The 144,179-nt window shown below is 41.9% G+C and overlaps 1 protein-coding gene across 2 annotated transcripts; it reads left to right on the plus strand.

The window, feature by feature from the left end:
• Nucleotides 1-9,596: 9,596 nt before the first annotated feature.
• On the plus strand, nt 9,597-101,497 carry LOC143982696 (potassium voltage-gated channel subfamily A member 10-like). Of its 2 annotated transcripts, XM_077481627.1 has the most exons (6): nt 9,597-9,924; nt 34,282-34,455; nt 80,419-80,477; nt 84,127-84,175; nt 89,670-89,741; nt 96,828-101,497. In XM_077481627.1, the coding sequence occupies exon 6, from the start codon at nt 96,894-96,896 to the stop codon at nt 98,400-98,402; it is 1,509 nt and encodes a 502-aa protein (XP_077337753.1). In that variant the 5' UTR covers nt 9,597-9,924; nt 34,282-34,455; nt 80,419-80,477; nt 84,127-84,175; nt 89,670-89,741; nt 96,828-96,893; the 3' UTR covers nt 98,403-101,497. The 2 variants fall into 2 exon arrangements, with proteins under 2 accessions (XP_077337753.1, XP_077337754.1); XM_077481628.1 differs by lacking the exon at nt 34,282-34,455.
• The last annotated feature ends 42,682 nt before the right edge of the window (nt 101,498-144,179 follow it).

A 144,179-nucleotide genomic window follows, 5' to 3' on the forward strand; every position in this document is an offset into this window, starting at 1 on the left:
GTGCTTGCGACGCCCTTACTTAGGTGTCACACGAGGTCTCTATGTCCCCCAATGGGGATATAACTCTGGTTCAGTTATTCCTATTTTACATAGGTATACTGCTATATACTCCATTGACTTCATCTGTATGCATACCATTTCCACGAATATTTTTTTTTGTGCTTTTTTTTTTCTCTCTCCTGTTTTTATTTATGTTTGTTTCTTTTTTGGTTGGTCTGCTGTGGGAGGCGGGGGGGGGGGGGGCTGGGCGGGAGTTGGGGATATGACTTGCTCGTCTCCCCTCCTCTCGTCCCGGCGCCCTGCCCCTCCCTTTTTCATTTGATGTCTCCTTTCGCACCTCCTCCAGCACTTCACTTAATCAAGAGTGATGTATGTTTTTCAGCCTGCTTCCATTTATGCTACTCGTGGGCTGGCTATTTCTTTCCCTTATTCCCCCTCCTTTTACCCTCCCCTGCTTCCCTTTTTTTTTTCCTCTCCTCCTATTTCCCTCATCCCCCCCCCTCCCTTTCTCCTCCTCCCCTCACCCTTCCCTTGCTTTCCCCACACCCGCCCATTCCCCTTGCCTCCCTTCCCTCTGATCCTTTCTTTATCCCCCCCTCCGACCTGCGATAGCTGCAAACCCCTTATATTTAGAAGGCTATGGTTACTGCCGTTTATCACCTGTTTAGTTTATGTTACTTTTGCTCAAGATGTTGTCCTAACTTTAATTAGATGGTTTTCACTGTTAGATCCGCTTGCAGTGGGGAGTTGTCACTGCTCCCCCACCTCCAGTGCTCTCCCTCTTCGGTCGGTCTTCTCTGGCTGAAGAGCTAGCGCACTATTTGGTTGGGCACTACAGATACTTTGTTCAGTTTTTTTTTAATTCATTGTGATGCCCTACGTTTTGTACACTACTTCCCCTCTTTTCTTCTCCCCCTGCTGTCCTTTTTCTCCTTTGTGCTTCCTTCTTGCTTCTTTCCTTCCTTTTTCTCACGCTTTCTGGCCAGGTGGCTCACCCTCCTCTTTTCACCCACATTTTTTATATATATTTACCCTTCCCCGCTCGCATAGATGGCCCCTTTAAATATAATTTCCCTTAATGTTAAGGGACTTAACTCCCCTCAAAAGAGAACAAAGGCCTTCCGCACCTTTGTTTCCTTGGGGGCCGACATTGTTGCCCTCCAGGAAACTCACTTCACTGTCCGCAACACCCCCAAATATTTTAGCTCCCGTTATCCGTTAGTGTATACCGCCTCTGCAGATACTAAACACAGAGGTGTTTTACTTGCTTTCCGCCACTCCCTGCCCTTCACATTACAAACGGAGATCAAGGACCCCTCAGGCCGCTATATTACATTGGTGGGCCTTTTACAGGAAGTGGAAACTACGTTTGTCTCCTATTATGCCCCAAACGTCAACCCGATCCCCTTTTTCACCCACCTCTTGCGGGTAGTTAAGACACACACCAAAGGCACATTATTTATGTGCGGCGATTCAAACTTGGTACTTCATCCACATCTGGATAAGTCTCCCTACTCCCCAGATCATTATTCCCCTGCCTCACAACTTCGCAGATTGTTGCAACAACACTCCCTTTTAGATTCCTGGAGAGAGTGTAACCCATTGAAGAAAAATTATACTTACTATTCCCCCCCGCACAATTCGTTTTCTAGAATAGACCATATCCTTGTACCAATCGCATCCTCCCCAATTTTGCTGAAATCCTCCATACAACCCATCTCGTGGTCAGATCACTGCGCTGTTGTAACTACGATCTCGTCATTAATACCCCGCCCTGACAACAAATCCTGGTGTATGAATGAGGCCCTCCTAACTAACCAGTCTTATTGTCTCGATATTCAAACTGCCCTTAATGACTATCTTCAATTTAATGCTAGTCCAGACATTTCGCCGACCCTCCTCTGGGAAGCGCACAAACCGGTGATCAGAGGTACTTGTATCTCAGTTGCCACTCATCTGAAGGGTGACAAAAGACTCAAATTACAACGGTTGGAGGCTGACTTCCAACGCCAGTTTCTACAATTTCAAGCGACCCCTTCTAATGATAATAAGAAACAGCTTGAGGTAACCAGGTTGGAACTGGATCTGCTCTTGGCTGAATCTGCGGAGAAAGCTCTCCGCCGGTCCGGCCACAAGATCTACACGAAGGCCAACAAGCCGGACACCTTACTAGCGCTGAGTCTTCGGCGACCAGACCGTATACATAAACCTATTAGACTCCGGCTGGCTAATGGCACTCATACTAGCAACCCTGTTAAGGTACTCTCTGAATTCCGTAAGCGTCTTGCTAATCTATATGAATCGAGGGGGTCTCTTCCCTCTTCTGAGGCGGAGATGCTCTTCCAAGATTTACCTATACCTTCGTTGCCTGTTGCTAGCCGGGAGTCTATAGATAAACCTATATCGGTTGAGGAGGTCCTTGGCGCCATTAAATCACTTAAACCCCATAAACGCCCTGGCCCGGATGGTCTTCCTGCTGTATATTACAAGAAATTCGCACCCACTCTTGCCCCACTTCTTTCTAAATCCTTCAACGCCCTGCTACAGCAACAATCCCTTGGCCGAGACTCGCTGACTGCCATTATTGCCATGATCCCTAAGCCCAATACTGACCACACCCTCTGGTCCAACTATAGGCCCATATCCCTTTTAAACGTAGATGTGAAACTACTAGCCAAAATCCTTGCCCTAAGACTCAACCCGATCATTGGAGGCCTGATACATAAGGATCAAGTAGGATTCATTCCTCGCCGCCAGGCTGCCGACAACATCCGTCGGGTGATCCTTCTACAACACATAGCTATGTCTCGCAAGATTCCCATGCATCTTTTATCCCTTGATATTAGGAAAGCTTTTGATACGGTCTCATGGCCCTATCTTCACTACATTTTGGGACGTTGGGGTTTTGGCCCCAACTTCTTGCAATGGGTAAGTGCTCTCTATACTCATCCACAGGCATATGTTAAGTACTCGGGCTTCAGTTCAGAGTGTTTCCCAATTAGTAGAGGGACAAGGCAGGGTTGTCCCTTATCCCCGTTAATATTTGCCTTAGTAATTGAACCCCTTGCTGCCTTGATTAGATCTGATCCCAATATTCATGGTGTAGAGGTCGCTTCTACATCTCACAAAATATGCCTTTTCGCAGATGACGCCCTGTTATTTGTTACATCTCCGCATGTCTCCCTGCCCAACCTTCTACAACTCCTGTCTAAATTTGCAAGAATATCTGGATTAGAGGTAAATCAAGAGAAATCCAAAGCCCTCAACGTGACGCTCCCTCCAGAGGTCCTTGACCTTATAAAAAGTAATTTCCCCTTTCAATGGTCCTCCTCCTCCATTTCTTACTTGGGTATCAAACTAACTAGTGACCCCGCCCATTTATTTCGTTCCAATTATCTCCCAATGTTTAAACACTTGTCCTCCATGCTTGACACGTGGCTACCCTTACACGTTTCATGGCTGGGGCGGATCGCGGCTGTAAAGATGTCATTGTTGCCGAAGTTGTTGTACCTGTATAGAGTCCTCCCGGTCGCGATTCCACCATATTTCCACAGGGCTATCCAGAGTCGGGTATACAAATATATTTGGGGCACCCGGACTCCCCGAGTCTCACGTTCAACCTTGCTCCGCAGTAAGCTCAACGGGGGTCTTGGTGTTCCCAATTTTCTCCGTTACTTTCATGCAGCTCAACTTGCTCAGTTGACCCTTTACCACGCAAAAACGGAGATCCCTCTCTGGGTAGCTTTGGAGGCAATAGATCTACATCCCATACATATCACTAATCTTTTATGGCTCCCCCCCGCTGCCCGGGGTCCTATTCATAATCCTATAACCCTACATTCTATGAAAATCTGGGACAAATTACGTAGACCTTTTAAATTGATTTCCCCGCACCTACCCCTACTATCTCTTCTTGGCCACCCACTATTCCCTCCCGCATTCTCTCAGCCCGCCTCTTTCCTGGCCTGGTCTCGTGCCGGACTGGAACGCGTGAGGGACTTCATCTCGAATGGTGTCCTGAAACCCTTTCCATATATACAAGCCCATTCACATCTCCCCTCCCGGGAGTGCTTTAGGTACCTCCAAATTTCCCATTTTATCCAAACCCTCTTGGGCTCCCAAAGGGTGCTGAACAAATTGTCTCTCTTTGAGAATATATGTGACTCAGACCCCCATGCCCTGGGCATAATCTCCAGCCTCTACGCATATCTCACGTCCCCCTCACCCCTGCCTCCCTCGTATGTTTCTGCTTGGTCCAAGGACCTATCCTTGGACCTGGATGATAGCGATTGGTCAATGATATGGGCAACTACTAAGCTTTCCTCACAGAATGTTGTTGCGCTAGAGGCCAGTTATAAAGTCCTCATGAGACGGTACCTGGTTCCTACCAGGATAGCTAGATATCTACCATCATACTCCCCCAATTGCTTTCGTGGTTGCGACACTGGTGGCACCCACTTGCATATTTGGTGGACATGTCCTGTGGTGCAACGCTTCTGGGCGGCAATATTTCACATGGTTTCAACTCTATTTGATGTGACCCTCCCTCCCGACCCATCTTTGGCCCTACTTAATCTTCCACCGCGAGACTTTACTAAATCACAACTGCGTCTCTTTTTGCAACTCACTACAGCTGGCAAGCAGACAATTGCGAAGGCATGGAAGTCCCCATTTCTGCATATTGCGGAAGTTAGGAATAGGGTCACCCAGGCTATGATACACAGCAAAATAGAGGCCACAATAGTGGACAGGATCCCACAACATCTTAGGGTCTGGCGCCCTTGGCTAGACCACTTTCTTCCCCCTGGATTTGATAGTCAACTTTTGAAACCCTAAGCTTGGCTCATAAGGAGCCGGGGAGGCTCTCACCCCTTTGTGACATCCTTGAGCCACCTGGTCAGTGCCACCTTCCCTCTCAACCCCCCTCTTTCCTTAGTTCCTTTTCTTCTTCTGTGTTGTATCCCTAGTTCTGGTTCTTCCTCTTCTTTTCTCCCTTATCTCTTGCTCTGTCTTACCTTTCTCCATTTCCCGATATCCTCTTTTGATAATGATGCTCAACCTACACAATATGTGTATGCTCACTGTTGTCACAGTAATCTGGGCAGAGCTCCGCCCTCCTACTTTTTCTAGTGTTAACTGGACTCTGTCCTTGTGATACTATTGGTAATGTGTGTTATAGGCCCAAGTTCTAATCCACGCTTGAGGGTTCTCAAGAAGGTTGAAAAAGACCTTGTAATAGTGAGCCGTGAACCCATCCGGGCCAGGGCTTTTGCCCGCCTTAAGGCCCTTAACCACTGTCGAAAGCTCCTCGGACGAGATGGGGAGTTCCAACGATTCAGCAGCTTCTGGGGAAAGAGTCGGCATACCGCTCTGAACCAGATAGTCTTTTATAATATGGTTCCTATCTCCTAGCTGTCCCCCCGGAGTATGCCGGGGAGGAACACTATAGAGACGGGAGTAAAACTTATGAAAGCTCTCCGCAATTTTGTCGGTCCTGTTTGTCAGAGTGCCGTCGGTTGTTCTAATAGCTAGGATATTATTGGCTAGGGAAGCGTCCTTCAATGCCCTGGCTAGCATCTTCCCCCCCTTGTCCCCCTTCTCATAGTAGATTCTTTTTTTTAAGAAGAGGGTGCGTTTGCTCTTTGTCTCTAACAGATCCCTAAGTTCCTGACGGGTTTGTAACAGCTCCTGGGCCTGTAGGGAATCTAAGGTTGCCTTATGGCGAAGTTCCAAAAGTGCTATTTTATCAGTTAGCGTGCGAAGCTGTTGGGCGGCTACCCGTTTACGAGACGCCCCTGCTCGGATGAGCTCCCCCCGCATGACGCACTTGTGGGCCTCCCAAATAGTCAAGGGGGAGAGCTCTTCGGAAGCGTTATCAAGGAAGTAATGTCTTAGAGCGTCAGTCAGTTTGGGGAGTAATTCTGGATCCGTGAGCAAGGCCGAATTCAACCTCCACATACACGTCTTAGGCCTGTCTCCAAGGTGGTCAAGGGAAAGGGAAATGGGGGCATGGTCTGAGAGGGACTGTATGCCTATCCGGGCATCCCTCAAGTTCTGTAGGTCTCTTTGAGTCACAAAAACATAATCAATACGTGAGTATTTATCATGGGGCGTTGAATAACAGGTGAAGTCTCTGCCACTGGGATTCAACGTGCGCCATGCATCAATTAAGGTTAAAGAATGTAAAAGGTTTTTAATGTACTTCAGAGTGCAATAAGGAATGCTTGATCTGCCAGAGGAAGTATCCTGGGACGGGTCGAGGGGGAGATTGAAATCACCTCCCAAGAGGATACAGCCCGTGGCAAAACCCTTCAGTTCCTCTATCAGATGTCTGCAAAAGGATTTGTGTGCACTATTGGGGAAATACACATTGGCCAAAGTCAGCGGAACGTTGCCCCATGTCCCCTTAACAAATATGTACCTGCCGTCAGGGTCAGCTAACAGTTGTGTAACCGCGAACCCCGCTGCTCTATGGATTAAAATGGCAACTCCTTTAGTCTTAACTTGAGAATTCGAAGCATAGAATGCCTGAGGGTATTTCTTGTGCCAAAGTTTAGGGTGCGAGTGACGAACAAAATGTGTCTCCTGCAAATAGACAAATAGGGGGCCAACCTTGCCTAGCTCCCTGAGGACTGAGGTGCGCTTCTCCGGGATGTTAAGGCCGCGGACGTTGTGGGAGACCAATGTCGGTCTGGTTCCCAACTCCGCGTAGGCCATGAGTTCTCGTGCGTTTGCTCCCCGGAACCACCCGGCCCGCGGAAAGGGAAGAGAAATAGAGGTGAGAGGAGGACAGAACCTAAAGGAAAAGATAGAGAAAGGAAAGTCAGAGACAGGAAAGAGGAGGAAACAGGTAGCCCCCCGAAGGGGAAATATCACAAAAAGGCAAGATACGGCCTGCACTCACTGCGGCTACAGGCAAAAACAATGTGCGGGCAAACCGCAAGGCAACACCAAAGTGCCCTGCGGGCCGCTTGTGGGGTACGTGGGAGGAACTCCACACAAGGAATGTAAACTACAGCTTAAACAGAGCAAAAAGATCACTGATGTGAACCAAAATTTAAAGTACTAAAATAACAGGTGAATAAGCAACCAATACGGAGACCCAGCGCCCTAAGTAGCGTCAGCCAAACGTGCGAAATAACCTTCGGTAAAAAAAAAGAAAAAAAGGGGGGGGGGGAGACACATATGTGCCCACCAGGAGGGGGAGGGGTGTGCAAGAGAGAGGAGCTGTTAGGATCAGTGTCTGCAAGTCAATTGCAAAAGTAACAAGGGAACAGCAAATATTTACCCCTCAGGGCAAAGAACCCGCTTCAATCTGTGAGGGAGGTGCCGTCTGAGGGAGAGGGGGAGGGGTATAGGCAAAAAGCAACCCTCGTCCAGATGGGCATCCCCTTAACCTTACAACAAAGTGCAAATGGTCAAAAACAAAAAGAAATGAAGAGGGGAAAAGAGGTAAAAATCTTCCACTGTCCAGTCAGCATCTCTTCAGGTGCGATCACGATTCCTGGACTGCCTGGAGGGTTGGGGTGCGCGGGATCCCTCCCTGGAGGAACGCTGCCTGACTTTGCTCCTCTTCTGCGGAGGTTTAGCCGGTGAGGACAAAGGGGTGCCAGGAGGACTGAGCTCGGGTTGGGGGAGTTTAAAATCAACATACCATTCCGGTAAGTCAACACAAGGGATATGTAGGCCAGCACAAAAACCCGGAAGATCTTCTGGCATCCGAAGCAGAAACTGCCTCCCCTCCAATGTAGCTTGCAAGGCGAAGGGAAAGCGCCATTTATAAACGATGCCTCTCTCACGAAGGGCTTCTAGTAACGGTCGTAACGCCCGTCTGTTTTGCAGGGTTATAGGCGACAAGTCTTGAAACAACGAAATCTCCGCTTCATTGAATACAATCCGGTCGTTTTTTCTGGCTTGACTTAGAATTTCCTCCTTCAGCTGAAAGCTCTGGAGGCAGCAGATAACATCTCGGGGAGGGGCTGAATCCAGGGGCCTAGCTCTCAAGGCCCTATGCGCTCGTACAAAGTCAATGGGGGAATCAATAGGGTTTTCCAGCAGGTTATTAAACACTGACCTCAGAGCCGAAATAATCTGATCAGGACCTACAGTTTCCGGGATCCCCCTCACCCGAATATTACACCTCCTCCCCCTATTATCAAGGTCCTCCAGGTGTCTATTAATGTTAATTAAGTGGACCGCATGTGAGGCTGCCGTAGCCTCCAGTCTGCGTACAGTCCTGTCCCTCTTGCTCTCAGCTTTCTCCAGGGTAGACATCTTCTCTGTGAGAGATAGCAAGTCAGCCTTAAGATCAGTAATTGCGGAGAAAAGCGTATTCTTGATATCAGACGCAATTGATGTCATGTCTCCCAGCGTGAGTGGGTGATTGGGGTTCCCCAGCCCGCTTACCGGGTCTTCGGCTGTAGACAGGGAGCCATCACTGAGGTCATCCTCCTCGCCTCGTGGCAGCGCCATCTTAGAAGGGGTGCTGCCGCCTGCTCGGGCCTGTGAGGAGAAAATATCCTGGATACTACGAGTGTGGGGGGGTCCCGGATTGACGGCGAGCTCCCGTTCCCGTCCCGGTGTGGTGGCGAGCTGATTTCAGCATGATGCGGCTTGAAATAGACCGAAGGGAGAGCTTTCGGGCTGTGGGTCTCCTGGAGCTCTTGTCTCAAGCGGCCATTCCCGATGCGCGTCAAGCCACGCCCCCTACAAGAAACATCTTACCGCTGTGCTTACCAACAAGGGTTTCTCCACCAAGTACTAAGTCATGTTTTGCCTGGGGATCAAATACTTATTTTACTCACTGAACTGCAACTCAATTTATAACATTTGTATCATATGTTTTTTTCTGGATTTTTGGTTGACATTCTGTCTCTATCAGTTAAAGTACACCTATGATATAAAGTATAGCCCCTTAATTTCTTTGTAGGTGGGCAATCTTACAACATTTGCAGGGGATCAAATAATTAATTTTCCCCACTGTACAGATTAGCGCTGCAGCATTGGCTGTAAGCACAGATAGAATGATGGTTTTCCAGAAGGACTGTTCAACAGAAGCCAGTCTAACTTTAATGGTTTAATGGTATCTGACAGCTGCCCTGCCAGACACAGTGATCAAGAACCAATCATCAGGGTTCCCAATCATCTGTTCACTATGATAGCCAATGACTGTGATTACATGGCTTTGTTAACAAACCAATCAGCACCAGCTGTCTGATCTCTGATCGTGAACTACACAGAATGAGGCACTTTTGCATGTTGTTGCATGTTTTTGTAAAATTTTCAGCTTATAATAAAAATCTTATGTTATTTATTACAGCTTAAAAACTGTGTACAACACAATATAGGTCTGCTAATTAGTCATAGGGTTATAGTCAAGTTATCTGACATATACTAATGCTTCTAAATTTGGTCTAAGCATCCAGCTATCATTGACTTCTGGTTGCAAAAGGGTTTCAAAAGTTCAGTTTCCAGTACCCACTACCCAGCAGGCAGCAGTATAGGGGTTATGTTTTTCACTGGCAGATTATGATACGTACCCTTTTTGAACTCTGACATTAAGTAGAGTCTCAGTATACACCCTTTGTGTACCAGTAAGCAGTTGGAAAACGACTGAGGTTCATTCTGTCCAAGCACCTTTATGGATTTTTAGCTTAGGAGCTAGCAATTTCAACCTTGTATACCCCTTTAAAACAGATCGAAGACTTTTACCTGACTGTGTGCAGGCACTCGGAGAACAGATACAACAAAGCAAGATAGAATTTCATTCAAGGGTAGGATTTCTGAATCTGAGTCTTCCTGGAGTCAAACACATTTTGTTTTTCAGTCTACTACTTAACTAGATTCATGTCAGTGCATTGAAAAACCTTAACCTGAATATTTCTTGGGTCTGATTTCTGGAGAACTAAAGAAAGAAACACTTAGGTAAGTGGTAAAAATGTATAATCACAGTTTTGATAAGGATGTGTACATGCCTAAAAAGAAAGCTGAAGTGCTAAACTTCCTTTGTGGAATATATTTGCATGCGAAAATAACATGTGACTGCCCAAACACACTAATAACTTTAGAACGTATAGAAAGCAGATATATTACATCAGAATGTATCAAACTAAGATCAGAAAAGCAGTATTATTATATGCCAATAGTTTCCAAATATTCTTGTATAATTTATAGCAAGACCGTATTAAATAAGTAATAATGAGGGCTTTCAGACAGCAATTTTTAGGGCAGCCCTGTTTACCTAAATCTTCCAGCAAGCTGGGGATTTTTAGCAGAACATAATATAGAAATGTATTTTTTGCAAAAAGAAAAAAAATTCTGTTGCACAAACATTTTACCGTACTATTGTTTGTGATTAAAGTGCAAGATCATGCCCATTAACAGGTCTTTATCGAAATGGTAATTATTTGGTAAAAAAATAAAATACATTTTTGCTCATGTATTATTAGTTTATGTGTAATGTAGTAGCAGAATCGAAATCAAAATATTATGTTCGGTTCTTTTTTGTGTTGTACAGTAAGTCAGACAATAGGATTGCAAGAACATAGCTTAAAACGTTTCCTGAAAATGTACATGTTTTAAATACATTTTTTAATTAACAAAATACAGTTATGAATATATTTAATTATATTTTTATGATTTTATTTTTAAAAAGATACATTTTTTAGATGAGGTTTTTTTGAAGTTTTTTTTACATAAAAAACATAAAAGGCTACACAAAGAGAGATGAACATTACACATTGGTCTTGGCCCATAGAAGTCATATGATAAAAATTGCTGCCATCAGCAAATCATGTCTGTGCTTAGTGTAAAGCTGGTCACACAAGGAGGTATGCAATTGTGATTCACAAGTAATTGTGAAGTGGTATTTTAGTGTAAAATTTTCAGTAGTACTAAAGCTGGACTATCTGGATTATCCGTTATTAATAATAAGCGGGATAATCTCATTATTCAGAAACAAGTTAAAAAAACAGATACTTTAAGCCCTTTTTGTCCTAGATCTTGTCAGCTACTAGTATAATTATTAAAACTAAACACAATCCATGACAAAAGCAGTTTTTCTATATTGTGAAAGCACCATGGTATACCTGAATGTGAATACTTTCTTGCCAATCTCAAAACTGGTGAAAAGGAGAAGCCACCAATTGTCACAATTTGCTGGCTAGCCACGGTTTAATTTTTTATATTTATATTCCATTTTGTTGTATTCTCACTTTGTATTGATGTACAGATTCCATATATAAAGCTTGGGAAATGCCTGTAAACCTAAACAGAGCCTGTTTTTTTGAAGAAGAAAAAAATTAATGTGATTTTAAAGTGTCATTGATGGTGTTGTTATAGATGTTCAAACCGATTTGCACAGGTAGAGCACTCAGCTAGATTAGGGACTAAGGATTGTATACTGTATGCCTTCCACCATGGAAAGAAATACAAATAATAATGCTGTGCAAAGAGACATTTGAAGAAATTATTATAGCATTTTTGTGTCAGAGTCAGCAATATGTCAATTATGCATTTAAATTGATAAGGTGGATTCTATAAGTCATCATTTCACTTTCCATTGATGATAGTAAAGATGGTGGTAGTGATGATGATAAGGACAGTGATGATGATGGTGGGGAAAATAATGCTAATGGTGATGCTGATAATGATAGTAGGTATGATAATAGTGATAATGATGATCCTGGAGTTGTAAACCATAACAAAGAGGAAGACAAAAAGGATTTTCTGATTCTTAGATTTATCTTTTTTATTTATTTTTGTTTACAAAATGTATTTTTTTTAATAATTTCTTGAAAGTGCTCTTCCTGTGCCAAGCACGTCTGTTTCTTCAGCCACATATCAGTATATAACTACAGTGTGATATCATCAAAGGTAGTGTGGCTCTCACTGCTTCTCTTCCATGATTTAGAGTGAGGTTTGGTATCCAGTGATAATTTGAGTGTCAGGGGTTCAGATTTAGGGTGATTTACTGAAAGTTTGGTTGCCGAACCCAGACACCATGTCAATGAGAGCTGAATGAGAATGAGCATGGCATGGGGGGCTGGGCATTGACCTAGCTAATATATACAAATGCAAAATCAAATTCTTAAAAAATCCATTTGCTATGGAGCAGTGATTTTAATATTGCCTAAATAGTAACATTAAAAATACAAAATGTTTTAAAATAACATACATGGAGATGCCTTTAACCCTCATGTGAACTGGCACATCTGTACGATGCACAGAACCTACTGAAACTTACTACTGACCTACTAACTGCTAAAATCAATGGCCACTACTCCATATTCTCCCTACTCGACCTCTCTGCAACCTTTGATACTGTTGACCATCCCCTCCTCCTCAAAGAACTCCACTTCCTTGGCCTTTCAAGACTCTGTTCTCTCCTGGTTCTCTTCCTACCTATCACAGTGCTCCTTCAGTGTGACCTATAACTCTATTTCCTTCTCCTCACTTCCTCTTTCCGTAGGGGTAACGCAAGGCCCCTTCTCGTCTCCATTTACTACTCCTCTCTTGGTCTGTTAATAAACTCCCTTGGCTTCCAGTACCACCTCTATGCTGACGACACACAAATCTATCTCTCTACTCCTCACCTCACTCCTTCAGTCTCTTCTTACATTACTAACTTACTAACTGAGATATGCCTCATGCTCTGAGGAAGCTTGGTTACAAGCAAAACGTGTAAGCAAATACGTTATCACGTTTTCCGTGGTGGGGACACGGACTGTTTTCAACCACACAGCAGACTACCTCCTTCTACCCTGAGTCTCTGTAAGTGCATACCCCGAGCATCTGTGGGGAAACTGGAGCGGATACCACTGTATAGTCTGTATGATCTGTAGATGCTTTTGAAACATTTCCACAAAGCTTTTTGAACTTTATGAATATACTGTATGCTTGGCGAAGCAAGGATCATATTGAGCCTGCATCAAGGTCCTGTGTTTATGCCTCTCCATTGAGACAAATGGGTGATATTAATATGGACTTGAAATAAAAGGAAAAACGTCAAGAAACAAGACATCACACGGTGAGCTGTATCTGCCCCTATATAAATGAAGGGGATGTTTATTCAGTTTTAAAAACCATTTGTTTCCTTGAAATATTGTCATTTTTACATCTATTTGTCCAGTATTTCTGATCCTCCTTCATATTTATTATTCAAAAGCACCAATACAGATCTGATAAGCAATTAACTTTTTCAGCGTGGAAAACTGACAACAAAATCAAATAACACTACAAAATGCATATGCACTTTATTTAAACGGAGCAATGAAATGAATGTTTAACCCAGTCAATCATGTATCTTTTAACTTATACTAACCCTTTCCTTTTTGGAATTAGAAATTTTCTGATAATTTTCTATGAATAGATTTGATTGTGTGTGGGGTGGATGAGATCTGTGTATGTTCGGTTGTGGTGGCCACCTGTGTCCCATTAAGGCATCTGCCTTAATTTTATTAAGTGTGTTGGAGGTGGGTGCATATAATAATGCTTTTCTAAATATTTGATTAAGCTATCTGTGGATATTCAATAAAGAAATTTAGTTTCATCCGGTTCATCCCCTTTGAAGAATATTCTTTGGGTTCTTCCCGGTTTTTGTCTTAAAGTGGATGTAAACCAAATTAAAAAAAAAAAATAATTGATCTCATAATGTAGAGTATAAGATTTCCTATCATTTGAGCCAAGTCTTGCCACAAACAGTTAATCCAGCTCTGAGCAATCCTCTTTTATTGTTCAGTGAGATAAATCTTGACAAACAGAGAAAAACTTTGTCAAATCCACCCCAATGCTGTGCGTGACAGGTGATTTACATATCTTGTGCACTAGCCTAAGACATGCATTATTTTTTAATTCCCACCCCCACTCCTTTCTTCACCAGCTCTGCAAGGATTGGCTGTTCCACACCTCAGCATGATTTGGCATGCTGAAGTCATGTGGGAAATTTTCTGGGTTTTTACTGGGTGTTAGTGATTATAGCAGAAGTTCAGTGTAAGAAATACACAGGAGAAAATGCATGTTGATAAGGGGAGTGTAGAGGTGGGCGGGGAGTCTACTGACATCACGACTCCACCCATTGAGCCCTGGAAAACAGACTCACCCACAAAATCTGAAGTTTTTCGGGTTTCATAGCAGACAGAGGAAAGACATTTGATAGATAAGTATACATGCATGAGGCATGTATATCCTTCTAGATAACCAATATTGCAGTAGATTAGAAAGGATTAGAGTGGGTTTACATCCACTTTAACTGAGATATCAGCATGGATGTTACACCACTTCCTCAAACTCAATCTTTCTAAAACTGAGATCTTAACTTTTCCTCCAGCCGTGCCCGACCCCCCCCCCCCCCCCCCGACATTTAAATCAAGATCAATAATACAACCATCAGTTCTTCCCCTCATCCAGGGTACTAGGTGTAATCCTAGACGCTGATCTATCCTTTCAGCCCCAAATGAAATCACTGTCAAAATCGTGCAGACTTCACCTCCGAAACATCTCTAAAATACGCCTCTTTCTAACCAATGACACCAGTAAGCAACTTATTTTTTCAGCTTGACTATTGTAACTCCCTCCTCATTGGCCTACCTCTCCGCAAGCTATCCCCTCTTCATTGTATCATGAATGCCGCTGCCAGACTCATCCACCTTTGCAACCGTTCAATGTCCACCACTCCTAGCTGCCAATCCCTCCACTGTCTTCCCATTGCCCAACTAATAAAATTAAAAAAACTAACAATAACATACAAAAAGCCATTCACAATTCTGCCCTGAGTTACATCACTAATACATCACTACAGCACCAATATTATCTGCAAATATCACCCAAACCGCCCTTTCTCCGCTCTAGCTCCCTTGTTTCCTCCCATGCTCATCTTCTCCAGAGCATCTCTCATTCTTTGGAACTCACTACCCCAATCTGTTCGGTTATCTCCTCCTCTGTCCACTTTTAGGTGGTCCCTGAAAACTCATCTCTTTAGGGAGGCCGATCCTGCCTCCAGCTAACAACCAAATCTTCTACTTCCCTCATCAGTTTATCCCTCACAGCCACTACCTTTTGTTTCACCAGCCCCTCCCTCTTATATTGTAAGCTGCAGGAGCAGGGCCCCTCAAACTCTCTTTTGAATTGTACTTTTGTGTATTGTCTCCCTTTATATTGTAAAGCGCCAGCGCAAACTGTTGGCGCTATATAAATCCTGTATAATAATAGTAATAAAAATACTACAGCAAAACTGATATTTACGAAGGAGCATTACTGTTCAAATTACTGCTAAATGACAGCTCCAGTTGCTTTGTTCTGTTTGAAAACAAATGGCCAGGGATTCCCTCAATTTATATCAGACCCTTATCCTAGATCATCCACAAAAAGAACAAAAATAGGCATTATCCCAGAATTCAGACTCATATGCAGCCTTGCTGGCCAGGAAAGGTAAAGATGAGTGTGCGGTCCCCTCTCTTGAACCATACCAGGCCATATTTCCTAACATGGGAAGGGCACCCATGTTGATGAAGACAAGAGTCTCTTCCCAACAACCTGGCTCAGTGGTTGTGGGGGGGGGGGGGATCTGTGGGTGATAATCTTTTCATTATCTGTAAACTACCTTTAAAAATCCAGCCTCCTACTGCCTACTTCCATGTGAAAGAGTAAAAGGTAAGTAGTACCCCTTCTCATTCACAGAAAAGCGCAAAGTGTAAATAGTGACACACATTTTTTAATAACTCCTTTTTTATAAAATAGCCCCCCAAAAAAACACATAATACAAGTCGCATGTCAGCCACGTCAACCAGTGATGCACAGCCACATCAATCACATTGAACGATGTCCACTGACTCTCTGAAAGAAAACACCCACCCACCGACAAAATCTACTCTGTAAACTATAGTGCGATGTCACCAAAGCGACATCATTGACCAAATAAGTACATGACCATATACAGTGCCTTTAAAAAAGTATTCACACCCCTTGAAATGTTCCATATTTTGTCATGTTACCAAAAACGTAAATACATTTTATTGGGATTTTACGTGATAGACCAACACAAAGTGGCACATAATTGTGAAGTGGAAGGAAAATTATAAATGGTTTTCACGTTTTTTTACAAATAAATATCTGAAAAGTTTTACATGCATTTGTATTCAGCCCCCTAACTAAAATCTAGTGGAACCAATTGCCTTCAGAAGTCACCTAATTAGTAAATAGAGCCTGCCGGTGTGTAATTTAATCTCAGTATAAATACAGCTGTTCTGTGAACCCCTCAGAGGTTTGCTAGAAAACCTTAGTGAACCAACAGCATCATGAAGGCCAAGGAACACACCAGACACATCAGGGATAAGGTCGTGGAGACGTTTAAAGCAGGGTTAGGTTATAAAAAAATCTCCCAAGCTTTTAATATCTCACAGAGCACTGTTCAATCCGTCTTCTGAAAATAGAAAGAGTATGGCCTAACTGCAAACCTACAAAGACATGGCCCTCCACCTAAGCTGACAGGCCAGGCAAGAAGAGCATTAATAAGAGAAGCAGCCAAGAGGCCCATGGTAACTCTGGAGGAGCTGCAGAGATCCATAGTTTATAAGGGAGAATCTGTCCACAGGACAACTATTAGTCATGCACTCCACAAATCTGGCCTTTATGAAAGAGTGTCAAGAAGAAAGTCATATAGGAAAGCCATATAGGAAAAGCCATATATGAAAAGCCATAACAAACATGTGGAATAAGGTGCTCTGATCAGATGAGGCCAACATTGAACTTTTTGGTCTAAATGCAAAATGCTTATCTGTGGTGGAAAACTAACACTGCACATCACCCTGAACACACCACCCCCACTGTAAAACATGGTGGTGATAGTATCATGTTGTGGGGATGATTTTCTTCAGCAGGGACAGCAAAACTGGTCAGGGTTGATGAAAAGATGGATGGAGCCAAATACAGGACAATCTTACAAGAAAACCTGTTAGAGTCTGCAAAAGACAGAAAGAAAGAAAGGGACAGATGCTCACCTTCTAGCGGGACAACAACCCTAAACATACAGCCAGAGCTACAATGGAATGGTTTAGATCAAAACATATTCATGTGTTAGAATGGCCCAGTCAAAGTCCAGACATAAATCCAATTGAGAATATGTGGCAAGACTTAAAAATTGCTGTTCAGAAGCTCTCCATCCAATCTGACAGAGCTTGAGCTATTTTGCATAGAAGAATGGGCAAAAATTTCACACTCTAGATGGGCAAAGCTGGTGGAGACATACCAAAAAAATACTGACAGCTGTAATTGCAGCGAAAGGTGGTTCTACAAAGTATTAACTCGGGGAGCAGAAAACAAATGCACGCCACACTTTTCACATATTTATTGTGGTTCAAAGGGTACAATTTTCTTTGCTAGAAAATTTCTTTGTTCCCTAGTAGGAGCAACAATTTTCTTTGCTCCCTAGTAGGATACCCTCCCATTTTGAGGGCATGCGGCCTGGTACAGTTCATGAGAGGGGATTCAAGCTCATTCCTCTTCTTTCTTGGCTTGCCAGGCTGCATGATTGGATAAGAGCCTGGTATGGATGTTAGGGAGACTTCGTGTTTTTTTCTTATTTTTTTGCAGGCAATTTCTCTTAAAAGCCATACTTCAGACCTGGCATAGATTTAAAGGGTTGTAAACTGGTTGTTAGGTTGCAAACGGAGGTTGTACCTATTCTGTTTGACAATTCGCCAAACCTTGTAACAGCTGAAATTCTAGTTAATCAGCAGCTCATCATTGATAATATCACAATGGTGCTGCTCACTGTTTTCCTTGTTGGAGCAAAAGATGTACAGTGCCTTGCGAAAGTATTCGGCCCCCTTGAACTTTTCAACCTTTTGCCACATTTCAGGATTCAAACATAAAGATATAAAATTTAAATTTTTTGTGAAGAATCACCAACAAGTGGGACACAATTGTGAAGTGGAACGAAATCTATTGGATAATTTAAACTTTTTTAGCAAATAAAAAACTGAAAAGTGGTGCGTGCAAAATTATTCGGCCCCTTTACTTTCAGTGCAGCAAACTCACTCCAGAAGTTCAGCGAGGATCTCTGAATGATCCAATGTTGTCCTGAATGACTGATGGTGATAATTAGAATCCACCTGTGTGTAATCAAGTCTCTGTATAAATGCACCTGCTCTGTGATAGTCTCAGGGTTCTGTTGAAAGCGCAGAGAGGATCATGAAGACCAAGGAACACACCAGGCAGGTCCGTAATATTGTTGTGGAGAAGGTTAAAGCTGGATTTGGATACAAAAAGATTTCCCAAGCTTTAAACATCCCAAGGAGCACTGTGTAAGCGATCATTTTGAAATGGAAGGAGTATCAGACCACTGCAAATCTACCAAGACCTGGCCATCCCTCTAAACTTTCAGCTCAGACAAGGAGAAGACTGATCAGAGATGCAGCCAAGAGGCCCATGATCGCTCTGGATGAACTGCAGAGAACTACAACTGAGGTGGGAGAGTCTGTCCATAGGAGAACAATCAGTCGTACACTGCACAAATCTGGCCTTTATGGAAGAGTGGCAAGAAGAAAGCCATTTCTCAAAGATATCCATAAAAAGTCTTGTCTAAAGTTTGCCACGAGCCACCTGGGAGACACACCAAACATGTGGAAGAAGGTGCTCTGGTCAGATGAAACCAAAATCAAACTTTTTGCCCACAATGCAAAATGATATGTTTGGCGTAAAAGCAACACAGCTCATCACCCTCAACACACCATCCCCACTGTCAAACATGGTGGTGGCAGCATCATGGTTTGGGCCTGCTTTTTTTCAGCAGGGACAGGGAAGATGGTTAAAATTGAGGGGAAGATGGATGCAGCCAAATACAGGACCATTCTGGATGAAAACCTGTTGGAGTCTGCCAAAGACCTGAAACTGGGACGGAGATTTATCTTCCAACAAGACAATGATCCCAAACATACAGCAAAATCTACAAAGGAATGGTTCACAAATAAACGTATCCAGGTGTTAGAATAGCCAAGTCAAAGTCCAGACCTGAATCCAATCGAGAATCTGTGGAAAGAGCTGAAAACTGCTGTTCACAAACATTCTCCATCCAACCTCACTGAGCTCGAGCTGTTTTGCAAGGAAGAATGGGCAAGAATTTCAGTCTCTCGATGTGCAAAACTGATAGAGACATACCCCAAGCGACTTGCAGCTGTAATCGCAGCAAAAGATGGCTCTACAAAGTATTAACGCAAGGGGGCCGAATAATTTTGCACGCCCCACTTTTCATTTTTTTATTAGTTAAAAAAGTTTCAAAAATCCAATAGATTTCGTTCCACTTCACAATTGTGTCCCACTTGTTGGTGATTCTTCACAAAAAATAAAAATTTTATATCTTTATGTTTGAAGCCTGAAAATGTGGCAAAAGGTTGAAAAGTTTAAGGGGGGCGAATACTTTCGCAAGGCACTGTACCTAAGCATGGGCGTCCGCAGATAGGGGAAAGGGGGGTCAACTGCCCCCCCCCCCCCGGCATTGTTGCCAACCATCCGTGTTTTTACAGGCAATACAAAATCTGACAGTCCCGGCTCGGAACTGCACATGTGCAGTTCCGAAGCATGCCGAGAGTCTCCGATGCATTCCAATGATCTTTCTGACACTGCTGCGCCTGGTACTAGTCTTGTTCCCCCCCACCCCTTCCACAGCGCGCCTTATTCGATTTCTGTACAGGAGATGCTGGAAGAGTGAGGGGAGGAGTCAGCCTGCAGTGGAGCCGGACGGACTGTATTCAGCCTAGCAGAGGAGGGTAAGCAATGATTAGTTAAATGTCTCTCATTGCCTTGTCTTAGTGGGCAGGAGGAGGGGGGCAGAGAATGGGCTGTGTAGCAGGCTTGTTGTGCATTGCTATTTGCTTCTAAACTGAATAGGGAGGACGTTTTCTGAGATCTCCCACAATCTCTAACTATTGCCTGCAGTGCTCACCAGTCCAGGCACAGCCTCCTGAGTCCTCTCCAGAGTTACCACCTCATGTGTCTGGGGCACTACAAATCCCAGCATGCCAGGAGAGGGGAGGCAGCAGCAATATGATTTGGCTGATTTTCTGATGAAAAGTGCTGCTGTATATTGTGTCCTTATAGTTTGTGTGAACTGTTTGCTCATAATATAATTGATCATGTGTTGTGCTTGATGGTCTTGAGGTGTTTATTCATATATTTTTATCTGAATAAGTAGTAGTGAGCACTTGGTCTCCTGTATCATGTTTGCACTCTCCTACCGTCTCCTGTAGCACATCCACAACCTCTGACCGTCTCCTGTAGCACATCTGCAGCCTCTGACCGTCTCCTGTAGCACATCCGCAGCCTCTGACCGTCTCCTGTAGCATATCCACAGCCACTGACCGTCTCCTCTAGCATATCCACAGTCTCTGACCGTCTCCTCTAGCATATCCACAGTCTCTGACCGTCTCCTCTAGCATATCTGCAGCCTCTGACCATCTCCTCTAGCATATCTGCAGCCTCTGACCGTCTCCTCTAGCATATCCGCGGTCTCTGACCGTCTCCTGTAGCATATCTGCAGTCTATGACCGTCTCCTGTAGCATATCTGCGGTCTCTGACCGTCTCCTGTAGCATATCTGCAGTCTCTGGCCGTCTTCTGTAGCATATCCGCAGTCTCTGACCGTCTCCTGTAGCATATCCGCAATCTCTGACCGTCTCCTGTAGCATATCCGCAGCCTCTGACCGTCTCCTGTAGCATATCCGCAGCCTCTGATCATCTCCTGTAGCATATCCGCAGTGTCTGACCGTCTCCTGTATCATATATTCACAGCCTCTGACTGTCTCCTGTAGCATATCCGCAGCCTCTGACCGTCTCCTGTATAGGGATGAGCCGAACACCCCCCCCGGTTCGGTTCGCACCAGAACTTTCGAACGGACCCCAAATTCGTACGAACGTTAGAACCCCATTGAAGTCTATGGGACTGGAACGTTAGAAATTAAAAGTGCTAATTTTAACGGCTAATATGCAAGATACTGTCCTAAAAAGGGTTTGGGGACCTGGCTCCTGCCCCAGGGGACATGGGTCAATGCAAAAAAAAGTTTTAAAAACGGCCGTTTTGGCGGGAGCACTGATTTTAATGACGATTAAAGTGGAAAAAAATGTGAAATATTCCTTTACATATGGTGCCTGGGGGGTGTCTGTAGTATGCCTGTGAAGTGCCACGTGTTTCCCGAGTTTAGAACAGTCCCTGCACAAAATGACATTTAACGGAAATAACGTCATTTAAAGCTGCTTGCGGTTTTAATGTTATATCTGGTTCCTGCAATATGGTTGAAAATCATTGAGAAAAATGGCATGGGTAGCCCTCCCTGCCCATTACCAGCCCCTTTGGGTCTTGTATGCATATTAAGGGGAACCCCGTACCCATATTAAAAAAAGGAAATGCGTGTGGCCCCCAGGCCCTATATACTCAGAACAGCAGTATACAGGCGGTGCAAACAAGACAGGGGCTGTGTAGGTTTTTTGTGTTAAGTTGAATCTGTTTGTAATTTTCAACTGGTACATTTTTAAAGTGTAGCTGCAGTCAAAAAAACTATTTTTAAGCTTTTTGGAAAACATAGGGAAGGGTTATCACCCCTGTATAATTTGTTTTGTCGTCCATCTTTTTTCATCTTACTTGCTGTTGTTTCCTTCCGTTTGCAAGTAGGAGATGTTTGTAAGTTGGATGTTTGAAAGTAGGGGCCTGCCCTATATGCTCTGCAGAAATGGCGGAACAAGGTGTTGGTTTTGCCACAACATTGTAAGCCCTCAAAGTGACTCTTGCTGGGCTCCAGAGCGCTCTGCTGTGAACGATTATATCAAGAATTGTAATTACATGCCATTGTTGAACAGTGGTAGAAAAATTGACCTTTGGTGGTTGTGGCGCTGGTGCCACAACACTATAAGTCCTCACAGTTACTCTGGGTGGGCACAGGAATGGGCCCTCCTGTGAAATATTATATCAAGAATTGTAATTACATGTCCCTGTTAAACAGGGGCAGAAAAATTGGGCCTTTGGTGCTGGTGCCATGACACTGCAACCTCTCCCATATACTCTAGTTTTATTGCAGGAATTAGCCCTGCTGCAAAGCATTGCATCAAAAATTGTACTTAAACGCCCCTGTTAAACAGGGGCAGAAAAATTGGGCCTTAGGCACTGGTGCTGTTGCCACGACACTGCAACCTCTCCCATATACTCTTGTTTTATTGCAGGAATTAGCCCTGCTGCAAAGCATTGCATCAAAAATTGTAATTAAACTCCCCTGTTAAACAGGGGCAGAAAAATTGGGCCTTAGGCACTGGTGCTGGTGCCACGACACTGCAACCTCTCCCATATACTCTTGTTTTATTGCAGGAATTAGCCCTGCTGCAAAGCATTGCATCAAAAATTGTAATTAAACGCCCCTGTTAAACAGGGGCAGAAAAATTGGGCTGATGGCATCACCCAGAAACAGAAATGTTCTTCCAACATATCATCGGAGGAGGAAGAGGATAGACAATTAACATAACAGGACAGTCACTCAGCATCAGCATAGGCAGTCTTGAAGGGATGTGATATTTCAATTTTTTTTTTTCGATTACATCAGCTTCAGGTGCTTGGTAGCTGTGGGTGATCCAAGACTGATTCATCTTGATGAAGGTCAGTCGATCAACTGATTCGGTAGACAGCCGCACCCTGTAATCGGTAACAAAGCCACCAGCAGCACTGAAGGTGCGTTCCGAAAGAACGCTGGATGCAGGACAGGCCAGTAGCTCAATTGCATACTGTGCAAGCTCTGGCCAGTGATCCATCCTCAAGACCCAGTAAGCCAGAGGATTTTCGGTCTGAAAGGTGTCCAAGTCTGACCTTGCCCCTAGGTATTCCTGCACCATGTAAATCAGACACTGGCGATGGTTGCTGGAACCGATCATACCTTGGGGCTGCGGACTAAAATATTGTCTGAAAGCATTAGTCAGACGGCCACCTTCTCCACCGCTCCTTCTGACTGATGCCTCAGCAACACGTTGTCCAGGACCAGGAGTTTGTAACCTCCCAGTCTCTGGGAACGCGTCGCACAGACCTTTCTGCAAGGCCTCCCGGAGATGTCTCATCCTCTGCTCCCTCTGCGATGGCAAGATAAGGTCGGCAACCTTACCCTTGTACCGTGGATCAAGGAGAGTGGCCAGCCAGTAATGGTCCCTCTCCTTGATCCGAAGAATACGAGGATCCTTCCGCAGGCTTTGCAGGATCAGGGAGGCCATGCAGCGTAGGTTAGCTGAGGCATTCGGTCCGGAGTCCTTTGGGTCACTAAGGACAACATGATCTGCAGCTACCTCCTCCCAGCCACGTACAAGTCCACGTGTTTCTTGGGACTGTAAATCATCCCTACAAGACTGCTGCTGCTGATGCTGAGTGCCAGCCTCCACCTCCATGCTGACACAATCATCCTCCTCCTCCTCATCCTCTTCCTGTGTGATGGGTGGCACAGCAGGAACACTGTCTGAATAAAGGGGGCCTTGAGAGGCAAGGAAGTCCTCCTCTTCCTGCCTCTGTTCTGCCTCAAGTGCCCTATCCATTATTCCATGCAGTGTATGCTCCAAGAGGTGGACAAGAGGTACAGTGTCACTGATGCATGCACTGTCACTGCTCACCATCCTTGTGGCCTTCTCAAACGGTGACAGGACAGTGCATGCATCCCTGATCATGCCCCACTGGCGTGGTGAGAAAAATCCGAGCTCCCCTGACCCTGTCCTGGTGCCGTAGTCGCACAGGTACTCATTGATGGCCCTCTGCTGCGTGTGCAGCCGCTGCAGCATGGCCAACGTTGAGTTCCACCTGGTGGGCATGTCACATATAAGGCGGTTCTTGGGCAGGTTCAACTCCTTTTGGAGCTCAGCCAGCCGAGCACAGGCATTAAATGATCGGCGGAAATGCACACAGACTTTCCTGGCCTGCTTCAGGACATCCTGTAAGCCAGGGGGAACTGCCCAAGAACCGCTGCACCACCAGGTTAAGGACGTGAGCTACACAGGGCACATGGGTCAGTTGTCCCTGTTGGAGGGCGGAGAGGAGGTTGGTGCCATTGTCGCAAACCACCATTCCTGGCTTAAGCTGGCATGGTGTCAACCACCTCTCGGCCTGCCCCTGCAGAGCTGACAAAACATCCGCCCCAGTGTGGCTCCTGTCCCCCAAACAAACCAGCGCAAGCACGGCATGGCATCGTTTTGCCTGCGTACTTGCGTAGCCCCTGGAACGCCTACGGAGCACCGCTGGTTCTGAGGACAGAGCACTGGAAGAGGCCATGGAGGAAGAAGAAGAGGAGGGGGTGGAGGAGAGAGGTGTGTCACAACCAATAGTAGCATTTTGGAGGCGTGGTGGCGGAACAACCTCCAACACTACTGCACCTTGTCCTGCATCCTTCCCAGCTGCCAGAAGAGTGACCCAATGGGCCGTGAAAGACAGGTAACGTCCCTGTCCATGCCTGCTGGACCATGAGTCAGCGGTAATATGCACCTTACCGCTGACCGCCCTGTCCAGCGAGGCAAGGACATTGCCTTCCACATGCCGGTAGAGAGCCGGAATCGCCTTCCGTGAGAAAAAGTGGCGTTTGGGGACCTGCCACTGAGGAACCGCACATTATACAAACTCACGGAAGGGGGCCGAGTCTACCAACTGAAAAGGCAGCAGTTGAAGTGCTAGCAATTTAGCCAAGCTAGCATTCAACCGCTGGGCATGTGGATGGCTGGGAGTGAACTTCTTTCGCCGGTCCAGCAGCTGGGGCAGGGACATTTGCCTGCTATAATCGGACGTGGGTGTACTGCTAGCAGAGTGCTCGGAAGCACTTGGCTGTGACACACCTAATTCTACACCTTCATTCCTCTCAGAGCAGGTTTCAGAGAGGACTGAAGGTCTAGTGGGGTTGGAGATGCCAGCTGATGAGGAGCAAGGAGAGGGCCGCTTTGTTCTTTGGTGTGGGTCTTTGAGGTACGCTTGCCAACGAGCTGCATGGCAGGTCAACATATGTCTGGTCAAGCATGTGGTGCCCAAGCGGCTGATGTTTTGGCCACGCGAGATACGCTTGAGACATATGTTGCAAATAGCAGCGGTGCGATCTGATGCACTCGTCTCAAAAAAGGCCCACACCAAAGAACTTTTAGCATAACATGCAGAGGCAGCGCCCTGCACAGGCAGAGCTCTGCGGTGTGATTCAGTCAGCGTGCTGCCCCTAAGCTGGCCCCCGGAGGGCATCCTGCCTCGTTGGACATGTGCCTCCTCCTCCTCCTCTCTCCTACCAGGCACCCACATGGAGTCAGTGCCCTCATCATCCTCTCCCTCTTCATCGCTGTAGCAAACCTGGCAGTATGCTGCAGCTTGTGGAACATGACTGCCAGATTGCTGTCCTTCTTGAGCATCCCCTCTCTCTGCATTCATGCTACTGCCTTCCTCTAGCTGAGTGTCATCATCAGAGGCTACAAAACACTGGGCATCCTCCTGGAGCATGTACCCAACACTGTGCTCAAAGAGTTCAGGAGACTCCTCAGGAGGACGTGGTGGGTCTAGGGAAGGAGTCACTGATGATGACATTGAGAGGAGGGAAGACGATGCGTTGGCAGCTGCTTTGCTAGTACCCTGAGACTGGGTGAGAGAGGATGAGGAGGATGAAGAGGGCTTGGTCATCCACTCTACAAAGTCGTTGGCATGTTGCGGCTCAACATGTCCAGCTGCCGAAAAGAAGGACAAGCGTGTCCCATGGCCACGTGCTGATGACAATGCACCGCGTCCACGACCAGCACTGTTGTCTCTAGACACAGAGCCTGCTTGCCCTCTTTTATCGGCTCGCGCCTGTCTGCCTCTCCTTGCTGGCCTTCCAGACATGGTAATGACCTGAAGGGAGTTGGGTAAAAAAGCAGTTGGGTAGTGTATATTGTGCTAGAGGCACACAACACCCACTAACTCCTGCAGATGCCTTTATTATAGAACACCAGAGATAAAGGGGTATATACAGATGTATACTGTGCTGTGCTGGAGGCACACACAACTTCCAATAACTCCTGCAGATGGCAAGTGGGCTCAAATAGAGAAGAGCTATGTAGGTGGATATAGCGGTATGTACTGGGTACAGAGCACGCAGACAGCACACACTAGCTCCTAACACTACTGACTGCAAGCTCTATTATAAAAGATAGATCACTAGCTATATAGGTGAGGTGAATATAGCGGTGTATACTGCGGTCAGGGCACGCAGACAACAACCACTACATAACAGCAAGATCGAAAATCGGCCGAAAACGATCGGTGTGTACTGTGTTGAAGGTATACAGAACACCCACTGCTTCAGACGCCAACACACTACACAAGGCCGCTGCGCTGGCGGCCTTATATAGTGTGGGGCGTGCACTACACAGCCTGATCTATGATTGGCCACAGGCATCCTGCCTGTGGCCAATCATGGCTCTCCTCGCTGCTGGCGCTGCGATTGGCCAAGCATGCGGGGTCACAGTGCATGCTTGGCCAATCATGAGCCAGCAATGCACTGCGCCTTCGCAGTGCATTGTGGGCCGTGAGTGGCACACGAATTTGGCACGAACGGACCAAAATGTTTGGACTTCGCCGAACGGAAGAACAGCCGATGTTCGAGTCGAACGTATGTTCGACTCGAACACGAAGCTCCTCCCTACTCCTGTAGCATATCCGCAGCATCTGACCATCTCCTGTATCATATATTCGCAGCCTCTGACCGTCTCCTGTAGCAAATCTGCAGCCTCTGACTGTCTCCTGTCTCCTGTAGGATAAAACCCAGATCCACCAAGCTGGAGCCATTTGACTGAGCCATGCACGGTGCACCTGAGAGGAGTTCAGTGACAGTGCCGCCAGGCCAATCTGAGGGGGAGTCACTGATGTAAGGGGGCACTGATATAAAGGTTTCCCCCCTATATTAGTAACCCCCTTACTTGGTAATTCACTGTATGGAAGGTGGTCTCTAGTCACCAGAGTGCCCCCCACATCAGAGTTCCTGGTGTTCCCCTTTACATCAGAGTCTGCAGGATTCCCCCTTACAGTGCAAGGGGGAACTCAATCTGCATACCCTGATGCAGTTGGGATCTCTGATGTAAAGGGAACACAGTGGACTTTGATATAAGTTGGTCTCTGGTCACCAGAGCCCCCCTCTACATCAGAGTCCCCCCTTAGATCATGATTTGCAGCGTTCCCGTTTACATAAGTTTCGTGCAGACTCTGATATAAGGGGGAACTCTGTGCTAGCTGGGTTATAGTAACCTGACCTTCATGTCAATGCAGAAATATATGTTTTTTTACTTTTGTTAAACTTAAACACATTGCTAATAGAACTAGATATATGTTTATAGTTTAAATATTGATATTTGCACTGTTTAGCATGACAACTGTAATTTTAGGTACTTTTTTGCAGTGCCAGTAAAAAAATGGTGCCGTTTGTAAATTTTTGGCATCCTGCCAGTAAATTTCGCCTCGGAGGGTTGGCAACTCTGCCCTCTGGAATCAGGGAGCGGATCAGCACTGTTAAATTCAGCACAGTGGCGTCGCTATATAGGTCTGGGCAGCCCGCACCCGGGTGCCACCTGCCAGTCAGGTGACACCATCAAGGTGCTGTCAAGCCCCCGATCAGTGTAATGTGACTGCAGGCTCTTTTCCCTGCTCAGTCCAGCAGAGAACTCAGCGGTGCTGTGACAGGAGAAAGGTGAGCTGCAGGCTATCAGAGGTTTCCCCTGGTCACCCCCCTTTCTCCAGTGAAGGAGAAGAGACAGTGGCTCTCACTAGGTTCCCCGCCCAGCTTCCTGCCCCCTCCGTTCCTTCCCCATTGGCCATAACTGAGGGCCAATCAAAGGAGACAAGGAGAGGATAGCATCATGGGACATGTAATCCCAAAGATTTGTGGCCCCATTTTCCACAAGGAGGAGGCTACCGCTTGATCAAGAGAGCGACTGAGAGATTAGATGGGGAGTACTATGAATAGATCTGGCGCTATACCTATATATGAAAATATATGTTGCCAAAAACTTAATAGTGTACTAAATTAAAAGTGTTATATCAAACTGGTGTGTAAGTGCCAATGTGCAATAAATAATTCTAGTATTGAAATAAAAATATAAATATATGAACTATAAACGAAAAAGTATGTGTATAGAATATTTGTCGCGTTGGTAAGTATTTGCCAGCGTGCTGGCTATAAAATGTAAGATTAGCTTGGGTGCAATGGAAAACCTGAAATAGTGATCACTTCTTAAACTCTAGAACATGTAAATACCTTAAACTTGTGAACTGCTTAATATATTAGTGATCAATTGGATAAGAATTATACAAATAAAATATGAACCGCAAAAAAATATAACCCAGTAATTGGATTTAGAGTGCACAGATGTGACAATAAGGTCTATGCATGCAGTAATAAAATGTACAAAAAATATATGATAAATATCAGTACATCAAGTGAAACATGCCAAATATTGGGACTGAAAAAATAAAAATAAAAATTGTTTTTCAAAAATAAAAATGAAAATAAAAAAAAATATAAATAAAAAAAAAAATAAAAAAATAAATAAAAATAAAATTAAAATAAAAATAAAAAATAAAAATAAATATAAAAAAAAAAAAAAATAAATAAAAAAAAAAAAATAAAAAATAAAAAATAAAAAATAAATAAAAATAAAAATAAAAATTAAATATTTGTCCCGGAAAAAGTCTAAAAATATAAAAGATAAAAAGTAGACAAGCAAGAAGTCTCTAGTGCAGTGCAATTAGTGGGGGATTTCCCGTGGGTGAAGGAAGGGATGTGATGGATCCAAACTATTCTTCATGCATTGTGGACACTTCTAGGTTGTACTCTCACCAGAAAAATAACCCCGTCCGGGGTGGATCAGCCTCCACAGTATGAGCTACTGTGTCGCTCTCTGGCTTGCTTCAAAATGGGCTGCTGAGGATCCCTCGTTATTTCCAGGTGGAGTGTGCCACAGTATATATATATTAAAAGAGAGGACCATCCATAGTGTGATACCGTATAAATCAATTTATTTAAGAAGATACTTAAAACTACTCACACTTTTGGTAGGAGTAATAGCATGAATGGATACAGTATAAAGGATGCAATGTGAAAGGTATGGAAGCTGCTGGGAGCGTTCCGTTCGGCTTCCCCGCCGTCTGTAATGGAGCTGGGAGCGTTCCGTTCGGCTTCCCCGCCGTCTGTAATGGAAGTGTGTATTCGATAGGCCACGCCCTACGCGTTTCGTCACTGGGACGTCATCCGGAGCGGCCATCTTTACACACCTCACGCTTTATATAGGACACAATGCACCTATCGCGCATGCGCGGACAACCGCCGCCATTTTAACTGTGGGAATGCCCTTATGTCTAATAAAGCGCGGTGGTGATTGTGTTCCTATTACCATCCTATGCAGTGTTCTGCCGTTTGACCCACCGAAGGTTTTTCATGCAGAGCTATATATGTCTGCTAGTTTACTAGTATGTGATTATGCTGCTTACTAAAACCAAATTTAAATTACGCATGAATATAATACATATGAAGTTACAAATAGAAATTACTGAAAAAAACATAAAAATATAAAAATAAGTGACATTAACAATAGACAAACCGTGTTATAAAAGAATTACTAACCGATCATAAAACGATAGAGGCTTTGGGCGGATAAAATTTGGGCGGATAAAATTTGGATTTAATTGTGTAATACGGAGGGAAAGAGAAAGTATAATAAAAACATGTGTGTGTAATGAATAAAATAGCTGAAAAAATGGGGTGGAAGATAAGAATAAAATATACAATATAAAAATTAAAAAGTTAAAATTGTGGGATTGGATTAAGATGAAATAAATAATTTTTAATAAATTTAACTTAATGTAGGATATTTTGGTTTCCTGGCTACGTGAGTGTATGTGTACAGAAGAGAGGAATATTTCAAGGCTAAATGTGCCCTTCCTTGATTACTATTTTTCTTTTTGGAGTAATGGGTTGGGGTGTTCATTAGTTGAATAGGTAACATTCGACCCTCAGTGCTGTAGTTTGCATTCAACCAGAAATTCAACCTACAAACATCTATACTTATTTCTTCAACGGTAATACAAATGAAATTGTATTCGTGCGATATTAACATTATTAGTTGATAGGCAGCATTCGACCCCAGATGCTATAAACTATATTCGATCAGGAATTCGGCACTGAATAATATATTATCTTTGGTAATCGTGTAAATAGGATTGCGTTCCTTCTAGATAAATTGTTGAAAAATTAAAAATTAGAAATTAAGAATTGAAGTGTGGGAAGAATTATATTTTTTATATAAAACTATTATATTAAAATAAAAATTAAAATTAAAAATTGGTTATAAAACAGTTCAAATCCAGGTCTATATTCATTCCTGCTGGATGTAAACTTTCTAAATTAAAAATCCACTTTGTTTCATTCTGTGAAATCTTCTTAGTCATGTCTTCACCTCTCCAGTGTCCCTTCACTTTGTCAATGGCATAAAAAATCATTTGGTTGGGATCTTGGTTGTGAAAATCCCTAAAATGCCGCGAGACACTGTGTTTGTCATATCCCTTCCTAATGTTTTTAATGTGTTCACCAATTCTTATATGTAGTTCTCGTGTTGTTCTTCCTACATATTGTTTGCGGCACGGACATTCTATGACGTATGTCACATGCGTGCTTTTACAGGAGATCAATTCTTTTATGGGGAATGTCCTTCCATTGGTAACTGACATGAATTTAGTGGTTTTCCTTTGGGTTTTTTTGCTTTTGCGACATGGACGACTGAGAGATTGTCTGGAAAAAGCTGAGGGAGAGAGTGCTACAGGACAAAGAACAAGGAGTGTGCTTGGCGGAAGCCAGAGAGAGAGAGTCACGCTGCCCAGCACCACCAGAGAAACACACTGTTCAGTGCCATCAGAGAGTGAGCCACGCTGCCCAGCTCCACCAGAGAGTGAGCCACGTTGCCCAGCTCCACCAGTGAGTGAGCCACGCTGCCCAGCTCCACCAGAGAGTGAGCCACGCTGCCCAGCACCACCAGAGACTGGGCCTTTTTTCATGGAGCCACATATATTCATATTTGCCTTTGTGCTGGGATTGCACTGCACAGCATGTTCCCAGCGCAGAAACCGGGGTCTCACCGCGAGTCCCGGGTCCCGTGCTAATGATTCTGGGTCACCTGATCGATGTGATAGTCTCTGATTGGCTATCACAGTGACCAGTCACTGTGAAGCCCACACCCGTGTTTTCTTCTTTCTCTGTGAATGGAGGAGAGAGATACATCATCAAACGCAAACTCGCTTTACATAGGATTACCACAATATCAACTTGCGCGATTACAATTGATCCAAAACACGGCGGCAAGGCTGATAACAGGAAAAAAACCCTGGGAATCCATTTCTCCTTCACTGAGGAGCTTACATTGGCTAACCGTAAAAAATCGGATCACGTTTAAGACCCTTTGCCTCACCCACAAATGCGTGCATAGAGAAGCTCCGCAATACCTAATGGAGAAAATAAATCATTACACACCAAACCGCAGTCTTCGATCAGCCAACAAAAACCTCCTCCTCATGCCCAAAGCCCGGTATAAATCCAAGGGTGATCGGAGATTCGCTGTCCAAGGGCCTCGGCTATGGAATGCTCTACCAATCAACATCCGCCTGGAAGAAAATCACCTGGCTTTTAGGAAAAAACTCAAGACCTTCCTCTTTTAGCAGATGATCAAAGCTCGCCACAGCGCCTAGAGGCAATTCAGTTCGCATTGTGCGCTATACAAGTATTTCATTCATTCATTCATTCATCATCTCTCTCATTCTCTCTCTCTCTCTCTCTCTCTCTCTCCTTGCAAAGAAAAAAAAATAATAAAATAAAAAAATACTCAGATCAAGGTTTGATCTAGGTCAGTGCCAGGATTATTGTTTAGCTAAATGTCAGGGTCGGTGTTTTTTTGGACAGATTTTTTTTTTAAATTAGTATCAGTGTGTTTTAGTGTTTAGAAAAAAACAAAATGGGAACTATTGTTTTTGGCTTGTACTATGAGTATATGCAACAACTAACATACACACACAGTATGTGGTGTCGCTGCAATCGTCAGGTGTATTATAAAGCATTTCTAAGGTTTATGCACGTGTCTATTAGATTGTACACTCTTGAACTCCATTGTTAGATTCCAATACAGTTCAAAGTCAACTGAGTAAATACAGCTTGAAACAATAATACCTACCCTTTATATACTTATTATAGAAAGTAAGTAGATATGAATAATATTTGTAAATTTCTTGACCGCCAAATTCAGACCAGTTTTGTTGTTCTGTATACATCCATGGCAGTCCTTTGGCAAGTAGCTCTTGGTAAATATTTTAAATTTGAAGCAGCAGGCATTGCATTGCTTAGGCATTGCTGATGTTTTTCATGGATTATATCAGATTCCACCTAGCTGGTTCAAGATTTACTATTAAAGTTTTCAGACCTCACATTGGACAAAGTATGGTCTTAGTAAATTATGTTGGAGTAAGTGATTGAAAGGGTAAACACAGGTAAATGCCTTTATCCTTCATTGCAAGGGAAAGTATTTTTTTTTTAACAAAGGACTGATATTTTATTGCATTTTGTTTTATTTAGTGATGAGGCATTATTGTTGGTGCCCATGTCTTGAGCACCTAAAACCGTTTTAAACCACCATTGGTCAGAACTGGGTCTAATCCATTTAGTGATATACATTATGTGATATTTAAAAAAAAAAACTTAATTGATAATGTTGAATTAACTTGATAAGCCAATGGCTCTCAGAGGCCCAACCACCTGAACTGATGTTTCTTATTACCTTTCTAATGTTTTGTCCCTAGCATTGCCTTCAATTAACTAAGCCAAAATTAATATAATGGGTCCTGATTACCTAGGTCCACTTGATGTTCTTTTCTAGGGAAGATCAGTACAGTACCTTGGGAGAAAAATACATGGGGTAACATGTCTCCCAATAAATAACCTTACTCTGTACTAATTCAGAGCCATGTGATTAAAATGGTATAGGAAGCACCTGTGCTTTTAAACATATGAAGCTGTCTAAACAATTTAAATTCCATACAGAGCATCAATCAAAGGAAATTTAGTGACCTTCATGTGTACAGTAGGGATTAAGACATAAAGGCACAGCTCTGACATGCTGATATGGCACATTGGCTTACAGCCATTATTTAATCACTCCTGCTATACATGTCTATTGACTATATCAACTGTAGTGCACTGGTTGTGTTAATATATTGACAATCTTTTTCTAATACATCATTTTTAGATTTAATGGACAGGCTAGTTTATAGCAATAATATAAATTGTGAAAAAAACAATCAGTGCCAAAATAAAATTACTACCTCCTATAACAGGGTAAATGTGTGAAATCACCAATATACAGTATGTGACTGCACAGCTGCTGAACACTTACAGTGATACACCACACCAAATTCAATATTGTTTTCTAAATAGTGCAGTGCTGCGTCTCATTAAATAATGTGCGTACAAAATTTATATTAAACATTTCATGATCAAATAATATTTTAAATTAAAAATTGAAAATTCCAAAAACTTAAAAAAAAACAGGTCATCTGTGTCAATGCTTCAAAAACAATCACCACGGTGTGTGTTCATCCTCAAAAGGACCAATATCCAGTGCACACCTCTACCTGCTAAAGTGCCTGCTCACCTCAAAGATGAATGTAAAAGCATAGACAAATCACTCCTTGTGTCCACCACAATGGATCAACTTTCACTCTGCAATGTGTCGCATTCTCATTGGCCTTCATCAGTTCTGATCATGGAATGTTTAATATAAATTTTGTACACACATTATTTAATGAGACACAGCGCTGTGTATATGTTGCCTAGTTATCTTTAGCATGTCAGTTAAAATAAACCATCCAGAATTTCACTTTGCATACTGCCTCTATGGCAGCTTTCAGGACCCACACTCAGCACATGTTGTGGCACACAGGTATTTTATTGTTGGGTGGTTATTCATACATATTCACTCATACATTTCCCATGCACTTTTGCTTTTTGGTTTTGTTTTTTCTTTTTTTTCTCATCAGTATTAATTTTTGTTTTATCTTTCATTATTCATTATTCTTTCATTATTCATCTTTTATACATTGGTCATATTTATGTCCATTTCACATGATCCCCTCACTTTATTAATTTGATGTCTCTTTTGGACCTATTAAACACATTATTTGAGAACCACATAAACATTTGTTATGCTATATATTTGAACACATTTTTACAATTATATACATTTATTTCAGAATTGTTTGGTCCACATGTGTCTACACACTCCACGTATCACACTTGAAGTCTTGGCTGTTTCCCCTCGGCTTGTTTTTGAGGCGGTTCTTTCCCGCCTCAACCCCGGAATAGGCGTCTGTCTCGGCGCCTCCATTTCTCCTCCCAGATGCTGAGCCCTTTCTTTGAGGTGGCATGTGAGTAGTAGAACTATCCATCATTGATATTCTCCCATTTATTTGTGGAGAACTATTCATGAAATGTTTTCTTTTTTTCATACAGACTTATTTGAATTTACTATTCCCATTTATGCACAGATATTTTACCGCAGCATACTCCTGATGAGTGGACATTAATACAATTTACGAAACGCGTTGAGTTTCATAGATGCTACATAATCTGTTCCATTATATATTATCATGTACCTTATTATGACATTTCACGAATATTACTATGTATGTTGTATGATATATGGACTCTTTTATTGCAGATGGCTATATGATTAGTGTGTGTGTATTATATATATATATATATATATATATATATATATATATATATATATATATTGTGAGGGGTTAACTCGGCAGCGGGTGTGTGTGACCCCCTGGATGGGTTCACAACACAAAATCAGGCACAGCAGACAGCGTTGTAGGTGCAAAAAAACAAAAGAAGTGGTTTATTTATGCTACATGCAGTGATACATATAAAAGCCAAACAAAAATAAAACATGAAAATAAATCCTGGTCAGCTCGACCTCTAACTACACACTTAGATTCCCTGTCTAACAACTGAGTGCAGCCTTGTGCTGCACCAGTCCCTGTCCCTGTTGTAGAGGTTTGCCACACAGGCGTTAACTCACCGCACAGAACAGGTGTCACACTCCCCAGTCTATATAACACCAAACTGGTTCCAGGATGGAGCATCTCCCTAAGCATGCTGGGGTTTTTTGTAGAGGTCTTAATGAGCCTATTTACTTCAGCTGGGCTCATTAACTCTTCCCCTCTAGTTGTACAAGTCTGCATAAAGCCTGAATCTAGGGCACACATATTTCCCATCCTGGATACAACCAGGTGACTTTACCTGCCTGCTGCCACATACCCCCCCCTCTTGTTTCAACCTTGGGGTTGTAACACAAGCAGTCAGACATGCATGTATCCGAGACAAAGCATCCACATTCCCCATTTTAACACCAGGGCGATGCTTAACTGTAAAGTTAAATTCCTGTAGGGCCAGGAACCACCTATTTACCCTTCTATTGGTCTCCTTGTTTTGAGCCATCCACTTTAAAGGAGCGTGATCAGTCACCAGGTCAAAGTGCCTACCTAGTAGATAGTACCGAAGGGAATCTAGAGCCCACTTCACTGCTAAACATTCCTTCTCAATCGTGGAGTAATTTACCTCATGGGACTTCAACTTCCTGCTGAGGTAAATGACTGGGTGCTCTTCCCCGTTCCAGACCTGGGTTAACACTGCTCCTAACCCAACGTCTGATGCATCAGTTTGTACCACGAAGTCCTTAGAGAAGTCTGGTGAGTACAACACTGGCTGGCTACATAAGGCTGTTTTTAAGGACTGAAATGCTTCTTCAGCCTCTGGGGACCATTTAACCATGACCGACTCTTTCCCTTTTGTCAGGTTGGTGAGGGGCACAGCCTGAGAAGCAAAATGGGGAATGAATCGTCGATAATAGCCAGCGATTCCCAGAAAGGCTCGTACCTGTTTCTTGCTGTTGGGACGTGGCCAACTCTGTATGGCCTCGACTTTATTGACTTGGGGTTTTATCACCCCCCTCCCAATAGTGTACCCAAGATATTTGGCCTCCTCCTGTCCAATGGTACACTTCTTTGGATTGGCCGTAAACCCAGCTTCCCGGATAGAGTCTAGGACTGCTTGTACTTTTGGCAAATGTGAGACCCAGTCTGTGCTATGGATAATCACATCATCCAGGTAAGCTGCAGCATATTTCTGATGGGGCCTCAGAATCTTATCCATTTTCCGCTGGAATGTTGCCGGTGCATTCTGTAACCCAAACGGCATTCTCTTATATTGGAATGCCCCATCTGGGGTTACAAACGCAGTTTTCTCCTTGGCCGACTCGGCCAGGGGAATTTGCCAATACCCTTTGGTGAGATCAAGAGTTGTCATATATCGGGCTGTTCCCAACCGGTCAATCAACTCATCTATACGCGGCATGGGGTAGGTGTCAAATTTTGTAACTTTATTCAATTGTCGAAAATCGTTACAAAACCGCCAGCTCCCATCAGGTTTGGGCACTAGTACGATAGGACTGGACCAGTCACTCTGGGACTCCTCTATCACACCCAATTCCAGCATCATTTGAACCTCCCCACGTATTGCCTCTGGTATTCTATAAGGTTTTAGTTTTACCCTTTCTCCTGGCGGGGTGATAATGTCATGCTCTACGCCAGATGTTTGTCCCGGCAGCTCAGAGAAAATCTCTTTGTTGTGAAGTACAAACTCTTTAACCTCCTGTTGTTGGGCTTTCGATAAGGTGTCTGCTATTCCAACCTCAGGAACTAAGCAATCAGGCTGTGCTTGTGACAAAGTCTCTGCGACTAAGGATTCTCTATCCCTCCAGGCTTTCAGCAGATTGACGTGATAGATCTGCTCCGGCTTTCGCCTTCCTGGCTGTCTAATCCTGTAGTTCACCTCACAAATTTTTTCAATTACTTCGTATGGACCTTGCCATTTGGCCAGAAATTTGCTTTCAACCGTAGGGACTAGCACCAAGACCCTATCCCCCAGGGAAAAAGTACAGGTCTTGGCCCCACGGTTGTACACTCTCTGCTGTGCTAACTGCGCTTGGGTCAAATGTTCCTTTACGATTGGCATTACCTGTGCAATTCTATCTTGCATCAGGGCGTCATGCTCAATCACGCTTCTGTGAGGAGACCTCTAATTTTCCCAAGTTTCCTTGGCGATATCCAGCAGCCCTCTTGGGTGTCTCCCATAGAGCAACTCGAAGGGTGAGAAACCCGTAGAGGATTGGGGTACCTCCCTAATGGCAAACATCAGATAGGGTATTAGACAGTCCCAATTCTTTCCATCTCTATCCACCACCTTCTTTAACATTTGTTTTAGGGTTTTGTTGAATCTTTCAACCAACCCATCTGTTTGGGGGTGATACACAGATGTACGCAATTGTGTCACTTTGTACAACTTGCATAGTTCTTTCATAACCCTGGACATAAAGGGTGTACCTTGGTCCGTAAGCAGTTCCTTACAAATACCCACGTGGCTAAAAACAAGAGATAGCTCTTTGGCTATAGTTTTGGCCGAGGTATTTCGAAGAGGAATTGCTTCCGGATAACGGGTGGCATAGTCCAATATAACCAAAATGTACTGATGCCCCCTAGCAGACTTCATTATCGGACCTACCAAATCCATTGCGATCCTCTCAAAGGGGACCTCAATGATAGGAAGAGGTACCAGTGGGTTACGGAAATGTGGCATAGGTGCCGACTTCTGACACACAGGGCAGGAGGAACAATAATTTTCTGTTTCCTTCATGACCCCAGGCCAATAGAATCTCTGCAGTACCCTCTCTCTGGTTTTCTCGGCCCCCAGATGACCTCCCAGAATGTGCCCATGGGCCAATTCTAACACCAACTTCCTGTAAGGTTTGGGCACTACAAGTTGCTCAATGGTTTCTTCTGCCCTTTGAGCCACTCGATACAGCAGGTCCCTTTCAAATGTGGTCAAAAACACCTCCGGATCATCCTCTCCAGTCATTTTTGTCAGTAAACGGCTCACACCAAAGGATGTGGTATTATTGTAACCACTTGCTTCATTGGTCTGCGGACGTTGCTGTATCAATGTCTCTATTTGCTGTTGAAAACTCTGCTCCTGCTTCTGCAACAGGTCTATGAAGCGGGCTTCAGATTGCTGCTGGGCTTGTTGCTGAGCTTCCAGACTCTGCTGCAAAGTTGCATTTGTCTGCTGCTGGGCTTGTTGCTGAGCTTCCAAACTCTGCAGGTGAGCTTTCTGCTGAGCTTCCAGACTCTGCTGGTGAGCCTTCTGCTGAGCTTCCAGACTCTGCTGCAAAGTTGCATTTGTCTGCTGCTGGGCTGCAAGGCTCTGTTGTTGAGCTGCAAGGCTCCTTTGTGAACCCGCATTTGTTTGCTGCTGATTTGCATTTGCTAGAGCCAGCTGTCTCAGTATCTCCTCCATGCTGGCCTTAAAAAAAAAAAACTGCCAAAATTCTCCACCAACTGTGAGGGGTTAGATCGGCAGCGGGTGTGTGTGACCCCCTGGATGGGTTCACAACACAAAATCAGGCACAGCAGACAGCGTTGTAGGTGCAAAAACACAAAAGAAGCGGTTTATTTATGCTACATGCAGTGATACATATAACAGCCAAACAAAAATAAAACATGAAAATAAATCCTGGTCAGCTCGACCTCTAACTACACACTTAGATTCCCTATCTAACAACTGAGTGCAGCCTTGTGCTGCACCAGTCCCTGTCCCTGTTGTAGAGGTTTGCCACACAGGCATTAACTCACCGCACAGAACAGGTGTCACACTCCTCAGTCTATACAACACAAAACTGGTTCCAGGATGGAGCATCTCCCTAAGCATGCTGGGGTTTTTTGTAGAGGTCTTAATGAGCCTATTTACTTCAGCTGGGCTCATTAACTCTTCCCCTCTAGTTGTACAAGTCTGCATAAAGCCTGAATCTAGGGCACACATATTTCCCATCCTGGATACAACCAGGTGACTTTACCTGCCTGCTGCCACAATATATATATATATATATATATATATATATATATATATATATATATATATTTTTTTTTTTTTTTTGGTAATGTATTTTTACATTTTTGGTAACCACAAAAAATAGTTTACCTTACCTTGTGACCCACCTCATTTAAAATCCCATGACCATTTTCTTGTTCCCCTATGTCTATATTTAGGGATGGGGATGGAGGTGGGTCACGGTCTATGCCACAGATCATAAATTTTTTCTTGCTGTAATATTTAATGTTGCATTAAAACTCATGCTATATAAATAGCACAGAGCAAGTAAACAAATATAATCAGGAACTGAAAATGCTAGTAAAAATGGGGATATACTGAAGAAATCACCTTCTTTATATAACAATTTACTTTAACTGCAGAGAATGACAATACAAACAGACTGCAAGATGCGGGGAAAAAAAATCTTTCATTAAACATTTAAATAGTGAAAGAGTAGAAGTGAGGAATCATTAAGAGAATCATTAGACTTGATCTGTGCCAACATCTTTTTCATATACCCTTTTGTTCATTGCACCTGTCTGATCTCCCTAGAAAGTTGATGATGTCTACCAGATGGTGTCTATTCTATATTTGTCAGTGCTACTGTAACAGTTAGACAAGGCATTTAGGATCCAAATCTGATTTTCCATAAAACAAATTAGTGATACTTTTTTGCAACAGTATGTTAAGAAATGAGAGCAAATTTTCAATGTGTAGATAATTTAGGCGTCGGCATTTCCAAACAAAGTTGAACGAACTAGTAACTGTCACTTCTATCCCTTGTGGTCATGAACTATTGTTCATAAACTTTTCACACTTTATGTGGAGGAAATGTATTCTGCACCAAAGAAGACACAGTAGGGAAAAAGTAGGCAGAACTTAGCAAGCAAAAATGGGTTTTATGTCAGTTGGATTTCAAAACCATTTTTTCCATTTCGCTTAGGAATGTAGCCCAGGACTTCCACTGAAATGTTGCACAATGGTGCTGAAAAAAATCAAGTGTCCTGGAATACTAAATGCATGCATACAGAACATGTCTTTGCAAACTTCTCACAATTAAGTTTGGAGAGCAAGGCTGACTAGATATGGGCTCAACACCCCCCCCCACGGTTCGGTTTGCAGCAGAACTCCTAAACAGGAGAAAAGTTCTAACCTGAACGGCGAACCCCATTGAAGTGTATGGGAGCCAAACAGACAAAATCAAAAGTGATCCATCAGAGTTAATGTTTTGGGGGATAGAAAGATACAAGAAAGCATGGAGGGGGATCATAAAGTGAGAACAATTAGCCAAAAAGAATCCCTGTGGATATATAAAATGAAAACATTGGCACCTCAAGGGTTAAATATTGATTTTTTATTGAAATTGTTTTATTAGTGATTTTTAAATATTTATGTAAACTTCCTACTTTATTTACGGTAAGCGCTATTTATCCACTTTAGATTTTTTGTATCAATATATTTTTATGCCATGATATTCTATACCCTAAAATCGATGTTTATTGACAACGGTGCAATATATATAGATTTTTTATATATAGATTTTCATATACACATATTTTTAATATATTTTAAATTTTTTTTATTTTTTCTATATATTTTTTCAATGTGACGATTTAAATTGATGTAGAAGTTAGATGCAGCACCCTTATTTCACCACACGATGTTGATGATCAGCCTTTATGCGATTCCAACTTTCGCATATGGGCTTGAAAGTTGGAATCGCATAAAGGCTGATTTAAAGGCACAGTACCCCTGTAGGGGTGTATCTTTCTGGTGAGTGGGGAACCTTGTGGGGGAGCACACAAGTCACCTGAAGAATATATTCCAAGCACTAAAGTCACCTTATGAATATACCTTTTTCTGCTGGATTTGCACAACTGAGGATTTTTTTCATTTTTTTCATTTGTGGGCAGTAAAGACTTCTTGCTCTTTCTTCTTTATTTTGCTTTATTTTCGTTTTTTTATTTTATTTTTTATTATTTTTTATTTTATGCACATAAGTTTTGATATATTTCTTTGTTTATGATATATAGAAATGTTTGATATATATCCCACGTACATAGATCCATATGGGATGCTCTCTTTTTTCACTTTGTGATTTTGCACTATTATATACATGAGGTTTGGAGTATATGGTTATAGATTTTATAGCCTATATACTGTATTTTTTCGCATTCGTTTCCCTTAACCTGTATTGCTAGATTGACCTACAATCACGGACGTGGGGATAAGATTTCTATAAGAGCGCTTTTTACAAGCCCCTGAGGTAAGGGCACTGAGAGCACTTTCTAGGATTCACAAAGCACTTTAATCACAGGAATTGGGAGTGAATGGACACAGCTCTTTGGACTTTGGACATTTTGTTGCACTTTATTTGTATTTTGCACAGCTGGTAGCACTTTATTATTTCCACAGTGAGTGCACTTTATGCACTTTAAGAAAACTCTATATCACTGGACTATGTTGAATGCATATTGAATGCATCACAGTGTCATCACTAGGAGTGCACTTTATACAAACAGATATTGTATTTGATTATTATATGCACTGTTATTAGTGCACTTTATTGTTCTAGCACTTTATTAGCCTATATTATTATTATTTTCAGTAATTTATTTAATTAATTTGGTGGTCATTGGACCATGCAGGTTATGCACTAAGTCATATACATTTGGATGTATTCAGCTTTTTTAGTTTCATGTGTGGTGATCACTTTAGATTTGGCAGCATTTCCATACATTTTGTTTGGTTGTATAGTGGCGCAGAAGTCCCCTTTTATATTAACTTATAGCACATTCCATGATTGGCAATTTGGCACATATTCCATGATTGAAACAAATACATAGAATCAATATCCAATTATAATACAGATCTGTATTAGGAGAGCTGACATGAAAAAATACATATAGTAATGGAATTCATATTGTAGTAGTATTTTGTAAACAAATAAATGATCAATCTCTAAATAACATATCTTGGCATCTATGGGGCTCTATACATTTCGTGGATCCCTGTCCACTCATCAGGAGCTTGATGCTAAGTAATATCTGAAAATGTAGGTTTATGTTAGAATGAAGGAACCTCACACATGTGTTTAAGAGGGTATAATAATAATTTACTCCCCACAAAAAAAGGAGAGGAAAAAAAAACAGCCAAAGGGAAAACCAGGACATCATTTGCAGTTCTGTAGGGTGTAAAAAAAAAAAAAACAACAACACACATATAGACCAGGCTGATCTAGGGAAAATATTATATATATTAGGGTGTAATACGTGTATATGTTATTGAATGAAAGTAATTCGTTTGCGTCAGGTGATGTGTTCCATGTGATTTGTGTCAGGTGATATGTAAGTAAGTAACAAGGCCATCTTTTTGGTACTTTTTCCTTCTCCTTTCCCCTCTTTTTTTTGTGGGGAGTAAATTATTATTATACCCTCCTCAACACATATATGAGGTTCCTGCATTATAACATAAACCTATATTTTCAAAAATTTCTTTGCATCAAGCTCCTGATGAGTGGACAGGGATCCACAAAACACATAGAGCCCCACTGATTCCAAGATATGTTATTTAGAGATCGATCATGTACTTGTTTGTGTACTACTATAATATGAATTGCATTACTATATGTATTTTTTCATGTCAGCTCTCTTTATATATGTCTGGATACTGATTCTATGTATTTGTGTCAATCATGGAATGTGTGCCAATCATGGAATGTGCAATAAATTACTATTTTTGATTTTATCCAATTCCTGTAAGTAAATAAATCTTAAATCTTGTGAAAAATTATAAATAACAATACATAAAAATATACATAATAAGTGAATATCCTAAAAAAATAATTTACGTGAATAATCGTGAACTTCATATAGATATGTTCATAAATATCTGTGATGCCTTTCCTCACAGATTTGACGTCGTCATGGGGCACGTCGTCACAACGTCAAATCTGTGACGAAACGCACCGGGAGGGAGCGAAGTTCTGACGTCACCGTGCGCTACGTCTGTTCGTATCTAAGCACGAGCATGTGTTCTGTAGCCAGCCGGCCACAATTCTATGCAAGTTTTACTGTTCTTATTATATTTATACGATCGTTATTTTGTTGATACCTTTTTTTAATAAAAGTGCCCTTTGGGTTTTACCTATGTTTGCTCCACTTTTCTTTTGAGCAAACAATGATTTACCCCTCGCCATACCACATGGTATCAGTTGAGAGCTGATTAAGCGGAGCCGGGTGACCTTGTCAGAGGATCTCACCGATTGGATTGTTCAGACGATCGAACTGTGTGTGGAGACTAAGTGAAGTCGGGTGACCTTGCCAGAGGATTTCACCGATCGGATCATCCAGACGATTGGACTGTGTGTGGAGACCCCCTTCAAGGAGAAAGGCCCCGGCCGGGTTATGGCCACATGCACTCGAATTCTCACAGCTGGTAAGCATGCATTGCATCTGGTGAATTGCATCTGGTGGTGGGATTGTTTCAACGTAAATCACCTTATGGTAAAAATTTCTTCAGCACAAGTCACTTTATTGAGGAAAATATCCCAGTTGTCATTCAAAACTTTTTATGGACTGTGGACCGATTTCCATATAGGTTTTTTTTTCGTATCTGGATGTGTGCTTTTTCTAAGAATTTTACGATTATTCACATTAATAATTTTTTTTAAGATATTCACTTATTATCTATATTTTTATGTATTGTTATTTATAATTTTTTCACATGATTTAAGATTTATTTATTTAGGTTAATTTGAATTATTTTTATAATTTTTTATAAGCGCAACCTTTTTGGATTGTTATGGTTAATGGTGTATATCTCACGTGGTGTTGCTGCTATATAGTAGGTGAATTCTTAGTCCAGCGCAGAATTTTTTCCATTACAATTCCTGTAAGTAACCTGCCTCATCTAACCACTTCAATACAGGGCACTTAAACCCCCGTCCTGCCCAGACCAATTTTCAGCTTTCGGTGCTCTCACAATTTGAATGACAGTGCAACACTGTATCCAAATGAAATTTGTGTCCTTTTTCACACATATAGAGATTTCTTTTGGTGGTGTTTTTTTTATTTTTTGTGCTATAAATAAAAAAAGACCATACAGTTTATGAAAATTTGCCTTTTTTCTTTGTTTCTGTCATAAAATTTAGCAAATTAGTAATTTTTCTTCATACATTTTGGCCAGAATTTATACTGCTACCTATCTTGGTCCCCCAATGCCTGGTCAGCTCACAGTAATGCAGTATAAAAAGAATACTTTACAAGAAAAAGCCAGCAGCTCAGACATGTGCCTCACAGGGGTAATGGCAACAAGAAATGCAACCTTATGTGTTGCGGAAAGAGGAATATCCCTGATAATGTCAGAATTCTGAAGCATGGGGCCATGGGGGAGTGTGCAGAGAATGAGTGGGAAGCTAGTGGCCACTAAAATAAGATCACAAAAGGTGTGCCTTGATGGTACTCTGCACCAAATACTGATCCAGGCCCAGTGGCAGGAAGCCCAAGAAGAATTTAATGGGATAAAAGTTTTTGCCTTGCACCAACCACATTATACCAAATGGGATGATAGATGTCTCCAATTTACAAGCCGACCTCAATGCTCTGTCTAATCGGGCGACCTTGTGGCAGATGAGGTTTAATGTTGAGAAATGTAAAGTTATGCACTTGGGGGCTAAGAATATGCATGCATCATACATGCTAGGGGGAGTACAACTGGGGGAATCCATAGTGGAAAGGATCTGGGGGTTTTGGTAGATCATAAGCACAATAATAGCATGCAATGCCAAGCTGCGGTTTCCAAAGCGAGCAAAGTCCTTTCCTGTATTAAGAGAGGTATGGAGAGAGATATCATTTTGCCCCTGTTCAAATCATTAGTAAGACCTCATCTGGAATATGCAGTTCAGTTTTGGGCATCAGTTCTCAAAAAGGATATCGGGGAACTGGAGAAAGTGCAGAGAAGGGCAACCAAACTGATAAGAGGCATGAAGGAACTCAGCTATGAGGAAAGATTAGAGGAACTGAATTTATTCACTCTTGATAAGAAGAGATTAAGGGGGGATATGATCAACATGTACAAATATATAAGGGGTCCATATAGTGAACTTGACCATCTATTGGTAAAATAAACCCAAATTAGTGTATATTATTTGGTCTTTGTGAAAGTTATAGAGTCTACAAACTATGGTGCCAATCCCTGAAAATTGATCAGTCTGATCACACCTGAAGTATTGATGGCCTATGTCATTTCTTGAGATACTAACAAGTCAAAAAAGTACAAATACCCCCCAAATGACCCCTTTTTAGAAAGTAGAGATTCCAAGGTATTAAGTAGCATGGTGAGCTTTATTAAGTTGTAATTTTTTCCCCATAATTCTTAGCAAAATTAAGATTTTTTTTTTTTACAAAATTGTCATATTAACTGGTTATTTCTCTTGCAGAGCATATGCAACAAATTGCACCCCAAAATAATTATTTTGTAAAAATGTATAAGATATTTACAACATTTCCTCCTGAGTATGGCGATACCACATGTGTGGGACTTTTACGCAGCCTGGCCACATACAAAGGCCCAACATTGAAGTAGCACCATCAGGCAATCTACGAGCATAAATTGCACATCTCATTTCTCAACCACCTATTACATTTTTGAAGGCCCTGGAGCACCAGGACAATGGAATTGCCCACAAAATGACTCCATTTTGGAAAGAAAACACCACAACATATAATCTATGAGGCATAATTAGTCTTTTGAACGGTTATTTTTTTTCTAGAAGTTTTTGGAAAATGTGGGAAAAAAACGAAAATCGAATTTTTTTTACTCAAAGTTGTCAATTTATAAGATATTTCCAATACATAGCAAATACATAGCAAAAATGACACCCAAAATACATTCTGCTACTCCTCCTGAGTATGGCGATACCACATGTGTGAGACTTTTATACAGCTTGGCCACACACAGAGGCCCAACATCCAAGTAGCACCATCAAGCATTCTAGGAGCATACATTACATATATAATTTCCTGACAACCTATCATTTTTGAAGGCCCTTCATATTTCTAACACATAGCATGTACATACCAAGAATTACAATCCAAAATAAATTCTATTGCGAAAAGGGTGAAAAAAAAAGTATTACCTGTGCTTTTAGTAGTGTCCACAGAAGAGAGCACTGGTCCAGGCAGCAGTCAGGGATGTGCTTAGCGACAGCAATAGTAATTATTCAGGCAGCAGTCAGGAATATTGTCTATGGTCAGCACGATATATTGTCAGCACAGCCAAAGCATTTGTCCATAGAAATTGTCCAGGCAGAGAAAGCCAGCACAGCCATAATATTGGTCCTGGTACACTGCTACCTGCAGACACTCATTATTGTGCCACTCTCCAGTCCTTCATAAACATACTGCCTCTTGCTACAGCTAATTATTTGCATAGTCCAGGTAGCAGGCAGAGGTGTGGTCCATTCATGCGGCAGGCAAAGGCGTGATAGCAATAAGTCAGCAGCAGGCTGAGGGCTGCAATCGGGTAAGACCTGTGCACAGGGACACAGGGGTAGAGGCTTCGACCCACCCAAATCTCTATGAAGCCTCCAGACTCCAGACCATAGTCCGGAAATTACGAAACAACAAAAAAATTGTTTTCTCCATCCGGAAAAACTATTCTGGAGCCCCTCACATATGTGGGACCCCTGTGTTCTACAGTAGCAAGGCAACAGATCAGTTCAAGCGTTAGGCAAAAGCATAACCCATAAAACACTAGGCCAGGGTCAGTTCACATGCAAGCAGTCCAAGCGGTAGGCAGAAGCATAGTCACAAAATAGGACAGGGTCAGTTCACGTGGAAGCAGCCCAAACGGTAGGCAGAGGCATAGTCACAAAATAGGCCAGGGTCAGTTCATGTGGAAGCAGCCCAAACGGTAGGCAGAGGCATAGTCGAAAAGCAGGCCAGGGTCAGTTTACATGGAAGCAGCCCAAACGGTAGGCAGAGGCATAGTCGAAAAGCAGGCCAGGGTTAGTTCACGTGGAAGCAGCCCAAACGGTAGGCAGAGGCATAGTCGAAAAGCAGGCCAGGGTCAGTTCACGTGGAAGGCAGTGCCATGGTTATTTGGGGAAGCATGAAAAATGGTCAGCACATATGATGAAAATGGGGAAATGGTTAAAAATATGGGCTAATATTTTAGGGATGTATGATAAAGTTGGAAGCATTCACCAATGCAAAGGGCAGGTTGGGAGGGACACTGGGGACAATGATAGCTGGTATCTTTACATTATATTATAAATACATTTTTTTTTTACTTTTTGCTATAATACATATTTATATATTTTTTTACTAGTAATGGTGGCAACCTGTGATTTTTAATGGTACTGCGACATTGCGGCGGACAGAATCATACACTTTTGCCACTTTTTTGGGACCATTGACATTTATACAGTGATCAGTGCTATAAATAGCCACTGAATACTGTGTAAATGGCACTCACAGGAAAGGGGTTAACACTAGGGGATGATGAAAGGGTTAAATGTGTTCCCTAGGTGTGTTCTAGCTGTAGGGGGATGGGCTTACTGGAACATGACAGAGATCAATGTTCCCAATCACTGGGAACAGTAAATCCCTGTCATGTCACCTGTCAGAATGGGGAATCGCCTTGTTTACAAAGGCAGTTCCCCATTCTGCCTCTGTAATAGGTGATCCTGGGTCATCGGCAGTCAGAGATTCCACCCAACCCACAGGCACGTTCCTGTAGCATGCACGAGTGGCACCCACTATTGTGCCTGGGCGAGCCACCTTACAGCTATGGCGATTTGAGCAGGAGAACCGACCTACCGCCGTATAATGATGGCAGCTGGTTGGCAAGCAGTTAAAGTCCCATGATCCCTGTCCTATGTTTATTTTGAAAGCTTATATGCAAGTAATTGACCATAAAAGAGGTATGGGGGTCCGGGAACTGCCCTGGAGAAAAGTATCAATGCAAGGCTTTTTTTTAAAACGATATTTTTTTCAGGAGCATTGGTTTTAATGATCTTTAAAGTGCAACAATAAAAATGAAAAATTCCTTCAAATATAGTGCCTGGGGATCCCCTTACTATGCCTATAATTTGGCTCATCTGTAGCACATATTAATTACACAGGTTCTGTGGCTGATTAAGGTGGTAATTGAACTCACTTGGTGCCTTGTCTGCATTTAATTAGCCTCAGAACCTGTGTAATTCATATGTATTTGGGTTTAAAGGGACAAGGTGTCAACTCTATATCAGCCTTAAACATTAGCAATGCTGCAGACACCAGCCACAACTGTGTGTGGCACTAATGTGTGGCATTAATAAGACAAACTGAAGTTATGGACAATGCAGCAAGTTTCACATGTGTGATAGCTGCTCATGGTGGTACAAGTTAATAGCCTATACCTGCATAGAATTTTAAAACCCATTTAACTGAACACTAATAGACTTGTGCACCAGGTGGTGCCTTACCACCAGCATTCTTCATGGCCAACAGTAAGTTCAATGAATGTTCATCCATGGAGTCATGGTGAAGGACCAATCCCTATGAGACCAGTCACCTGCAACCCCAATATCTGGAATATGGGGGGAGGCTTCCCCCATATAGGAGTTTTACAGCCTGTACAGCTGAGACCTTTGACACAGGTGAGGCTTGAACCTGTGCGGCTTGGCCAGATTCATCTGGCAAGGTGAGGGGGAGAAAAAAAAATTGATATTAGTAGTAGAGTAACCAGCTGAGCAGTGAGAAAAAAGATAATGCAGCCTAGTGGGAGGTGACTGATTTATATAGTGTAACTGGTCCTGGAATTGGGCAGGATGGCCCACACATATATGCTGTCATGCTTGTGTCAGGAAACATTTTTTGTAATGTCTCAATTAAAAAAAAGTGTCAAAAATTGCTTAAAAAAACTCACCATGCTTACCAAATACCTTGTTTAACCGATCCCTGGCCATCCGCAGCAGTTATACTGTGGCAGAATGGCTCTCCTGCGCGAGCTGTCAGAGCTGCCCAGGGGCTCTTTAAGAGGCTGTAGGAGGCGTGCGATGACCGCCAGGCACCCATGATCACTGTGTGTGAAAACACAATTCCCGGTTCTGTCAGGGGAGAGGAGATAGATTGTGTGTTCCTACGAAGTAAGAATACCAATCGGTATCCTCCACTAGACAGTCCCATCCCCCCACACAACTAGGGAATACAGTTACCCCTTGATCGCTCACTAGTGTTAACCTCTTATCTGCCAGTGACATTTATACAGTAATCAGTGCATTTTTATAGCACTGATCACTGTATAAATTTCACCATCCCAAAAATATGTCAAAAGTGTCCACAATATCTCAGCCCTGATAAAAATCACTGATTGCCGCCATTACTAGTAAAAAAATTAAAATAATAAAAATGCCATAAATCTATTCCCTATTTTGGAGACACTATAACTTTTGTGCAAATAAATCAATATACTTTTATTGTGATTCCATGCCTTACGGGCTTTCCTTGGATCACCATCCACACTTCCTTTCTAGAAATTCACTGCAGCACATTTGTTCCCTGGATTAGTCATCTCCAGCCACAGTTTGTCTCCAATTCCACCATGTGAGTGCTATTGGTGTTTATAATATTTTATCTTTTAATAAACCGTGTCACATTATGCATGCCTGGCACTTCTCTGTTCTTCCCTTTTTCTCTTACTAAATACCTTGGACTGTCTACTGTCCAAAAAGGGGTAATTTTGGGTATATATGTAATTTCCTGGCATTTTTGGGACTCAAGAAATGAGACCGTCATGATTGATACATTTTCAGGTACTGTATATACTGTATACCATAGCTTGTGGGCTCTATAACTTTCCTACAGACTAAATAATAAATATGTATGGGCGAACAGTTCTGCCCAAGCATAAGTTCGGGCCAAACTTTTGCTGTTCAGACGTTTGACGAACAGCCAAACAAATGGGTCATTCAACTGTTTGTTCGGCCCCTGAACCAACCACAATGCATTGCGGAGCTGAACAGAGCATTGCAAGCCCTGATTGGCTGAAGCAGTGAAAGCTTCAGCCAATCAGGGCACAGAGCACTGTCAGAGTCATGATTGGACACTGTCATCATGACTTTATCCAATAATGACTCATTCCTGCCCCACAGTATAAAAGTATTCTTTCAATGGTAGGCATTTTCAGTGTGATTTCGGTGTGGAGAGAGATATAACAGGGCTTTGTTCAGTGCTATTAGTTAGTTAGTGTGCTATACTGTGCTATTTTGCTTCAATTGTCAGTGGAGAATATTTGTTTATTGTCAGTCTAGGGATAGTGTGAGTGTAGTGAGGAGGACCATCATTCAGCTTTGCACACTGTGCAGCTAGAGTAGGGACAGCTCAGATAGTTTCACTGTAGTGTAGTGAGACTGTGTCATTTATACATACATTAGTGTAGAGTAGGGACAGCTCATATAGTTTCAGTGTAGTGTAGTGCAGTGCCATTAATCTTTACATTAGTGTATAGCTAGAGTAGGGACAGTTCAGATAGCGTCAGTGTAGTGACAGTTGAGTAAGGATGAGCCGAACACCCCCCTGTTCGGTTCGCACCAGAACCTGCGAACAGACCTAAACTTCATGTGAACTTTAGAACCCTATTAAAGTCTATGGGACTTGAACGTTCACAATCTAAAGTGCTAATTTTAAAGGCTAATATGCAAGTTACTGTCCTAAAAGTGTTTGGGGACCTGGGTCCTGCCCCAGGGGACATGGATCAAAGCAAAAAAAAAGTTTAAAAACTGCAGTTTTTTCAGGAGCAGTGATTTTAATAATGATTAAAGTGTAACAATAAAAGTGTAATATTCCTTTAAATTTCGTACCTGGGGGTGTCTATAGTATGCCTGTGAAGGGGTGCATGTTTCCCGTGCTTAGAACTGTCCCTGCACAAAGTGTCATTTCGCAAGGAACAAAAGTCTTTTAAAATCACTTTCAATTGTCGGCTCCCGTAATACAGAGAACACTCAATGAGTGTTCTCTGTATTACGGAGCGGACAATTCATTCATTGATAAAAAAATGTAAAAAATGTAAAAAAAAGTGTGGGGTTCCCCTAAATTCAATTACCAGGCCCTTAGGGTCTGGTATGGATATTAAGGGGAACCCTGCGTCAAATAAATAAAAATTGACATGGGGTCCCCCTAAAAATCCATACCAGACCCTTTATCTGAGCACGCGACCTGGCAGGCCACAGGAAAAGAGGGGGGACAAGAGAGCGCCCCCCCTCCTAACCCGTACCAGGCCACATGCCCTCAACATTGGGAGGATGCTTTGGGGGTCTGTGACCCCTCAAAGCACCATGTCTCCATGTTGATGGGGACAAGGGCCTCATCCCCACAACCCTGGCCAGTGGTTGTGGGGGTCTGCGGGCGGGGGGCTTATCAGAATCTGGAAGCCCCCTTTAACAAGGGGACCCCCAGATCCTGCCCCCCCCTGTTTGAAATGGTAAGGGAGTACCCCTACCATTTCACAAAGAAAGTGTAAAAAATTGTTAAATAAGACAAACACACTTTTGAAAAATTCCTTTATTAAAAATAAAAAAAAGATTCCAGCGGTGGTAATCCACTCTTGCTATCCAGCGATCGATGATCATCCGGGGTTCAGCGATGGCTGATCTGATCCAGCGACGGGTGATTTTCAGTCCAGCGCTGTCCATGTATGCATCCGTCTTCTGTCTCCACTGCGGAGACACTGCAGGGATCCCAGCGCTGACGTTTCTTATATTAGGAGGGCGGGGCCACCCGTCACCTGACCCTGCCCCCTCTGACGCTGGTGAGGGAAGCCAAGGGTTCCCCAGTGACATATGGGTGACCCCGCCCCCCTCTGATGTAACGGAAACCTGCGCTACATCAGAGGGGTGCGGGGTCACCCATACGTCACTGGGGAACCCCATGGCTGATGAAGTCCCGTTTAGGTTGATACGTGTGCGGGAGGACCCTGGAATGTCACTGCAACCACCTTACTGCATTGTTTAAGTGAACTTCGTTCAGCCATGCTTATAATCCAGCACTAGTTGTAGTGCTCTGTATGTGAGTACCTGTCTTTTGGCAATAAAATTCGTTTTTTTATCTATACGGTCTGCACTATATATATTTTTCTATTTTATAATGTCCATGTGGGGAGTTTGAGCCATCATTGATGACAACGCTGTGATATCCAAGGAGCTGAGTTACACCTTTTTGATCCACCTGAATCCTGGGATATGACCACTGGCAGTGGTGAATGCTATTTGACCTATCTGTTCAGTCAGGGGTCAATTCTTTAAGGTGAGCGGTTTGGCTGTCTGGTGGTGGGAGCACCTGTTTTCTGGTGATTAAGGATATCAGTATGCATTCTATCCACTGAGAAGAATGAAGGATTGTCGATCAATACCATCATAGACTGTTCATTCACTTTGTATCATTTTCCTTTTTATGTTGTTGTTTATCTTGAGAGACTTTATATAGTACTAATAGGGGGGTTTGTTTCAGCGCTGCACTGCTCTGTTTATGATGTTTCTTTGAGGTTTTTGTTATATTTACCTTAAGGCTGGGTTCACACTGCTGCGGGGGGAGATCCGGATGTGATTCGCACAGCAAATCACATCCGATCTCCGTAGCACTGCGAGTTCAGCCATACAGATAGTATGGCTGAACTCGCAGCTGTCCCGCAGCAAACTCGCACAGGACCCTTTTTTGGGTCCGCAACGGAATCGGATCGCATGGGGGTTCACACCATGCGATCCGATTCCTGTGCGAGTCGGCAGATCGCACTGCGATATGCCGACGGATCTGGGGGTGTCATTAACATAACATTGACACCCCCAGCCGTCCGCATAGGGCAGTGTGAACTGCCGGCAGGAGGTATGCGATGCGGGAAAACGCCGCGGATTCGCGGCGTTCCCGCATCGCAATAGTGTGAACCTAGCCTTAGTGTTCAGCTGCTCCGTTACTTACGGTTTTGCATTTAATACTATAGACACCCCCCAGGTACGAAATTTAAAGGAATATTACACTTTTATTGTTTCACTTTAATCATTATTAACCGGTTCCCGACCAGCGCACGCCAATGTACGTCGGGAGAATGGCAGGCATATTGGCGTACAGGTATTTCAAATCTTCAATGCCGCCCTGTGTGCCGGTCGGGACCCCCGTGAGTCCGGTTGCGGGTCCCGCGTACTCAATCGCCGCGGGCATACCCGCGATCATCTAACGGGACGGCTGAATGGAGAAATGCCGTTGTAAACAGCATTTCTCCATTCTGCCTAGCAACTAGTGACACTGATCTCTGCTCCATGTGATTGGAGCAGAGATCAGTGTTCACTAAATGAAAGCCCAGCCCCCAACAGTTAGTAGCACACCCCTAGGAACACTTAACCCCTACACTGCCACCCACTGGTTAACCCCTTCACTGCCAGTGTCATTTACACAGGAATCACTGTATTTATATAGAAGTGATTGCCGTATAACTGACAATGGTCCCAAAAATGTGTCAAAAATGTCCAATGTGTCCGCCATAATGTTGCAGTCACAATAAAAAACGCTGATCGCCACCTTTACTAATAAAAAAATAAATAATAAAAAATTATTAATAAAAATGCCATAAAACTATCCCTATTTTGTAAACGCTATAACTTTTGCGCAAACCAATCAATAATCGCTTATTGTGATTTTTTTTACCAAAAATATGTAGAAGAATATGTATCGGTCTAAACTGAGGGAAAAAAAATGTTTTTTTTATATATTTTTGGGGGATATTTATTATAACAAAAAGTAAAAAATAATGTGTTTTTTTCAAAATTGTCGCTCTATTTTTGTTTATAGCGCAAAAAATAAAAACCGCAGAGGTGATCAAATACCACCAAAAGAAAGCTCTATTTGTGGGAAAAAAAGGACATCAATTTTGTTTGGGAGCCACGTCGCATGACCACGCAATTGTCAGTTAAAGTGACGCAGTGCCGAATTGCAAAAAGTGGTCTGGTCTTTGACCAGCAAAATGGTCCGGTCTGTAAGTGGTTAAAATCACCGCTCCTGAAAAAACGGCCATTTTTAAAACTTTTTTTTGCATTGATCCACGTTCCCTGGGGCAGGACCCAGGTCCCCAAACACTTTTTAGGACAGTAACTTGCATATTAGCCTTTAAAATTAGCACTTTAGATTCCTCCCATAGACTTGTACAGGGTGTTCCAGCTTTTAGAATTTGCCGCGAACAGCCCAAATTGTTCACTGTTCGCTGAACAGGCAAACAGGCAATGTTCAAGTCGAACATGAGTTCGACTTGAACTCGAAGCTCATCCATACAGTTGAGTCTATTTGATTGTGTTACTGCCAGTTAAACGCCATATACTTCTGTGTGCCTTACTGCCAGTTTAACGCAATATAGTTTTGTGTACGTTACTGCCAGTTTAACTCCATATATTTCTGTGTGCGTTACTGCCAGTTTAACTCCATATAGTTGTGTGTGCGTTATTGCCAGTTTAATGCCATATAGTTCTGTGTGCGTTACTGCCAGTTTAACACCATCGAGTTTTGTGCGTTACTGACAGTTTAACGTCATATAGTTTTGTGTGCGTTCCTGCCAGTTTAACGCCATTTACTTTTGTGTACGTTACTGTCAGCTTAACGCCATATAGTTCTGTGCATCACTGTACTTTTGGTGCACTATATTGCAGTATGCAGTGTCAGCCACTTGCTCCTTGATTAATAAATTACTGTCAGTTTAACGCCATATAGTTCTGTGCATCACTGTACGTTTGGTGCACTATATTGCAGTATATTATAGTGTATCCGTCAAGTGTGTCTATGTAGTGTAAGTACTCAAATTAAAGTGCACCAAACCCCTCTTTACAGTGATTAAAATGCATATATGAGCAGATTTCAACTTCTTCTTTATATTTGCTTATAAGCACCGCCCCCTCCATCCCAATAATGTCTGGGAGGACAATAAGGACAGGCAGACGTTCCATTGGCACTGTAAGGGGGCCAGCAACAAATGTGTCCACAGGCAAAGGTGGACGTGGTGGTCAGTCCTCAGGCAGGGCATTATTTCCTCTGTTTAGTGAGTTTGCCCGTGCTATCCAGCCTCATCCTCTGTCACGCAAGCAGAGACAAGAGTGCAATCCCCTGCAGTTGCCAGAGTTGATATAACTGCCTCCTTGTCCACATCTATTCCTGCCATAGCCCCAACATCAGCCATTGAGGAGTCAGATGAGTTATTTGACCACAGCATCAGCCACTTGTTCCTTGATGAATCCATTACTGGATTCAGATGTTTGTTCTGAGGTTGAGGATGACAGGAACATGAGCCTAGAGAGAGGGAGGAACACTGGTAGACAAATTGGCATTCATGTTCCCCAAGCTGCAGCGTATTGCCAAGTTGTCTCCAGCGGTAATGATGAAGATGGAGGAGATGGAGATGATGATGTCACTGATGCGACCGGGGTGCCAGATAGAGCAGAGGAGGAAACTGAAGGTGAAGTGGCACAACCCTAAGGAGGCTCACATCAAGAAAGAGTAGAAAGGAGCCACCCTATTCTATCACATTCTGCAGCTGTTATCTCCCGGCCCACTCCCCAAAGCTCAGCTGTCTGTGCATTTTTGAGCACTTCTGCAGCAGATCGCACTGTTGCTATCTGAAAATTGTCTCAAGCACATCAAACGTGGCAAAAACACCAACCATATGCATATCATTGCAATTTTTTTTGCCTTCATCAAGTGCGCTTCTATGGGGTTACAGTGGGATGGTGCCCCCAACACCCAAGGAGTTTTTCTGCACCTGTTTGACAGGTGCATATCATTGCAATTCTTTACAGCAAGGCCAATTCTTGCTTTCATCAAGAGTACCTCTATAGGGTTACGGTGGGAAGGCGCCACGAAACGCAAAGACCCGTTACTTCTATACAAAGTCAAAGTGACACCAGAATGTATCCAAAAAAATCTCTAATCTTGTTCCCAGTGCACTACCTTGTGGCCTTATCATTCACACTGGCTCATCAGCAGTTGCTGAGCAAAATAAAGGCAGCTTGCAGGGGAAATGTCATTTTTTTGGCTTTATAAATGCAATTATTGCTGCAGCAGATTCTAGGCATGGTACAGATCTGCCACTTTACAGGTAGACTAAAGGGACCCCCCAGGCACTATATTGGAAGGATTTTTTAATTTTTAGGCTTTCACTTTAAAAATCAAAAAAATCACTGCTCATTTAAAAATTATGTTTTTCACAAACTTTTTTTTTATTGATACATGTCCCACAGGGCAGGACCCGGACCCCTATAACCATTGTATGCCCAATTACTTGCATATAAGCCTTCAAAATGGGCACTTTTGATTTTTGACATTCGGGTCCCATTGACTTTAATGGGGCTCGTTATTCGGGTCTGAAATTTCATGGTGTTCGGAAGTTCTGGTGCAAACTGAACAGGGATCCGTTTGGCCCTTACCTAATAATAAAACACTGATTTGGGTTATTTTCACCAAAGAAATGTAGCAGAATACAGTTTTGCCTAAATTTATGAAGATTGGCTCCTGCTGCTGTATTTGAGCCAAGGAGGAGCGAGAGGGCCAAGAGAGCCTTGGCTCTTGTGCACATCAGTGGATCAAGATCAGGCTCAGAATACAGTAAGGTATAAAATCCTCCGTCTTTATAACCATTTTAATGTGAATATTAGATAAAGCTTGTAAGGGCTGGTTAGGTGTATTTGGTGAAATAGTGGAAGGTGGAATTGCATCACATTTTAAGCTGTTTTTTAAGTCATTGTGAATGTTTAAATTATGTTTATTAACTTTTTGGGACTTAATTGTTTATTTTACACTTGTTTTTATGCATGTTTTTATGTTGTCTTTATGTGCGTAAGGAATTGTTTTCATGTGAGTATGTGAGAGTGGAATTAAATTTACAATTTTATAATGACAATAAAGGCATCTATTTTACTAGCACCTGGCTTTAATATAAAAGTGAGGGGAGGTGTATGATCACTTTTATAGTTCACCCCCAACTCCATGATTCTCCCGCTCTTCCCAGGACCATGCTAAATGCCATCAGGATGGTGAGCGAGTGAGATAAGATAAGGGAAGATAAGATAAGGGAACAGTTATTTAAGCATGATCTGTGCTTAGTTGCAGTGGAGGGCAGGGGATACATGGGGGGTCTAATAGACCCCTGATGTCTACAAAAAGAGAACCTGTCACCTGCCCTATGTTATCACACAGAGACCTTGTTAAATGTTAGAAAAATAAAAAAAAGTAAAAAAAATGTAAGTGATTGAAACAAATATAAAGTAAAATATATCTGTGTAATAGTTGGAGTGGAAGCAGTAATTTTAGCTTGCAGTTAACGCACAACTGATGGGCTATAAAAGTATTTATACCAATGTACCACAGGTTGATCATTTTGAACTGTACATTTTCACCTTTTTGTGGACGCATGCAGTTTTGAGGTTTGACATATTTGCTATCTATTTACTGGACACTACCTCATCTTTTATTTTGTACAGAATAATGGGGAATAAATAGTGCTTGTGTGTAATAAAATTTATTTTAGTGGGGATTTTTTCACCTGAAAATATAGGTTTGATAAACAGCAAACATTGTGCAACATTAAAAAATATAGCTACCATCTATTTATTCTATAGGTTCTCAGCATTCATAACATGTATAATGCTATAGGGCTTTTAAGTATTTTATAGCCAAAACTGTATATTTTAAGATGCCTGCAAAAAAGTTCCTTTGGGATTTATTGTTGCTGCTGGGGATCTATTGATGCTGTTGGGTGATTTATTTATGCTGCTGGGGCATTTATTGTTGCTGCTGTTTTTTTAATTCCTGCTGGGGGTTTATTATTGCTGGGTGGGGAATTTTTGCTGCTAGATTCTTTAATATGGGGTAATTCTGGGAGGTACGTAGGAGTTAAGAAAAAAGGGATACGCTGGCAGATGGGTAGAGGGTAGACACAAGTGTAAACCAGGAGTGGGAGAAAATTTGGGGGGGGGACTGGAGGTCACAAACCTCGGGACTTTTTTGGTGTTTATTGTTTTTTCACACATTATAGAGACAATTACCATAGTTTATGGTTAAAAAATTACATATACAAATTTTTATTACAAAATTCATTAAAAACAACATTACAAGAAACAATTTGAAATTTGCATAATCAAATGTTGCACTTCAAAGCTTTACTCATAGACCAATAATACCACTCTTTTCTCAACATGTTTCGCTCCACGGAGCTTCCTCAGGAGATATTGCGTAATGGCTATAAAACTATAAGCAACAAGAGATATTGTAAATATTCATGCATAATTTAATAATTTTTACATGTATATATTATATAACCAAAAAGGAAGAAAAATATCTACAATTTTTTTGAAAACATTAATCATATTTAGCCACTTAAGGACCACCGCATGGCAATGTAGGTCGGCACAATGGCACCGACAGGCACAAGCACGTACATGTACGTGCTTGCCTTCCAGCGGGTGGGGGGTCCGATTGGACCCCCTCCCACTGGCTGCGGCGGTCCGTTTCACTTCAGGAGTGATCCGAGATGAGGGGATGGCCGTTGGTTTCTGGCCATCCCCTCTCGATTGCTCCTGGCGAATAAGAAGCTTCCTCCGCCTGTGTAGTGTAAACACAGGCAGGGAGGAAGTGATGTCATTCTCCTCGGGCGGTCTTTTTGACCGAACTGCGAGGAGAACACAATAGTAAGTGTACCAAACACTACACTGACATGTAGGTACACATAGGCACACAAATCACCCCCCGATCACCCCCCTGATCGCCCCCCCTCCCAGTCACAGTGTCACTGATTGCAGTGATCATTTATTTACTGATCACTGCATTTAGTGTCAGTTGTGACAGTAAAAAGTGTCAGGGCAGTTAGTGTTAGGTCCAGGGTAGCCCCCTACCCCCCATATAAAGGTTTAAGCCCCTGATTGCCCCTAGAGTTAACCCTTTCACCCCCTTTTGCCAGTGTCACTAAGCAATCGTTTTTCTGATCGCTGCATTAGTGTCACTGGTGCCTCTAGGTAGCTAGTTATTTTTATAGGTTCACCGCCAGGTTTTTATAGCGCTAGGTACCCCCATATACTACCCAATAAAGGTTTTAACCCCCTGATTGCCCCTAGAGTTAACCCTTTCACCAGCGATCACCGTATAAGTGTCACTGGTGACGCTGGATAGCCAGTTAGTTGTTTAGTTATTTAGGTTCCCCGTCAGGTTTTTATATAGCGTCCAGGACCCCCATATACTACCTAATAAAGGTTTTAACCCCCTGATTGCCCCTAGTTAACCCTTTCACCCCCTTTTGCCAGTGTCACTAAGCGATCGTTTTTCTGATCGCTGCATTCGTGTCACTGGTGCCACTAGGTAGCTAGTTATTTTTTATGTTCACCGCCAGGTTTATATAGCATTAGGTACCCCCATATACTACCCAATAAAGGTTTTAACCCCCTGATTGCCCCTAGAGTTAACCCTTTCACCAGCGATCACCGTATAAGTGTCACTAGTGACGCTGGTTAGCCAGTTAGTTATTTAGGTTCCCCGTCAGGTTTTTATATAGCGTCAGGGACCCCCATATACTACCTAATAAAGATTTTAACCCCTTGATTACCCCCAGGTAACCCTTTCACCTCCTTTTGCCAGTGTCACTAAGCGTTAATTTTTCTGATTGCTGCATTCATGTCACTGGTGCTGCTAGGTAGCTAGTTATTTTCTATGTTCACCGCCAGGTTTTTATAGCGTTAGGTACCCCCATTTACTACCTAATAAAGATTTTAACCCCCTGATTGCCCCTAGAGTTAAATCTTTCGCCAGCGATCACCATATAAGTGTCACTAGTGACGCTGGTTAGCCAGTTAGTTATTTAGGTTCCCCGTCAGGTTTTTATATAGCGTCAGGGACCCCCATATACTACCTAATAAAGATTTTAACCCCCTGATTGCCCCTAGTAAACCCTTTCACCAGTAATCACCGTATAAGTGTTACGGGTGACTCTGGTTAGTTAGTTTGCTTTTTATAGCATCAGGGCACCCACCATTTATTACCCAATAAAGGCTTAACCCCCTGATTACCCAGCGGGTGATATCAATTAGGTTTTAGGGTCAGGGTCTGCATTGCCTCAGGCAGCGCTAGGTTAGTGCCAGTACCGCTAACACCCACGTGCAAAGCATACACCTCCCATAGTGGTATAGTATCTGAACAGATCAATATCTGATCTGATCAGATCTATACTAGCATCCTCAGCAGTTTAGGGTTTAAAAAAAAACGCATTGTTAGCGGGATCAGCCCAGATACCTGCTAGCACCTGCGTTTTGCCCCTCTGCCCAGCCCACCCAAGTGCAGTATCGATCGATCACTGTCACTTACAAAACACTTTTTTTGGTAGCGTTTTATATTTAAATCCTGAAGGCAGTGCTTGGTTTTCGGGGTCCTGTACGTGGCTAGGCTCCCAAAAAGTCCCCCACATGTGGTATCCCCGTACTCGGGAGAAGCAGCAGAATTTATTTTGGGGTGTAATTTCACTTATGCCCATAGCATGTGTGAACAATATATTGTTTAGTGACAACTTTGTGCAAAAAAAAATGTAATATTCCTGCAACTTGTGGCAAAATATAAAATATTTCATGGACTCAACATGCCTCTCAGTAAATAGCTTGGGGTGTCTACTTTCCAAAATGGGGTAATTTTGGGGGGTTTTGTGCTATTTTGGCATTTTATGGCCTTCGAAACTCATCCATGCCACATTCATGCCACATCAGTGCTCATCCATGCCATATCCACGCCACATCAGTTCTCATCCGTGCCACATCCACATCTATCTATTCCTTTTTTTTAAAAACAGTCACTGGTGAAGAAATAGATGCTTACTGCAATTGTTTAGCAAAAGATTCCGGCCGGGAAGAGAAAACCCCCCTCTGGTTTTTTTTTTTTTACAAATCCTGGTCAGATTATGGCGGAGAATACTTCCACTTTATAGCCCCATCTGGTGCGGCGTCTGACGTCATCGCCGCACCCTGGACGTTCTAGAAGGAGCCCCTAGTGCACATGCATGGCTGTTTATACGGCAAACAACAGGAGGGATGACGCAGCCCCAAACAAACCTCCGGCGGCCATATTTTCTGAGGGATGCCCTGTTCTTACTCTGTGACGGATGGCCAGCCTGGATGACGCAACCAGCACCAATCACAGATGACCATCTTGAATGTTTCTTTGCCCTAAATGTTAGTGGAGGGCAGGTGGTTAAGAGGTTTGTTTAATTTTTACACCAAACCCCATTAACTAATAGACTAGAAAAAGGAAAATTTAAACAACCTTTCACCTGCAGGTACAATCCAGGGATTCCGTCAATAAGGGCAACAGAAGGGAACGAGACATTGATTAAATCCTGGACCTTATGTGCCCTTTGTGGGCACATAAGGTTGAAAAAGGGGAAGAAAAATATGTATTATAGAACATCCTACTAGGAAAACCATCATTATAGGTGTGTACTCTGTTAGAAATATATACATTATAACAAACATATTACTTGAATTGTATCAAAAAATTAATGCGTTCAAGTGTTAAATAAAATCTGTATATTAATTCTCAAAAATAAAATGTTTCAATTAAATCAAATTTTGTTCTGTGGCAGCTCTAGATCGTGCATATTCAAGATTCAGTACATCAATACCTTTTATAATTACTCTGGTGCGTATTATGTATTTCACAAACAAAGAAGAGAAAAAAAAACACATTTTATATTTATTTCACAGAAAGGGCTTAAAACTTAAAGTGTCATTTAGGCCTGGAGGTTTTAAAGCATTTTGATCTGAGATCCATTTTGCTTCACATTGTAAAAGGACTTTGTCATAGTCCCCTCCTCTTTCATTGGGGGGGACATGCTCAAGAGCAAAGAAATGCATCATCGTGTCATCAAAAGCATGGCATAAAACCATGTGACGACTAATTGGCGTCTCCATTTTTTTCTTCCGCACCAGGGATACATGATCCCTGATGCGGTGAAAAAATTGACGTTTTTTCTTTACTATATAGAAAGCATTACATCCACACGTCATCAAGTGCACCACCCCAACGGCCTGACATGTTGCCAAAAATTTTGGGGCATACAGTCATTCGTTAGGGAGGATCACCTCTCTGGAAGCATGGAGGTATCTACAGATTCCACACTTATGACATGGTCTGGTTCCCTTTGTATTGGCCACTTTATTTGAGGAAGCAGTATAGTGACTGTGTACAATTTTGTCTTTTATAGATCTTGATCTTCTAAATGTAATTTCTGGATAGTTCTTTAAGTGTTTGGAGACACAAGGGTCTCCCATCAGTAGGTACCAATGCTTTTGTATTATATCTCGCATTTGTTTGTGTTGTCCAGAGAACTTTGTAATGACCCTCAGGCTGGTGCTAGGCTCTCTAACCTTTTTTCCATGGATTTAAGAGATTCTATCCTGTCTTTTCGCTCTCATATATTCCTTTTTTAGACATTTGTTGCTATAGCCCTTTAATCGCAGACGATTATGTAGGGCTTTAGCTTCTTTCTCAAAATGGGCATTTTCACTGCAATTTCTTCACAATCTGAGATATTGTCCATACGGAATATTGGTTATGAGGGGAAAAGGATGAGAGCTAGTTGCGTGTAACACAGAGTTACCTGCAGATGGTTTGAGGAATAAAGTATATTCCGACTAGACCATCTTGATCTACAAAAATTTGATTATCTAAAAAAGCCAAACTGTGTTGATTTGCTTCCATTCTAAATTAAAGATTGTACTGATTGGGTATTAATTTATTAAAGAAAAATGTTAGATCCTCTCTACTACCAGTCCAAATAAAAAAAACATCATCGCCGTATCTTCTCCAAAGTGGTATATGGTCAAGAAAAATTTGTAAATCCTCCCTTGCAAACAAACCACGCTCCCACCCCCCCAGATACAGATTGGCATACATGGGGGCACACTTGGTCTCCATGGCTACCGCCTGCATCTGGAGGTAGTGGGAGCGATTGAACAGAAAGATATTGTTCGTTAAAATGAAATACAAAAGGTTCAAGATGAATTTGTTATAAGGCCTTGGCGCCCTATCATTTTCCATCTTTGGGTGAATGCTAAATTCCACTATAACTACAAATATGCGTCAAACAAAACATGAAATACATAACCAAAATACATATATACAGTATATATATATATATATATATATATATATATATATATATATATATATATATATATATATATATATATATATATATATATATATATACTCCCTTATAATCAATACAATGATTAACACTATTAGAATACAACCAATGTGTGCCAAAACCAGATGAAACAGAATCAGAAATAATATTAAAAATTGTTGAATACTCAATTTGAACAGTCTTAAATATTGATGAAATTAAATAGATGAAATATTGATGAAATGAAAAGTAAAATTACTATATCTATCAAATTGTACCAAAACAATATAGAGGAAATTAGATAAACAATGAATCGAATACCAAAGATAAAAAAAAAAATCATCATTCATAACAATACATCAGATCCCATTTAAAGCTCATCCCTTTGGGTATACAAGCATTTAACCACTTGCCCACTGGATACCTAAACCCCCTTCCTAACCAGACCAATTTTTAGCATTCAGTGCACTCACATTTTGAAAGACAATTACTCAGTCATGCAACACTGTACCCATACACATTTCTTGTCTTTTTTTTCACACAAATAGAGCTTTCTTTTGGTGGTATTCCCTTCCACAGGAGGTAACTATTAGATAAGCACCTGAATGACCACAACATACAGGAATATACAATGTAATACTGACATATAATATAAATATGCCATGTATTTAATCACACTGAGTTTTTTTATGTTTTGCGCTATAAATGAAAAAGACAGAAAATTATGTGAAAAAAAATGCATTTTTCTTCGTTTCTGTTATAAAACTTTGCAAATTAGCAATTTTTCTTCATAAATTGTGGCCGAAATTTATACTGCTACATATCTTTGGTAAAAATAGCCCAAATAAGTGTATATTATTTGGTCTTTGTGAAAGTTATAGCGTCTACAAGTTATGGTGCCAATCACTGAAAATCAATCACACCTGATGTACTGATGGCCTATCTAATTTTTTGAGGCCCTGAAATGTCAGGAAAGTTTAAATACACCCCAAATTACCCCTTTTGGAAAGTAGACATTCCAAGGTATTTAGTAAGAGGCATGGTAAGTTTTTGAAGTTTTAATTTTTCCCCACAATTCTTTGCAAAATTAAGATTTTTTTTCTTTTTTTCCCTCACAAAATTGTCATAACAACAAGTTATGTCTCACACACAGCATATGCATACCAGAAATTACACCGCAAAACACATTCTACTACTCCTCCAGAGTATGGCAATAACACATGTGTCAGACTTTTACACAGCCTGGCCACATACAGAGGCCCAACATGCAGGGAGCACGGTCAGGTGTTCTAGGGACATACATTTCAAATCTAATTTGACTACATATTACACTTTTGTGAGGCACTGTAGTGGCGTGGATGTGACGCGGATGAGCACTTATGTGGCATGGAGGTGACACAGATGAGCACTGATGTGGCATGGATATGGCATGGATGAGCACTGATGTGACATGAATGTGGCATAGATGAGAACAGATGTGGCATGGATGAGAACTGATGTGGCATGGATGTGGCACGTATGAGCACTGATGTGGCACGGATGAGCACTGATGTGGCACGGCTGGGCAGGGATGAGCATGAATGAGGCATGGCTGGGCATGGATGAGGCATAGCTGGACATGGATGAGCATGGCTGGGCATGGATGAGCATGGATGAGCATGAATGAGCATGGCTGGGCATAGATGAGCATGGATGAGCATGACTGGGCATGGCTGAGCATGGCTGGGCATGGATGAGCATGGCTGGGCATGGATGAGCAGGGATGAGCACGGATGAGTACGGATGAGCAGGGCTGGGCACGGATGAGCAGGGATGAGCACGGATGAGTACGGATGAGCAGGGCTGGGCACGGATGAGCAGGGCTGGGCATAGATGAGCACAGCTGGGCATGGCTGAGCATGGCTGAGCATGGATGGAAGACCCGACAGCCACGAACATTCCCAGTTGCGTGTAATTCTGGGAGAATGTCATATGATGGCCTCCCAGAGTTATCCGACCGCGCTGGCCCGGTCGGCAACTGGTTAACTTAAAGAACCAAAACCATAAATTGAGATAAAAAAAATCTGTTATTCATATAAATGCATCGGTCCCATTCATATTTCAACCCTTTAGATATGCAAGTGTGAAGCTTAAAATAACAATATGGGAAATATAAAAATAAACTATTATACTCACCTAGGTGGATGCAGCATTGGTCAAATGCAGCATCTGTCCCTTACTGCCTCTAAGATTGAGAACTGAATCGAAGACCACTGTTTAAAATGTAAAAAAAAATCATCATTCATAGCAATACATCAGATCCCATTAAATTCTTGTATACCCAAAAGGATGAGCTTTAAACTTAAAGAACCAATAGCATAAATCAAGATAAAAGAAAAAATCTATTATTCATATAAATGCATTGGGTTCCATTCAAATTTCATCCCTTTAGATATGCAATTGTGAAGCTTAAAAGAAAATTATGGGAAGTAAAAAAATTAATTATTATACTCACCTAGGTGGATGCATCTGTCCCCTGCTGACTCTAAGACCGAGAACTAAATCAAAGACCGCTGATTGCTCAGTTCTCTTTGCGCACTCTCTGGGGAGCTGGCTCAGGCACTTAGAGGCTCAGTGGGTGACTGAGCCAGCTGCTGGTCCAGGCATCTGGGTGGGTTCTGACAAGTAATGTCAGCTGAAAGTGGATTTTAGCCTGCTGTCGGCTGAATACGGCTCACAGATGTGGAGAATGAAGAGCTTTCACCCTACTTCTCCTTTAACCACTTAAGCCCCAGACCATTTTGCTGACCAAAGACCAGACAACTTTTTGCGATTCGGCACTGCGTCGCTTTAACTGACAATTGCACGGTCGTGCGCCATGGCTCCAAAACAAAATTGACATCCTTTTTTCCCCACAAATAGAGCTTTCTTTTGGTGGTATTTGATAACCCCTGCGTTTTTTATTTTTTGCGCTTTATTCAACACATTTTTAGTTAAGTGTGTCCAGGGGAGTGTTTCTAACTGTGTGTGGGGGGGGGGGTGGCCGTGTGTGACACATCACTGATCTCTGCTCCCGATGACAGGGAGAAGAGATCCGTGACACTTTCACTAGGCAGAACGGGGAGATGCTTGTTTACATTAGCATCTCCCCGTGAGATGATTATGGGTATCCCCGCGGTGATCAAGTCTGCGGGACCCATGATCCGACTCACGGAAATCCTGGCCGGTGCGTGCGCTGCCGGCGGTGCGCACGCGATGGCACAGCGACAAATTTAAAGGGACGTACAGGTACACCCATTTGCCTGTCCATGCCATTCTACCAATCTACATCGGAGGGCACCGGTCAGCAAGTGGTTAAAGATCAAATGCACTTCTCTTTTGTTTAACAGGGAAATATTAACACATTTGGGCTGTTTGCGGCAAATTCTAAAGCCATGGAACACTCATTAAGAGTCTATGGAAGAAATCAAAAGTGCTAATTTTAAAGGTTAATATGCAAGTTATTGTCATAAAAAGTGTTTGGGGACCTAGGTCCTGCCACAGCGGACATGTATATATGCAAAAAAAAGTTTTAAAAATGGCTGTTTTTTCGGGAGCAGTGATTTTAATAATGCATAAAGTGAAACCATAAAAGTGTAATATTCCTTTAAATTTTGTACCTGGGGAGTGTCTATAGTATGCCTGTAAAGTGGCGCATGTTTCCCGTGTTTAGAACAGTCTGAGAGCAAAATGATATTTCTAAAGGGAAAAGTAATTTAAAAGTAGTAGCGCTAGTGCCGGCTATAATGAATTGTCGGGTCTCTGCAATACACATAAAAGTCACTGAAAAAAACGGCCTGGGGGTGACCCAAAGTGCATTACCAGGCCCTTTGGGTCTGGTATGAATATTAAGGGGAACCCCAAACCAAAATAAAAAAAAAATACGTGGGGTCCCCCTAAATTCCATACCAGGCCCTTCAGGTCTGGTATAGATATTAAGGGGAACCCCGTGCCAAATAAAAAAAAAATTTGGGGCCACCCGGTTGCATAATCTGGAAGACTATCAATGGGATATAACGGAGACTCAGATAATAGGAAGAAGGCTTTTGGTAATTAAGAACCTTAAACAGGGGTCTGCTCCTGGCCCAGATTGCTTCTCCATGGCTTATTACAAAACCTTTGCACAGAGCTTAGCTCCACACCTGGCACACTTCTTTAACACCAAAACAAAAGAGAAATCTTAGAGAGATAACTTAATTCGGCATTCTTCTCGGTAATACCTAAACCAAACAAAGACCAGGGTGAGGTAGGTAATTATAGACCAATATCTCTGACCAATAATAACATAAAGATCCTGACCAAGATCCTAGAGAACCACATGGCGTCTTTTATTAGTCGGTATATCCATAAGGATCAGGTAGGGTTTATTCTGGGCAAACAGGGCCCGCACCAAATCAGGAGAGCAATCAACATCATCTCTCTTCTACAGATGGGATAGGACAAAGGGAGGTATCAGAAAGGCCTGCTCTTTTCTATCTATCTCCAGAAAGCTTTTGATTCGGTATCCTGGCCCTATATGTTTAATATCATGAATAGATGGGATTTTGGACAGAGGTTCATGGATCTGCTGACAGCACTCTATTCCTTTCTATCACTTGTGCCTGCAAGGTTATTACTCTGAACCATTTAAAATAGCCAGAGGGACCAGACAGGGATGCCCCTTGTCCCCTTTAATATTTGAAATAACAATAGAAACCCTGGCGATAGCCATACGTAACCACCGAGACATTCAAGGGGTTAACTGTGGTCCACACACACATAAGTGTGCCCTATTTGTGGATGACCTACTGTTATTCGTTACTTCACTGATGACCTCTCTCCTAAACATCTGCAACCTCCCCAAATCCCAAATTTTAAATGTGTAAATTCCACACACATTGGCTAAGAATCTTAAGCGCTCCTTTCAATTTGAGTGGAGTGAATGTACCATCAGATACCCGGGAATTCATCTTTCTTCAAAGGTTGAACACCTGTATAGGGTCAACTTTCCCCCTCTCTGTAAAAAACTTGAAATGGACCTCGATGGGCACTCCATGAAATATCCTGGATAGGAAGAATGAACATGGTTAAGATGACAATGCTTACCAAACTACTTTACTTTTTTTGTGCCCTCCCGATTTCCATTAAAAGAGACCATGTACGGATTTTCCAAAAATAATTTATAAAATTCATTTGGAGTTATTCCAGTCACCACCTCTCAAAGCAAGCTTTATATAGACCTAGGACACAAGGAGGGCTGTGGGTACCCAGCATATTGTGGTACTATCAAGCGGCACGCTTGGCACAATTGTCGATCATTTATTTTGCGTATGGAAAAACCTGGTTGGGTGCATATAGAACAACAAGCAGTCCCCGCACACACATTGGACTTCCTACTCTGGTGCCCTCCTAAAGATCACCCTCCTATGTTGTCTCCAAATTTATCTCGTTCTATTGCACTTTGGGAAGCCTGAAAGGCCTTCCCACCTTAACTTCAGACATGCAACCTTTAGCACATATTTATCATATATCATATTTAAGTGGTGGCTAGACAAGGCTTTATACCACATTGGACACTACCTTACCCCCTTGGGCACACTCTCGCTCAACTACTGTAAAAGCAAATTGGAGATGCCAGAATCAGAGAGATTAAGATTCTTGCAAATATCCCACTTCTTAAACTCTCAATAGAAGAACAAACCAGAACTCCCGAGGTTAATGGCTTATGAGCATTGGTTTGGCCAAGCCACAGAGCAGAGGGGGGGGGGACATTTCCACAATATACCTGTCATTGGCCTTAGACAGCTCTAAATTATCTTACAGGTTGGCTTGGGAGGATGAGTGGCAAGATAGCTGGGATGTGGAGATTTGGAATAGAAACTTCTTTCGATCCTACAGAGTTATACACAACACTGCCCTGATGGAAGCCAATCTAAAAGTGTTAACCAGGTGATACCTGGTTCCATACAGGTTAGCTAAAATGTACACATCAGCCTCTTCCCAATGCTTCAGAATCTGTTCGCCTTTAGGATCCATGATACATGTACAGTATGCTGGGATTTCCCAAGAATCAGAGGATTCTGGAACAGAATATATCAAATGATCTGTAAGGTTATGGGATGCCAGGTTCCCAAAGACCCCTCAATAGCATTACTTAATGCTCTGATACGTAAAACCAACAAAGCTACCCAAAATCAAATTTTCTTTATTTTATTTGGAGCTAAACTAACCATAGCACGAGCCTGGGAACAACCAAACGTCTCCACTGAAGTTTTGCAGACAGACAAAAAATTTCCTGGATGATGATACAATAGAAAATGGTTAGCTGCCTGATGAACTCAGCTGCTCAGGCAACATGAGATCCTTGAGCATCCTATTTAGGCATTTCTTGTTAACATTGCAATTTATGATGGAGATGGGGAGGGGATCACGTGGTGCTGGCTACTGCCTATACTTTCTTTCTTCTCTGACTCCCTTCAAAATCACAACTCCGCACTACTTCTTAGTGCACTTCGTTATCTACTTTTCACATTGTAGTCAAGGATTGATTACCCAAAGACCTAGGTTACATGGTACACTTGGCTACCAAGGTCTTAAGCACAGCTACTTTCCTAATGGATTTTGCAATATTTTATAACAAACTAAGAAAACATGTTTTTTTTTCAAAATTTTCAGTCTTTTTTAATTGATTTAGCAAGAAAAAAAAAACAATGGTGATTAAATACCACCAAAAGAATGCTCCATTTGTGTGACATGGGTACATTGTTGTGCATGATCACGCAATTGTCATGCAAAGTATGACAGCGCTGAAAGTTATAAATTGGCCTGGGCAGGAAAAGGGTTTAAGTGCCCTGTACTGAAGTGGTCACACTTGATGTTCGCATACCTAAATGGATGAATTTTAAATGGGACCTAATGTATTATTATAAATTTTGGATTTTTCTATCTTGATTTATCGTACCGGATCTTTAAGACTGATGCTTAGGTACCCAAAGGGATGAACTTTGAATAGAATCTCATGTATTGTTATGAATGATGTTTTTTTTTTTAGGTTAATGTATGATATTCTATTCATAGTTCATATAATTTCTTCTCTATATAGTGTTAGTCATTTCATCAAGACTGTTCATATTCAGTGTAGCACTTTTCAATATTAATTTTGATTCTGTTGTATCTGGTTTTAGCATACATAGATTTTTTATTTTTTTTTGCATTAATACATATACAAGATGATGTCCTTTTTGGGATTGTGTTAGACATAAATTGGTAAAGTATTTCGTGTTTTTTTTTTCATGTTTGATGAGTACGTGTGTATGCTTTGTATTGATATTATGACATGAAATGTAAATTAACTTTAGTGACTTGTATACACTACAAGTTGCTGGGGTTTCCCAGTGCTTAAACACAGGTGTGCTGCTATAGTAAAATTTAACAATCATCCAAAGATTTAATATATATAATGATAGAGTGAGAATGCATTATTGGTGGCAGTATTTTTGAGCCCAGGGTGGATGAATGGTTGTGGGCGTATCACTTTGCATCTATCTGAGGATTTTGAAAGTGTTCCCCATCAGGAATTTACTTGGTCTTTTAGAAGCATCCTGATTATGTTAGTGCTTATGTTATACTGGCTGCTTTTGGAGGTGTGAAAGAGTGGTTTTCATAGCCTTGTGAACTGCTAAGAATATGGAAGCAAGCAGCACACCTGTGATAAGAGCTTGGACGCTTCGGACATTTTAATTAAGGAGCATATAAATTCCTCCTCTTACTTGGCCACCCATATCCTTCTGATCAAGCCAATCATGGTGAAATGCATTAAGGAGGGAAGGGGACATCATGGAAGCAGCTGTACTATTAATAGTTGAATTATATTATGGGAGCCGACAATTCATTATAGCCACGACTGATTTTAAATGACTTTTTTTCCTGCAGAAATGACACTTTGTGCAGGGACAGTTCTAAGCATGGGAAACAAGCACCCCTTTACAGGCATACTATAGACACCCCCCAGGTATGAAATTTAAAGGAATATTACACTTTTATTGTTTCACTTTAAGCATTATTAAGCATTATTAAAATCACTGTTCCCGAAAAAACTTTAGTTTTTAAAACTTTTTTTGCATTGATACATGTCCCCTGGGGCAGGACCCAGGTCCCAAAAAACTTTTTAGAACAATAACTTGCATATTAGCCTTTAAAATTAGCACTTTAAATTTTGAACGTTCGAGTCCCATAGACTTTAATAGGGTTCTAAAGTTCACACAAAGTTTAGGTCTGTTCGCAGGTTCTGGTGCGAACCGAACCGGGGGGTTGTTCGGCTCATCCTTAGCAATAATATACTAGTGTGAGTTCTTCTTCTGGAGCTCCTGAAGTGAAACGCATTGGGCTAGAATTCCGGTGATGTAAATTCCAACCCATGGAATGCATGCTGCAGCCCACATTTCTGTGTCCACAAGCAGTTCTTTACAATTTTACATGTGAGATTTATGACATTATATGTGTTTTAAATAAAGTGATATTACACTACCCGGATTCCCACTCTTTTCCTCATACTTTACATTTGAGAGATTCAAGTTCCCAAGGAAGATCATAAATGCTTCTGTGAAAAGAAGGAGAGACTGATCACTACTTCCATTACCATGAGGGTGAAATCCACAAGTGCATCCTGACTAGCAATCTCAATAGCTGGTAATCAAAGGGCAGTGTCACCAGATGTGTAACATAGTACCAACTTCACCTTTACATCTCCAGCAAAGATTACTAGTATTTGACTAACAACTATGTAATCTGTCAGGGGTGGCATACCAGTGCGTGAGTAATCTATAGGAAGTTTCTTGCAAGAAAGTTACATAATTGCAGGTATGTCCAATGGGGGAGTATCTGGCTGTTACAGACTGTTTTCAGTTCTTCTCTGAATTTAATCAATCCTGATTGTAAAGCGTGAGATGCTAAATAATTCCAGACAAGTTATGTAATATCTAATACATTTTTTAATATAGGTATAAACAAATAGTATATTGTATAACTTTTATTAAAATATAATAAAGACATGTTATAATCTCACTTTACCAAATACAGCCTAGTCACTATGGCTCAGGCTGAATTATATTGAAATATTCTAAATAACAAAAATTAATTCACCCCATACAGGAAAAAAGTGGAACCACATAAAAAGCCGTGACAAGGGATTGGGGGTGGTGAGCTGTATTCTTCAGTTCTTCTTTCCAACTGTCAAACGCCCGTTATAAACGGCTTTATTAATAGGGGTACCTTTGTTTTTAAAAGATCATTTATTGGTGGATAATCTTAATACGAAAGGACCAATCTTACTCTAGTCTAATCTTATTTTTTATGTAATTGGCCAGTTTATATTGACCAATCAAAATCAAATAATTTAAAACTGTTAATCTAATAAATGATTACCGCCTCAGATCCCATGAAGAAAGGCTCTTTCCCCCCTCTTTCCACATGGGATAGAAGGCAGCACGCAATATACATTTTTTTTAATAAATTAAATTCCAGACAAGTTATGTAATTTTTAATAACATTTTTAATGGATAATATAGGCTGCTGCTGTTTTATTGGTATAAACAAATAGTATATTGTATAACTTTTATTAAAATATAATAAAAACATCTTATATTCTCACCTTACCAAATACAGCCTAGTCACTACGGCTCAGACTGAATGATATTGAAATATTCTAAATAACAAAAATTAATTCACCCCAAATGACAGGAAGTATGCAAAGCATACATACTGACACCTAACCCCAGCCCGCGGCTTCTTCAATGCAAGCCTGGAAGTCATTGTTCAAAATGTCAAGCCCAATATCCAACAAATGAATGCCTTCAGCACGGTAAAGCCCATGCAATCCACCCTTCAAATCTAAATGACGAAATGAAAAACCATAAGACTGCTCTAAAAATGTATGAATATTTCTATTTATACGCTTTTCGAATTTTCATGAAAGGGCGCAAAAAGAAAGATTCCAGCCATCCAAGTCTCAGAATTATTTCTGAAAAAATAATAACTAAATTAAGAAAGGACAATTTCAGAAATGTAATGGTGCGTTGAATGTCAAAAATCAAATCTAAAGTCCTAACTTGAATATCGTTGCCACCTAAATGGATAATGAGAATATCAGGCTGTGGCCAATAGGTACTGTAAGTAATCTAAAAAAATCTAAATTCAAGTCGTCCCACCTCATTCCTCTCCAGCCACTCCAATAAACATTAAAAGAAGAACCCAGGTTCAGGTTTGAAGTATAAGTATGGGCTGATGCCCTCTTCTGAGCCCAATATACTAATGAGTGGCCGAGAATCCAAACAATAGAAGGACGATCTAAAATAAAATGAAACAAACCAGTTAGGACATATATACAATTTTTAAGAATCAGACCGCCATCTACCCAATTTCTTAATAAAGTCAGCATGAAAAACAATTTTAGCAGCAGCAGTGGCAGCACCGATTCTAAAGGAATGCAAAGTAAATGGCACATGACCTAAATTTAAAAAATCCAAACATTTATGAAAAACACAGTTAAATTGATATTTCGTCAATGGAGAACCATCATTGTGAACAAAGAAAATATCATTAAGTTGAGGGCAAACCAATAAATAGTTAGTCAATAGCCAAATTGGACAAACAACTCGCAAAGGACATTGATTCAAATAAAAACAAAGACCTTTGCCATATATGTCTGTTTTACTGCAAGGAAGAAAAATCTGTAAACGCCCATCCTCAATAATGACATTTTGAATTTGCAAGGGCGAGGGTGTATGCTTTGCAGGGGAGACAAGTTCAGAAATACGAAAAGCTCCAAAGAAAAGCAAAGAAAAAACAGATTAAAAAAGAATATCTTCATAAGCAGAAAAATAAACCTTTGATGAAATAGAACACAATTTCTGCAATAAATCCATAGTTATAGGAAGGCATTTGTCCTTACAAAACAAAGATTTTTTAAAACATTTCAGCGTTTGCCGCACTGAAAAGAAACTAAAACAATGAGGTAATAAACTCAACTTTAGAAAAAACGAAACCCCAGACAACGTCTTATTAACATGAGACCAAGAATAATTTTGAGACATCAAGTGTGAAAGAAACAGTAAAACAACACCTTCAAGAGAAGAAGTGCTCAAATTATTAGCAGTCAAAAAAAATCCACAACTTCCACAATGAAATATAATTCAACCATGTAGAAGTGGCCAGCGAATGTTGAATATGCCCAAAAAATTATATCAGATCCCATAAATCTGGGGGGCAAGGAAGTCCATGCAGATACGCTGCTGGCATCAGATGATAAAAACGATCCATCTGGAACTGAGAAAGGGAATCTGCCAAATAATTTTCATTACCAGGAATAAACTTAGCTTTAATCCACATATTGAAATTAAGACATTTAAAAACGAAATATTGTAAAAGTCTATTGGCCGGAAGAGACTTGGAGGAAAGACAATTAATCGCATAAACAACACCTTTATTGTCAGTATGGACAAGCAAACAGGCAAGCAAATGTCTATTCTGAAAAAAACTGTCCCCATAATTCCAAAGCAACAATGATAGGAAACAACTCCAACAATACTACATTATTACAAAAACCCTGAATAATCCATCTAGCAGGCCAACGGGAAGCACACCAGTGTGTCCGCCAAATAGAAGAAAAACCGATGCAGCATCAGAAAAGAGGGCAAAATCATCACAGGAAATAAATTAAAATTGCCAAATCGATTTACCATTACAATTCTTTAAAAACTGTGACCAAACAAGCATATCCGACTTAATATCGCTGGTCAATCTAACATGAGGGGAAGGATTCTTCAAACCAGAAATAATAGAATAAAACCGTCTAGAAAAAATTCGACCAATAGGAAGAACCCTGGTAGCAAAAGCCAACATCCCAAGTAAAGATTGCATTTCTTTCCAGGTAACTTTTTTATGCCTGACAGACTAAAGCAATAAATCAGAAATCTTCGAAATCTTATCTAAAGGAAGACAAAATTCCATATTTACAGAATCAATAGTGACACCTAAGAAATCTAAACACGAAACTGGACCCACCGTTATCTCAACAGCCAATGGTATATTAAAACAACGACAAACATCAAAGAATGAGGTCAATAAATATTTACAATCATCCGTATCCTTACTACCCATAAACAAAAGGTCCTCCAAATAATGCAAAATAAAATCAGAACCAGTCACTTGCTTAACAACCCATTCTAAAAAAGGAGAGAATGCCTAAAAATAAAAACAAGCTAGAGAGCAATCCATGGGAAAACACTTATCAATATAATAATGTCCCTGAAAATAAATTCCCAAAGAACAAAAACAATCAGGATGGATAGGAAGCAGACGAAACGCAGACTTAATGTCTGCCTTTGCTAACAAAGATCCTACACCTAAAGAGCAAAGCCCATCAATTGCAATCTCAAAAGACACATAAGAAACTGAAGACAATGACTGGTCAATTTGATAATTCAAAGAACAACCATAAGGGTAAGAGAAATGATGGATCAATTGATAAGGTTGATCCATAATTGAGGTTCTTTTTTCGAGACAATACCTAGCGGGGAAATGCGCAAATCATCAAAAGGAGGCTCATCAAAAGAACCAGCCATCCTACCCGTCGACACTTCCTTAAGCAACTTACTAGCACCAATAAAGGAATTTTGTACCACAGAAAGCAAATTGTCTACCAATTGACAACCAACACCTGTAAACTTTGGAAGCCGAAAACCATGCAAAAAACTGTAAATCAAAAGAACTGCCTTCTGTCGATCTGGAAAAATTGTTAGCCAAGGTAACATGTTTTCCATGTTCACTGTTGAGTTGGCTTTTACTCGTAGACTCTCTAGATTGTTGATGGGTAGAGGACGATAGTTTATGAAAACATTTTACAACTGGATGTGCACCAGAGCAGAATGCACATTCATGTTTGTACCTGCAAGATTGCAACCATTTACACTAGTTGTCATTATATGCAAAGCAAACACCTTTCTTATAAGGCAGGTTAGTGGTGGGAGAAAAAGAACTAATAGATGGACGAGCTGAAAAGGATCTAGGAGGCATGAATAAGTTTAACCACAAATCCACATCTTTTACACCCCATTGCAAAGTGGGATGAACACTCAATTTATGTTGGAAAGCCTCATCATAAGCAAACCAAGAATAACCACCAAAATTACGATAAGCTTCTAAAATGATGACCATATGTTGGAAAAGTCCAGAACTTTTCTCTGGGTACTTTTCACAAGGAACACTAGAAAATATGAAAAATGCTTGAAGCCAATTGAATATAGATTTGGAAATATTTTTCTTTTTATCATCATCACATTTATCATCACTTTTAACATCTTTATATGAAAAATCCTTATGCCCTGTACACACGGTCGGACTTTCAGATGGAAAAGGTCCGATCGGATTATGTTGTCGGAAAATCCGATTGTGTGTGTGCTCTATTGGACTTTTTTTCCGTTGGAAATCCCTACGGAAAAAGTTTGAGAGCTGGATCTAAAATTTTCCGACAATAAAATCCGATCAGACTTTTTCCGATTGTTTGTAGAGAATTTTGATGGACAAATTGCCATGCATGCTCAGATTAAATTACGAGACCAAAGCTATTGACTACTAGCTTCAACGTAGCCACGTCGTACGCAACGAACATCACCTCATTCCAAATGATTGGATTTTGTCCGACCATATGTACAGGGCATTCGAACAAGGCAATAACGTTAACAAATCAATGTATTCACCTTTCCATATCTTCTGTTTAACACTCAAACACAAGAAAATAAAAACACAAGGCATTGCTCCCCTACCATACAGTTGCGATACACTTGTAGCAGCAATGTTAGTCAGGGCAGGAGAATGCGTGGTATTGCCAATATCAACAGCAGTATTAAAATTCTCAACATCATTACATAAAGGCACTGGAGAATGTTAATCCTGCACAGCAGACCATACAGAAGCAGCGGGATTAGGAATACCGTACTAACCGTAGACGAACGTCCCGGAACGGCCATACCTGCAATAATATTACTAAGAGAAGATGAAAGCTCAGTCAGTAATTGAACAGTAGTAGACTCACCACACAAAGCAGCTGCAGGAACATCAGTAGGCACAGACTGCTGATGTTACACTATGACTGGTATAGGGTGGGATGATGTACCTGGTTGAGAAAGAGCAGGAATAGTGTTGCCAGGAGGAATGGAGGGAGCAGAATTTGCAACAAAGTCTCTCCTTGAAATCCTAGAAGAGGAATCATGAAGTGCGTCATACCTGCTCCAATGAGGAAGAGTAGAGCGACCACCAGACACTACCGTTGTCCTGTGTTTTATTTCTTTTCGCGGAGGATGGTACCGCCGCGTGCTGTGATGCATCTTTTTGTGGAGGAGTTAGGGCTATAGCTCTGATGCTGAACGCGTTTTCGCTTACCGAGGCCCGCCTACTCGGTCAGCCACATCTCGCAATGACGGTAACAGGTCAGGACAATGCTGCAGATACAACCGGAATCAGAACATCATCTGGACAACGAAGCATGAAATCTTCCATAGAAACAGTGGCATGTGATGAACCGGAATCGCCAGCCATTCGGTCAACCGAACCGGAACGCAGAGAAAGGTTAGCTTTTAACCACGCCATATCTTCCATACCGGCCTTATCCATTAAAGAGGAAGTAAACTCTCCCACTCTGATGCTTCTTTTCATTTAGTCCATTATAATAAGTAATTATCAGACTATAGCCACTGTAATCCAGCCCAAATCGCATATTACTTACCATTTAAAGAAACTTTTAAAAACTTGTTTCCAGGGGTTAGGCAGCACCATCTTAAGTATTGTTTTCTGAGTCCACATTGGAGTGTATTTCTGTACATTGAGCACTTCCTGTACTGTTAACCAAGCCTCCTTCTCAATCCAACGTTTCTATGGCAACCCTGCTTCCCTGTTCATAGCTGTTTGCGTTTGTCAGACTTATCAACTTCAGCTGATAAGACTGCAGTAATGGCCAAGTTTAGACTGTATGTGAGGTCACATGGTGTGTAGGAGGAAGCTCTGAGTGATTAGCAGAGTTCCGTGGTGTGCCGTAGGAAGTCCTGATAACAGATAGATAAGCACATAGAGAGTGTGCCATAAATCAGGGGAGATGTGGGCATGCTCAGTGACTTCATTCTACAGAACAACAAGTATTACAGCAATACTAAGCAAGTAAGGAGATATCTACTAGCAGTGTTCATTTGGGTTTTTTATGCTGATTTACATGGGAAAAAGTTGTGGGGGCGGGTTTACAACCACTTTAATTGTTGCATAAGGGATCATACGGGGAAAGAAGAAGTGTCAGATGCCATAGTAGGAAGAAGTATAGCTGGAGCTGCAGAGCTGTATTCTTCAGTTCTTCTTTCCATCTGTCAAAGGCACATTATAAACGGCTTTATTTATAGGGGTACCTTTGTTTTTAAAAAGGCTCTTTCCCCCCTTTTTCCACATTCTTTGGTTTGGTTCAGATTCATTTGCAAACCTGGGGTAAACTCCAGGTTATTTGCTATGGGGGTAAGGGGATCAGGGGTGGAGACCAACTTGTAGTTGAGTGTGACTTTGTGGAATATTTGTAAGGTGGCTCCAATAAAAGGGTATGACACTAGACTAGGTGGAGTCTAGTTTTCTGTATCCATGGTAAAAATTTCAGAGGGAGCAGGGATGAAGTATTTTCAATAGTGTTCCAGTCTTTGTTCTTATGATGGCAATGCCAATCAATGACTCTTTTAAGGTATAATAGCATAATAATAATGCTTACAATCCGGGAGACCCATTCCACCAGCATCCTTTGAATGGGAAATCATGTTAAAGTTTATCCAAGTCTTTTCGTTGGCCCAGACAAATTGTTGTATATGTTGTAAAGGTCTAAAGAATACAGGTGGAATTTTGATAGGGAGGGTGTACATGCAATAATATAATATATAATAGTCTAGGGAGAATAACCATTTTGACTATGGCAGCACATCCAAACCAGGAGAACTTCCCTAATTGGCACCTCTTGAGATCTGCTGTGATGGATTTTAGTATGGGAGAAAAATTTTGGCCAGAAAATGTTAACTTATTGATTATACTGTATAACTTATTGATGTTACTGAGCTTTTGTTATATTTCAGTTTGTTAATAAAAAATCTTCTCCTTCATAGTTATGTTATCTTCTGTCTAGTCAGAGGGTAAAGCTCTAGGTTGCTTTTTATAAATTATACCATTTATTGTAACCACTGTGCTATTTTTTTGTAATATTGTAAAAATCTCGTCTGAGTAAAGAAGTCTACATTTATCAGATGGCGTAGTTTGGCAGACAGATAACTTAAGCTGGAAACACACTGTACAACTTTTGTTGTTCTATTTCCTTTAGATTTACCTTAAACCATGTAGTGCAAGTGCTGCCTGATTGCATACAAAGTGATTAGGTGTGACCTCATATTATATGGTTTTGGTAAATCTAAAGGAAAAAATCTAAAGAAAATTGTATAGTGTGTATCCCACTTTAGTCTGACAAACAGAACCTGCCAAAAAGGAAATTCTGCAGATCTATTGCTAGACAGCTGCTTTAGTTAATTCATACTGCTCTGAGAATCCTTGAAATTGCATCACATTAAAGTTGTTGTAAACCCTGTTGCACCACTTGTACCTACAGGTAAGTCTATAATAAGGCTTACCTGTAGTTACTGTAAATACCTCCTAAACCTGCACCATTTAGGAGATATTTGCTATATACCCTTGTACCGACGTCATCGGCACAATTGATCACTGGTGCCGTTTCTTTAGATGCATACCTTGGAAAAACCTCAAATAACTCTGGGAGACATGTCGCCAGTCACAGCGCTGACTGGGAAGTGGTGTCGGTGCTTCGTTCTAAGATAAGTATTTCATAATGAGCTAGTATGTGATGCAAACTAACTCATTATGCCTTTGTCTTACAGGGTTTGTTTGTTTGTTTTTCTTATTTTTTTATTTTATTAGGTTTACAACCACTTTAAAGAATGCACAGTGCATATATATATATATATATATATATATATATATATATATATATATATATATATATATATATATATATATATATATATATATATATATATATATATATAAGCTTTTAATTTCAGTGAAATTGCTTTATAAGTGATATTTTGACAGTTTAAACAACTGTGTATATTTTTTCTTTGTCTTGCTACTGTCCCTTTTCTTGCTTTTAGACAATGAAGAATATGGCACCATAGAACAATTGCTAAGGTTTCAAAACAGGAAACATGAGGTATAGTATACAGTGGAATAATAATGAAAAGTGAATGTGATTAATATATGTTGGTTGCTCTATAATTTAACCCACTACAGTTTCTAACAACGCTTATTAATGACATTTACAAAAGAAAGCTATTGTAGTGCAATTCTTATAGCAGATGTTAGATTCATAGAACACAAGTTCAGTTAATTTCTTTAGTAATCACTTTTTTTCTTGCTGGCAAAATCTATAAGAAAAAAGGCCAATTTTCAGCTTTCAGCCCTGTCACACTTTGAATGACAATTGTGCAGTCATGCAACGCTATATCCAAATTACATTTTTATCATTATTTTGAGACAGATAGAGCTTTCTTTTGATGGTATTTAATTACCACTGAGTTTTTTATTTTTGGGTTAAAAAAAACAAAAAAGGACAGATTATTTAACCACTTGCTGTCTGGGCACTTAAACCCCCCTCCTGCCCAGACCAATTTTCAGCTTTCAGCGCTGATGCCCTTTGAATGACAATTGCGCGGTCATACAACACTGTACCCAAATGAAATTTTTATAATTTTTTTCCCACAAATAGAGCTTTCTTTTGGTGGTATTTAATTACAGCTGGGAGTTTTATTTTTTGCTAAACAAACAAAAAAAAGATGCAAAAAAAAAAAAATCATGTTTCATAGTTTGTTATAAAATTTTGCAAACAGGTAATTTTTCTCCTTCATTGAAATGCGCTGATGAGGCGGCACTGGTGGGCACTGATAGGCTGCACTGGTGGGTACTGATAGGCACGGTTAAGGTGGCACCGATAGGCACAGATAAGGCGGTACTGATAGGCACAGATAAGGCAGCACCGATGGGCACAGATAAGGCGGCACTGATGGGCAAAGATGGGCACAGATAAGATGGCACGGATGGGTGGCACGGATGGGCACGGATGGGCACGGCTAGGTGCCACTGATATATGGGACTGATGGGCACTGATAGATGGCACTGATAGGTGGCTCTGATAGGTGGCACTGCTGGGCACTGATGGGCACTGGTAGATGACACTGATGGGAATGGATATGTGGCATATGAGTTGCAGCACTGTTGTTGAGGCAGATTGTGGGCACTGATAGGTGGCACTGTGGGCACTGATGGGTGGCACTATGGGCACTGATGGGTGGCACTATGGGCACTAATGGGTGGCACTATGGGCACTAAGGGGTGGTACTGATGGGTGGCACATTTACTATATATATGTTGCACTGGCAGGGGGCAGGTGGGCACGGATGGCTTGGCCGTGATCGCACTGACAGGAAAATAGCCGATTACCGGCTCTGTTGTGATCACATGATCAGCTGTCATTGGCTGACAGCTGATCACATGGTAAGGGGTCGGGATCGACCCCTTGCTTCAATCCGTGATCAGGCGAGTCTCATAGACTCGTTGATCACAGAGCACGCCGCGTGCGCCCCTCCGGGGCGCGCAGGCCGTTCGTGCACGGGACGACGTCAATAGACGTCATTCCGGCAAAGGAGGTCCACGCTGTAGCCATCATTCGGCTATAGCGTGGATCCCTAGTGGTTAAAAAAAAAAAAAAAAAAAATTTTGTAAATAAGTAATTTTTCTCCTTCACTCATATGTGCTGATGAGTGATTATATGCGGCACTGTTGGACACTGATAGGCAACACGGATAGGTGGCACTGATTGATGGCACTGATGAGAAGGCACTGATGTCCACTGAAAGGCAGCACTGACTGGCATTAATGGTGGGCACTGATTGGCACCACTGCAGAGCACTGACTGGCATCACTGATGGGCACTGGCTGGCATCACTGCTGGACACTGTAGGGGCTGTATTGATAATAAGGGCCACTGATCAACTCTTCCCTCTTTACACACTGTGTGGAGAGGAAAGTCGATAACTGGAATTTACTTGTTTGCAAGTAATCAGCTGTGATTGGACATAGCTAATCATATGGGTAAAGAGCCACATCATCATTACCAAGATTGGGAATGCGCTGTGTCCTAGAGACACAGCGTGCCACCCGTCGCCACTCTGCGTGCCCCCACAGGCTCTCAAGCACGGAGAGTGTGAGACAACGTCATTTGACATCCTCTGAGAACAAGTGAACCACCCAGCCACTGCCACAGTAAAAATTAGTAAAAGAAAAAACATCACTATGAAACTACCTCCTTTGATCTTGGACCTGTCCTCTAGATTACACTACCAGCTAGACTGTGCTCCCAATCCACCACCAGCTTCCAGACTGTGGTGCAGACACTCTACCACAGTTAACACCCTCCTCGCTTGACCAGCCTAGATTACAGGTACTTTCTCCTTTCTTTCACCTTCTCTCAGTCTTGGTGCCAATTGGCAAAGAATCGTAGAATTGTGGTGATATTTTTATTTTTGCTAAACAACCCAAAAAATAAATTTTTGAAAAAAAGAAAAAAAAGTTTTTCATATTTTGTTAGGTAAATTTTCTCATTCACTGATGGGCACTGATGAGGTGGCACTGATAGGCTGCACTGATGGGCACTAATAGGCAGAACTGGGCACTGATAGGTGGCACTGGTGGGCACTGATCAAGAGGCACTGATGAGGCTGCACTGATAGGAACTGATAGGTGGCACTGATGGGCACTGGTGGGCACTGATCAGGAGGCACCGATGAGGCTGCACTGATAGGCATTGATAGATGGGAACTGATAGGTGGCACTGATGAGCACTGGTAGGTCCTGGTGGACAGTGACCAGGAGGCATGGATAATAAGGCACTGATGAGCATTGATTGTCAGCACTGATAGGCACTGATAGGTGACACTGGTGGGCACATATTTGCAGCACTGGAGGGCACTGATTAGTAGCATTGGTTGGCACTTAGGGGACCAATGCCCCTCTAACAGAAGTCGGTAACCGGCTTCTGTTTACTTCCGTGATCAGCTATCATTGGCTGACAGCTGATTACGTGGTAAACGCCCCTTTGTGATTGGCCCTTTACCCTTCTCTGTGATCGGCTGAACAATTGGGTGATCACAGAGTAAGCCATGCCTGTGCTCCCTGCGTGAGAATGAGAGGACGTACATGGCTGCCCTCCCGGCATTCGAGGTCAGCTCTGTAGCCATCTTTCGGCTATAGCGTGGACTTCAAGTGGTTAAAATAAAATAAAATAAAAAAAAAGATGTTTTACTTACCTGCTCTGTGCAAAGATGTTACACATAGCAGTCCCCACTGCTCTTTTCTTCCTACAAGTGCCTTCTTAGGAAGCTGCTGGCTATAGAGGCCCTCATTTGTGCGCACTCCTGATCTGGACAGTGTGTGTTTATAGACACACTTTGCTCACTTTGCTCCCGGCCCCTCTAATACTTACCTGAGCTCCATCTCAATCCAGCGATGTGCACGTGAGGCAGCAGCAGGCATTGGTGGGGGACCCAAGAAGAGGAGGATTGAGGCTGATCTGTGAAAAACCACTGCACAGAGCAGGTGAGTATGACATGTTCATTATTTATTTAAAAAAAACAAGCCTTGCAAGTAGTGTGCCAGTTTTTGCGCTATATACATGCCATTTGAGGAAGGCAAGCCAATCAATACATTGCAAGCCTAAATGTCTTGTAAAGTTTTATAGTTATATAGTTTTAAAGAAATACATGTTGCATCTCCAGGCATATTTAATATTATTTATTTATCTGCAGGAAGTATACCTCCATTTTAGAAGAGTCTTATGTGACATAATACAATAAGGTATGGTATAAATTGACAATACCATATTGAGTGTCATCTTGTCTTTACGCAAAGTTTATCTAGATTTTATAGATGTTATTTCACTTCACTTACCACTGTTATTATAAGGATGTCCCAAAAGTGTTGTTGGTTTTTCTTTTCTTTTTTCTACATTATGAGGAATTCATCAGGAGTAGAAACATCTCTCCACTGGGACATGAGTCTGGTGACAGACAAGGCCTCAAAAAGATAAAGTAATTTAGGTAGAATAGACATTTATCCTTCCCAATATAGAGATGGGGTATGCATCCTGACATAGCATATCTTGATTTCAGCAAGGCATTCAGCATTTGAGCAAGGAATTTGGTACAGTTCAACAAGATCTAATAAAACGTTGTACAAGTTGGATTTAACCCTTGGTGGTTCATTGGATATGCTGTAGGCTAAAGGATAAAAACCAGTGTGTGTGGTTGTAAATGGGGTTCATTCAGAGCAGAGACCAGTCACTAGTGATGTACCACAAGGATCTGGACTAAGTCCTGTTCTATTTCATCTATATGTAAGTGATATACCTAAAGGGTTGATAGGTAAGGTACTGTATGATTTTTTGTTGATGAAGCAAAGGTGGGCATTAAGCCGCGTACACACGGGCGGACTGTATGGCCAACTTAGTCCGTCAGACAATCCGACGGACAGTCCGTCCTACTTTCGAATGAACGGACTTGACCACACACGGATGCACAAACAGTCAGTCGAAAGTTTGCACGATGACGTGTACAGCACGTACGACGGGACTAGAAATAGGAAGTCCAATACACAGCAATGCAACCTTTCGCCGTGTAAATCCTTTCTGAGCATGCGCCATACTTAGTCCGTCGAACTAGCCTACTCACGAGCGGATTGTCCGCTGAAACCAAAGTACGACGGACAATATTACGGAAATTCCGAAATACTTAGTCCGCCAGACTGCACGCTGAAAAAGTCAGCTGAAGCCCACACACGAGCGTACTGTCCGCTGAAATGTGTTTCGACGGACTAAGTTGGCCAGACAGTCCGCCCGTGTGTACGCGGCTTTAGGGTTAATATCCCTGGAGGTGTCTTTAACACACAACATAATTTGACGTTGCTGAAAGATTGGTCAAAGCAGTGGAAACTGCAGTTTAATGTTTCTAAATGTAAAAAAATGCACCTAGGGAAAAAGAATCCATTGACAGAGTACAAAAGTAGGGGTACAGCATTGGCCAGCACTACAGAGGAAAATTAGTACTGATTTTAGATTGCAAAATGAGCATACAGTGTGGCCATGCAGTGGGAAAAGTGAATGGAATTCTATTATGCCTTAGTATCATCCTGGTTCCCCTATAATCTGCAGTCAGGGCTGGTGCAAGGATTTTTGTCTACTTAGGCAAAGGTGTATTTTGGTGCCCCCCCCCCCTTCCCACCGTCCTCCCAAAACCCCAAACCCCCCTTCACAATGCAACCCCCCACCCCCATATGGCATACACTTTATTTGCAGAATCTCTTCTTACATCAGAGTCTCCCTTACATCTAAGTCCCCACCATTACTCTATGCATCAGGGTGCCCAGAGCCTCTAGTTTTCCCCCTTTACATCAGAGCCTCCCTTTCACATCAGAGTTCAGAGTCCCTCCAAAATTGTAGTCCCCAGTATTCCCTCTGTACATTAGTGTTCCCCCTTACAACAGAGTTCCCCTTTACTTCAGAGTGCACAGATTTTTCCCCAAATCAAAGTCTCCAGAAGTCCCTCCTTACAAAAGAGTTCCCCTGCATTCTTTCCTGACAATCAAGGTTCCCAGAGCCTTCCTTACATCCGAGTTCCCCTTTGCATCAAAATCCCCAACATTCCGGCCTTACAATCAAGGTTCCCAGAGTTCCTTTACATCAGAGTCCACAGCGCTCCCCCTTACATCAGAGTCTGCAGAGTTACATCTATGCATTAGAGTCTGCAGAATTCCCCCTTACATTAGAGTCCCTGGAGTTCCCCCTTAGGGCTCATTCAGATCAGTCCTCCATACTGAGCTGCTATCTTCTGTATATACAGTTATGCTCATATGTTTACATACCCTGGCAGAATTTATAATTTCTTGGCCATTTTTCAGAGAATATGAATGATAACACAACAACTTTTCTTTCACTCATGTTAGTGTTTGGCTGAAGCCATTTATTATCAATCAACTGTGTTTATGCTTTTTAAATCAAAATCACAACAGAAACTAGCCAAATAAACTTGATCAAAAGTTTACATACCTAAGTTCTTAATACAGTGTATTGCCCCTTTTAACACCAATGACAGCTTGAAGTCTTTTGTGGTATTTGTGGATGAGGATCTTTATCTTTTTAGATGGTACAGCTGCCCATTCTTCTTGGCAAAAAAGCCTCCAGTTCCTGTAAACTCCTGGGCTGTCTTGCATGAGCCCTAAAGTGGCTCAATGATATATCAGGAACAGGAGACTGAGACGGCCACTCCAGAACCTTCACTTTTTTTCTGTTTAGCCGATGACAGGTCGACTTACCCTTGTATTTTGGATCATTGTCATGTTGGGATGTCCAAGTACGTCCCATTCGCAGCTTCATGGCTGATGAATGCAAATTTTCCTCCAGTATTTTTGGATAACATACTGCATTCATCTTGCCATCAATTTTGACCAAATTTCATGTGCCTTTGTAGCTCACATATCCCCAAAAAATCAGCGATCCACCTCCCTGTTTCACAGTAGGAATGGTATACCTTTCATCATAGGCCTTGTTGACTCCTCTCCAAATGTAGTGTTTATGGTTGTGACCAAAAATATTGGTCTCATCACTACAAATTACTTTGTGCCAGAAGGTTTGAGGCTTGTCTCTGTGCTGTTTGGTATATTGTAAGCGGCATTTGCATAGTAATGGCTTTCTTCTGGCGACTAGACCATGCAGCCCATCTTTCTTCAAGTGCCTCTTTATTGTGCATCTTGAAATAGCCACACCACATGTTTTCAGAGAGTCCTGTATTTCACCTGAAGTTATTTGTGGGTTTTTCTTTAAATCCCGAACAATTTTCCTGGCAGTTGTGGCTGAAATTTTAGTTGGTCTACCTGACCGTGGTTTGGTTTCAACAGAACCCTAATTTTCCACTTCTTGATTGGAGTTTGAACACTGCTGATTGGGATTCTCAATTCCTTCGATATCTTTTTATATCCCTTTCCACTTTTATACAGTTCAACTACCTTTTCCCACAGATCCTTTGACCATTCTTTTGCTTTCCCCATGACTCAGAATCCAGAAACGCCAGTGCAGCACTGGATGAAAGATGCAAGAGTCTGTCAGGAGTCCAGAAACTCTCTGACCTTTTATACACACACATACTACCTTTAATAGCCATTCAAACCCCTTTGTGTAAACTTGTGTGCATGTTTTCAGGCACTTAACTGAGGATCTGTGTCATTCCTTTTACTGTGCCTGCAGGCTTCTCCACTCCCCCTCTCACTCACCTTCAGTTCAGCAAGGAATGTGCTGGACTGAAGGCAGTTCTGCTACTGCCCACATGGGAGGAGATTCTCTAGGAGAGAAGCAGCAAGGGACCGATGTGCAGAAATGAAAGTCTGCCTTTCATTAGGGAGTTGATGCTTGGAATAGACAAATGGGTCAGTCGACAGTAAGTGGATTCATACATGCTTGGAACAAACATAGATCTATACTAGACTATGCTAGACAAAATAGTGCGACAACTTGAGGAATGTTTAACTCAGACGCAGCGCTTCCCAGTGAGTTCAGTTCAAGTTTGTTTCTGCCCAAAGAAAGAAAGAAAGTTTATAGCAGTCAGTATCCCGTCTGCGGGATTTTTTTTTATTTTTTTACCATCAACACAAAATGCACAACATTTATCCTCCTGGCCCTCTTGGGTGCTTAGGATTTGTGACTTGGTCCTCCTGACCATCTAACACAACACCCAGTGCTTGTTCACAAACACTGCTCTTCTGTCAGCTCTTTGTCACTTTCCCGCAGCTCTCAGCTGCTTCATCTCTCAAGCTCAAGCCTGTTTAGCCTGTCCCAAACAAGAGTGTGCACATATGTGCACATCTTTGGTTGGCTTGTAACCACACATAGAGTCTTTGCAAGAGTAGAGGCCAAAACCCTAGTTCTGATTACTCTAAGGCTGGCTGTACATTATACAATTTTCTTCTACAACTTTCCTTTAGATTTACCAAAACCTTAAACTATGAGGTCACACATAAACACTTTCAATTGTATATGCAATCAGGCAGGCCCTTGTACTACATAGTTGAAATTAAATCTAAAGGAAATTGAACAAGACAATTGTATAATATATGGCCAGCTTAAGAACCCAGCACGTTCTAATATTTCTTGTTGTTACTGCTTCGGAAAGATACTGTCCACTTCGACTGTCGTTTAATTGTTTAAATTTATCTTTTTGCTCAATAAAAATATATTTAAAAAAAAAAAAAGAACCCAGCACACACCTGCACCATCAGTGTACAGTTGTCTACAAAAACTTGGCCAAGACTGACTTTTTACACCTGGCACAATACGCACTGGCACAATATCTAACAGAAAAAAATACAAAAAACATGTAAAAAAAAAATTAAAAGTAAGGCAGACTTGGTGGACCACTTTTTTCTGTTGTCACTTTGCTATGTTTCTATGTAAACCAGACTCAGTGCTGAATAAATCTAAGGTCTTAAATTAACAAGTAAACTGACTATAAAGGGCGAACACTAAAATGGTGTCTGTCCAAGATGTTAAAGCGGAGGTCTGCCCACCACTGCAAAAATTAAAGCCTTTTAATAATTGGACACTTACCTGTCCTGGAGTTCAGCAAGGTCGGCACCACAGCTGATGTTTCCAAGAGTGCTGCTGCCTCCATTGCGAGTAAGAGAAAAGGGCAGTGTAGCCTTACGGCTTCATGCTGGGAACCCTTCTGCGCATGCATGAGGTGCCGCTCCTCTCTCCTACTGGCCCGGTGGATGGGAAAGGAGAAGGGAAGAGGTGTGAGCCTCGCAGTGACGTCAATACCCCCGAATGAGGATCCCGGAAGTGGGGACAGCATACAAATATGGCACCAGAGGGGGGAAGGAGCACAATGAGTGGAAGTTTCACTTTTGGGTGAAACTCCACTTTAAGTACACAAAGGGCTTCTCCAAAGCACCTACCGAGGCACCACCATTTAATAGGTATATATATATATATATATATATATATATATATATATATATATATATATATATATTTTTTTTTTTTTTTATGAAGGTGTTTCTAGCAATCCTAGTATCATAACATACTACTTGAGGACATGTGTGTATGAGATTCTCCACTTATTCAAACACAAATGCACTAACATTTGTGTAAACACAGATGTGCAAGCAGGAGATTCTGATTTTGTTGTTAAGTATAATATTAGCCTAATTTTCTTGCAAGCAATGTGAAAAAGTCTAAATCCCGTCATATAGGTTTTTTTTTATTTATATGCTGTAATTTTCTTTTCTTTTTTTGTTTTTCCAGAATGGATGATGATGATAAAGATGGAGTATTTTTTTCTGTTCTTCAGAAATCTCCAAGCTGACATGCAAATAGGTAATTACGATTACAATGTTAGAACAACCCATTTGTAAGATCAGCTCATTTCTTAGGTCTTCATCCAAATATAGAGTACTGATATACAGTATATATAAGTTAGCAGTAGACACTTTAATATCTATTATGAGACTTATGCTGGCCATACACTATATGAAAAATCTGCCGAAATTTGGTCATTTGGCCAGTTTGTTAACTTTTCGGCCAGTTAAAGGGCACAAAATCAAAAATCTTTGGGATGTGTTTGAGGCGAAAAAACAAAGGACAAGTTTGAAAATTTTCCGAATGAATGATAAATTGAAAGGTTAATGCACTTCCCGTCCAAACTGTTTGCACTGGGTATATGTTAAAAAAAAAAAAAAAAAAAAAGTATTCATTTATGTTCACTGAACGATTTATCAGCCATTACATGATATTGTTTGTTTTCACGGCCAAATGTAAATTTTTCGAAAATGGGTCCAGCCGATTTTACGTATAGTGTATGGCCACCATTAGTCCCCATTCACACAGGTGAGACTTTGAAATCGCGCTACTTCAGCACGATTTCAAAGCCACACATCAGTGCAATTTGCACTGGCAATTTAATTGTGGTTTGCAAAACTTATTTTAACAGAAGTCTATGGAAGTGTAGCGGATGACATTTGGGATCAAATGTCACACGCATTGTAAATTTAGTTTTTGACCTCAGGACAATAAAAGTTTCGAGGGTTATTATTATAGTAATTATTATAGGTAGGCCTAACACCAGTCTGGCCAGGCTGTGTTTAGAAGTTCTGCCTGATCATGTGAGCGGTGAGGTGCACATGACAGGCTAGAACTAAGTCTGGTTGGATGTTTTGGTATCGGCCCTCTCGGAGCCAATAAGCGGGAGTGCCGGGGCCCGCTGAGGAGTCTGGGAGGGGGTACTTAAGCAGGTGTGGGTCATGTGTTCGGGGCTCCGGAGTTGTTTGTGAGACCCGTGTGGTCTGTTCTGGTTCCAGGACCGGGGTAGCCCCGTAAGGGGTCCCGGTCATGGGGTGTTCAACATCCCGCAACATGTTCCTGTCAGTGACCCCTGATAGACCCATCTGGTCTGGAGTAGGGATCTGTCCATTCCCGAGTCTCGAAACTGACTGGTCCAAGGCTCTGTAACTGACGGAGGATTCAAAGTGTACGGGTGTGCTCTCGGCTTGGAGGGACACTGCAGCTCGTGGAAGTGACCGGGGAGGACTCTTCGGAGGAGGGTCGGCTAGTGGCATCCTGAGAAGTGCCTGGTTACTGAGTTGGAAAGGACATTGACGAGTTCACACTTTTCCAGTACCACAAAGGAAGTGGGAAACGTTCCAGGTACGGTTGGAAAAAGGTTCCTGTATACTTTCAGTTGATTGTTCAAGTTTTGAGTCAACATGCTGACTGCCATGATCTCTGGCTAGAGATCTGTTCAGCCTTGAAGTGCCCAGCTGCGAGTGGCTACTCTCTGGGTGGAAATAGAGACTGTGTTAAACCTGCAGTTCAGGGTGCCTGAGTTCTTCACCCGTGCCCTCAGTTCCCTAAAGAGACTGTGTTTGTGAAAGTTCTATTGCAAAATAAACCTTTTAAAAAGGAATTCATCTGTGTCAGTGTACAAGTCGTTGGGTATCAACCCTGGGAACCCCTAGACACGGAGGAGCAGGCCAGGAGAAGGTAATCAGTAAGCCCATTCAGTCAAGGCCACCCTGCAATGGGTTATGACTGCTACAGAAGTCACAATGAAATAAGTAAAAAATCGTTCGGGATCCATTTTCATAACGACATGAGTCAGGGCGATATGAACGGTTCCAATTCTGGCAATGCGGTGCAACTTGTCATGCAATTTGGAACTGTCAAATTGCATGACAAGTCGTGCCGGTTAAGGACTTAAAACTCTTAGGGGGCACTTTATTATATACAAAATATTTATTTGTTTATTTATGTATTCCCCATTGGTTAACTGGATCCGTCACTGTGCTGGTACAAATGAATTACAAAATATGAAATGTTTTCTTGTTTTCTAACTGTAATCAGTGGTAAAATATGTATCCCTTTCTTGCTTTATCAGTCCAAAATACAGAAAAAAGGAGGGGTGTGATAAACAAAACAGTAATATTAATAACATTATATTAAATACACCCTTGTGACTGACTTAGACCTGTGTAAAAAAAATCACCAGAGCCAGATAGCTTACACCCCGGAGACCTTAAATAACTTAGTCATGTCATAGCCAGATTCCTAATTTTTAAGGATAGCTTACTGACTTGATTGGTACCAGCTGATTGACGAAAAGCAAACATGATACCAATATTTAGAAAAGGGCTGAAATATATGCCTGGTAACTACAGACCAGACTGCCTAACACCAATAGTATGTAAACTATTTTTAGGAATGATAAAAGACCGTATCCAAACATGTACTGATGAAAAAAGTATCAATAGTAGTAAACAACATAGGTTTATGAAGAAATGTTCTTGCTTTTTAACCACTTGCCAACCCGTCACAGTACATATACTGCGGCATGGTAGAAAGTGCAGGCAGAATGTACGTGTAAGTCATATGTCTGCTCTGGGTTTAGGGTCACAATATCAACAAAGATTTTATGAATTAATTTATTAATAAACAGCTGTGTTTCCTATGCTGTGAATGGCCCCCAGCTATCACTTGGTACCTGGGCCAAACACAGCACCTTGTACCATGTGATTAGTTGTAACCAAACACAGATCACTAGTGATCACAGCTGTCATGATTAGTTAACCCATTTTTGGCAGTTGAAAACTTTACTGTTACAATGATCTTCATTGTACCAGCAAATAAAGTGTAAAAAAAAAAAAAACGATTCAGATGAAAGTAGGTAAAACAAAATAGTAAAAAATGAGAAAAAAAATGTTTAAAAAATTGGAATAAAAAATATTATTATTTTTTAAAAATTTTGTCACCAGTCAGTGTCCCTGATCACTGCCACATAATTCATATAATAATGCTGCACTGCAATGGTAATAGTATGTAAAAAGAAAAAAAAAGAAAAAAAGAAATGTTATTTTATTACTTTAATTAAAAAAACATTGTGACAAAAAAAATACAACTTCAAAAAACTCACCATTCCTCTTACTAAATGCCTCAGACTGTCTAATTTGCAAAAAGGGGTAATTTTGGGGATATGTGTACTGTCCTAGCATTTTAGGGCCTCAAGAATGGAGATAGGCCATCAGTACATCAGAATTGATCAGTTTTCAAATATCTATATACGGGTAAAATCTTCAGGAGCTCAAGTGGTTAACATTTTCTGAGGAGATGAGCTGTAATTTGAATAGAGAAAGGTTTGTTGATGTAGTGTATCTGGATTTAGCTAGGACACTTGATATAGTACCCCACACACGATAAATTTACAAATGAAGGTCTTTGATGACATGGTATGTACCTGGATAGAAAACTGGTTACAGGAATGGGTCCAGATGATGTGATTAATGGCATATTTTTGGAATGGTCTAGAGTTGTGAGCGGTATGCTCCAGGACTCTGTCCTGGGGCCGATTGTGTTTAGATGACAGATTCAGGAATAGAATGCAATGCCACATTGCAGCAAGCAAAGTAAGCAGACTATTAGCGTGCATTAAAAGGTGTATTTACTCAAGAGATACAACTATAATTATACCACTTTACAAAACTCTGGTTCAGCTGAATCTTGGGTATGCTATCCAGTTCTGGTCACCAATCCTTAAAAAGTGTGTGCTTGAACTATAGAGAGCTCACAGAAGGGCATCAAAGCTAATAGGGGGCTGGAGGACCTCAGTTATGAGGAACAACTACAAACATTAAACTTATTCTCTCCAGAGAAGAGACACTTAAGAGGGGATATGATGACTTTATACAAATCTTTGAATAGTGACTCTAGTATTGTGAAAAAAGTTTTTAATCTTAAGCCTCTAAAAATATACTCACAGCCACACAATGAAGTTAAACTGATTAAGGGAATCTTTAATGTTAGGGCTGTAAGGATGGTTTTGCACACATCAGCCCTCATCCTCTTCTTCTGGGGTCCCCTGCTGGTGCTCCAGGCCCCTCCTCTTCATTGGGTGCCTCCAGGAAAAGCTGCTTTCCCTGGAGCACCCATGCATGCATGCTCCCGTGTCCCACTGATGCTTTCATTGCCAGTGCATAGTGTCACTATCCTGTAATACCATGTGTCACCAGATTTGATTATCAGCAGCAGGAATCAATCACCCCCCTGCTTTCAATCTGTCCAGTGAGGAGAGACACAGTGACAGGAGCCGCTGTGCTCGTGCACATGGCTGGATTGCATGGGTTTAGGTAAGGAAAATGGGGGGTCTGGGGGCAGCTGCAGCCCAGAAGGTTTTTTACCCTAATGTATAAAATGCATTAAGGTGTAAAACCTTAAGGCTTTAGAACCACTATAAAGAGATGTTAGACATAATAAAATACACCAAAAAGAGAAACAAGCAGTAAATAAGACACATTACCCAAAATACACCCCAGAGATCCATCAGTGTACAAGTAGCTAGAAGGTTTGGGGAACAATAACCACTATTTATGCATACATTTGGGGTCTTTAATGCAAAGGCCCATACAAATGTGCACCTATTTTTGTTTATTAGCTTTAGTAAACTGGTTTTAGTGGGGTTTAGGCTCTCCTGCTGGTTGTGGAAAATGTTTGTAAAGATTATGTGCATGTATATGGCACCTAAATGTGTTTTGTAAAATTATTTATGTTTGTATTTCCCTGTGGAGTAATGCTACTTAACCACTTAAGGACTTGAAGGGTTTACCCCCTTAATGACCAGGCCATTTTCTGCGATTCGGCACTGCGTTACTTTAACTGACAATTGCGCAGTTGTGCGACCCTGTACCCAAACAAAATTGATGTCCTTTTTTCCCCACAAATAGAGCTTTATTTTGGTGTTATTTGATCACCTCTGTGGTTTTTATAAACAAAAAAAGCTGCCAATTTTGAAAAAAATATATTTTTTTTACTTTTTGCTATAATAAATATCCTCCAAATTTTTTTTTTTTTTTAATTTCTTTCATCAGTTTAGGCCGATATGTATTCTTCTACATACTTTTGCTTAAAAAAAAAACACACAATACGTGTATATTGATTGGTTTGCGCAAAAGTTATAGCATCTACAAAATAGGGGAGAGATTTATTTTTATTATACATTTATTTTTAATCGTAATGGCTGTGATCAGCGATTTTTAGCAGGACTGCGACATTGCGGCGGAAAGATCGGACACTTTTGACACTTTTTTGGGCCCAGTGACATTTATACAGTGATCAGTGCTATACAAATGCACTGATTAATGTATAAATGACACTGGCAGGGAAGGAGTTAACACAAGGGGTGCTCAAGGGGTTAAACGTGTTCCCTAGGAGGTGTTTCTAACTGTGGGAGGAGGGGACTGACTGGTAGTACACAGAGATCGCTGTTCCTAACAGGGGATCACTCTGTAATTCCCTGTCAGAACAGGGATCTGTTTGTTTACATTGACAGATCCCTTTTCTGGCTCTCTGTGGATCGATCATGGGTGGTTGGCGGACATCACGGCTGCCAGCCACGCACATCAGCTCCCCTGCTGTGCAGTGGGTGCAAACGTGCCTGATATAGCTGTTAAAGGGACTGACGTACAGCTATGGTAATTTGCGGGAATGAGCTGATCTGCCGCAGTATAATGATGGCGGCTGGTCAGCAAGTTGTTAAAGTATATGTGAGCCTTTACTTTCTAAAACCACCTATTCAATTTCAAATAGAGATGAAAGGCAAAACATTTGTGTATACAGTATACAGTATAATACATTTTAACACTTTTTACTGTTTTATAATCTATGTCCTGCATTCTCAGCTGCATAAGAGGCTTTGAAAGGTGGGGGGTGGAAAAACAGCATTACACTGATCTTCTCAATGGCAGCGCAGAAGGGTGTATCAGCACAAGTTTTAGCCATTGAAAGACAAGCAGGCTGTGATTTCAAGTACAGCCAGAAAACTGACCACGGTAGGAAGGATGTGATTCTATGCATAGCGTGATCAGTTTGAAATAAAAAAGCAGGGGGGCTAGTAGGATCACCAGGCATTTCAAAAGTAAAGAGAACAGGATACTTATTAACATGGTACAACAAACACATATTAACCACTTTCCTACTGGGCATTTTCACCCCCTTCCTGCCCAATTTTCAGCTTTCGGTGCTCTCACATTTTGAATGACAACTACTCAATAATTCAACACTGTACCCAGATGCAATTTGTATCTTTTTTTTCACATAAATAGAGCTTTCTTTTGGTGCTTCTTCAATCACAATTCTTAATTTTTAGTTTGTGTGCTATAAATTAAAAAAAAATAAAAAAATGTTGTGAAAAAATGCATTTTTCTTTGTTTCTGTCATAAAATTTAGCAAATTTGTATTTTTTCCTTATACATTTATAAGCATAACCCAAATACGTGTAGATTATTTCGTTTTTGTTAAAGCTATAGAGTCTACAAGCTATGGTGCCAATCATTGAAAATTGATCACACCTGATGTACTGAACACCTATCTCATTTCTTAAGACACATATATAAAATAAATAAACATAAAGCTTGATGATAGTGTCCATACTTTATAAAAAGAAAATATATTTTGTTCACAATAGCCATTGACTAAATACATTGAACATGCCACCAATTTGCACATGGACAGTACATGTGAGTATGTGTCTGCATAATATTTGGATGCATTAGCTATGTGTAATATTATACCATATGTTCTTTGAAATATGTTCATTCTGTTTTCCATTTACTCACTTCCCCTACTGTCAAAAGCTAAATTTATCTTTGCCAAATATGATAAGATGCCTGCTTCATAATAGGCAGAGAAAGGAACGCTGTTATAGGAAACAGACAACTGGTATGTGTTGTGTTCAGTACTAACAGTATGGAAGCTGAAAATTAATCAAAGCTTCCTTCATAATTGGATTGTTCAGATTCCACTTTAAAAATATATATGAAATGCGTGTTTAAGATGTTTTTTTAAAATGTAACGGTAAAGTCAAGTTATTTTATATTTCACTGTAGATTATAAATTGCTTAATCTGATTTTTTTTTGCAGAACGTTGAAATTGTCTAGTTTATTGAAGGATGACACTCTTTTGAAATTTGGTTTCAAGATAACAAGATGGAATTCCTTCACAAGGCCTCAATAAGTTGTGAAGAGTCTCGCACTGATGGTAACACAGATTCATGTAAAAAAACAACAGGAGAAGAAAGTTTAGATTTGCCCAAACAAAACTCCAACTGGAAGCAGATTATCAATGAGTGTTTAAATGAGGGAGATCTTTCCAGATATTCTAAGGAATGTCATGATAATCTGATGTCTGAACAAATGAGAATTGAGGAAGGAAACCAACGTGTTTTCATTAATATAGCTGGATTAAGATATGAGACACAGCTGAAGACACTTAATGAGTTCCCAGAGACGCTCCTCGGAGATCCTCAAAAAAGAATTCATTATTTTGATTCTATGAGGAATGAGTATTTTTTCGACAGAAATCGCCCAAGCTTTGATGGAATACTGTACTATTATCAGTCTGGTGGAAAAATAAGACGTCCAGCAAATGTTCCAATAGATGTGTTTGCAGATGAAATTGTGTTCTATGAGCTTGGAAATGAAGCCCTAGATCAATTTCGAGATGATGAAGGTTTTCTAAAGGATCCAGAAATACCTCTACCAAATAATGATTATCACAGACAGTTCTGGTTGCTCTTTGAATATCCTGAAAGTTCTAGTGCTGCAAGAGGAATGGCACTGGTTTCAGTTTTGGTAATCGTCATCTCCATACTTATCTTCTGTTTAGAAACTTTGCCAGAATTCAGAGAAGAAAAAGATTTTAACATTTTCAAGAATTCAGGGAATTATTCAGAAAGTGCAACATACTTGAACACCTTTACAGATCCATTTTTTTTAATAGAGTCAACTTGCATAATATGGTTTTCATTTGAACTCGTGGTTAGGTTTGCTGTCTGTCCAAGTTCCTCAGAGTTCTTCCAGAACATAATGAACATAATTGACATTGTGTCTATCATTCCCTATTTTGTAACACTTATCACTGAACTAGTGAAGCAGACAGAGCCCAGTGTTCAACAAAACATGTCATTAGCAATTTTGAGGATTGTGCGGCTTGTTAGGGTATTTCGGATTTTTAAGTTGTCAAGGCATTCAAAGGGACTTCAGATTTTAGGACAAACCTTGAAAGCAAGCATGAGAGAGCTTGGCTTGTTAATATTTTTTCTCTTCATTGGGGTCATTTTGTTTTCTAGTGCTGTATATTTTGCAGAAGTTGATGAGCCTAACTCTCAGTTCATCAGCATCCCAGATGGTTTCTGGTGGGCTGTAGTGACTATGACAACTGTTGGTTATGGAGATATGTGCCCTATTACATTGGGAGGTAAAATGGTAGGCACACTTTGTGCTATCGCTGGAGTCTTGACTATTGCTCTCCCAGTTCCAGTCATCGTATCAAACTTTAATTATTTCTATCACAGGGAAACAGAGAATGAAGAACGGCAATCTTTACCTATGGAGATGGAGAAAATTAGCTTAAATAATTTAACAAGATCTGGAAGTACAACTTCTTTAAAGAAAAATAATGGCTCATGTATCCCTGATAAAAATGGAAAAACGTAAACTGTCTATAGCCACAAATTAAACTACATACTGTAAGGTGACTGAATCATTCAGAGAGACTTGCCTACAATTTACATAAACCGTTTACTGCTTTGTTGATAATTTTATGTCTTTTTTTGTAATGGAACTCAATAATGTAAATTTTAAAAGTGAAGGGGAATTAAGTGACTTATTTTACAATAAAATGTAGTTATGATTTTTCTATAGCAGATTATGTTTTCTATGATATTGTAATTGTATTACTGCATTTATAAACTAATGCTGTGGTATTAACTTTTCTCACTAATATTTTCTGTAAGGCATGGGGAACATTTTTATTTTTTTTGGTAAAGAATTAGATTGAATAAAAGCATATTTACATCCATACTCAAAAGCTTAAAATGTAACTGCACTTTTAGTGTAGTCATAATAACTGAAAATTCCTTTCCCTCCTCACAGTCTAAGCCCTTGTACACATGGTCGGACATTCCGACGGAAAATGTCCGATCGGACTGTGTTGTTGGATAATCTGACTGTGCGTGGGCTCCATCGGACTGTTTTCGTCTGAATATCCGATGGTCAAAGTTTTAGAGCTGGGCTTTAAAACTTTCCGACAACATGATCCGATCGAACTTTGTCCGATTGTGTGTAGAGAATTCCGATCGGACAAAGTGCCACACATGCTCAGATCAAATTCCTAGACCAAAGATATTGGCTACTAGCCTAAACGTAGTCCCATCCTAACGAAATAACGTCATCACGTTACGTACGATCGGATTTTCCGACAACTTTGTCCGACCGTGTGTATGCAACACAAGTTTTGGACAAAATCCGACGGTTGGTATGTCCAACCGTGTGTACAAGGGCTTATACTCATCCTTGATCTACCTAGGTTTCTGAAGGCTTGAAGCTTGCAGGCCTGATAGAGAAGATTCTGTGAACTGTGGAGAGACTGTGGTAGATCAGATAGATGTAACCATGGAGGGAAGGGGGGGGGGGTGCAAGGGCAGGAGGGGAAATGCTTATGAAAATATATGTCCGACATTTGGTACCAGACATAGCATTTTTTTACTTTATATTGAAAAGGCATTTCAGCAGCAATAAATACTTTAAAAAATACATAGAACAAAATTATAGTTGATGTTTCGCAGTAAAGAGTACTTTACAGAAAACGTGCCTTACCCATGCGGGACAAAACTGCTTGCTTGCTTTAAAGCCCCATTTTTCATCAGAACATAATTCCTCTTTCTTTCTCTGCTCTGCCACTTCATTTAGCTACCATGAGTAAATAAAATGCCTGCTATTTTTCCTGATATGGAAGAGCATGTTTTTCACTCTGTGTAAGTGCTGGTGTTGGGTAAAGCCTAGTACACATGGACCGAATATTGGGCGGCATCAGCCTGTTCAATAAAAACCTGCTGACATACCAGCTGGCTTCTGTCAAAGGGTCATGACTGAAAAAGGTCTACCAACTGGCTGAGAGCACTGCCCAGAAAGTTCTGGAGGGGGGGAGGGGGTCAGAACACAATAGCACAGTGGGGGAGATCACTGTACTTTGCATGAGTAGTTGCACTTTACAAGGGAATTTTCCCCAGAGCTTAGTGAATGAGGTGAAGCTCTGCTGACTTCTATTAGCCAATCAGGTGCAAGCAAAAATGCAATTTTTTATTTTGCTTGCATGTCATTGGGTATTCTTCACAAAGGTAAATATCGCCACATTCACTAAGCTCTGTGGAGATTTTCCTTTTGCAAGGCAAAATTTCCCTTGCAAAGCGAACCTAATTGATTTTCGTAAGTCAACCCCATCGTGAAGGGAAGAGTCCTCAACCCAGCAATGTAAACTTTTACTGGAATAAATCAGAAAAAAGGAAATATTATTTAAGCTTTCAGTCACTCAGACAGACCTTACACAGGGTTTTCTTTTTCTCACTCATGAGGCTAAACAGAGTGAAGGAAATAATAATATAAGCTCCTGGGATGTGCAACATTAATGTGAAACTAGGAAAAGGAAGGGCAGCCACACAAAGCTCTCCAGTTTATTACACAAAGAACCACAAATGATCCCCGCCCAGTGCCCACCTCCTATAATGGGTTTCACCCAGTAGGGCTTAGTTGTAGAGATCTCTCTCTTTCTCTCTGACTAACCTTTTGCGTGAAATGCATAAGAGAAGGCTATCTCTGGGTGGCTGCCCTTTACATGGACAAAGCACGGGTTCATTATAAGAGGTATAAAACTAATTGCAACTGTCATTAGAAATGTACAATGTGAGATTTTCTAAAATCTTATAAAATATATAATGTGAAAGACATAATTTCAACTCTTGGTATAGGGAACTTATAATCACTCCTAACACCCACTCATGTGCATATTTGAAAAAAACAGTGATTCATTTTACAAAGTGCAAAAATTACTCCATTAGAAAAATCACGTCAAGTTAGGGAGGATGGCCCTTTTAAAATCTAATTCTGAGGAAGTGTTTTTTTTAAAAAGCAGCTTAAGCTGCAAACACTTTAGTGCTGCCACAGTACTTGCTTTCTGTGACTGGATATATTCTGTCTTCTGAGTTTAATAATGCTCAGAATCATTCAACTTGGAAGATCGAGAAATTTTTTTGAGTATAGGACATCGAGGAATCACTCATCGAGGAATAGGACAGGAGGCATCACCATGGTTTACTCAGTCAGTGGTTTCACCACTTTACTCACCAACTGTTATGCAGGAGTCAGCTCTGTGCATTGTGCTGTTAATTTGTTACTTAATACATGTTTAATATCTGGTCTGTTATAGCTGTATTGTCAAGCCTGACTATACTAAATCGATTATATTGTAAATTCCATTAAAGAGCGTTTTCAGAGAACAATTGAAACCAATCAATGGGCTATTCATTTTATTCAGTAAATATTTCCCCTGTGCTTAAATTGGAAAATACACCATTTTTTTAAGTGAATGATTTGTTATTAACTGCAGCCACACTCCAAAGAGAATCTCACAGGTTTGCAGGGAGTGCATTTCCTGAAGCATGCCATTCACTATGTAACTTCCCTTTTTTCTGCTTCCTATATAACCAGTCACAGCTTCCATGGTACCTTTGAATCTGATGGATGCCTGCAAGAATCCTCTTTTCTTTTTTTTTTTTTAAAGAGTATTTATTGAGAAATAAATAAAGACACAAATACAGATGCAACAGTAACAAGTACGATATTGCGGAACCATCATCGCAGATGGGGTACATAAAAGTAGGAGCAGATTGTATCTTTATCGTAATGAACTAAGACCATAAACTGTAATACTTAAACCGAGAGGAAGGCAGTGAAATAAGTAGAACAAAGCAGCAAACTGACAGCGACTGGATGGATCTTGCGTGAGAAATAGTTGCAAAAGTAATATATATATAAAACAGGATAATATCATTTCCCATGAATAAGAAAAATAACAGATCATAGGAGCAGGAGTATTAGAATAGATGTAGAAAAAAAAAGAAATACTAAAAAAGAGAGGAGGGGAGGGGAAGAGGGGAAGACATACAGAAAGGAAAATAAAAAGGTGAAAAGAGGGGGGGAAGGGGAATACAAGGTTTTCATGTAGAGTCCCTAAGGTAGGGGGGTTCCGGGGGTTCCGGTAGGACCCGGAGGTCAGTAGGTTCCTGGGCGTAGATCAAACATTAGACTGGGGGGGAAACCGACTCCGAGATTGGTAGTCGAGTGTCGTAATAGGAGAAGGTGAAGTGGTCCAGGTTGATGATATCCACCGGAGGGAGAGTGTCAGATATGAAGGGAAGCCATCGCGCGTAGAAACGAGACTTCGCTTTTTCGTCCCTGAAGTTTGCGTTGTATCGATCTTTGTACAGGAGTGAAAGGAGTTCCTTCTGCGTCTGGGCGACGGAGGGGGGAAGAGAAGAAGTCCAGCTCTTTAGAATGGTTTTCCTGGCAAGGAGTAGGCACAGCAGAGACCAGTCCACATGGGAGGGTTTGTACGGCGTGCCGCTTAAGGGCACTCGGTTGTTGATGGAAGACCATGGAAGCAGGAGAGGGTCCCAGTATCCAAAGATGAGAAGAAGGGGGTCCTTTGGCAGTTTCAGCAGGGTAACTTTAAAGATGTAGGAGAGGATCCGATCCCAGAAGGATGAGATGAAGGAACAGGACCAGAAACGGTGTGCCAGCGAGGGCCTGTTCTGGAGACAAAGGGGGCACTTGGTGTTGTCCTGATCTGAGTTGGATGGAAGGAAGGGAAGGTATGCCCTGTGGGCAATTTTTAGTTTCCTTTCCCTCCAGATCTCGTTAGGGGTTAGGCGGTAAACTTTGTTAAGTCCTTGCAGGATTTTTTCTACTATATCCGGGTCAGGGAAGTCTTTCTCCCAGTTGGCGACTGATGAGGATGTCAATTGAGGAGTGACCTGCTGGAGTAACGGTGTGTAGATGTCTGAAATTTTATAGGTATCGTCTTTAAGCAGGCGGTCCAGAAAGGTTAGGGGGAAACGTTTACGTTCATCACTGCAGACATCCTTTAAGTAACTGACACATTGTAGTGGAAAGCGTGAGCTGACGGGAGGGAGAACCTTTCCGCTAGATGGGAAAAGGGCATAGGGCGCCCAGAGTCAAGATCGCAGAGTGCAGCAAAACTGGTGATGCCCTTCTCTTTCCAGATGTGGAATGGCTTGTGGAGTAGGCCTGGGGAGAAAGTGGGGTTCCCCTGTATCGGAAGGTGTCTGGAGACAAAAGGGGGGAGCTTGAGGCATTTCCTGGTTTCCCTCCAAGCTATGGCAGTGTCTCTGAGTAGGAGGTTATGTTGAAACCGAGACGGTACTGACTTCCACCTGCAGTGGAGGAGAGCTGTCAATGAGAGTGGGGAGACCATGGCAGCTTCCAAGGAGTAGTTGGAGTATCTGGAGGATTGAGAGATCCAGTCCAGACTAGTACGTAACAGACATGACAGATTATACAGTCTTACATTAGGCAGGCTGATACCCCCCTCGCGTCTGGGAAGATGCAACTTTTTTAAGGCTATACGTGGGTGTTTGCCCTTCCATATAAAGGAAGAAAAAGCCGATTCCAGAATTTTAACGTCCTTGTGAAGGAGGAGCAGGGGAATGGTTTGAAGCGGGTACAGTAGCCTGGCAAAGCTAACCATTTTCAGCAGGTGGCATCTTCCCAGAAGCGAGAGAGGCAGATCCATCCAGTTCACCATTTCTTGAGAGATTTTCGTGATCAGAGGGGGGTAGTTGGGGTGGTAAAGGGAGGAAGGTACTTTTCCAATTTTAATGCCTAGATAGGTGATATATGAGTTGAAAAGATAGAATGTTGTGTCCAGGGGGGTTTGCGAGAGGACCCTATCGGGAGAATTTCGCTTTTACCATAATTTATACGCAGCCCTGAGCATGATTTAAAGACGTCAAAGACCTCTTTAATAACGGGCATGTCGGAAGCGGGGTCCGATGAGAAGATGAGCACATCATCAGCAAAAAGGGAGGTGCGCAGGTCATGTTGGCCAATGCGAATACCGTGGAGAGGGGCCGATTGGGACAGATATCTGGATAGAGGTTCTAGTGCGATATTAAAGAGGAGCGGTGAGAGTGGGCAGCCCTGGCGAGTGCCTTTATGTAGGCGGAATTCATCCGAGAGAACTCCAGCCGCGACTAATTTAGCTGCTGGGGAGGAGTACATGGCTTTAATGAGATGGCAGAAGTGCCCCGAGAAGCCCATTTCAGATAAAGTCATAAAGAGCCAGTCAAAGCTGACATTGTCGAAGGCTTTCTCCGCGTCTAAAGTTATGATGGCAAAATCCCCATCCGGATTATTTTTAGCGTGTTCCAGAGCAAGCATAACTTTACGTATATTCAAGGTGGCAGTTCTGCCTTTCACAAAGCCAGATTGGGCAGGATGAATAAGGGAGGGTATAATGGCAGCTAGTCTCGTGGCTATGATTTTGGACAGGATTTTGACATCCAGATTGAGGAGGGATATCGGCCTATATGAGCCTGGTTCAAGTGGGTCTTTCCCTTTTTTGGAAAGGAGTTTTATAACGGCCTGGTTTCCAGAAGGGAGATATGAACCACCAGACCAGATGCCATTGTACACCTTCAGGAGAGTGGGTTCTGTAATGGAAGAGAGGGTTTTGTAAAATTCACTGGTAAACCCGTCGGGGCCTGGTGCTTTGGACGGGGCTAGTTTGCGTATCGTGGTGGAAATTTCATCAAGGGAGATGGGGGCATTGAGAGCTTCAAGTTGTTCAGGGGTAACTTTAGACAACGCCACACTATCGAGGAAGGAACGAGCCGCAGTATTGTCTATGGGGTCTGGGGCGTAGAGGGCCGTGTAATAGTTTAACATTGCCTTGTTAATAGCTTGTGGGGTAGATTGTACAGCACCCTTCGCGTCTTTGAGGGAAGTGATGTGCGTCAGGTGGAATGGGCCCTTGCACAGCCTCGCTAGGAGCTTGCCCGCCTTGTTACCAAACTTGTGTAGCGTTGCGTCGAGTTGGGATCTTTTAGTTAGTTCGAGAGTATCTGCCCAAGTGTCAAAACTTTTCTTGGCCGCCTGCCATTCGGTTCTATTAACAAGGGAATCGTTAGTGGAGAGGGACCTTTGGGCTAGATGTAGTTGCGCACTGGCCCGTTTGTAGTGAGACAGTGCGTTCCTCTTAAAGGAGGAAGCATAAGAAATGATCTGGCCCCTGAGGAATGCCTTACCGGCATCCCAGAAGAGGTTCGGGGAGTCTGAGTGAGGGGAGTTAGCTTCCGAGTATTCACGCCAGGAGTTCGCCATAAACTGTTGAAAGTCAGGGTTGCCATGGAGATACGAGGGGAAGCGCCACAGTCTTGGGTGAGGTGGGAGATCTAGGTTGTCAAGACTAACTGAGATTGGGGCATGGTCAGAGATAGCTATATCAAGCACTTCAGCTTCAGTCAAATTGGGTATGAGATCGTCAGAGCCCAAAAAATAGTCAATTCTCGAGAACATATTATGTGGGTGTGAGTAAAAGGTATATTCCCTGTCTGCTGGGTGGGATAATCGCCATAGGTCACGAACATGGAGAGATTCCATGGTGGATGCAAAGTGGGAGGGAGTAGAAGAGACACTTGTCGCCCTGCGGCGTGGGGGAGGGGATCTGTCGTCCGTATGGTGTAAGATGTCATTAAAGTCACCGCCAACTAAATGGGGAGTCTGGGTGGTCCGGAGAAGCCATGAGGTCAGGTCACTATAGAAAGACTTGCTAGGGTTATTGGGAGCATAAACGTTAGTGATCACTAGTTCTTTGGTCCCCAGGCGGGCGTGCAGCGAGAGGAGCCTTCCCTGTGAGTCTGAGTGCGTGGACAATACCTCGCACGGGAGGTTTTTGTGGATCAGTATGAGAACACCCGCTTTACGACTAACAGCGTCGGAGCCTAGGACTTTGCCGACCCAGAGTTTCCTCATGCGATGAAAATCTGGAGCGGATAGGTGGGTTTCCTGCAGTAGGGCGATATCTGTTTTCAACCTTTTTAGGTGCCGGAGGACTTTCATTCTCTTATTAGGAGATCTGAGGCCTTTCACGTTCCATGAGACTATTCTCACGTCAGGGGTGTCGGGAAGAGGAAATGGGCCGAGTTTAGAGATTTGTCGCCAGCCGGTGGGCAGGGCAGTAGAAGCTTTTGATTAAATAAGAGGGACCCGGAAGGGCCGTGGGACATGTGGAGTAGGATATTCAGAAAGGAGACTCTGTCTCTGAAGGAAGGTGGGGGGAGGGTGCAGGGAAGGTGGGGAGCAAACTTAAACACATATAAGAACATAAACAAAAACATAAACACTGGAGCGAACTTCGCTTTTTTCCCGCATGGAGTCACTGTGTAGGCCAGCCCCCAGTGCACGACCCAGAGGTATAGGACAAGAGCGTCCGGGCGGTGAGCCTGAGTATGAATATGAACAAGGGTGCGGTCATTGAACCAAGAGCCAAAAAGGGCGCGTGTCATGTTAAGGCAGTAGACATACACAGTGAGTCCAGGAGGAGTACACCACAGTTGAAATAGACACGTGAGGTTAAAGTATCAGACCCACATTAACAGAAAACAGTACAGTAAGAGGACCCAGGAATGGAATTATCCACAGGTATAGCATATAAAAGTATAAACTAGAAAGTATCAAAGACAGTGTATAAAATACAAAAAAAATAAGAAAAGGCAGGATACACAATTATAAAAGTATAGCAATATAAAAATATTAAGTGGCCGCAAAAAAAAAAAAGCAGCGAGAGCAGCGGGGACTCCTGAAAACCTAGGCCAGGATGCCAAATAAAACAGAGGCGGTCAACAGCACCGATGGTGCATCTGCTAGATGGGAGCAGAGCTTAAGGCCAATATAACCAAAAATCAACAGGCTAGACAGTGGCCAAGCCTGAACGACAGCATAAGAAACAACATAGTAACTCACAAAAACCAGTCAGGCTGGTGGTCCTGGCGAGAGGGTCACCGGTGAGGTGAGGAGAGGAGGATCCAAGGGGGCCGACATGTCATCAGCGAGGGGTACCCCGGTGGTGGGTGTCTGGGGCAGAAGGCCTGAAGCGTTTGGGTGAGTCCTTCCGGGGGCTCCTTTGGTCCAGGGAGCGATTGAGCGGTGAGGATTTGGAAGGGGTGTGAGGGTGCGCATCCTGGTGCAGAGAGCGGAGAAATACCTCAGCTTCAGAGGGGTCTTGGAAAGATGGTTGGTCACCGTTTGGGGCCTTCAGGCGAAGGACAGCCGGGAAGGCTAGGGAAAATTTAAGTTGCATTTTGAAGAGTTCCGAGCACACCTGCTGGAATGCTTTCCTTTTCTTGGATACCTCAATGGAGTAATCAGCAAAGATTAGGACCTTGATCCCATCCACTTGGAGAGAGCACGTTTGCCTGAACTTCTGCAGGATCAGGGCCTTGTCAGAGTAGTTGAGGTACTTTGCGATTATGGGTCTAGGGGATTTGCGTTCTGGTGCAGGTTGACCCATACGATGAGCGCGTTCAACCGTGCAAGGGCCTGGAAGGCCCAGGGCTTCTGGGATGCGCACTGCGCAGAAGTCAGATAGCTCCGAGGATTGTAGCGACTCGGGGATCCCTACGAATCGCAGATTGCTCCGTCTGGCCCTATTTTCCAGGTCATCAAGTTTCTGTAGAACATATTGATTCGTTCTGTCCTGGGAGCGTTCCGTGGCTTGGGCCTGGTAGAGTTCCTCTTCTATATCTGACAGACGGTGTTCTAGGTCATTTAATCTGGTGTGGTGTTCGCCTATTTGGGCCTTGAGCTGCTGCATGCCTGCATTTACAGCTTTTTCCACAGATGCCGTTATCATGGGGGATAATAGAGCGGCCACGGCCTGGGCAATGCGCTCTGTGGTGGAGTCCCCTGCAGGCTGCGTGGAAAGACTGCCCTGTAGTGGAGGGGCTGGAGATGCTTGCAGTGATTGTGGAGAGGGGGGAGAAGCAGTGTCACAGCTCACCTCCATGTCCGCTGCGCGCTATGAGGAGAAGGGAGCCGAGTAGGCCGAAGCCGGGGCCTCGATTTGCGGCCGCGCCGCGGTCGCGGGCGGCGTCGTAGGCGCTCGCGCGCCGTTTTTTTCCAGGAACCGGTCCATGGCTATGAGGGGTGATTCCGGGGGGTGTTTCGTCGGAAGCCCGGCCGCTCAGCAGGATTTTAATGCCGATTTCGGGGTCGTGATGCGGGAGCTGAGGAGGAGAGCAGTCACTCCATGCGGCGCCGGAACCGGAAGTACAAGAATCCTCTTAGCACTGACTTTTATGTGTCCAGCTTTCCATATGTGAAATACAGCAAGGAACCCAAAATGGGAGTGTATGCCAATATCTCTCATCATGTCATGTCTTACATCAAAAAAGCAAATGTTTTAAGATAATGGTAACTGAAATACTGTCAAAGAGGACTGGGATGAAGTGTTGTCCATGCCATGCCTAGTAATTCTATTATCATTAAATGTTTAAATGTGCAGCACATTAATATTTCAAGAAAACTTATTTTTGAGCCTGTCAGTATCATATTGCTGCAGAAAATTAATCAATACTTTATGTTTTGCTTAGAACCTACTAAACAGTCTGTAAAAATATTACATCTCAATTAATTTATAAGAATCTGTGAATTTAAAGTGACTCATGGTATCCTATAAAACTAAAATTTAACCATGCTTTTGTACCAAATTGCCTCATTTTATTACTTGACCTATTTTTATTCTATTTATTTTTTCCATTTTTTTTCTGCAACTTTCACTTACATTTCTTATCACATTTATGATGCTATAAATCTTTACATATTTTAAAATACAGCCTAAATAGTCTTCACATTATACTGAATATATACAAATCAGAACAATGCCTTTAAAGCCTAAATGTTTTTTTTTGTTGTTGTTGTTGTTTTAAACAGAATGTGGAATGGTTTAAGAACCCTGGTCTTTTTTTTTTTGTCTGTCTATGTCCTATTGAGGAAATGAGATACAACAGGTTATAAGAGGAACATCTCTAAAGTGACAGGGTTTCCCCTTTGGGACATTTTTCAGTAGAACCTGCATCCCCATTGGAAGAGTTCAGATTTATTCTGTTTTAGTGACTGTGGATTTCCCATCACTTTCTGTGACAATGGTCACCAAGAATAGTAGAGGAAATATCCCCACCAAAGACACAGACAGCAAAAAAATTAAAATAAATAAAATAAAAATAAATAAATGATAGAGGTTTTAATACTTTCTCGTTCAAAATTTTTTTATTTTATGTTAAAATAAATTACATGTACAGAATATAAGACAAATTATGTGATACCAGAAATAAAAAGTAGACATATTGAAGTACGGATGATACAAAGCAAAGAATAATTTCAAGATATTCTCGTGGGAATGACAATAAATGGCCTTATATATTTTAGAATTTGAAAACATTCTTATAGTTGAGTTTTAAACATTTTAATCCCAAGAAAATATAAATATGTCTAAAAGAAAATATATGATTTTAAAGTTTTGACCATAACTTCTAAAGTATGTTTATAGTAAGTATTATATAGTAAGGGAAGAACATAAAAGGTATATAGGAGGGGAAGGGGAGGGAATAATTCTCCGGAGGAGGTTTTATATATCATCTAATGTTGTAATTCTATAAAAAATCTTAATCACCATAACAATAAAACTCGGTTGTCAATATCAAATTATCTGACGTATAATATTTAATCCAGGGTTTCCATATGATATCAAACTTTGTCATCTGGTTTTTATCTATAGCGTCCATTTTAGCATGGATGAAAGATTGATTCATTCTACGTTTGGTTTCTGCAATATTCACCACATTTGTTTTCCACGCATTGGCTATAGTCTGCTTTGCGGCTATCAGGAGTGTAAGAACTAATTTGAATTGTTTCTGATTCAGAAAGGCTGGTTTTAAATTAAGGAGAGCTATAATTGGGTCTGGAAAAATTGGACGATCAAAAAATTTTGTAATTATCAGAAAAATCTTTTTCCAAAATGATTGTACAATTGAGCAGTGCCACCAGGTATGCATATAGGTACCTTTTTCTGGACAGCCACAAAAGCAGAGGCCAGTGTTGTCTGTTGAGAATTTGGCGATTCTTGCAGGAACCAAGTACCAGCGTGTGAGAACTTTATATGATGATTCAGACGCCAATATATTTATAGAGAAAGATTTTGTGAAAGACCATATGTTGGACCAAGACCTAGAATCGATCGTACAATCCAAATCTTTTTCCCACTTGGCCACATATTTAGGTATAACAGTATTAGAATTAGATATCAATTGTGTATGATATAATACGACCTTTAGCATGTGGTTCCTTGAGACAAAATCTTTCAAATTGAGAAATATTATGTAAGTTTACATTTAAATTGAGAAGAGGAGTATAAAAATCTTTGATTTGGAGATATCTGAATATTTCTGATTGTGGAAGCTTATATAATTCACATAGATCTGTAAAAGATTTTATTGATGTAGTTGAAGTTAAATTATATAGACAAGTGATACCAGCCTTAGACCAAGCTTTATAGGTTTTGGGATATTTCCAGGCTGGGTAAAAAGTCGGATTCTTGTGGAAAGATAATAGCGGATTTTGTGGAGATTGCAGACCATGTGAATTTCTATACCTATCCCATATAGATAGAGAGTGCTTAGAAATGGGGTTATTTATTGACTTACGATCCGCAGGTTGTAACCATAATATATTGTTTATAGGAAGAGGATCACAGTCTACAGCTTCAATGAGGACCCATAAAGGAATCTCTGTAGAAGAGTGATATTTTGTTAATTGAGATAATTGAGCTGCCTTATAATATATGTTAAAGTCTGGGAATCCCAAACCACCTAAAGCTTTGGGGAGAACAAGTGTTTTTTTGTGAAGTCTGGGTTTTATTTTCCCCCAAGTAAATTTCGTTACTTTTTGTGGAATCAGCCTAAGAAAATATGCAGGAATATGAATCGGGAGAGTTCTGAATAAATATAAAAATTTCGGAAGAACAGACATTTTTATGATATTGATCTTCCCAAACCATGATATCGGCATTGATGACCAATTAGATAACGACCTTGTAATATTTTTTAATAGAGCTGGGTAATTAGCTGCAAATAAATCGGAGGGGTTAGGAGTAAACTGCACACCCAGATATGGGAGGCTATGATCTACCCACTTAAAGGGTAGTGAATTTTGTAAAGATTGTTTATCTTTTTCGACAAGTGAAATGTTTAATGCTGAAGATTTTTGAATATTGACCTTAAGGCCCAAAATAAATGAGAATTCTTGTAGTACAACCATAAGATTTGGGGCCGAAACATGTGGAGAAGATAGAAAAAGGAGAATATCGTCTGCGAATAAACAGAGCTTATGATGAAAGCCACCCATTTCAATACCTGTTATAGTGGGTTCCATCCTAATTCTTTGTGCTAAAGGTTCAATGAGTAAAGCAAATAATAATGGCGAAAGTGGACATCCTTGACGTGTCCCCCTCAGTATATTAAACTCGTCCGATTTGTACCCTGCATATCTGATATAAGCTTTGGGATCTTGATACAAACTAGAGATCCATCGTAAAAAATGAGGGCCGAATCCCCATTTGGAAAGGGTATAGTTCATATATGACCAAGATACTGTGTCAAAAGCTTTCATAATATCTAAAGAAAGAAAACAAGTGGGAATACGTCTTTTTTTAGCGGCATGTGACAGGAGTGTTGCACGTCTAATATTATCTCCTGCTTGACGTAATGGAATGAAGCCCACTTGATCACGATGTATTAGATTGCCTATAATAGTATTTAATCTGTTAGCTAGAATTTTGGCTAAAATTTTTATGTCCAAATTTAATAACGAAATAGGGCAATAATTATACCATGTTGAATCGTCTGTGTGAGGTTTAGGGAGCATACAGATAATTGCAGTTAGGGTTTCTCTTCTAAAAGAATGACCTTCCAAAAGGGAATTAAAAGTGTTTGTCAAGACTGGAGATAGGGTGTCTACAAATGTTTTGTAATACAGCGCAGAAAAACCATCAGGACCTGGCCTTTTATTTAGTTTCAGATTTTTGATAACTTCAGATACCTCTATAATTGACACTGGTTCCTCCATCATTTCCATTTGTGTTTTAGATAGTGTCGGTAGAGATATATGAGAGAAAAAATCATTTGCTCTAGAAGGGTCCAACTCATTATTAGAAGAGTATACATTTTTTAATTGTGTTTTGAATTTTTGTAATATTTTTAAAGGATTATTTGTGTATACCCCCCTAGAGATTTTCAGACGTATCGGTTTCGTTGGGTTCTGGCAGGATTTTAATGCCCTGGCTAATAGTGTGTGAGGTTTATTCGCATTGATATAGAAATTGTGTTGTGATCTCTTGATGGTTTTATCCGCTGCTTCAGTAAGGAATAGATCAAATTCCAATTTAGCTTTGTCAAGATTTATTTTAGATAAAGAAGAAGGGTTATTTTGGAATGCTGTGTGACATTTATTGAAATTTGTTTCTAAAGTCTGACAAAGGATTTTCCGCTCTCTGTTGAATATGTTTGCTTGCTGTAGACATATGCCACAGAGAACAGGTTTGTGTGCTTCCCATAATGTAGTCGGAGAGACGTCAGGTGTGGAGTTATATTTTATATAATCTTTGAGCGCAATTTCAATATTATTTTTATGAGCTGGATTTTTGAGTAGGAAATCTCTTAAAATCCATGTTGGATCTTTTTTTTTGGAATTATAGAGGCAACAGTAATGTAGCCTGCACTATGATCGGACCATGGGATGGGAATAATTTTTGTAGATATTATTTCTGGAATTAGCCCTATGGACATAAATATATGGTCTATCCTAGAGAATGAGCGATGAGGGAACGAGTAATGTGTGTATTGTCTCTTGGTTGGATTCAATTCTCTCCAAGTATCTACTAGGTTATGTTTTGTAATTAGTTTTGATAAGAGTTGTTTGTCTGCTGTATGTGACTGTGGGATTGGTGATTTATCCAAAAATGGGAATATGGTCTGATTAGAATCTCCACATAGAATTGTAGTACCTATTTTGCGGTGTTCTATAGTTTGAAATAAATGAGAAAGAAAAGAAATAGGATTTTTGTTAGGAGCGTAGTATGATGTAATGGTGATAGCGGTATCAAGTAGGTGTCCTTTAAGAATCAAGTAACGACCTTCTGGATCCTTGATTTCCTTCTCTAGTGAAAATGGTGTATTGCAATGGAAAGCTATAAGCACGCCTCGTTTTTTAGAGGAGGCCGAAGCTGTGTATACTTGGGGGTAGTCTTTACTGAAAAATTTGGGAGTGGATTGTGACGCAAAATGAGTCTCTTAGAGGCAAACTATATGTGCTTTCTTGGATGAAAATGTGTGGAAGGCTTTAGTGCGTTTGTGTGGAACGTTTAGTCCCTGAGTATTTAATGATATGATGTTTAATGGGGCCATGGAGTTGGGAAAAGTAAATATGTGTTGGTGTTTATGTTAGAACGTGTGTCATATAAGAAATTATTTGTCTCCAGAGTATAGGGGTGGAGGGAAAGGAGATAATGACTGAAAAAGAAAATACAATTAATATACAATATTGAAATATATCTTAACATATCTATGTTCTTAATGTGTCCGTTGGGAGGAGAAAATCTCTCCCTCCAACGGTACATGAGCCACTGTCAACTGCCCGGTGTACACCGAGCTGCTGAGGGTAGCAAGAGAGGGTGCAAGGAACTTCCCTGCAGGACACCAAGAGCCAATCATATAATTTCATTTTTCAAGCAAAAAATAAAAATGTAAGATTAAGGCAACCTCAGAGACAAAGAAGAGAAGAGAGAGAAAAAAAAAAGTTATAATAAGGTGCCTAAATTATTAGGAACATTTCTTAAATAAGATTATGATAAAAATATTGATTGGAAGTCAGAGAAAAAACTTGGCATTAGCCATTCTGTTGAAAAGGCAAGATAGTAGCTTCAGTACAAGTGTTTATCAGTCCATAGTGTCAGCCAGATCTGGAGGTGGAGATTGTATGCGACTTCTTTTCTGTGGATTGTAGTCTTCTTCTCTTCTGGAAGCAGAGGAGGGAGTATCAGCATATGAGGATGATTTTTGGCGAGTGTCCGCAGCATCTCTTGATGTGTTTATCATCCCTAGTTTCTGTAAAGTAGTTTGCAGGTCCTTAGCTGTTCGGCACATATATTTGCGACTTTGGAAAGTAAAACGCACTGAGAAAGGAAAGCCCCATTGGTAGATTATGTCATTTCGCTGTAATATTTGCAGTAGTGGTTTCAGGGTTCTTCTTTTGTTGACTGTAATCTGTGAGAGGTCTGTGAATAATTGATATTTACGACCGTGGAAAATTAGGGGATCTTTATTTCTAGCTGTATTTAGCAGTAGTTCCTTAGTGCGGCAGAAATGCAATTTTGCGATAATGTCACGGGGAGGACCATCTATTTTCTTTGGTGCTAGGGCTCTATGAACCCGGTCCATTTCAAGACGCTCTAGTGGGATAGCTGGTTGTAATTCTTGAAAAAGTGCAGTAATAGCACCGTTTAAATCAGTCACAGATTCGGGTATTCCTCTAATACGTATATTGGAGCGTCTTGCACGATTTTCGAAATCCTCCAATTTGGATTGTAATATGTCCTTTTCCTCTTTAAGAAAGTCAATTTCTGAGGCAATGTTAGATGTATAATTTTCCAGATCGTCTGCTCTAATTTCCAGTGCTGATGTACGCTGACCAAGTATTCTAATTTCTTTGGTAAGGTTTGTGGTGATGATATCTGCAGTGGTTTTTAGTGATTTTTGAAGCAGATTTTCTATTTGTTTCAGCGTTACAGGAGGGGATAAGTCTTTTTGTGTGGAAAGTTCTAAATTCTCCAGAACTGACATATTTTTCTCAGGTATTTGGTTAGAGAGACTATGTGCCTTTAATGAGAGAACATCTTTATGTAAAGCAGCAGAAGGAGCTGTCTGTTTGTTCTCCTCACTGTGTCTCCCCTCAGAGGGGGAGGGTTTCAGTGCCATACTGCTGTGTGTGTGAGGCGGCACTTTCTTGTTAATTTTCTGCCTCATGAGCCTCCTCTGACCCCCCCAAATGTCACCAATGTAAGGTAGGGATATTTATCTACCGTTTGGTATGATATATATGCGGAGGGTCAAGTTACCTCCGCCATTATATGGCTCCGTTGTCCTGCTGAGAATGGAGCTCTAAGCCAGCATTACCTCTCGGCTAGGCTCCGCCTTCTCCCCTTCGGTTTTAATACTTTCATACTATATCCAAAACTTAGAAAAAGCCATACCTATACATTAAGTTGGAATTCAAGAGAAATCATGTATTTACTAGCAGGGTTCAACTGTCATAATGAATAACAATTTTTTTTTATTAGTCAATGTGTCTGGTACACTTTTATATATATATATATATATATATATATATATATATATATATATATATATATATATATATATATATATATATATATATATCAAACTTCGGGCCGGTTACCTCCTTCTCTTGTTGTTGTTGCTTGAAATTTAAATAAGCACCGTCACTGTGGAACTTCCAATCCTCCACTAATCAGTATTCAAGAAAAACGATGGGACTCGTGCTTATGATGCAAAATCTTCTTTTAATCAAATTTTCAGGAATAATTACATAGCAGTATTCACAATAGCCACTGTACAGTTCCGAGCAAACAACCGCTCTTCTTCAGGCTATCTCTGGCTTGTGTAATATCCTACTACTCACACTACCTTATAAATTACACATCTGAGTGGTATACTTGTTGATTGTTGGATTTATAAGCTAGTGTGAGTGTGAGTGTGCTGCTATGTAATTATTCCTGAAAATTGGATTAAAAGAAGATTTTGCATCATAAGCATGAGTCCCATCTTTTTTCTTTTATATATATATATATAAATAAATAAATATATAATAAATATATATATCTATGTATCTATCTATCTATATATCTAGCTATATGTACTGCATATATATAAAACAAAGGTGATTATACAGTGCTTAGTTTTGTCTTGTTGGTCAAGAATATTTATAATTATACTTTGTTAAAGAAGTATCAATATTTTTGATTGTGTTTACATTTAGTTGACCACTCACATTATATGATGAGCATTAAATTGGGTATTTCATGTACTTTAGTTATCAAATATATATGTTGTAGCCCTGTTCAAAAATAAAATGTATTTCATTACCAATGGTGTGATAAGTGTTCTTTTATTAGAAAAAAAATGCAGATAGATTTGTCTAAATGTTACTTTTTTTTTTAAGCTTATATTTTTTTATATCTGCATTTTATCTTTCAGTGGAGGTGGCCATCTTGGTAGAGACAGGGTTTTTTGCTTCCTCGTGTCAGAGCAGCGCAGGAGTGACTTCATCAAACCTCACCCCAATTCCCCTGAGGCTAGCAGTCAGAGGCAGCGGGCATCTTAGATCTAACACTGCACACATTCATCTATGAGGCTCTAGGCACAGGAGTGCCTAGGTACACTCACATAACAAAGTTATGGTATTGTTAAGGAGGATAAGCAATAGCAATAAATGAACAGTCCAAGTCCATAGATTACCCATAAATGTGGGTTTGTGTGATATGACACCTCTTGATGACAGTGCACCTCCACCACATGAATTGCGTACTTACCAAAATGCAAGCTTTTAGGAGCCTGCAGCTAAATACCCAGCCAGGGCCTTTATCCAAAAAGGAAGATGGTTATCCACAGTATTCTGAAGGAGCTTAGATATAGCACCAAAAAGCCTGGGAAACTCAAGCATCAGCCACCCAAGAAAGAGTTCAGGTGTTACCGAAAAAACACAAAGAGATACTCCATAGTATAAAATGTACCAAAAGGATTTAATGGAAAAAAAGGATTGTACTTACAAAATAGAAGATAAAAACGATCATAGAACGCAGCCAGTCAGCAAATGAAAACACGTCCACTGAGTACAGCGTGATGACATCAGCATGTCAACCTCCCTATGCGTGTTTCATCACAATCTGACATTGTCTCAGGGAACAGGCAAGGCACTGAGTCACCTCTGCTAAATAGTGTAATGACGGAACCACAACTTGATGTCTTGGGAGACGGGAACCCAATCATCCCTAAAGGACATAGAAACAATGTATAGAGAGATAAAAACTTTATTTAAAACTAAGACAAACCACAATATGACTCGCGGTATAGGAGGAACAGAAAACATTAAGATGAAATGGGGGGAGGATGAGACAAAATTAAAATAATACTCGAATGGCACCAAAAATGTAATTAATATAATTTATACCTAAAACCAAAGGGGAAATCTATAATGTTTAGGATAAATATGGAAAGAACAGGAGATATATAGGGCGACAAATATTTTAAAAAGAGGCACCCAAAACAGACTCACGTAAGGCAGAAAAGCTACTTAGAAATACGTGATGGGGTACCCATTTTCTCAACCAGGGGGATATAAGGCATAGTGCATCCATATGTCAGATAGTGGGAACACAAGACGGAACGCATATAATAACATGAATAAGGCTAAATAAAGTATGGCACACTGTGCAAATCACCTACAGTGGGTAGACTATAGTGACAGCCTCTCTCCATGCCAGCAATCTCTTCAAGGGTATGACTTAACAGTTCTTTGGAATATCCCTTTTTTGGCATCGACTTAAGCCATGACACATGGTGAGATCTTGATGCAAGCGAAGATCTTGACAATGTGCTTAGAATAAAAGGGATATTCTAAAGAACTGTTAAGTCATGGAGAGAGGGGATTTACTTAAACAGAAGCCCCTCATTTAGACATGGCATCTATAGCTTCTTTTATTATGACCTACTGCAACACATGAGTGTCAAAAAGATTATTAACAAACACTGGCATATATTGGGCAATGACTCTTAAGACGAAACATATAGGGTTATTATGCATGCCTAGCCACTTTTTACTGTGCATTTTTAAAGATTTGTTCAATTGAACCTTTTTATCTTATTTGTATCCATTTTTGAAAATGTGGGATTTTTTATAATAAATTTCAAGATCATCAAATATACACTATGTGGAAGTCTCTCTCCCTCTTTCTTTTTTTCATATTTTAAAACTACCCTCACAATTTGGAGAGTCCTGGTACATGCATGGTGAAACATCTATCCGACCAATTAGGGGAGAAGTCTGTTTTTTCCAATCTCCGAACCGAAAGCCTGCCTGCTGTGTTTGCTACATCCTTGGGGTGAGCCAAGACTGCGATTTACAGCTGACTGACATAGGAAGACAACTGAACATCTCCTTCATTGGAATTCATCCACATCTACCGTATTTCGGTTTATGCCTGACTGATCCACCGCTGCCAGCGAGTGGATCCACCATATAGGGTAAGCGTACCCCATCCCCTCGCTTTCCTTTGAAGGTAGAGGCACTTTCCCTGGTGTTACCACACACTGATTGATGTGCACACACTACATAGAGGATAGCAGGAAAGATTGGCCGGCCCCACTCTTGTTTGCTTGCAAATCACAGCACTTTACGAATTATGGACTCCATTTATTATTCTGACTAATATGAGGGTTTTTTTTTTTTTTTGTCATTGTTGCACTTTGATATTTCATTTGCATTATTATCCATCACTATACCTTGCACTATATTTCACATCATTTAAACAGCTTTTCACAGTGATTTCACTGCATAATATGTGAACTTCATTCCCCGTTTTTGATATATGTCATTACAGTTTTAATCACTGCTACTTGTTATTTTGTACGACTTTTCAGCCACATCGGGATTGTGAAAGTGATTGGGGCACTATTTATCAGGATATGCCTTGGACTATCACTTATAGTCCCAGCTTATACCTTTGGACTCAATGTGGATGTAGATGTGAATGCATTTATTGATAATTCCTGATTGTGCAGTATATGGGTATGTGCCTATCATTTGCTCAATATTAGATTGAGTGAGTAGTTAATGTACATACAGTCATTGTTGTGAGCCTTGGGTATATATATATATTTATGTTTAAATTAAATTTAAATGTTATATATACATTTAGTATTTCTTTTTTATTTATGACTTTAACTAGTCTGTCCACTCTGGGTCATTTGATTAATGTGTTATACTCATGTTTATGACACAATACGTGACCAATTCTATTTTTCATCCATACATATAATTTATTCATAATTTTGACAATGACTGTCAATATAGTCTGCCCACTGTAGGTGATTTGCTCAGTGTGCCATACTTTATTTAACCTTATCCATGTTATTATATGTGTTCCGTCTTGTGTTCTCACTATCTGAGATATGGATGCACTATGCCTTATATCCCCCTGGTTGAGAAAATGGGTACCCCATCACGTATTTCTATAATTTATTCCATTAAATCCTTTTGGTACGTTTTACACTATGGAGTGGCTCTTTGTATTTTTTGGGTAACACCTGAACTGTTTCCTTGGTGGCTGATGCTCGAGTTTCCTAGGCTATTTAGTGCTATATCTAAGCTCCTTCCGAATACTAGCTGTGGATAACCATCTTCCTTTTATCGATAAAGGCCCTGGCTGTGTATTTAGCCACAGGCTCCTTAAAGCTTGCCTTCTGGTAAGCACACAATTCATGTGGTGGAGGTGCACTGTTGTCAAGTGGTGTCATATCACAAGAACCCACATTTATGTGTTATATATGGACTGTTCATTTATTGCTATCACTTATGGTGTATGTGTATATGAGTTAAAACACAATCACTGATTTGGATTATTTTATGCTTTATGTTTTTTTAGCGCTGTTACTTTGTATTGTATATCTGTATCTGTGTGTATCGCACAGTTTTAGCAGCTGCTTGTGTTGTATTTACATATGTCATTTAGCACGGTATTTTTCACTTTTTTATTATTGTTAAGGAGTACATAGGACAAAAGGTAAATGTTTCTTTTTACTTCTTAGGCACAATAGATATGTTTGAAATATTCCCTACAACATACCAACATTTGACTTTTTTTAAATTCAGATCCACTTTGCATTGCCATATGTCAACAAGTCAGAATAATCTACCTGTTTATCACACCAACAGAAGACATTTTTGTTTGTTTTCATTTTTTTGGGGGGGGGGGGGGAGCACTGATGTAGCACCAGCAGGGAAGCCAAAGAGGAAAAAAGGATACAACTTTTTGGCAGAGCAACATCATTTAGTAGCTGATAGAGGTTTTTTTTTATTTTGTTCAACCAGCAAGTTGAATGACAAAAAAACTTGACAGATCCCCACATCAAAACCAGCAACGTTGATGCAGGGATCTCTCCCGCTGTGTCTTTGCACTCTGACAGGGGGACTCCTCCCCCGCCCCACCCACTGAATACATTATTCAGTGCTTGCATCCATTAGATGGTTTTCTAGCTGGATCAGTCTAATAACTGGTGTCTATTGAACAGAGAAAAGTACACACATACCGAAAGTTGCTGGTTCCTGCTGAACTGTCCACCTTTTGGTATGTATGCAGCTGGCTTAAAAGATAGTGAGATCTCTTCACTTTCAATACTAAGATCTGAATACCTATTTTGTACAATGATTGGGGGTCTCACCTTCCATGTTGTGTATTTATTTTATTTTATTGTAAATGTGACAGAAGGAGCTAGGACATTCAACGGTGGACAGGAACTCCCTAAGTTCTCAGATAGGTAAGAACAGAGTTGGATGTGACATACATTAGCAACTTTTTAGATCAAACTCATCTGAGAATATAAGGTAATCTTCACTTATGAATACAAATATATAATAAATATGCAATATTTTTACATTTTATTTGCACAACAGAACTTTTATTACATTTTTATTTAAACGTATTATGTGTCTTTGTAAGCATAATGCACCTCCCCATATATCCAATTTAGGTTTGTTTCTATCCATCTATATCTCCATATATTTTATTCGCATCAGATGGCGTTCTTACACTAAAAAGCACTTTAATACCCCTGAAGAAGTTGCAAAAGCAGTGAACCATATTGGGTTATGCTGGGCTTTGAGATTTTTTAGTTGTGGTATAGATGCTAACTTTGGAAAGAGAGAGAGTAGATTTATAGAATGGAGATGAGAGTAGGTTCAAAACACTTGCTTCTCATTTTTTTGAAAGGGTACAATAGTCTGAGCACAGGAACCATGCCTCCTACATCGGTGTACTGCTAGCAGAGTGCCCGCAAGTAATTGGCTGTGACACACCTAATTCTACACCTTCATTCCTCTCAGTGCAGGTTTCAGAGAGGACTGAAGGTATAGTGAGGTTGGAGATCCCAGCTGATGAAGAGCAAGGAGAGGTCTGCTTTGTTCTTTGGTGTGGGTCTTTAAGGTACGCTTGCCAAGGAACTGCATAGCAGGTCAACATATGTCTGGTCAAGCATGTGATGCCCAAGCGGCTGATGTTTTTGCCACGTGAGATAGGCTTGATACATATGTTGCAAATAACAGCGATGGGATCTGATGCACTCGTCTCAAAAAAGGCACACACCAAAAAACTTTTGGAATAACGCGCAGTGGCAGCACCATGCACAGGTGGAGCTCTGCTGTGTGATTCAGTCAGTGTGCTGCCCTTAAGCTGGCCCCTGAAGGGCATCCTGCCTCACTGGAGATTTGCCTCCTCCTCCTCCCTCCTATCAGGCACCCACGTGGAGTCAGTGACCTCATAATCCCCTCCCTCCTCATCACTGGAGAAAACCTGGCAGTATGCTGCAGATGGTGGAACATGACTGCCAGATTGCTGTCCTCCTTGGGCATCCCATCTCTCTGGGCTCACACTACTGCCTTCCTCTAGCTGGGTATCATCATCATCAGCCTTCAAAACACTGGGCATCCTCCTGGAGCATGTACCCAACACTGTGCTCAAACAGTTCGGGAGACTCCTCAGGAGGACATGGTGGGTCTAGGGAAGGAGTGACTGATGCCATTGAGACAAGGGAAGAGACCGTGTTGGCAGCTGCTTTGCCAGTACCCTGAGCCTGGGTGATAGAGGATGAGGAGGATGAGGACGGCTTGGTCATCCACTCTACCAAGTCTTCGGCATGCTGCAGCTCAACACGTCCAGCTGCCGAAAATAAGGACAAGTGTGTCCCATGGCCACATGTTGATGACGATGCACCGCGTCCACGACCAGCACTGTTGCCTCTAGACACAGAGCCTGCTTGCCCTCTTTTATTGGCTCATGACTGTCTGCCTCTCCTTGTTGGCATTCCAGACATACTAATGGCCTGCAGGGAGATGATAACACCAGCAATTGGGGTAGCTTTAGGTGCACACTGTGCAGATGACACAGTACACCAACTGTAATTACTGCAGCTGCCTGCCTGTGGTATAGGATCTGAAGAACACCAGCAATTGGGGTAGCTTCAGGTGTACACTGTGCAGGTGGCACAATACACAGACTGTAACTGCTGCAGCTGTCTGTGGTATAGGACCAGAACAACACCAGCTATTTATGTAGCTTCAGGTGTACACTGTGCAGGTGGCACAATACACAGACTGTAACTGCTGCAGCTGCCTGTGTTATAGGACCAGAACAACACCAGCAATTGGGGTAGCTTCAGGTGTACACTGTGCAGGTGGCACAATACACCGACTGTAACTGCTGCAGCTGCCTGTGGTTTAGGACCAGAACAACACCAGCAATTGGGGTAAGTTTAGGTGCACACTGTGCAGGTGGCACAATACACTGACTGTAACTGCTGCAGCTGCCTGTGGTATAGGACCAGAACAACACCAGCTATTTATGTAGCTTCAGGTGTACACTGTGCAGGTGGCACAATACACAGACTGTAACTGCTGCAGCTGCCTGTGGTTTAGGACCAGAACAACACCAGCAATTGGGGTAAGTTTAGGTGCACACTGTGCAGGTGGCACAATACACTGACTGTAACTGCTGCAGCTGCCTGTGGTATAGGACCAGAACAACACCAGCTATTTATGTAGCTTCAGGTGTACACTGTGCAGGTGGCACAATACACAGACTGTAACTGCTGCAGCTGCCTGTGTTATAGGACCAGAACAACACCAGCAATTGGGGTAGCTTCAGGTGTACACTGTGCAGGTGGCACAATACACCGACTGTAACTGCTGCAGCTGCCTGTGGTTTAGGACCAGAACAACACCAGCAATTGGGGTAAGTTTAGGTGTACACTGTGCAGGTGGCACGATACACCGACTGTAAGGCCGCGTACACATGCGGGGACTGTTCGCCCAACTTTGTCCGCTGAACAGTGTTTCGGCGGACAGTCCGCTCGTGTGTGGGCTTTCAGCGGACAGTTTCAGTGAACAGTCCGCTGAACAAGGTTTTTCGGAATTTCCGTAAAACTGTCCGCTGAAACTTTGTTTCAGCGAACAGTCCCCTCGTGTGTAGGCTTGTTCGTCAAACTAAGTTCCGCGCATGCTCAGAAAGGATTTACACGCCGAAAGTTATAATGCAGTGTATAGGACGTCGTATTTTTCGTCCCGTCGTACGTGCCGTTCACGTCATCGCGCACGGTTTCAGCAAACTGTTCGTTCGTCGTGTGTGGCCATGTCCGTCCATGCTAATTTTGAGCGGACTGTTTGCTGAAACTGTTTGACGGACAAAGTTGGGCGAACAGTCCCCGCGTGTGTACGCGGCCTAACTGCTGCAGCTGCCTGTGGTATAGGATTAGAACAACACCAGCAATTGGGGTGGCTTCAGGTGTACACTGTGCAGGGGGTACAATGCACTGACTGTAACTGCTGCAGCTGCCTGTGGTATAGGACCAGAACAACACCAGCAATTGGGGTAGCTTCAGGTGTACACTGTGCAGGGGGCACAATACACCGACTGTGAATTGTAATAGCTGCAGAGGAAATAAACACACTGTCTCTCCGTCTATCTCTCTCTATGAGCCTGAATACACTACGTAAGGCTGCCGTGCAGGTGGCCTTATATAGTGTGGGGCATGTACTAAACCCCCTGAGCCCTAATTGGCCACAGGCATCCTGCCTGTGACCAATTATGGCTCTCTTTGCTGATGGTGCTGTGATTGGCCAAGCATGCGGGTCACAGTGCATGATTGGCCAATCATCAGCTAGCAATGAACTGCAATGCCGCAGTGCATTATGGGCCCTGAGCACCACCCGAATTTGGCGCGAACGGCCCATAATGTTCTGATTTCGCCGAACGGGCAAACAGCTCATCCCTAATCACCACACAATTAGTGCTTGTGATACAATTGCTACCTTTGAGTGCTACTGCTAGAACCAGCTGATATCTGCTCTCTATATTTCGTATCTGACCTGCCTAGTTTTGACCCTGCTTGCTCCCTTCTGATTCGGTACCGGTTGAACTCTGATCTACCTGTATATGACCCAGCTTGCCTAGAGTACGCTTGCCTGATTTTGCTGTAGTACCTTTATCTACAGTGGTGAACTAAAAGGTCCAGGCAACATCTACCGTAATCTTCAGTGGTGAACTACAAGGTCCAGCCAACACCTACCTTCATCTGCAGAGGTGAACTACAAGGTCCAGCTAACCTGCTCTGCTTAGATCTGCTCTTGGTATGTGCTCTTCCTTGAACGCTTTGCATAATCAGCACACCTGAACTGTTACCTATAATCTGCTCCTAGCCTGACAATGGGTAAATATTGAACAAAACTGGTCCACTCGCCCATTGCAGACCGTATACACAAACTTACAGCCGACTTCTAAATACACCTCCTCATTGAGGCGAATCTGACAGTCTTTCATTCGTTGATGCTAACCCACCTTTATAACATTGTGAAGTCCTTTGACTTCACTGATTGGAAACTCAGATTTTCTCATGGAAACTCCTTTGAATTTGCATGTTATTGGAGAAATGATTTCCCACCCTTGGCTGGCAACTTTTTTGAACAGGGCTCATTTCTCTCGAAACATGACATTCAGACACTGGCAAACATTAAAAACTTCCATGCTGGATCTACCTACAGATTCAATTTTTTTAATTTAAACACAATACAAACAGTGCTATGCATAAATAAAGGCCCCAAGAATCACTTGATCTCCTGGATCTATTCTGCATTATAGAACTCTAATAATGGGGATGAATATCCCTTTAAATAACAATGATAAAGGGAGCTGAAGCCCTCCTTCACTGAGAACCTGTGACAGACCATGTGCCAACTAGTTCACTAGAGAAAAATTATAAAATTTGGTACAGGACCCCCTCACCAGTTTACAATTGACCCTCACATTTCTTTAACCTGCTGGAGATACAATGCTGAAAGAGGCAATCTGTGTCATATATCCTGGCACTACAATCCCCTACAAAAATTTCTGAGAGAAAGTACACAACTTTATAACTTCACAAGGCAAATAACTGGTTCCCAACACCCATACCCCCCTGAACTTTACCTGCAACATGCCCTATAAAGAACAGTCCCCTTTTCCAGCTAAACATTTACTGAGGAACCTCATTAATGCAGCATGAAGCTTGATCCGCTGGTTTTGATCAAAGACACCTACATCTTGTCTTTCATCAAAGACACCTACAGTGCCTTTGATGAAAGACAAGATGGATAGGGGGGATTATTTTTTTATAGATGAAGTCCATTATGCGTTACAAACTTGACAGATGGCAACACTTTAACTGTACATGAAATGCATGAGGATTTCCATAGATCAGCATCATACAAGGCAATTAAAAACTAAGATAAAAATATTTTTTCTCATCACAGGTATACAACACTCAGGGTCAACATCTACCCACAAAAAAACTTGTGATTTTCCCTCCTACCATTGTTTTTTCCCATTTTTCCTAATGCATTCCACCCTTCTGACATTCTCTCCTTCCCACCACCCTCCACCCTATACGACTGTCTCTCCTGGCTTAGCCCTGGGCTCAATGAAGCCAATATAGCAAGAGGTAATGGACCTCAGGCTAAATAATGGACCAGAAGGTTGAGTTAGATTTACTTTTTTTTTTTTTTTCCAAAAGAAGTTTTATTAGAATTTTCATATAAGATGAGAACAACAGTATGGGGTTACATGAGTACAAATTGGGTACAAATTGGGTACATATTGGTTACAAAACAGACGGCAACTGCAGAGTACAGAGAATCTTTCATTAACATCCGCCCCGATTCATGTTATGAAGTCTTAAGTAAGTCAGGATACTCTCACTCGAAAGTCGCGTCTCCAGGCAAGGAGAATTTGAAAAAGTCTCCTACCAAGGCTCCAAGAGCACTGATTGACTGTGTAAATGTATCCGTAGGAGGATCATGTCTGATAGTGAGGTATAAATCATCGTGGAAAGCACTGTCATGTTTGGAATTATCGCATGTGAGTGGTAGATGAGATCGTCGGGAGTAAAATCGGGGGTATAGTCGTACTGTCATATGTCGACGGTTAGTTCTCCAATGGCTTGAGACGTCTGTAGCTATAGTGTCATAACTAGTAAGAGGGTACAACAGAAGAAGGGAGTGTTGAGTGGGAATAGGGAGGTAATAGGAGAATGAGAGAAAGAGAGAAGGAAGAAGGGGGGATAAGGGACAGAAGAGAGGGGTTAGGAGTTGATGTGGAGGGGTGGGGGGTAGGGAGCAATGGTGGGGGAGGGAGGTATCTCCTCGGTCTGCCCCCGATTCCAAATGCACATAGAAATGAACAAAAAGAAGAAATCTGGCAATTGGATAAGTAACATTGGTCTAAATTTCCGTTTCATTAAATGCAGTGAAGTGGACTGTAGTCCGCCCTGGATCAAGTAATAGGATCCGAGCGAAGGAGTGGTGTGGGAAATTATGTGGGCACACTACGTGGGTCAGCAGCACTATGATCATCGGGTAGCGGTCTATTAGCTAGGTAGCGCAGCCATTTTTCCCAGGTCCGAGCATATTTGTGTGGGGAGTCCTTTGCTGTGTGTATGAGCTCCTCCATTTCAGCTATCCTCTCTACCCTAAGGAGCCATTCGCGAATGGATGGGACATCGAAGGAACCCCAATGGGCTGGGATGCACATCTTAGCAGCGTTCAGTAGGTGTAGACTAAGGGATTTCCTGTAGCTTTGCACAGGGGTGTGCGTATGGTGGAATAGGATGCGTGCTGGCGAATAGTCTATGTCAAGGCCCGTAATTGAGGAGGTTATGGCGTGTACTTGGGTCCAGAACTGTTGGATCTTTGGACAAGACCACCAGATATGTAAGAGTGTCCCCACTTCAGTGAGGCACCTCCAGCAGTGGTTGGGGGTTTCCGGGGAGAATTTATGGATGGTGTCAGGTGTGCGGTACCATCTGGAGAGGAGTTTAAAATTACTTTCTTGAATATTAACATTTAGTGAACCCTTATGAGCAATGGTTAGAATTCTTTCCCAGTCCTCTTCAAGGAAGTTTAAATGAAGTTCCCTCTCCCAGGCTTGACAAGCTTTTCCTTTTTTTGGTGATAGGGATGAGAAAAGTAGAGAGTGGGCTACTGAAATTAAGTGACTTTGAGGTGACGACTGAAAGCACAGATTCTCAAAAGGAGTCAGTCGTCTAGATAGCGAGGCATCTCTGTCAGTAGTCCTAAGGAAGTGTCGTAGTTGGAAATAAGTCCATCTAGGGATAGGGGGACTGTCCGGGTTAGTGGGAAGAGAAGTGTGGTCGATAAGTTCTCCATTTCTGAAGAACTGGTGGGCTTGAATTTCCTGAAATGGCCATGTTACTTTAAGAAAGTCTCTGGACATGCCAGGAAGAAAAGCAGGGTTCAGCCTAAGAGGCGTTAGGGGACCTGGGTTAGAAGAAATTTTAAATCTTCTGACCGCGTCTCTAAAGACGTTCAATGTTGCCCCGATCAGAGGATGATCTCTTAACGGTTTAGGGATGTGAGAGGGTAGGATCCAGGGCGAAGAGTTAAGTGGAGTATTTGAGAACGAGTCCTCTAGTGTGACCCAATCTTTGTTTGTTGCGTGTGTTGACCAGTCTACTATTCTGACAAAATGGCAAGCTAAATGGTAATTTTTAAGGTCTGGAAGGCCGATTCCCCCTTTGTTTTTAGGTTTCATAAGCTGGGTATAGTTTATCCTGGGACGTTTGTGATTCCAAAGAAATTTAGTGAACGCGCGTTTTAGTGTTAGGAAAAAAGAGGAGGGGATTTGGATTGGGATTGTTTGCAGAAGGTAAAGAACCCGTGGGAGGACATTCATTTTAAGAATGGCTGCCCGACCGAACCAGGAAAAGTGAGGTTTATCCCAGTTGCGTAAGTCTGCAGCTATGGTACGCGATAGGGGCAAAAAGTTAGCTGAGAATAGGTCTTGGAGTTTCGTGGGTAGTTGTATCCCTAAGTAGGTAATGGAATTCCGTTCCCAGGTAAACGGAAAGGAATTCTGACATTGCGTGACCAGCTCCTGCGGTAAGGATATGTTAAGGGCATGTGATTTCGAGAAATTTATTTTTAAGTTAGAAATGCGGCCGAATGATTCAAAATCTTTGAGCAAGTTGGGCAAAGAGGTCAAGGGTTCACTTAAAAATAGCAGGATGTCATCCGCAAAGGCCGCCAACTTAAGGTTGCGTCCGGGCATTGGTATCCCCTTAATATCCGCGTTAGTTTGGAGCCTCCTCAGGAGAGGTTCAAGTGTCAGGATGAATAAAATGGGGGAAAGGGGGCAGCCTTGTCTTGTCCCATTTCGGATGGGGAAGGCATTTGACAGGCGGCCGTTGACTCGTATTCTTGCCGACGGGATAGTATAAAGGGACATAATGAGATTGAGCATTCTGCTTGGTAGACCTAAGTGGCAAAGAACTTCTTCCAAGTAGTCCCAGGCCAGCCTGTCAAATGCCTTCTCCGCATCCAGGGACAGAAAGAAGCCTTTGCATTTTCGGGACGATAACCAGTGGTGAAGATTAATAGCTTTTATAGTGTTGTCCCTGGCTTCCCTGCCAGGGACAAATCCTACTTGATAATTTCCAATAAGTGAGGGCAGGAGGGGAAGAAGTCGGTTGGCTAAGATTTTAGCAAAAAGCTTTGCATCAAGGTTCAGTAATGAGATCGGCCTGTAGCTGGTGACCGAGGACGCGTCCTTTCCAGGCTTAGGAATCACGGAGATGTGTGCTTCCAGGAGTCTGTGGAAGGGAGTAGGTCTATCATTAAGGGAGTTGAAAGCTTTAAGGAAGGGTGTCGATAAGGAATCCGCAAAGATTTTGTAGTAGGGTGCTGAGAAGCCATCTGGACCCGGGCTTTTTCCCTGTTTTAGTTGTTTTATGGCCAGTTTGAATTCTGAGTCCGTAATAGGGTTGTCCAAATCTAGGGCCACTTCCCTGGATATCGCTTGGGGACTATACTGAGCAAGAAATTGATTAATCATCGTTTTTCTCCTATTTTGGGACGTAGAGGGTTCTGCATGATTGGGTAGATTATACAAATCTGTATAATATTGCTCAAATTGAGCTGCTATATCTTCCGAAGAGGTTTGGTTTTTACCTGTCACGTCTTTGATCATGTAAACATTCGTGGCATTTCTTTGCGAACGTATGGCTCGAGCAAGTAAACTGCCACATTTATTGCTGTGCTCGTAGAAGAGCTTTTGTGTGAGAACGAATTTACGACGTGTTTTGCGACCTAAGAGCTCTAGAAGTTTCTGTCTCGCTTCTGAAAGTTCCTGCAGGGTGGTCAGGGCCAGCGATCGTTTGTGCATGCGTTCTAGACGTTTAATGGTGAGAACAACCTCTGACATCGCGGTTTGGTTTTCCTTCTTTTTGAGGGCTGCTAGTTGTAGAAGCTGACCCCTAATGGTGCATTTATGAGCCTCCCAGATAGCAATGGGTGAGGCCGAAGGGTTGCTATTTTCTAAAAAGTATTGGTGGAGGCTAGATCTAATCATATTAATGTCAATCTCTGATGTCAGGAGTGAGGCGGATAAACGCCATGTTTTCGATACCTGTTTCTGAGTGGGGAGCGTGAGGAGAATCGAAATCGGGTGATGGTCAGCAATGAGTAGGGGTTCGATAGAGGCAGATTTAAGGAGGGGGAGGTCTCTCTGGGAAAGAAACAGGTAGTCAAGCCTGGAGTATCTGTTATGTGGGTTGGAAAAAAAGGTGTAGTCCTTGGTGTCAGGATGAAGAGTACGCCATGTATCGTGCAATGAAAGGCTTTGTAGATGGGACCTAACCTGTTTCAGAGATCTATAGGGAAGGGAGGATGTACCCGAAGAGGAATCTAGAAGAGGTTGAAGTGGCATGTTAAAGTCTCCTCCGAGGATGGTCATTCCTACCTGGAAGTTTGTCAAGTGGTCTACAACTGACCTAAAGAAGCTTAACTGCGCAGAATTGGGGCTATATACATTTGCTAGCGTGATCGGGCGATTATGCAGGCGCCCTTTCAGAAAGAGAAAGCGTCCTTCCGGATCAATTAGTGAATCTTCCATTTGCCAGGGAATATTTTTTGAAAATAGGATCGAAACTCCCTTAGTTTTGGCCAGAGGGTTTGTAGCATGATAAGCCGTAGGAAATCTGGGATTCGCCAGTTTGGGGATATTGGAAGTACAGAAATGGGTCTCTTGTAAAAAAATGATGTCCGCTTTCATCGTGGACATCAGGTGGGAAGGAAAGGAGAAGGTGTGGGTATAGGGGGGAAGAGGGGTTGAAATCAGGAGGGAAAGAAAAGGGGAGCAGAGTAGTAGTAATAGAGATTGAGGAGTTGTGTAACACTGTTACCTTACCCTAAAAGGGGTCGTCAGGTCCGGGGTAGGTCAGCGGTCGAGGGATCGGGGCGATCTTCCGCTGTGTGTGAGCGTGAAATGAAAGTCGGGTCAGGTCTTCACGGGTATCTGTCCGCAGGAATCCATAGGTGGCAGTACATGAACAAATGGGAGCCTATTATAAGGGGTAAAACAGACGGGAAAGATTAGGTGATATCGCATGATAGTCTCAATATAGTACATGCAGTGAGAGTTGAGCAAAGAAGATTATACATTAGTCACTGGCGGATGTGGAGTATAAGGCTAGCCCACCACTTGAGGAGTAGAATCACAGATGTTAGTGAGAGCAATCTATCCCTGTCACCTCCCCCAAATGCAGTTAGCCCAGCATACCCATGGTGATTAGGTTGAAACCAGAAGATAAAACATTATAGTAAAAGAACTATGGAACTCAGTAAAAACATGAAAAAGAAAAGAAAAAAAAAGAAAAGAGGGGGGGGGGGGACACATGCATGTAACAATTGGACCCTGGTGGATATATGATCCTCCAGACTAACGAAAGCATTCGAAAAACTACCATGTAATTCAATTTTAACAGAGAAAACGGTTTGTAATGATATAGACAGGAGGCCCAATGGGAACAGATCTAGAGACCTCTAAGGGAAGTACACAAAGTCCCCCACGAGCATTCAGACACTAAGAGGAGGTTAGCAGGGACCGGGATACGGGTTAGTAGAGGATGAGAGGGGGGTGGGCGGGGAAGTGAGAAAATGGGGATAGGAGCACAAGTATTCATAGAAGCTTACACAAGAACAGTGTGATAAACCAATGCTCGAGGGGGTACTGTGAGATCAACATGGTATTCTACAACATAAAAAATTCGGGGAAAACTGAGATTGGATGTGAGTCAGTCTCATTGAGGTTCAACAATGTGTCCAATAGAGTGCAATACTAAAGGCATCAAGCCCCCCATGAGGCGTTTCATGTATTAGGGATCAACTGAAACGGCATTTTCGACTGAACAAGGATAGCACACAAAACAATAAAAAAAAAAAAGGGGGGGGAGGGGGTGTCACTGTGAGAAAAAAGGGGCATCGTATGCCAGGCTAGCAAACGTGAGTAGCCATAGTGACCGTATCGTGAAAGAAATCAGGCATGACCCTGGTTATTGCAGATAAGTTCATGAGCAGTCTGGTCTGGCTCGCCTGTGTGCAGGCGAAGCTGTGGGACTGGGGAACGCTCTGTCGCCTGGGCTTCTTGAAGAAGGTGGGTTCGGTGAGGATGATCTACGTCTCCTGATGTGGAACTCATCTCTTTCCGGGATGGTGTCCATGGAGCTGGTTCTCTGTAAAGTGGTGGTACGGAACATCTTGTACCAATCCGGGAGGTCCACTAATGGAATTTGCAGAGTGTCACAAAAATTTCTCAGGTCCTCTGGAACCCTGAGATAGGCTGTGCGGCCAGCTGCAGAGGCTGTGAGGCCAAAGGGGAATCTCCACCTATATTGAATGCCTTTGCGGCGCAAAACATCAAGCAGAGGGCGCAGGTCTCTCCTGTTCTGCAAGGTGATAGGCGAGAGGTCTTGGAAATTTTTTATCTCCGCGCCTTGATAGAGCAGGTTGCGACGGTCTCTGGCATTGTGTAGAATGGTTTCCTTCAGTTTGAAATTCACCAGACAACAGATTACATCCCTGGGGGGGTCAGTGTCTCTGCTTCTAGGTTTCAGAGCCCTGTGAAGCCTTTCATATTCCACAGGTGAGTCTGGCGGTCTGCCCAACAAATCGTTAAAGATCTGGACAGTGGCCTGGGCTAAATGAGCTTGGTCAACAGTTTCTGGGATACCTCTCACACGAACGTTGTGCCTGCGACCTCTGTTGTCCAGATCTTCCATGTATCTATTAACATCTCTCAGCTGCGAGTTAAAACGATGAGATGTGCGTTGTAACTGGTCAATGGCGGTGTCATGGCGGGCAGTAGTTTCTTCCACCTCAGTGACACGTACATGCATGGCGTGGATGTCTCTCCTGAGCTCCGTTATAACAGCAGTCAGGGAGCTCTTGATGTCTGCAGCAACTGACCTGAGGTCTGACATTGTGAGTGCCCGGGAGTCAGGCGGACTATCCGTCCTCGGCTGTGTCTCGTGCGCCAGGGTGCTGCGGTCAGGAGAACGGGCGTCCGTGTAGGCTGCAAGTGAGGCCTCGGCCTCGCGTGTGCGGGGGCGGAATATCTCCGGAATGCTGCGTCCGTCACGGTTCTCGAATCCCCGCGGGGATCGAGAACGGGATTGGGATCCGTGCCCCTTAGATTTTCCCATCTTTGGCTGTGTATTAGCTCCTCAGTAAGCGAAGAAGGGATTCCCGCGGACAGAGCTGAGGAATTAAGCAGCCATTTCGTCCCGGTTCCAGGCCACGCCCCCACTTTTTTCTTCTCTTTCCCTTCGTCTACCTCCCATCCATAACTTGGTTATACTCTACCAAGTGTCTCTCCCCTCCCTCTTTCCCTCTCTTTCCACTTCTCCCTTTTTTTCTCTTTCATCCACATGCCACTATACACTATACATTTTGAATGGTCTGAAATTGCTCTGCACCACACTAAAAGGAATGCGTGCACTACTTTTTGTAAGCAGACTGCGTTTGCAAGCTCCATTTGAGGTGTCGTTAACTTTGCACTGACACCTGCTGCAAATCGCAAGGGTAGTGCAAATGGAATGCGGTGAGGGAAACCAGCATGAAATGTGGGTTTTCACACTTTAGTGTGACTGCATAATGTTCACTGTTCGGCGAACACCCAACGTTCGAGTCGAACTCATGTTTGACTCGAACATCGGCCTCACCCCTATTCCCTAACCCCACACTCCCTCCCACCTCCCAAACCACCCCCTCCCACTCTTCCTAGGTGATAAGTATCAGTATTGGTACTCGTACTTGGTGTTAAGAAAAAGGCACCGGGGCTTCCCTAGTTATTACTAAAGATTAAAGTATTACATATTGTAGATTGTCTTTCTGGTACAAACAAGGCTTTCCTTTGGGAATATTGTCTTGCAAAAATTATTTATCATTTATTTATACAAAATGTATAAAAAAGTAGATTTTTTTTTTTTCCTAGTTTGCCCATTGTTAGTATTTTTTTTGTTTAGCAATGTTTTTATTAGTATACCAACATATAAAAGAAAAAAAGGAGAAATCTTACATATTGTCTGAAGCCCAGAGTATATTAGGTTAAAATCCAACTCACTGTTAAACAAACACATAAAAAAAAAATTAAAATGCATAAATGAATTACTAGACCCTATATCATCGTAGTAGAATTGTACCTTTATAACAATACATAAATAACAGACAACCCTTAAAGCAGGGATGCCCAACGTTTGGAAGAGAGAGGGCCACTTAAGCGACGTGGTAACCAGTCGCGGCCACAATGAGCGGAGTGGGTGTTTAAAAGGTCCATGTCTACTCTGCATATGCAGCATGGACACAGTCCGCTCTACTCTTTGGGCCTTCTGTTCTGATCAGATGGATGGGACCGATCACCTTCTGTTTGTTTTTGTTTATTTTTGTTTTTTTTAGTGGATCGGATTGGAGGTAAGCGGGTGTAAATGAACAAAAGTCAATTTACATGTGCTGCTCCATAGAGGTGAATGGAGGGTGCGATTGGGTCTAAAGCTGCTTTCAAATTGATTTGCTGCGGTTTATCAGCACCACGGGTGAAGCTGTGGCTTTCCTGTGGGTTAGCTGCACTTTGCCATAGAATCCCATTATATCCTGCAAGTATGGTGCACTTTCTGAAAGCGCACCAAACCTGCAGGTAATAACAGAAGTCTATGGCTCGGTGCAGGTCACCCACAGGTGCACTGATCAGTTTCAAAGTAGCCCAGTAACCACTGCAGACAGATATGCCCATAAATACACTGTGATTGTAGTAATAAATGTACCTTTAATAACAGTCTTTCATTCAGGTATTGCAGGCTGTTACTGCCCCAGGCGGATGCATTTGGCCACTCCATCACTCATCACTCCACCTGTGACAGGAGGCGGCGCTATACAGGAAGCATCAGTTTATGCGACTCTGCTCTGCAGCCCCTTGCTTCCTCTACTGCCAGCTTCATTCAAAACACTGATGCTCTGGGATTGCAGGTCGGCAACCCTGGTTGGGCACCCTTGCCTTAAAGAGATATTTAATGATTAATATGCTGACAAATATTCCCTTTTATGGTCAAATATATGCATGGGGCCATTGCTAGTTTTAAAATAACTAGTCTTACGTTAGACAAAAAAGTGCATATTTTATTCACATATTTATAATTTGTCCTGTTTACAATGACGCTAAATTTCCATTTCCATTACAAAGCCGTGTACACAGTTGATGCTCATGCCCCTTTTATATCACTCAATGACTCCTCTAAGAATAGGGTTGCAGACATGAGGTCATTACTCTTTCTTCACTAACTGTCACATGCATGATTACCAGCTCTATACTACCCACCCCCTTCCCCAGGTTCTTTAAACACTGCAATACAAATAATAAAAACTTTAGAGGTTATAAGAGATATAAGGGGTTAGTACTTCTGCCTAGCAGCACATCAGTTCAAATCCCAACCATGGCACTACCTGCACGGAGTTTGCATGTTCTCTCTTTGCCTGTGTGGTTTTCTTCCGGATACTCTGGTTTACTCCCACACTCCAAAGACATGGTCCTAGTATGTGTATGGATGTAAGTTGGGGTCCTAAGATTGTAAGCTCCTTACTCTGCCAATTACCCTTCCATGTACCAGAAATTAGAAACTGAAAAACCTGGGCCCAACATAACCTATCCTGGTTAGGCAAAATTAATGCTGTCAAAATGATACTCCTTTCAAGACTTCTATACCTTTTCCGCTTCCTCTCAATTCTAATCAGGAAAGACCATTTGTGCTCATTGCAAAGGTCAAAAAATTGTTAAATGTGTCTGGAGTAAGTCAGGACACAGATTTTCCCGACAAACGCTATTCAGCCTGAGAACTAGAGGTAGACTAGGCCTACCAAATCTCATCTGGTATTACCAAGTTGCAAGACTAGCTCAACTATCCACAGTATACTCTAGGGTAGCCAAACCAGACTGGGTTGACATTGAAATACAGGCTGTTCCTTCATACATCCTAGACTACCTTTTATGGTGCCCATCCACAAATCGACCCCCATCCTATCCCCCTCACTTTCCCACTCTATAGCCCTATTGGATAAGCTCTAACAGTTCCATCTCTGGCATCGATTAGCTCTCCCCTGGCTCACTTATTCCATAATCCAGAGGGATGAAAATTAAGGCCTTCAAGTAATGGCTGGATAAAGGGATGTACTGGATTGAACACTTTTCACCTCACCGGGCCCCATCTCGCTTACCTACTGTATTAGCAAACTGGACCTTCCTGACTCGGAGCATTTCAGATTCTTGCAAATATCACATTTTCTTCACTCTATCTGGTCGACTAAACCTGACCAACCTCAATTTACACTATACAAACAGTGGTGTGGTCAAGCCTTCCCCCTACATGCTAGCTTGTCAAACTGACCTTCAGGAACAATGGGACCTGGCTGTATGGCATAGATCCATCTCAAGAGCTTTTAAAAGTATCCTCAATACTTCCCTAATAGAAACCAGCCTGAAAGTCCTTACTAGGTGGTATATGACTCCATCAAGACTCTCCAGTATCTTCCCTTCATAGGGTATCCCCCCCAAGGTTTTCGAGGGTGCCAGATGACAGGTTCTATGTTGCACGTATGGTGGGACTGTCCTGCAATCAGATTTTTTTGGAACAAAATCTTCCAAATAATATTCAAAGTAACTGGGTTCTTGATTCCTAAGTCTCCAACAACAGCTATCTTGGATTTCCATATTCCCGAAAGTTCTGAAATACTCTCAAAAGCTTATATACTTTATATTCCTAGGCACCAAGCTTTCCATAGCTAAAGCTTGGAAACACCCCAAGTTTTCCATTCAGGCAGCAAAGTGTAAGATCTCCTGGATCATGTCTAAGAAGAAACTGATGAGCGTCTTGCTGGATATCCCTAAACAGTTTGAGGAGACTTGGGAACCCTGGACTCTCTATGTAGGTATTCACCAATCTCCCGGCCTCTCCCAATCCTAAAATTACATCGTTAGTAAGGTTGAATAAATACACCAGTCCATCCAGTTCAACCTGGGTGAGTGTGCGTGTCTACAATTATCCCTATCCCTGTACATTGAATCTCATTAAGATGCTCATCTATTATAGTATTATTTATTTAAGGTACCCATATAGCACCATCAATTTACACATACATCGCACACTCACATCAGCCTCAAGGAGCCCACCCTCAAGGAGCCCACAATCCAAGGTCCCCAACCCACATTCATACACTAGGGTAAATTTTGGACAGAAGCCAATTAACTTACCACCATGTCTTTGGACTGTGGGAGGAAACCAGAGTACCCGGAGGAAATCCACGCAGACACAGGGAACTCCAGGCAGTTAGTGTTGTGGTTGGGATTCAAGCGACTTTTTTTTTTTTTTTTACTGCTAGGTGAGAGTGCTAGACCTCTATGCCACTGTGCCCCCACGTTTGGGGTTTTGGTGGCTGAGCCCCTTCTTTCCTGATATTTTTTTTTCCTTCTTTCTTCTTTCAGACCTTTTTTCTTGTCTTCTCTCTCTTCACCTTTCCAGGTTCTCTACTCCATGTTGCAGTTTTGCTTACGTCCTATGATGACAATACTTTTTCCATGAGATGTATAACCTTCTTTATTCTTTAACGTGCAAGCAGAATATTAGTATAGGATTTATTTATTTTTGCTTTTCTTTATATACATGCTGGTCAATCCTCAGAGGACAAGGCCGAAAGGGGGTCCCTCCCACCACTCCCCCCCACATATATATATATATATATATATATATATATATATATATATATATATTATTATATATATATATATATATATATATATATATATATATATATATATATATATATATATATATATATATATATGTATATATATATATATATGTATATATATATTGTAGACATGTCACTGGAGAAGTGATCGAGGGGGTGTACATCTCACCTAGGTTGCTACACAGTGTGAGATGGTAAATCCAGGATGGATCAGTTTCTCAGCAGCGATATGCTGCTGAGTTGTTATTTAATTTTGCCGGGCCTGGGTTTATATGGAATGGCAGGTAGGTTTGGTAGAGGGACCTGTCATTCCACATCCCCCGATCCAGTTCTGGGTTTGGGATCAGGTGAGCTTTGATCCTAATTAGCCTGGGAAGCTAAAGGCTCTGCAGGGTCTGCAGGTGATTGCTCTCAGCCAGGGAAACGAACAGTCTGTGTGTTTGAGGAAGCTGCAAGCACAGCCACTGCTGGAGCTAAAACTCACCCTGCGATATCCAGGTGAAAGACGCTGTGTTTGTAAGTGTCAGATAGGTGAGCAGAACCTGTTAGTAAGCGCCCAGCCGGGCTAGGACTTTTATTTTTGTTGTACTTAGAAAGCACGGTGTTGCTGTATATTTTGTTTGCTGGACTGTTTGTACCACGAATAAACGCCAAGATCTGCTTTATAAATTCCAAGTCTGCTGTGAACTGTGTCCAAACACACCCTACCCCGGGAAGATCCCTTACAATTGGTGGAGAATGCGGGCAACACGGTTGCTAGGGGCAACGGTGTGGACAGACTTGGCTACAGCTGCTGATGTCCTGGGTGAAAGCTGCAACTACACTCCAAGAACAGTCCAGCAACATGGAGGAGATGCTGAAGCAGTTTATGCAAGTGAGTTTGCAACAACAGCAGGCTCAGACAGAGGCCAATAGACGACATGAACAGTCCATGGCTGCACAACAACAACTTATCGAGCACCTGATAGCAATTCGAGAGGCGCCTGTGGTTGCTAATCCACCCACAGTGATGGGAGCCGCTCCAGAGATTTTTTTCGGGAGAAGGACTGTGCAGAAAGCGCTGCAAAAGATGACTGCTGAGGACGATGTTGAGGCCTTTCTAACAGTATTTGAGCGCGTGGCTGAGCGAGAGAAGTTACCAGCCGCTGAGTGGGCAGAGGTAATTGCGCCCTATTTAACAGGTGAACCCCAAAAGGCCTACTATGACCTCAGTGAGCAAGAGGTTAAGGACTATACTCGGCTAAAAGAGGAGATACTTGCCCGACTAGGAGTTACTACTGCAGTCCGTGCCCGGAGGGTACGCAACTGGAGCTACAGTCTGGACAAATCAGCGAGGTCCCAGATGTATGACCTAATCCATTTGGCAAGAAAGTGGTTGGAGCCAGACACTTCTACTCCTGCACAAATCCTAGAGAAGGTCGTGATGGATCGCTACCTCCGAGCGCTTCCTACTGACCTGCAACGCTGGGTGGGACAAGGTGATCCTAAGAATGCAAACGAACTTGTCAACCTTGTGGAGAGGTTCCAGGCGACTGAGGACTACCTCCGTGATGTTCCTGCAGCATCTTCACCTCCCCGGAGCGCCAGATCTGTGCCGTCAGCTGGTAAGAGACTTCCATCTATTGGGGGAGTGTGGAGGGGTGCTGATGGAGGGAAAAGGGCTCAAGTGGTGTCTCAGGGACAAAAGACTGGTGATGGTCCCGGGTGGCTAAGGGGCTCTGAAAAGGACTCCTTGCCAAAGAGACCAGGCCCTGTCCAGTGTTGGAGATGCCATGAGGCGGGACACGTGTCTGCCCATTGCCCTCTTACCTCTGAACCCATGGAATGTGACGCTAGCCGGCGTCAGTCGCTATTTGCGGAACCATCTTGTGCTGCAGTTCCTGGACTAGAGACTGAACCGCAAATCTGCAACATCACAATCAATGACTTTCCTGTTAAAGCGTTAATGGACTCAGGAAGCCTTGTAACCTTGGTGCATGCTAGCCTGGTGACTGGGGACTTAGAGTCTAAAAAGCATATGAGCGTTGTGTGTATACATGGTGATACACAAGTGTACCCTATAGTGCTGGCTAAAGTCGGGACTGAACAAGGCACAGTACAATATGAAGTGGGTGTGGTTAAAAACCTCATGCATAATGTAATATTGGGGCGCGATTTTCCTTTATTCTGGGCTCTCTGGGAAAAAAGAAAAATCCCCAAAAGGAGTGAGGATACCTCTAAGGTGGTTGCCTTGTCCACTGTGAATGATAAAAGTGTACAGGATGAAAATGATTGTTTTCCTTTGCAGGTCCTGGCTGGGGAGGAGGAGGCTCCTCCCACTGAGCAAAATATACTAGACTTAGAGGTGTCTAGCGATAATTTTGGGGCTGCACAATTACAGGACCCCACTCTCAAAAATGCGAGAGAGCAGGTTGCTGTTATGAATGAGATCTCCAAGTTCGATGCGTATCCTATGCCCAGGGTAGATGAGTTGATTGAGAAGTTGGGTAACGCCAGGTACATAACCACCCTCGATCTCACAAAGGGCTACTGGCAGATTCCACTTTCTGGTGAGGCTAAAGAGAAAACTGCATTCTCCACCCCTGATGGGCTATTCCAGTATGTAGTGATGCCATTCGGGTTACATGGAGCGCCTGCAACTTTCCAGAGGTTGATGGACTTGATTCTGCGACCACATCGTGATTACTCAGCTGCCTACCTCGATGATGTGGTCATTTTTAGCCCTGATTGGGAAAGTCACCTCTGTAAGGTACAGGCCGTGTTGGATGCCATAAGTGATGCGGGGTTGACCATAAATGCCGAGAAGTGTGCTCTAGCCCTAGAAGAGGCCAAATATCTAGGCTACATTATTGGGAGAGGGTTGATTAAGCCACAGCTAAATAAAATTGAGGCAATACAGAATTGGCCTAGACCCCTGACAAAGAAACAGGTTAGAGCTTTCCTGGGTATTACGGGGTATTACCGTAGATTTGTGCCGAACTTTGCCTCAGTTGCTGCTCCACTAACTGACTTGACAAAGGGCGGAAAGACAGCAATGGTCACGTGGACCCCAGAGGCCGAGAAGGCTTTCCAAAGCCTTAAGTCTGCCTTGTGCCAACCACCTGTCTTAGTTACCCCCGATTTCAGGCGAGAATTTCTGGTCCAGACAGATGCCTCTAACACAGGCTTAGGTGCAGTACTCTCACAAGTAGTGAATGGTGAGGAGCATCCAGTGACGTACTTGAGTAGAAAACTAACCCCGGCCGAGAAAAATTATGCCATTGTGGAGCGAGAATGTTTGGCAGTGAAGTGGGCCCTAGAATCGTTAAAGTATTACTTGCTAGGCAGGAAATTCAAGTTGGTGACAGACCATGCCCCCCTAACATGGATGAAGTTAAACAAGGAGAGAAATGCAAGAGTGACTAGATGGTTTCTCTCCCTACAAAACTTTAATTTCACTGTGGAACACAGGCCAGGGAAATTACAGGCAAATGCTGACGCATTGTCAAGGGTAAGTTGTCTGTGGGGACAAAAGGCTCAGCCCTCCGGTCTGAAAAAGAGGGGGGGGATATGTAGACATGTCACTGGAGAAGTGATCGAGGGGGTGTACATCTCACCTAGGTTGCTACACAGTGTGAGATGGTAAATCCAGGATGGATCAGTTTCTCAGCAGCGATATGCTGCTGAGTTGTTATTTAATTTTGCCGGGCCTGGGTTTATATGGAATGGCAGGTAGGTTTGGTAGAGGGACCTGTCATTCCACATCCCCCGATCCAGTTCTGGGTTTGGGATCAGGTGAGCTTTGATCCTAATTAGCCTGGGAAGCTAAAGGCTCTGCAGGGTCTGCAGGTGATTGCTCTCAGCCAGGGAAACGAACAGTCTGTGTGTTTGAGGAAGCTGCAAGCACAGCCACTGCTGGAGCTAAAACTCACCCTGCGATATCCAGGTGAAAGACGCTGTGTTTGTAAGTGTCAGATAGGTGAGCAGAACCTGTTAGTAAGCGCCCAGCCGGGCTAGGACTTTTATTTTTGTTGTACTTAGAAAGCACGGTGTTGCTGTATATTTTGTTTGCTGGACTGTTTGTACCACGAATAAACGCCAAGATCTGCTTTATAAATTCCAAGTCTGCTGTGAACTGTGTCCAAACACACCCTACCCCGGGAAGATCCCTTACAATATATATATATGTAAAATATAAAATGCTGCTTAAATTGACAACACTATGTAAGTACCTGTAATAAAGAAATAGGATGCCTGAGATGGTTTTGTCTTATTCTGTCTTTTTATTTATTTGTTGCTCTTATTAAGTTATTTGTACCAATGATACCAATTGTTAATATGCTATTTGCTGTAACTCCTAGCTCTGATTCATGTATCACTGACTGGAGAATGTACCAAGTGATTATATTTAAAGGAAAAATGCTTGATTTATGTAGCACCTTTCTACATAGGTGCTAGGTTAGATACATTTAGTTACTGACTCACTGTAATCAATTGAGTTGCATGTGATTGTTTTGGTCTGGTCTGTGTTTCCCTGGCAACAGGGTTGACTGTTTCCCTCTGTCTGCCTGGAAAAGACCTAGAAGGAGTGGGCTTGGAGAGTCAAATCAGCAGTTGAATATTTATGCAGCCCTGGACAATCCCTGGGAAGTGGTTCCCAGATGGTGGCTGGGAAGGAGCATAAATACCGTAACTGAGAGCAGAGGGATTTTTGTCCTACAGGAGAAGGTCCCAGCCTGGAAGGCTGCTGCCATTCTGGGCAGGCTGTCACATGTCTTCTATTCATCAAGTTGCTAGCTAGGCTAGATGTGGGGCCTATTCTGCTGAAAGTTACTGAAGTTGACTGTGGCAGTTTCATCTGAGATCAACTGAGTGCAAATCTGTATGGTAAGAGGGCTCTCGGTTTAGGAAGCAACTTTAAGCACTGAAGCACATTTTAAATTAAGCACTGAGCACTTTTTCCAGCACTTGGATGGACACTTTGCTATTACATATTTATTATGAAAATATGAATTGATATTGTTGGTATTTGTGTATCATGCATCAATGTTTTCATTATTGCACCTTTTTATACAATTGTGTACATTATATGAAATATTGTCTAATTTTTGCATATCATTTATTTATATATGAATTGTTTACCCTTTGTTGTGTATGACACTAATGCCCCGTACACACGAGCGGACTTTTCAACATCCAAAGTCCGAAGGACCGAGTCCGTCAGACTATCCGATCGTGTGTGGGCTGCAACGGACTTTTGATTCGCCAAAGTCTGACGGACTTTAGAAATGAAGCATGCTTCAAATTTTCCCGACGGAACTCCGCCGGACCCGGTCCCCTTCGAAAACTCCGCTTGTGTGTATGCTACTCCGACGGACTAAAACCGACGCTAGGGCAGCTATTGGCTACTGGCTATGAACTTCCTTATTCGAGTCCAGTCGTACGTCATCACGTTTCGAATCCGTCGGAGTTTAGTGTGATTGTGTGTGGCCAAGTCCGTTCGGCCGAAAAGTCTGTCAGAACTCCGTCGGAATTCCAGCAGAACTCCGACGGAACTCCTTTGGAAGTCTGTCGGACTTAAGTCCGCTCGTGTGTACGGGGCATTAGAGACAGCACACTTTTTTTCTTTAGTTAAGTTGTTTTTTATTTGGTATTTAGGATCTTAATAGATGCAGCAGTTTCACTTTGGTTTTGGCATTTCCTGAGCACGAGGTCTGAACTTTATACACATTATTGTAGGTGCCAACACCTACCATGAAGAATTTAGTTTCACTTTAAAAGGTTAACCCCAGGGCACCTGTAACTTGCAAATACTGGTTTTATTGCACATTTCACTTGCAATGTCACTTGTATTCTGTTGATAATATGGAATCATGCTTTCAATTGACATAAAGCATTAGAATTATATTCCATTAAACTGGCTTGATAGCCCAAAAAATTTCTAGAAAATGTTTCTTTTAATTCTTTTAAAATTCTAAATGAATACAGTTTGTATTCAATTGTTTTACAAAAAAAGTGAAACACAATTAAATGGAATTATATATTTATTTATTTTATTGTTTTTGCATCACAGGTTTTTTGTGCATTTCATACAACAATGCACATTTTGCATATATACCATAAATCTTAATTTTAGATATGTTTTACAAAAGGAAACATAGTAAGTGGCTCTATAGACAGTGCAAGGCGAGCCTTTGTTACCTATCTATCAACTGCAAATCAACAACATTAACTTGTGAAATGGCTGAAGTGATATTGTATCAATGGTCATTGGTAATTGTCATTGTTGGCTTTATTTGCACAACAAAGTGCATGCAATAATCCCTACAACCAATGAAGGATAGCTTTAAAGTAGCCTGCCAAAGCATAACAAATCTCTCACTTGAAGGCAATTCAAAATGAGCAATGCTAAAAACAATCAAGGTTACCTTTAGGACCCATTCACACCAGAAACTGAAAGTAATTGTGTGTTTTTTCATTGTACCTATGCATGCACTTGATGATGATCATTGCTCATGCAGTTGGCACATGTTTATATGCAGTTGCTGCATGTTTTTCTACCTGAATTTGTCCTGTGAGGTTGCTTCCTCCTTCTTTCTTTCCTTCCTTGGGCTTCTATGTGCACTGTGATGCATTGCAGTGCGTTTGCATGCATGGTTGCACATTTTTGGTGTGGAAAAATTGCAGCGTGCTGTAATTTTCTGCATTGCCCTGCAATGGTATGTACTATGCCCATAGGATAGCCTGGATTTGGACTGTCTATGCAGTTGGAGTGCAGTCCAAAATGCAGCCAACTGCATCCCATTGCTTTCGGTATAAAAGGGTTCTTAGAGAAAACTGCATTTACATTTTCAGCAGATCTAG

Source organism: Lithobates pipiens, unplaced genomic scaffold (assembly GCF_037356315.1).
Source record: "Lithobates pipiens isolate NorthernLeopardFrog02 unplaced genomic scaffold, aLitPip1_a1.2 Scaffold_16, whole genome shotgun sequence".
Classification (NCBI taxonomy): domain Eukaryota; kingdom Metazoa; phylum Chordata; class Amphibia; order Anura; family Ranidae; genus Lithobates; species Lithobates pipiens.

Coding starts and splice junctions, on each gene's coding strand:
- LOC143982696 (XM_077481627.1), top strand. CDS start 96,894: ATGGAATTCCTTCACAAGGCCTCAATAAGTTGTGAAGAGTCTCGCACT.